At 42.8% G+C, this 144179-nt stretch overlaps 1 protein-coding gene across 1 annotated transcript; it reads right to left on the bottom strand.

The window, feature by feature from the left end:
• Nucleotides 1-52600: 52600 nt before the first annotated feature.
• cdh8 (cadherin 8) lies at nucleotides 52601-139699 on the bottom strand. Its single transcript, XM_041943274.1, has 11 exons — nucleotides 139442-139699; nucleotides 107243-107537; nucleotides 84463-84582; nucleotides 78139-78306; nucleotides 77685-77872; nucleotides 69864-70111; nucleotides 61660-61796; nucleotides 59197-59318; nucleotides 58348-58465; nucleotides 53866-54117; nucleotides 52601-53094 (listed from the first exon to the last, which is right to left on the bottom strand). Exons 1-11 carry the CDS (start codon nucleotides 139697-139699, stop codon nucleotides 52601-52603), a joined length of 2400 nt encoding a protein of 799 aa, XP_041799208.1.
• Nucleotides 139700-144179: the final 4480 nt, after the last annotated feature.

Genomic DNA, 144179 nt, shown 5'->3' with positions numbered 1-144179 from the left:
TTGTATATTACAAAGTCACGGACGATTGACCGAGTGGCAGCCAGACACCGAGGCTAGAGAAAAGAGGATCGCTTCTCTTAGTGGCTTCCATCATTCTGTCCACACTGGCCATTGGAGTGGAAGATGTCCCCTCGCGCAGCCCCGTGTCAATGGCGTTCTGCTTAAAGCAGGTGGGAGATATTCATGGCCTCCCCTCTGACAAACACAGAGATTGCTTTGCAGGGCGGAAGAGGTCAGCTGGTGAGAGGCATTAAACCAGTGGAGCAAAGTCAACTATCAATAGTTTACTCTCAGAAATGGGAAACTCTGGCTGGGGATCGCTGCTGTATCAACACGAGACAGGCGAGGAGAGACAGACAGATGAGACAGGTGGACGGAACATGGATGTATACAATCTTAGCACGTGTCTCCTTTGCAACGCTGGAACTGTCATATTCTGTTGTTCTAGTTACAAATAATTTAGTGACTCTTACTTTCATATGTAAGTGATATTAAAACAAGTCCCCATTGGTGTAAAAGATCACCTTAATATGTCAGTTGGCAGTGCCCTCCAAAGCAAACTGTGTTCAAAAAAACAACACGTTACTTGGCATCATAGCTTAGCTGAGTGGCTACTTGATAAAGTTTAGAAAAAGTTTAGCTTCAAGGTAACAAGAGACCAATTTTTACTATTGGCAGGATGCAAATCGTGGCCCACTTTGTATGCCAAAGCATCCACCCCGGCCTCATCTCTGCGGAAACTTTTGGTACCACTAACTAATAAGGAACCTTTTATAGCCAGCGGGTTTCCTTCTTTTGTGTAAGCCATTTAAATCAATGCACTGTCGACGTGCACCCCTCGTCACAGGTAGCATAAGTGAGCTGAGCTGCGAGCAGTTCAACAAAAGAGTGATGTTCCTTTCTCTGATTGTTTGATTTAAATAGTTTTAGCCTGAAGAACTATAGTTATCCGGTATTTCACAACAGAAAAGTGTCCTCTCCACCTCATGTGACAGGAGCGCTGGAGGAAGCACCACTTGAATCAAAATGTGTGAGTGAAAGTATAGAAAATAACACTTTTTTTTTCCTTTTGGGAACCATTTTATTAAGCCGTTAGCCAAAGTTAATAAGTCAGCTACTATTAAAAATGATAATAGAGTCATTACACATGTACACATAAAGGCAAAGGCTTCTAACTTTCTTTTAAGCCAGAGGTTTTTACCATTTCCCCATCTTGTGCCATCATCTCACTCCCTTTTAGATTTATCTTGTGACCCTTTTGGAGGTCTCAACCCCCAGGCTGGGAATCATTAAGCCAAAAGTTAGAAAGTCACTTGCTATTAAAAATGATAATAATATTATTAATAAAGGGTAAATAATAAAAGGTAGATAAAGTTACTATATTAAGCCAGAGATTCCCACTGGTGTTGGTCCTGCAGAGGGAAAACTCAGCAAAGGGAAGTAAGTCATCTGCAATTAGAAATGTTAATAAAGCCATTACTGAAGAATCATAGTTCTCTTACATACTGTATGTCTGCAGCTTTTTTCTCACCTCTGGTTGTTTTATTTGAATAGTTTTTGGAGGCCTCAAGAGGTCAAACTCTCTATTAATAGAAAAGCAACAATTAGAGAATAGTCAGGAAAACCTGGTCCCAACCCCCGGGTCAGAAACCATTGTATTAAAACATCAGCAAAAATTAACAAGTCATCTGCAATTTAAAATGTTCACAGAGTCATTAAAAACGGGTCACAGGTTTCTCGCTTTCTATTAAGGCAGAATTTCCACCGCTTTTGGCTTGTGACCCTGTAAAGCAAAGCATTGTCTACTCACAACCGCTTGTCACGAGTTGCACAATGTCTACGATGGAAGCGGAGTGATGTTCCCTTCCCTGCTCTCTTTATCGTAATAGTTCTTAAAAGCCTTGAGACGTCAACCCCTTTATTTCTTCTTTTTAACCATCTTACAACCTCTTAGATTTAAGTTGTGACTGCTTGGGAGGTCCCCTCCCCCCAGGGTTGGTAATCATCATGTTAAACCAGAAGTAAATGTTAGTAAATCATCTTCAATCTTTATATGCTTTTAAGTCATATAAGAGTCTGACGCCAATCCATTATGCAGTTGCTAATGTTCAGTTGCTAAGAAACGTCTTTGGTCCAGACGAGGGGTCCAAAAGCTGGTTAAAAAGACAAAGTGAGTGTCACGCTGGAGGAGAATACACACCAGCAGAGGGGATGTGTTTTTAACTACATGGAAATACAAAAAATATTCTTATTAATGGTTTATTACTGAGCAATATAGCATTTATACATTTAGACTCATTGATAGATATTGACATCTCCTTTCAGCCACTGCTCATACTAGCTGCTAACTGCTGTTGTTCTGCTTGTCTAATCTGAAGCGTAGCACATTTGCCTCATGATATAATTCATGGCGTGGGAACATCTTTAATTCTTGTCCAAAGCATGGCATTTTACAGTTTAACAACTACAAAGCAGCCCTCCCTCATGAAGCTCTGTTTCACAAAATTGCGTGAGCCTGAGCTGTAAGAAGACCCATTGCAAGCTGCTCTGAATGAGCAATTGGTTTTGGCCAAGGTCTTCTCACCCCTTTAGCTCGTTCACAATAACTTCATCCCACGTTTTCTTCAGCCTCAAAAAAAATCTCTTGTATCAGCCCCCTTCTGCACCCCCTCTGCTCGCTTCCTCTGGCTGCTTATGTTGAATGTGAAGCCGTGCTGCTGGTGCACAAGGCCGCTGAAGGAACCACTCCCCCATATGGTACCTCCAGGCCAAGGTCCTCCACAGCAGCTCTGCGCTCTGCTACGGCCGCCCGCTTAGCTCCCCCTTCCCTGCGGCTACCTGGTCATTGCTCCACTTTCAGCTCCTCTCCCTCCTGGCTCTTCAGCACTGGAGTGACCTTCCCACTCCAGTCAGGACAGCAGAGGTACCTCTCGCTCTTCTGGAAAAGGGCTGAAAATTCATCTCTTTGAAAAATACTTCATGCTCTCCACAACCCCCCACGTGAATTATATCTCCCTCTCCTTGTCTTTCTCCCCTTCTTCCCCTTTAAAATTACATTACATCAAGGTCAGTTTACTCGTGATGGTTAGTCAGCCTCTATCTTTTGGGGAGCTTTTCCAAAGTCTGAAAAAAACCCCAACTGGTCCTGTCATCAGGGTTATTTATTCAGGTCTAATGAAAGATGCTTTAATTCTGAAAGTTGCTGAAGTGTAGGATCCTGTGTTTTTCCTCCTTCACCCATAATATGGACTAAAAGTCTCTATTAGGGACTCAAAGTTTGCCTTGTGCATCTTGCCCAGTTTCATGGAAGCACAAGTGTAAATGGCTGGAGTGCCTCTTTAAGTTTTTTCAGCAGGTAAATATTTGTTTGACTGGAGGCTCATGCACCTCAGTGGCGAACTGAAATTCCACAGGTGTCATATTAAAGTCATATTTAACTGTTATTATATCAGTAGCTGATTTAGCTGCTGGAGGGGGATTCTACACAGCTCATTGTTTTTGATTTAATAACCTCTTCAGGCTTTCAACAAACTGTTGCTGGTCTATCTGCCAACACTGCCCTGTACCACACCACTATAAAAAACACGAGGCCTCAGTGTTGATGTGGAAGCCGGTTGCGTGCATAAATCCTCCTTCCAAAACTCTTTTATAATGCTTCACATTAGTATTTTATTACTGTTGTTATTATTCCTGAGCAGGGGGCCAGGAGTCAGCACTATGTTATTAGACCCTCCTGCACAGCCAGGCTGCAGATCAAAAGGGTTTCTTGGGAGTATATCCTCAGGAATTTATAAGGATTAATCCCGATGTATTTGGTGTGATTTAATGATATTTTCTGAAAGGCAGGTTTGCAATTTTGAGTAGAATCTGTTGTGCCTCCTATGTTCAATAACTTCATATAATTTCATATTTGCAGACTTGACAATAATGCATCTGGAGCTTTTGACAAATTATTGATTCTCGACTCAGTATGCATTAAATTCACAGTAACTGTGTGACAGAAGGCATAATTCAATTCTCCTTGTGCAGAGAGCTCTTTAGTCATGACTATACAGCCTTGGAATGGCAATGCACTGGGCTATGTTATTATACCTATCAAGCACACTAATGATCTACCTCAGGGGCACAGGTACAGCGAGGTAATTTATGGGAGCTGGCAGAAATCTACAGGTTAATGCCTTCCATCAAATGTCCACAGAGAAACACACAACACACTGTGTGCACATGTCACTTCGCACGCCTCTCGAAACAAAACGGCTTCTTGGCATTTTGTCTGATCGCCACTTCTGTTATCTTTTTTCTTGAAACACCACATGCCACTTGACAGCAGAGCAAACGACATGTTGACGGGGGCTGAGTGTTTCTGCCCGTTGTTGGTTTCTTCATGTGAAATGAAAGATCCGTTCTGGGAGACAGTTTAGGTGTTGTAGCTATCACAATAACCTTGCCCAGCCGCACCCCCCCGCTCCCCGCTCTCGTTAATTCTTCCCGTCGCGGTACGGTTGAATGGACAAAATCCCTGGACAGATTGATACATCGTGCTCGCCGGAGTGACGTGAAGAGACCCCCTCCCGTGTGTTGTTGCCACCATTACCTTAGCCTCCTTCCTCCACTCCACCCTCCCATCCTCACGAGCTGCCGAGGTGACAGGTCATAAATCCCTACAGACATGGGTGTGGGGGTTTCTAAGGGTGAGCGTGGGGGGGCCGGTAGCTGCAACACAAACCTGAAGGAGATTTCTCCTCGTGCATAGAAAGCTGTTTCCTCCTCACCGACAATGTCTCCCTCGGGGATGCTCTACTGCCAACTCACTGCATGCAAAGTAGCCTCTCTCTCTCTCTCTCTCTCTCTGTCTCTCTCTCTGTCTCTCTCTCTGTCTGCCTCTCTCTGTCTCTCTCTCAATCTCTCCCCCTCTCTGTGCAAATGTTGGGGAACTTTGTGGCGCGGGATAAAAGGCGGGGAGCGGCGTCTCACAGAATTCGCCACCCTCCCTATCATCTAGATGATCCTGAATGCCAATTACCCTCCCCAGCTCTGCAGGGAGCGGCCTGTCACTCAGGATGCGGCTCGTGTGTGTCGGGCATTGAGGAGCCGAGCACTCACAGTTTGCCACTGGAGGAGTCAAAAGCCACAATATAGTACTGCTAGGTGCCGGACAGCTGCGGGATAACACGCTACCAGCGCACTCAAAGGCATGCAGGTGCACATAAGCCGCCTCGCAAAGAAATGCATGCGCACACACACATCTGCGAAGCTTAACATAGGCAGGCTGCATCAGCAGGGCGAGGTGGAATCTGTGCTCTCAGTCTGGCTCCGGTGGTAAGAGCTAAAACTGATCAACACATTAAAATCAATATAACATCAGGTCAGCAGTTAGTAAACTAGTTTATCTTGAGCGGTAAAGGCCAGAGCTTGGAATGTCAACCTTAGGCTAATAGCTGTTTATAACGTACATTTCCTAATGCATTACATCTACATTTATCATTTTTAGCACGTGGCTAAAATGTGGATTCATTATATGACCCTTTCTCCTGCTTTGACTTCTTCACTGGGCTTCAGCCTGGTATTAAATAACCATTAAAACTGTTATATTTTGGCTGCTGCTGCTGCTGAAATCTCAAAAAGTTTGTGTTTGTATCTTCAGCAGGTCTGCCTCACAGGAATGAGTGCGGTGCCCAGATCTGCTTTTAGGTTGAAAATGGCTTGGACATGAAAGAAAAAAAGGACCTACATGTACAGTACATATACAATAATCTTAAGGTGCTTTGATCTCCAAGTTATACAACATCATGGTAACCTATCTATAATATCAAAGAATAGAATCATAAGGAATTGACATCAAAAAACAATTCATGCTTTTTGATCTGACAGAGCCATTGCATTGACATTTCCTTACCTAAGCCCATGTTAGGATGGCCTGTATTATCTCTCCCACATCAGCTTTTCGGCCGTTTTTTGATGATTCAAACAGCACTGCGCTATCGGTCAGTCTTGTGAGCAGATGCCACCCAGATCCCTCTATGTATTGCCATTTCGTCTTTATTGCCGGCCGGCTTATCCGCCACTGATGGAATTGTTAAAAAGCAGATATGAGCAGAATCTAGGAGGACCAGCCTTTGTCAGAGCATGCGTTCCCATCAGATGAGAGCATGACGATAAGAATCTGAGCAACGCCTGCAGGTCGTGTCACTCTATGCATAACAATCTACGGCTGTGGAGCTGAAAGAAAAACAGCCTGAGACAGGAGAGAAAGGGGTGTTTTTCCCATGAATATGTATCAGGTGTCTTAACTCTTCTTTTTGGCAAACCCGACTGATCAATATTGCACAGCACTGTGTTTCAAGCAAAGAGGCAAATCAAGGTCTTGTTTGTACTGTCTGGAGCTATTTACAGGTTGATACAGTATTTGTGTGTGCGTGTATGTATGTGTGCAATATTGATATTTAATTTCCTGTGATGACCAAGTACAGTGCAATTAAAATGCAATTAGATGTTCTTTAATTTCTTTATCAATTTCAATCTCTTTTTAAAAAAAAACATTGAAAAACCCATCTGTCTTGTCCAAAGCATATCACTGTCGGTTAAAATCATGTGTAAGCAGGTCCTGGGTCAGTCTGCATGGGTCAGTCTGTAGCTTCAGGAGGAACTACTGAGTATAGTAACCATGAACGGAAAAGAAACACATAAACGCAGATCACTTAGCAATTACTCGCGAGTATCCACTCCTTAATTATAAGGATTTCAATACCAGCACAAATTATAGCTTGAGCTAATCTTGTTCTAGTAAATAGTAAAATACTGAGAAAGTCAGACATGAAAATAACTGTTTCTAAAGACGCAGTAAAAAGTGATCAAAGATGGAGGCTTACCAAGACGAATAACGAAGAACTGCACAGCTAGTGTTTCTGGTAGCATCTGTAATAAGTGAATTTTTGGCCAGTGGAAACAAGCCGGAACCACAACATTAAAATATTGTTGCCTTTTAAGCTGATAATAGCGAAGTTGTTCGCAAACAGTTGCTCATTTACACATTCATCAGATAGACAATTGGCGAATGCAGGTCCAACATTCACTCTCCTCCGAGCTCTGCTGTGCTCTCTGCCAGCTCCTGGAGGAAATATCTGACTCCTCAGCTGCCAAATGTTCCTCAATGTTCAGCAGTCGCTAACTACGTCTGTTCTCTGTTGGATGCTGAGAGGTAGCGTACAGTGGGTACTTAGTACAGCTGCCTGTGGTGGCCAAGAACAGCGCAGATGAAAGCAATGAGAGTGAACCAGAATAGTACAGCTTGAGGCTGTAAAACCAAAACAATGAGCTGAAAGATGCTATAAAGCTCCACAGGGAGTAACTGCAGAGCTGGGTGATAACTGTGGATTCATCGCTACGAGTGACCCCTTTTCACATGAAAACAGAAACGTGGTCCAGTGTTGGTAAGATATTTATTATATCTGATTTAACTTGCTGACTTCAGCAACTGTTTCACGGTAACTGTTTTGCAACCTTGTTCTTAATATTTCTGAAGCTTAATGTCACAAGAATCACTAATTTATTTATTTATTTACTGTATATCTGGCTTCTCCTTATGATTATCTAGATTAATTAGGTTTTACTGTCAGCAATAGTTATTTTCTGCCACTGATGTGGTGGCTTTAATGTATTTGCATAGGAAGAAAACAATGTAATTTCTGGTATTTGACATACATTTAAAGACACCTCGTAATCAACTTTTAAAAGAAAGTACAGAACAAAGTGTCCACACAGGTCTTCTATGGTGATAAATAAATAGAACAGCAGGACTCTCATCTGAAGCACTGTGGGAGAATATGAAGCTTCTACAGTTTGGGATTCTGGTCAACATACCTTTGCTGTTGAACATTTTGAAACAGCAGAAATGTCATTCTGACCTTTGGCGTCACCATCACCTCACCATCCTCCTGCACACGCAGGTAGAGCTCCATCTGGGAGCAGAATTGGAGGTGACGCGCCAAACAACCCCCCACAAAGCCGGGTTTTTAGCGCTGCGACAGGGCGTACGCACGTGATCAATAAAGACAGTCGGCTGTAAAGGTCAGGCGGGGCTGTTGAAACACTGAAGTGAAACTTGCGATGAGCCTTGACTTTGCCTCTCGATCAGCACCCAACACTCGCCCGCCGTGTTGTGCCTGGGGAGCAGTTTGGAGCATCGCTGGATAGTTGTTGGCTCTTCTGTGCCGCTTGATTGGAGCATGACTGCGGGGCAGACAGAGACAATGCCAGGAAATAAAGACAAGATTGATTAGTTTTACTTTGACACACCTCCAACACCCCCACCCCTCCCACACACACACACCACCCATGCCTCGACTGCCAGAAAGGCAGCCAGCTTGAGTGGACACAGAACAAATCTTCTGTCTGCTGAACTGGACAGTGGGGCGGTTTCTGGCAGACAGAGGTGTGTGAACTGATCTGTAATCCATGTTATTCTAATGTCTTTAATTGTACTCTGAGAAATAGTAGTGCTTGTGTGTAGAAAAGAGAGAAAGAGAGAGGCCCTTTAAGAGTTTTATAGTTTTGCACTTTTTGCACCTTGTCAGGGGGTTTCCCATCATGGGATCAGGACGCCCAAATGGGTCCCCCCAAAATGCCTAATGCTCATTAAAAAGATTAACAAGATAAGAAATACATGAAAAAATAATAATTGTACTGTTTTCAAGGGTCTTCACATCACAGCTTACCAGTTTGTTGTTAGTAAGTGGTAATTAATCCCATTTACCTTAACTGTTTCACAAAGTTACAATATCTAATGCAGAGCTGTCATTTCAAATCAATCTGCAATTTACCTGTTTGCCGAGTACATAATGTCTCTAACAAACAAATAAAAAAGTTCAAAGATAAAATAAGATATTGTAAGTGTTCCAATGATGTCTTATGATTATGGCTCTTTCAATGTAAATATGGGCATTGTCCGAAAAAAGTACAGTAAATTCTGGAACGTAATTTTTCTTTTAACTTTAAGTTAAGTTGTTCTTTAATATCAAGCACTCAAATGTGAGTCTGTTAGTTTTCATACAGTCTGAAAATGAATGAAAATCAGTAGTTAAACTAACATTCATTTATAGTTCATTTTCCCTGCCCAGTTAAAATTTCACGTAAATCATATAAACGTAAAAAATGTTTTGTCCGTATGAGTGTGAAAAAGGAGAAATGTTTTTGAACTCGACAAATGAGGGGTGGTGGGCTGGGTGGGATAGCTACAGAGCACACTGCAAGGAGAACATGCATCATCAAGCTCAAACCCTTCATCCACACCTCGGAGACTGCGGCCTGACAGCCTGCAACACGCACACTAGTTGGACAGCGGCGACCAACCTGGTCACGTAAACACATGGATGCACGTGGCAGCGAGCATTTTGTCAAGCTGATTATTCTTTTCCTTCCTCGTTAAGGTGCCGTGCGCCGTGAGGCGGCTCGCTGCGGGCAAGGCAGGCATGCACTGGCTGGTGCTATGTGCTTTTCAACATGGCAGCGCTGCACGCAGGTTAATATGATAGTCCCCCGCCTTATCTAATGTGACGAGGGGCCTTTCTTGGCCGTGCCACAAAGCTGCTTTGAAGCATCTGTCAATGCCCTCCCCTGGATAAATGTCATGTGTGGAATATCTCAGGTGGCAGCTGCACCATTGCAAAGGCAACGGCAGGAAGCCAGAAAACAGCCCAAAGCCTTACACTCCTACACTTAGGACAGGGAGGAGGTTTCTTTATTTCTCTCTCTCTCTCTCTTTAGAACAATCTGCAAGGTCACACATCAGCAAAGTGACAAAAAATAAAAGGTTTATTTGAACTCTGTTTCTCTCAGAAACAAAAACATACACTGGATCCTCTCCTACTTTGCTGCTTTTCATTTTTTTTCCCGGAGCCATTTATTACTTTTTATTTTCATCTGAAAAAAGGATGTTTGTGCCTGCAAAACAAGACACTTTGCCATTTACAGATAATCTTTAAAAATCACAGCAAACCAAGCATCTGTCTCTCAGAAATTTCTCAGAGGTAATTTTATTCATAGGGCTTTTTGCATAATGTCCTTTTAAATGGACAAAACCCTTTGATACCAATGGCTGGAAAGCCTCTATGCACTGAAGCTCACTGAGCCTTGCATGCTCATTGTAATCTTTGTTACCTACCATTAGACTGAGGTGGCAAAATGGAAGAAGCCTTGAAATTCTCATCTGATTGTCTTGCTGTTGCATTCAAGGTGCAGCTTGGCAGCATTCACATCGTGAACGTTCAATTCAAATGCTTAAATGAGAGTACATCTTTCATATCCCGAACACTGAATGATACTCTTTTCCTCCAAAAATGAAAGCAGCATCCCCCGTATTAAGGTCATTAATGAAGTTTTTGCAACCCAGATTGTGGTCATTGCTCAGATGAAATCATCATGTAGGTAGCATGCAGGCTACTTTCTGGTAATAGCGACCTCCTTTTAAAAGAGGGAGGTGGTTATACACCATATAGTCGCTTTAACATGTCCCCATGAAGGGGCTGAGATCCATCACTACAAGAGCTAATAACTGACTGTAATCTCTGGCATCATGCAGAATTTTCTGAAGTGGTTCAGGTTATTTCAGGCTGACTGAACAGCTCACTGACTAATTTTCCAGAACCCTCAAACTCAAAAGATGATCACTTTCATTTACACAGAAAAGGAGATATACGGTTGTGATCATACTGAGCATTACCATTGGAACAGGTTTTCACATGTATGCGGATGATTTGGTTATATTCGGCTCTGCTGTGGCCACTTGGGTGCAAGTTGTGAACACAGCATTGATGCGTCATCAACTTTGCGGCCAACTTGTTAGCAAATGTGCTCATTTACACACGCAACGGTTGAGGAGCAGCACTGTCATTCATTTTGGATCCTACTGTAGTCTGGCTGTGTAAGTCCAATATTCACTCTCTTTTAGCTTTACTTTTGGTCTCTACCAACTCCTGAGGGAAATATCTGTTCAGCTGCCAAATGCTCCACCATGTTCACAAGCTAGTCAGTAGCTGTCTGCTGTTGTGTAGGGTCGGGTTTTAGTGTTTTTGCACCAAAGGCAGCTGCCTGCTCCAGCCAAAACTAATGCTATGAGAGCGGTGTGGGCTGGACAGCGAAACAGAGCTGTTCCTCACTGTAAAGCTCCATAAAGCTGAGGGGAGCTGCAGATTCCTGTGTCATTCAGTTTTAAAGTGATTTTATCGCATCTTGGCTGACGTTTTGTGCTGTTTTGCATGTATTCTTCATAAAGACAGGCATTGCAAGCTAGCTTAGGCTCTAAACGTGGTGGTACAGTATGTGACATTTTTTCCTGCTATATATTCTGTGCAAAAATAAAACTAAATTATCATCATCATGCGATGCAACCAGTGATTTTTGTTGTGATTTCAATAATTATGTTAAGTACACCATCACAGCCATCATAATTCCACTGTCATGTTTTACGCTGCAACTCCGGGTGTGTGTCAGTAAAGAAGAGGAAGAACACACAAATCCTTCCAGAGTCTGACAGTCTCGCTGCCAAAACGAATTTGACGAGCGCCGACCGTTCGTTCCCGAGGCAAGGAGACACCACCTTCTATGGATGAGGGAAGTAGATGGGTTTGGACTTGCGCTGTCCAACAGTATTTTTGCACAGCACTGGATTTGAACTGGAGTCTCCAAAAACAAGCAGCTCGGGAATCAGCATCAAGACGGTCAGATTAGGGCCTTTAACATTTAGAAAATAACACAGCCTTGCATAGGGCTGTAATAGCAGAGAAGTTTCAGTGGAGCGAGTAGGGAGCGGTGAAATGATTTCCACACATTGCTGTTGTTCTACTTATCCAGCGAGGGTGGAGAAGCCTTTCCACTCCAGTAAAGGCTTGGATAATTGGAGTTCTGTATTAAGATTGACACCAGATGAAAGTCGGTTATTAACACGGGGTGAAGCGTGGCAGATTGTTTATTAGAATCCTGTCACTATTTACAACCCAAAACGGCAGGGCCTTGACATTGAGAGTTCAATAGAAAGTGAGGTATCAAATTGATATTCTAGCAAAGGCAAGTTTCAGCTGTGACTTTGAGTTTCAGTCAGTCGACTCAGAAGGAGCAGAGCAGCAAAGTGTACACCACATAATGCCAGATGTCTGTTTTTTAAAAAATCAAATTGCTATTATTTACAACAACAGAAGCGCCCATGTTATACATTTGTGGTGAGCATGTTTTCTGTTGTGGATATTTGCATTTCAGCCTTATTTTAAATTCAGTCAAGGAGATGGAGCAGACATGAATCAGCTACAATCACAAACAAACAGCGCTGACATTTAAAGCAGGATGAGGCCAAAATCTGGATCGAAACTGGGATTTATGTTGTCAAACACATAGAAAAATATACATATATCAACTTATTTTGCACGCAATGTAAAATATAATAAAATATATGTCATCTGTTTGTTTTGAGGCATTTTTTTCAACTTTCATAGACTTGTTGTTGCAACAAAGTCCAGTAGGACAAAAAGGTGACAGCTCTGAGAATATTAACTTTGGTTCAGCAGAACCCTTTCACTCTTCTCAAACCATGACTAAATAAGTTATTGCATTTGTTGACAACCCCCCTTTTGCTCTACATCCCTGATTCACTGAATGGTGGTCAGTCAGTGTCCCCCTTCCACCTGAGTCACAAACAAAGGTCACGTTAAAGCAACCAAAAGCAGTTGTCTCAAACTTTTTATATATAAATATACATACTGTGTATATATGTGTGTGTGTGCATGTGCATGCATAAACATGCATACTGTACCTGTGTGTACCATATGCACCCATACAGTGAATATACTGTATACAATGTGAAAGCACATGCATGTGAGCGGGCCGTTGTCTCAAACTTTTTTCCTTTTACGTCTCAGCGCTGTCTCCCCCAACTCAGGATCCTTGGCAAAGCTCAAAGCTGTCCTTGATGTGAGTGTGTGGGAAAGGAGTCGATGGCGGTGTGTGTGTGTGTGTGGGTGTGTGTGCGGCAGGTGGTGTCTGGCTTAGTGACGGAGTGTTGCTGCTTTACCCTCCCAGTAAGTCAACATGCAGCGATCCACCACAGGTAAGCCAGGTCTGACTCAATCTCTTTCACTTGCACCGGTACTGACTCCTTTTCTCATTCTTAATCTTTCTCTCCCTCACGTGCACACACACACAAAAACACACACACACAAGTTAAAATGTTAAAACAACCTTATCTGAAACACGCCAGCCTCCTAAAAACACCACGACATGCCTAATGAATCTGCATGGATTTTGCCCGGCAAAATCTGCTCTGACAGTATGAAATCACTTAATGTGTTTTGTATTTGCCCTGTTAAATCTTGCAGAATCCTGACTTCAGCCCAGCAGCTTCAGTTTCTAGTAAATGATGATGACATGAAGCTTCCGGCTTTGGCACGCTAGACATACCACCAAAATTGGCTTATCTCTCATGCTATACAATGAAGATATACAAAAAAAAATGCAATGTTCTGCACCCCCTCCACCCTCCAACCCTCTGTCTCTTTTTTTCCCTTCTTCACAATGTACAGCCTGATTCCCTCTGATGACTGGTGAATAGAAATGGGAGCAGTGCTAAATTATGCACAATGGGGATATCTACTTTCCTGTTTTCTCACAAGATAACGGCTTGTTGTTCCATCCTTTGTTATGGACGGTGCGTGCCCATGGGATGATTAGCAGAACAAAGGATGGGAGAAAGCAGACCTGCTTGTAGTTCAAAAACAAGTTCTCCATGCCTTTGAAGATGTGCACTTACTTCAGGCGAAAGTGGGTTTGGTAGAGGAGACGCACGTGCCGTTGGATGTGCACACACACACACACAGGCACGCACACACACTTACATTCCTACACTCACAGCAAAGTGATAGCCAAGACCTTTGACCAGTTTGATACCCAGCCTGCTGCCTGGTGACATGCACACGCAATTAAGGAAGTTCTTGAAAGGGAACAGATAGTGCACACCCTCAAGGTGAAGGTTATGAGAGTGCAGTTTAGCAAAGATATTTGATCCATTATACATTGTTTGTGTCTACAGCTGGTACAACGAGAATAATAAATATTGTATTAGCCGTGGGACCTACATCTCCGTCTCCCAGACAAGTTCATAACATTCTCGGCAGGGAAGGGCGGGACCGCCTGTGGCTTTTTTCCAATCCTCTTCTGTTCTTTTCCCCCCTGCTCACCGGGATCAGCTGCAGAAAAGACTCCTTACAACATGCAACATGTGCACCACAGCGAGGCGATCATTGCATTTTTCATTTGGCCAATGAGCAACCGGAACACCAGCATCAGCAGCTTGTTAAAAATGGTGATCACTTTGTCACGAGTCAGACTGCTGTTGCTTCCGTTGTCTTCCGGTCCCACTGAGGATTTGGCATTTGCCATTCAGACTGCTGGCTGTGCTGCAGTGTGCAGTATGTACTGCATGCTGGCAATAATTTCTAGATTAGTTTTCTTCATATGGAGATTGGGGACTGAAGACAGCTTTTATTATTGGACCATTTAACAAATAAAACATGGATACAGTACTGCAGGTACTAAAATCCCACTTTATTTGTGAAATTGAGTTCACACTCCTCATTACCGGCTGAAATAAATCTGCACGACATAACTCTACAGTACGAATCACACCTCTGTCGTTTCAAACTGACACTAAGTTACATTAAGGAAGAGTTCTTCTAAGCCTCCGTTGGTAGGTTTTATAAGTTGACATTTAGTTTTAATTCAGCTAAAGTAATCCCGACCATGGGTGAACAGACAAATGAGTCAGAACATACTAGAACCTCTGTATTATTGACTGCAATGTCGCTCTGCTCCTTCCTCCCAAGGTAAATTTTCTTGCTCGAGCATCTGAGCAAAGCTCTGGAGAGCGAGGGCTTCATCACGAGCCGTCAGTCAGTCTGCACACTAACTGCTATTGGCTGGAGGGGCAGACAGAAAAAGATGGATTACGCCTCTACTGTCCTTCAAACTTACTCTCCGTGGCTATGAGGGGAAAGCATCGGGTAAAGCTTTTATGCACGTGTAATTGATTTTTATTCATGTTGCTGTGATTCATGGTGATGATGACCGTCATTTTACCGTGCTTACCACAGAAATGATTATTCATCATTAATGCAGTCGTAGCTGTGCATATGTTCTGCTGTCGACCCGCATCTGTTGCTAGAGGCAGTTCCTACATATGGTGGAGGATATTCACCGTGCTTGTCTTGCAGGCTGCCCTGTTTATGGTGGACTGCTATGCCATGACAAAGGTGTTGACGCTGCTCTGCACTGTTTTCTCACCTATAAATGCCTTGTCATCTAGAAGCAATTTCATATCTCAGCCCCCGAATAACTGGTCTGGTGTTATTAGGGTCAGGCCTCACAAAGCTCCCAGTGGACAGCAAGAACAATTCTCCTCCAACCGGTTGCCGTGGTGTTAAGTACAACAGGCTGGACAATCACATCGACAAAGTGTGAAGACTTGTCTTTTCTTGGCTCTTGTTCCCTAACATCAAAGTGTTTTTTTTTGTTTTGGAAAGGTACTACTTTGTGTGATAGACTGAAGAAAACATAATCATGGCAGCGTAACAGCTCTCCCAATAAGTAGTATAATAATAAGTTTCTTTGTGGAAAAAGTTGCATATGAATGTGAAATAGAAGTTTTTTTCTTCTGCTAAAATACAGTTTCTGTCTGTGCGAGCAGTCGACCAGTGAAAAGGATAGGAGGCAGAAAATGTCCTGTGCCATGTTCATGTTTCAATATCCAAGGGAAAATCCAGGAATATGGTATTTACCTGTGGCTCTCGACTATATAAGATAAGTCAAATGTAATTTCCCTGTGCAAATATGTGTGAAATTAAATACACAAAAAAAGGACAGCTTTACAGGCCCTGGATTTATCCTGACCATATTTACTTAGTATTTTATTGCATGTTCAGTTTAAGAGAGAGAAATATCACAAATGAGTTTATGACATTTCATGTCTGGGTGGTTCCGCATTTCTGTGTGGAGGCAGCTCGGAAGGAGATATGCAGTAAGTAGTTCTCTATTGGCAGTGATATACCACTCTATCAACAGGCTGAAGGAGGGTTGTGATTGAAACAAGCCACAAATCCCCTTAAAGTACATTTTTATATCAACGATAAGTTGTAGATGATAAACAGGTTGGGTGCACCATGTTTAAATCTCATCAGAGGTCGGGCGTGGAGTTTTCGGAGGAGCTTGCAGTCCCCTGTATGCATCGCAAGTTGAGCCACTTACATGCCAACTTCTCCTGGTTTCCAATCCATTTTGAGAGCTAGTCCCATTTCCAAGTCTGGATCCTATTTCTCTGCCCTGAGACGTTGCCAGCTACAATCAAACTGCCTTGAACTTTAACCAGTCCAACCATTTCCATAAGCTCCGTTTTCTATTTGAGGTGGCGAGAGCACACTTATCACTTGAACCTTCCAGGGGAGTGTTTTTCGTTTTTTTTTTTTTTCTTAACAATGCCTTTCAGCCTTCATAGCCAATTCAACATCTTGTGTGGAACTGGCACCCGATTTTCAACCCTCATACGCTGAAGTCATCCTGTGGGTGGTTAAACATGAAGAAATGTAAATCACTGGCTCCAATAACTACAAGTAGTTAAATGCTGCATAAATGGCACATGGTGCAAGGCAAGCCTTCACAAGTAAATCAAACAATTGCCTGGAGTGGTGAATAAAATCAATATACTCTGAAGAATCTTCCACATTACAAGTCTCTCACAGTTTTTCTGCCAATAAAATGGTGTCCAAAGTTTGAAAGAGTGCTCTTCAGACATGTCCATTTTCATTTCCTGAAGCCATTCTTGCTAGGACACAACCTTAAAGGACAAATAAGGAATAAATAGCCTCATAGGCCCCAAAACAGAATGACAGTGAAGAAAAGACGGTGTTGTACAGCTACAACACGGCGACAGCTCAATAAGTATTTCATTGGCAGCTATGTATCTCCTCCCAAACTAAACTAAATTTCAAAAATTGGAATCATACATCTACACTTCCTGGAATGATGCAGTGCAATAAATCGTGATTATACGCCCAATATCCTCTGGGAACCCCATGCAGCGCTGTGAATATACAGTTCACTTGATTGATCAGTCTGAATAAAAGGAAAAACTAATCAACTGTGAATAATGTTGAATAAGTCCCTGATGGAGCCATCAATTGAATCATTTTGTGTACTTCCTAACATGCTCGCCTTTACGGCATATACTTCTTCATGTGGGGCGCTGAGAGAAGGATGTGATGCAATAAATACACACAATAGCTGTTTGACTTGGAAAAACAATTTCAATCAACTTAATTATGAAAAGTTGCATCAGAGACGCCACAGATGGTAAAACCTCACCATCTGAAAATAAATAGATGAATGAGACTACTGGGCAGCCAAGAAAAATTAATATTAAATAAATGTGGGATATGTTAACGTAGAGACCTCAGTGGATCAGAACACACAGTGTAGAAACTATTACTACACAGAGAGGGGTAACAGACTGAGGTTAAAGTCTCAGTGGAGGAACAGAGCATGAAAGTTCAATGAATGGTTTAGTATAAAAATTCACTGGAATCATGTAATGTGACCTTCACGGTCAACAGAGACTTACTGAATCCCTGACGACGAGTGCTAAAGATGTTCTGAGGTTTGTTAGAAGTCCAAAAGTCAGCCACATTATAAACAGGCAGGTTTATGCCAGATTATCTATGCCTCGTGGTGGTGAAGCCGAACGCACAGGAACACTGTGAGTGTGCATAACTACTGTGCAGTCAGTGAAACTTGAACTTGAGGTCAGTGTGTGTGAATTGTCATGGGTGTATTCAACAGATACTTGGGTAATTTTACAGTTTCTCTTTTCTCTCTTATTCAGTAACTTCAGGGTTTGCCCTGTTGGACCAATATTTATTGCCACGTTCACAGTAATTGCTATTGAAATTAATAAATTTACTATTAATTGATGAGTAGAATGTCATCATATCTGACTGAACCAATGGCCAGTGCTGTGAAAATAAAACCTGTGTTGCAATAAGCCTCTTTTCAAAGGTACAATATGTAACAATTAGACACTCTCGAAGGTAACTGCAAACAAATAGGGGACAGCACATTACCAGAGTAGCCGCTAACTTGTTTAGCTATCTTTGGCTGTAGCTACTAGCTCCTGTTAGCTAGTTAGCTCTGTTAGCTTTGTAGCTATTAGGCCTATTAGCTGACAGCCCGAGACAGATGGGAAAACGTCGCCGGGGAGATTCACGGTGGCTCCAGCCAGGACTTGACAGAGAGAGAAGGGAGAGTAAGAGCCAGAGTATTTTCACATTTAGCTCAGTGAATGAATGTGTATTTCGACCAAAACAGAGTTGGTGATTGTTGCAACAGCGGAAACACAGACTACAATTCTGGCCATATCTTATAAAGTCAGAGTGAAAGATAGTTTTATTATTATACTTTTTAACCTGCATTTGGCATATAACAAGACAAAACAAAATTGCATCAAAGGTCCCTATTTGGATTCAAACTCAGGATTTTTCTGGTCTCGGCCAGGATTTTGACCCCTTAAAAATGAGGGTGCCCCAAATATCATTCTTTGGACCAAAATTGCAGTCCGCCACCTGGTTAGCATCGCCATACCCGCTACCATGCCTCCATCTGTGGCGTACGGGGAATCACCAAGATACCAAACTAGTTGAGGAAACAAGCTTAGCGCACGCAAGGAAAACATTAGTTCGGCGGTGCAACGCTGTGTTCACCAAAACAGAGCCGGTAATGTCGGTGTCACAGCTGAATTTCCCGTGTTTTCATGGTAATTGTACTGCAGTGTCATGAACAGCAGATGAAATGTACAGGAGACTCAGGGGTGAAGATACGGGGGCCAATCCTTGGGCCACATTCTGGGGTATAAGGTGAGCAATGAGCCAAAATCATGAATTGGAAGTTGCTCTCTGAGGCAGACGTACACTCATAAAGCTGTTAAGTAAAATCCCCCAAATCCTCCCACAACAGTAACAATAAAGACAGACCCACTTGTGATCACAGAGGCTCGACTTTGGTCGACATCAGAATGTCGATAAGAAGGCATCATCAGCAAACTAATGCATCACTGTGAGTGAAAAATGATTCTAGGAGAAGGTGTTAAGCGATGTCTATGTATGTGTGAGTGATAGAGTGAGACCGAGAGACACAGAGTGAGAGAATGGGAGGGGGAAAAATAGAAGGAAAGCAAAGCAATTTGTACATCTCCGCCCACAGCGCTGCCAGCTCTGTGATGTGAGGGTCAGAGTGTGACTAACCTACTAGCTCTGGCTGGGCTGCCCTTTCTGTCTCGCTGCACCTGTTTCACCACATTAAACACTTCACATGTTCCTCGGGGTCCCAGCTCCACACTGTTCTTTACACTCAAACATGGACTCGAAAAGAAATGCTTTGGTAAACACACACGCGCGCACACAAAAGTTGGGCTGCTATAAAATGGAGTGAGAATGAAGGTCGAGAATAATAAAGATGATGTATTGAGTAAAGGTTATCCTGTCTCTAAGATGCTAATTGTTCTGTCAACAGTATTCATTTGCCAGGACTCCCAAAGGGCATGCATCCATTTTGTTTGTTCCAAGCAGATGGGTTCCCTCCGTGTGTGTGTGTGTGTGTGTGTGTAACAATGGTAGCTCCATGTTGATATGTGACTTTATTTATGCATATGTTGTGTGTTTGTGTTTGTGGTGTGCACACATTAGCATGTGTCTCTGTGTACCAAAGAATGCAAGTTTGAATTAACGGCCTCTACATCTGCATATGTTTGCATGCATGGATCCATTTGCACAGTGCGGAAACAGCGAGCCTGAACTCAACTCTGAGGGGAAACTGAATAATATGTCATGATGCTTTCAGCAGTGGCATGGCCAGGATTTGAAGTCGCTGGAAGACCGATCCAGTCTAACAATCCAATACGACTTCAAACACAGTCTCAGCAAAAACGGAACATTGTTAGCTTCAAAAGGAGGAGATCCATCGTAGGATTCCTGCACTGACGTGTAAAGGAGTTCAAATGAGGGCTGCCCAGGGCCACAACATGGGGAGGGCCCTAAAAAACTGCAATTTCGAACGGTTATCAAAGTGAGTGTGTCATTTCAATCTTAATCTTATTAAAATAAAGCAAAAGTAACCAAGACAGAAAAGAAAGGCGTGTGTGTGACAGAAACCAATCAGATTGAAAGCAGCGGTTTTGTGAACACGGACTGCTGGTAATGTTTCAGAATGGTTTGATAGTGGTATGTAGTTTGGTTTGCTCGCTAATATTCTAATAGTTCTCTTGCCGTTAAATAAAGCAGCCCTGTCCTGAAAACGCTTCATGAGGGAATAAATGCCCCTCACGCTTCCTTAAGAACATGTGGTCATGTAGTTTTATAGGGAGCCTAGTGTCATATACTGTAGTGAAGTGGAAATGAATCACTGTGGAACATCATTTCTAAACATTTTAAGACTTAATTTTAGCGAACCACATGATTGGTGCATGGTTTTATTTTCATCTATACCAAATGGATCATTTTATTTTCTTGTTCTTTTCATTATGGTTTGTGCGTTGCTGCATGAACCCTAAACTCACTGACTCCCTGTCTGACATTTGATGATGTTGACATTGCCGCTGATGGTAAGCCACCGTGTGCATGTGATGGATTAAGGACACTACTGGAGCTATAAATATCCACAACCATGTAAAATGCTTGTACATGACGATGGCTGCTCTGGAAGTGTTGGAGAACTTCTCCTTCATCAGCAGGTCTTAAGACCGACGGAGCAGGTGGAAGTATTGATATGCAAACGGATGACTAGGTATCCATTTATGGCTAACAGTGGGAGAGAGAGTCTTAACCCAGTTCATGCTTTCTGATGAAAGCTGTGTTTACAGTATTTCTGTCTGCTTTTATCCAGAGCTGTAGTCAGAGCCTGCATGCATCTGGCCCCTGGAGTTGTTCCATTTGTGTTGACTACGGAGCTATTAACTGAACAGTACTGAATGAACTGAATGGTGTAAAAAATGTCATTTTAAAACCTTATTATTCATACTTGATTTGTGTGTTATTGCTTTGCCTCTGTTACATCCGCTCTCGAGAGGCCTGTGTAACAGAACTTTCTCGGGTGTTTGACTCTGTGGAGATCTGCAGTCTCTCCTCCTTTTTTCCCTTTTGTGCTCCTGTGTTTTCCCTTCCTTTCGTCTCTCGTCTGTCTCTCCCCTGTCTGTCTAGTGGAGTGACATCACTCCAGGGCGTGGCCGACAGGTCGGGCCAGCCTCCTTGCTGATTGAGCGCAGGTGTGCTCAATCATACAATCTAGACCTCATGACTACACATTATATCAAACCCGGAGATCCAACCACTATTTGTTGAATGGTCTGCCTGCCAGTGTGGTGGCAGCTAAAGACCTCTTCATGTGTGTAGTCTCTCAGTTTGTTCTACTTCGCTTTTGTGCTCACCTGTCTCTGTGCTTTGTTCTCAGGTGAACCCAGTCACCTGCTCTCGTCTGTGTCCTGCCTGTCTACGATCCCTGTGAGGCCTCGTGTGGATGTACCACTCACCTCGTCTGGACCTTGTCTGTTAGTGGAAATCTCGGGTCTACCAAACCTCCATCTGTGAACCTTGTGTTGGACCCCGTCTGTCTGCTCCCCTGATTCAGATCTGGAATTTGTTGGACTTTGCACCATTTAACCCTTATAAAATGTGACAGACTCTGATCACCATAAATACAAACTGATTGATTGATTGACTTTATGAGTTTGTATTTATTCATTCATCATTATAGCTTTTGCCTCTGTTTCTCTCTTGCTGATGCTAATCCAGTCATCATGGTGGCTTTCTTGCACTGCGCCTCACAAAGATCACCTGTCAATCAAGTCGAGTGTCACGTCTTAATCCTTAGATTCTCTGAGCTTCTGCATGTTTGTTGCCTATCTATGCTCACGTTCACCAACTGTTGGATGATGTGAGTACCGTACCTCTACAGCCTGTTAATATTTAAAGACATGTTGTAGTTTTAACAGTGTAGATGGAGTTACTCACGCTAATATGTGAGCCTTTTTCCTTTGTTTCACTCGCTTAATTTCAATGACTCCTAATATACTGTAGTACCAGTGTAGTTAATTTCACCGTGTGTCATTTCTGCAGACATGTATACAAGTGTGTATGGAATGTGAATCTCCACTTGCTTGTTTGCAATGTATCACCTTAATTGCTTGTAAATGATTCATGTCGGTTCGAGTAGCAGCTAAGGTTAATATTGTGCACTGATGGATTATGAATACCAGGTTTTTGTGATGTTACTCATTACATTAACCCTCAGTTAAGTAATGCCATGTTTGTGAGATTACTATTATCACGTGTATGTTTGCATTCCATTATACTGTCGTTTATGTTGATATTCCTAATAGTATTCTTTAAAGACCACAAACACAGCTAAAGACCACCTGTGTACACTGAATGTGCTGCAACTCAGCAATAAAGCAGCCGGAAACCAAATATCTCAAGTCGAGTCCACATCTGCGGCCTCAACCAGCCGCGTAGTTGTGGAGGTCCTGAACCTGCATTTTACCAACCATTGCAAAGACATCCAAGTAAATGCTTTTATTGTAATTTCTGAAAGCACTGAGTTTAACTCAATCACTCTCATATCAAATGAGTTCACTCAGGGTTGAGGACAAATATTTCAGGAAAATAACTGCAAATTGAAGGCTTGAAAACACTTAAGTATGAAAAGTTCTATACACGCTGCATGTACTCTACATGTATATAAATCTCATACGTACTTGAAAGAAAAGTGTTCAGATGAATGACAATAAGACACAAGGTAGGGCCTTCAATCTGGTGGTCATATGTTCAGAGGAAGGGATGGAAGGAACAGATCGGGGAACAGTAGGTTAGTCCCTTTGCCACAGGCTTGCTTTCAGTTAAAGAGAGCACTCTGTCAGAGTGTGGCCGATAATGAGGGGCACACAGCGACACAGCTCACACTTACACTGTACAGTCTTAAGGTTAAATGATATGACAGTCTCTAACTAAGTCTTTTTTGCTTTAAAGGTCAGCTGAATATTTTATTGCCAGCCAGGCCTGGCAGTGTATTGAAATGGTAATGTAAATACCACTACAGGACAGCTTCAGTGAGGGAGGTCCCCTGAAAGGTCAGCCAGTCTCCCCACTGCTCCCTTATATTCATACACAGAAAGCAGCACACGCTGGCACAGACACACACTCATTCACGACATGTAGATGCATCACAAAGGAACGGAACTCAGATACGTGCAGTGTCAGGGTACACACACACACACACACACACACACATGAACCCATGCTTTTGTGTCCCTGTATGCTTTTATTAGTTTTCCCTCTTTCATTTCTATTTCAATCAGTGTTAAACTTGTGTGCACTGCTTCATTTTGCTGCATCATAAGAGCACAAGATAATTTCCTGCCCAGAGTCCAGGCACGGACACGAAATGAAAATGACTCTGATTGGCTGCTGTAAAAGATGTAAGCTTCAGGGCGATATCTGAGGTTGTGACTGGTAAGACATCTTTCTACTTTAGCGCAGGAAGTTGGGGTCAGAAAGTAATTTAAACATCCACATTTCATCACAGTGGGAAGGCTTCAGTGGAAGGTTTTAACCAGAGCGAGCAGAAGTTAATGTAAACATACAGTAGACTCAAATGACTTGGTAGTAGGCGTTTCTGTGCCGTTGCATTACCTCTAATTGGTGGAGCTGCTTGATCTTACTGGTACATTTATTCTCACAGGTGGAAATGATGACGGGTTGTTAATGTTGGAACGATAAGCCACAGTAGACTGGTCACCAAAACACTGAAGTTGACATTCATAAAGGCTCAATTCCAATTCTATGATCTGACCACGCTGGCTCACTGTCATACTGGGACACCTAATTGTCATTAGTTACACCTGTGCTTTTCCTGTAATGACAAGTCAGAATGGCTTCTGCTCTAAAGGTCTATTATGCTGCAGGTACTGCCTGTAGTGGACTAGCACCATGGTCATAAATAACAAGAAGTAACACACCACAGTAATGTGTTACTTTTGGAATAATTGAAGTAATACAATGCTTTACTAATTCGATTTTCATAATATGATTCCAATTACTGTTGTTAGATACAGCTGGAGTCAAGAAATGTAACAGCCACCTCGCTAATGGTTAAAACTGTAAGCCAGCATTAAAATGACAGTTACCAACATAAGTAAAGTTAAATGCATCTGCTAAAGCTTGTCACCAAAATTCCTGTTGAAAGCAATCATAAGATGAGCTAATTTTGCCCAAGAGACCAGTTACGCTGAGGCCATAGTAGCAGTAGCACTATTATTACAAACCATAACATAACCGGAATATCGCCAAATATACCACTCTTGGTACTTCTGCTATTTTGGTGAAAGCACCACTAAAGTAGTGTAATCAGTAATGCACGACTACACAGACAGTCTAACTGTATGGTAACTCATTGCTTACCAATGAAATCACTGCTGGTGAGAGTGGCATCGCCTGACATATTTTGGTCAAAAACTAATTGCCAGAGCTCCGCAGCCCTTCCACCGCAGAGCTACACCAACGACTGCTGTGCGGCTCACACGTCACTTCGGCCTGCTTTACTGGTCGACTGTTTGTAGCCTAGCTCCAGCTCAAACACAAGCTGCCCCTGAGGAGCTGATGGTTGCTCTCTGGAAGTCCATCTCTGGAGGTCTTGAGTTATCCAAGCTGCCAGAAAAATGCCAGTGTCGTGTCAGTGAAACAGCTTCAAACTGCTCAGTGATGTTTGCTGCAACAGCTAACCAGTGCTAGCCGATGCCACAGCGGTGACTCCGGTGTGGCGATGGACGACCTTCCTCCTGAGGCCTGCATTAGTTCTGTTTTTCAAATACAGTGTCAGATGGTGCTCACCGGCGTCAGATGGTGACATGGCATTAACTGACACCAAATACCTTATCTGGTATGGGAGTGTCAGAAGCATGTATTATGTTATGTAATACTGCCTACAAACTCAGCAACAAATGACCCTGTAAGAGAGTGAAATGAAGTTAAATAAAGGCCAAATATATGTATTGTCCTCAGAGCTCTCAGTGTTTTGTCTATTATGAAGGCTATGTTTGATATAATATGGCATTACATTCGTCTAATTACAGCCTGTGTCTAATTAATCTATCATAGGCTCATGTTGGTTAAATGTGGTCTCTAATTACAGCACAATTGGAATAGCTAACTGTAGCATATTTTGGATCTGATACGGGATTGTATTTGATTTCAATGTATGTCTTTTCTTGTAAAATGGTGCCTAATAGTGTATTGGGATCCCCTATTTGGTTGCTAAATAAAGCCTAATTTGGTACAATAGTCTCCGAGTATAAAATATGCTGGGTTTAATACAGCCTTATATGTGGTGTCTGATGACAGCGTAATGAAGGTGTATGGTGTCTAATTAGAGTATAACTGTGTTTGTTTGCTGGTTTGGTGTAATGTGATACAAAGTACAGCTCGTTATGTCTCCTTCGTGAGCTGTAACATAAAGTGCAACCAAAAGAGCATATTGTTCTGTAAAAACGTATATCTCCATAAAGTCAACTTTTCATCGGTTAGAAAAAAAGCTGTTTCATGCTTCGTGTCAGTATGTTTGTCAGCTGATCCAATGCATTTCAAGACACCCCAAAATTTGGAGTTGGAGATATGTTTTGACTTGACAGTGATTTGAGTGGTGTGGTGAGGAACTCTTCTGTCCGGGGTACGCTCCTCCCAGCTCATGCAGTCGTTTCAGAGAAAGATTAGGAGACCTGCAGGACCTGGACACAGCTGAGGGCTGAACACTAACCTGCACAATTTTTATAGATATTTTGCAAACTTACTTCACATATACATATGAGTCTGCAGGGGGCTCAGAATAATTACACAAATGGTCTCTCCTGCTCAGTACTTCATTACAGCCAGGCACTTTAGCACTTTAGTCAACTTTACATAAACAGCTGGATTTCTTTTTTTAGATTATTTTAGAAATACCACTGTACTGTCTGACTGTTCATTCGTGATGAGAGGGCCTTGACAGATGCAAAACATCAGTAATGCACTTCCGTTAAGCATTCAGTGCCCACTGTTTATTCCTTCCATACAGATCGTGTTAGATATGCAAACAAAACAGAGAATTTGCCATAAAGCCTTAAAGGTTTACGTAGCTTTCTCTTTAACTGCGTGGAAAGTGGGTAAGTAGTGGAAGGTAACATGGTCATTTTGTCAATAGACAGGGAATCATTAAAGTTTAACAGCCACATTTTAATCCTCTGAAAATGGAAGCCCCCACCAACTCCACTCACACACACACTCACACACACACACACACACAGCATTTCCATTACACTGAGTTCCATAAATTTCCTGGAGAGTTACCCTAACCATTACCATAATAACTACCTAAACCTTTCCCTTACACTAACCTTAACCTAAACTTACCCTAATCTTAATACAACTGAATGATTTACGTTACAGCAGACACAGGCTTTTTGTCCCCACAATGTGACCGTGTAAACACATTTATGTCCCCACAACATGAGTAGTACACGTCCACGCACACACACACACACTACAGTGCTCTCCATTCTCCATCCCTCTCTTCATCCCTCACCTCCCTCCATTTGATTTTGTCTGGGGTCAGCAAAGCTTCCTTTGCTCTCTTCCTCATGGATGCATTCCAGGCTGAGTTTCCACATATGCTAGGTGGTAGGGAAAGTTGCTGACGCTGGTGTAACAATGTGGAGCCCTGTAGAGCACATCTGTGATTTCAGCCCTCACTGAGACCATGCAGCGCAGCAGAAATTAACCGACTCTTGTACATGCTGGTGAAAGGCTAGAATAAGAAGTCCATTTTTCACAAATACCAACTTTTTCTTCCATCTATTATTGATTGTTAAAACTGCACTTATGTAAATCTGCACCCATTTAAACCTGGGAAATTGAAAGACACTCCCACCCTATTAACACTTCATTTGGTTTATTTCTCGCAATGAATCTCTGATGTCATTTATCTCTCACCTTAAAGAACCCATGAATTAAGTATTAGAAGTGAAGAAGACGATAAACCCACAGAGATTTACCGCCTGACTTTTCAATTCCCCTTAGATCTATAGCATGGGTGGCACCAGGGGCCGGCTTACAGGGCTTAAGCTACCAATGTTTTCAACAAAGCCCCACATCTTCGCTGTTCATCACGCTTGGTATATTTGTACTGAATCCAGATCATGGCTGCTTTGGAACCAAGGTGTTTTAAATGGAATAGTCAAAGTGAAGCACTCAATCACAATCACAGCCCCTCCCCTCCCCCCTGGAGTCTTTTTCTTTTTTGCACTGGTGCTGGGAGCAGCAGCCAGCAGCCTTTCTAGTGGACAGCTCTTAAGTTGAACAATGAAACAGACACCACCTTATCCCCTGGTGATGGCGATAATGGTGGTCCTTAAGTGTTAAAGTCACCGCATGCTGCAGTTGTCCTGCCCTGTTCAACCTGCAGACCCCCTGACTCGGCTCCCTGGACCACAAACTGCTGGAAGACGGAGTCCCAGAGTTGTGCCTTGGTACATAATGTCATCTAGTTTTTGCTCATTCAGAGGCATTTCATTAAAAAAATAATAATAATTGGCTTTTCTTTCAGAGCGGCTGCAATATTTGTTCAAAGCTGGATGGAGCATTTAGTTATGTTTGCCATAGAGAGTCAGCAGATGCTAATCTTATTTATTCTAAAATATGTGCCTTTGAGTCTTTTTTAATTTTGTTAATTTCTCTTATTTCAGTTATTGTTCCATAAGGCACGCCAACTGAACTTCACTTAGATAAAATGTTAGTTTAGTCAGGTTACACGCTAAAAGGAGTTTCTCATCCAGTGTTTAAACTACAGCATTGTCTTCGTTAGTTATACAGTCGGGGGGCTCAGGTCAGCCACCAGGTAGAGCGTGCGCTCCATGTACGAGGGCAGCGGCCGGGGTTCGGCTCCGACCTGTGGCCTCGCTGCGTGCTGTCCCCGCCGTCCACTTCATTAGGCTGATCTGTGCAATCCAATGCAGCAGCCCAGTCATGAATTCTGTCTTCACAAAGATAATGATGTTCAGCTTTGACTGAAGCTGACAGAGGTAATATGCTTCATTTTGATGCTGGAGTTTGCAGTAGTGTTGTTGTGTTGGCATTTGTTAATGTCTAATGGCTGACAGTTAACAGTGTGTTTGAAGGAATAATAATAATGATAATGTATACTGCATCTTAATGTCTTTTAGCTCATTGTTTTGGTTTTACGTCCCACAAAAATGTATTTTTTGTGTTTTTCTGGTTCACTTTCACCACTGTGCTTCCAGCTGCAGCCGGCAGTTGTTTTTAGTGAAAGAGCTCTGATAAACATGCCGCCTGTGCAGCAGCAAACAGCAGACAAAGTTAGCGACCAGCTGGCGAACAAAGTGGAGCATTTAGAGCATTTCCCTAATGAGTTGACAATCAGACCAAACAAGAGCTAAAAGGAGGATGAATACTGGACTCCTACAGGCAGACAAGCAACCTGAATTGTTTGGCGTTGAATAGATCATGGGTGTTACCATGTCGATGTTGAGTTTACAGGTTGTTCTGCCTTCCCAGGTGGACAGCAAAATCAATTGATACGTCTTTAAAGCCTGACTAACTGCTGGAAAATTGTCCAGCAGAGTTGCAGCATCCTCAGATTCCAGCGGGGAAAAATCGTATCACAGGTGATGGGAATGACAACTAAAACAAGAAAACATCCAGTCGTGAAAAAATGGTTTCCTTTGAGCCTGAAAGAGCTGATTGTTTGATCCACTGGGGACCAGTGGAAACAAGCTGCAAAGTTGGCTTTTAAATTGATATGCTGGCTTTTAGCAAATAGTTGCTTACTTACACATTCAGCAGTTACGGAGCAACATTATCATTCATTTTGAGTCGCATTTGTGTCCAACTGATGAATAGAAGTCCAATATTCACCCTCTTTTAGCGTTGTTGGTGGTCCCTACCAACTCCTGAGGGAAATCGGCGTCTTCAGCTGCTAAATGCTCCACTATGTTCACCAGCTAATTGCTAACTGTCTGTCCGCTGATTGCTGCTGAGCAGGCAGCATACAGTCGGTTTATCAGAGCTGAAAACAGATGCTAAAGATGACAGTATGAGAATGAAGAGAGTGAAACAAAACATGAAGTCGCTGGCCGGACAGATAAACAATGAGCTGAAGCTCACTATAAAGCTTTGTAAAACCACAGGGAGCTGCACATTTTGGTGGTAATTATCTGTACCATCACCACGACCAACCCATTTCACATTTTCACACTCTTTTCACATTTTCATTTGATACATTGTCATAAAAATAGCGATTATAGCAGCTTTATAGCAAGAATGAAAGAAGTAACCCAGTCAGACACTGGGGGACCAACGTCTACATTAAAGACAGTGCAGCCTAGGCTATCCACAATTATTTTCTAATGCTTCTAATTATGTTCTAGTTATATAGTTGTTTACATTTCACTTTGATGTATAATTGTTACTGTAACCATTTTTTTCCCATGCTCTCATCAGAACATTATCTCAATACTCCATTCAGGGTTGTGATTATGTGGCTTGTGTCTCGTCCACTCATAACCGTGAGACCCCAGTGTTAACAGAGATCGGTGATAACCAGGATGACCAGTGTTAGTTTGAGTGGAGGAAGTAACCCAGAGAGAGAGAGAGAGACCCCAGGACAAGAGCGAGAGGTCAGGATGTTGACTGCTGGCCAAGTTCCACAAACTTTTTTTCTCATGTTTTTCTTAAAAAAACAGACATTAATTGAAAATAAATAGGAAATATAAAGAGACACATGCGCTGAAAGGGTCCATAAAAGGAGGATTCAATATATCTCCTTCTGTATTTTGGAGGGGACATATTTTTTTCTTGGTATCTCGGCAGAGAACGTGCAATTGCTTTAAATTCCACACTTTAACTCTCATTGTCATTTTGAAGTCGTCACTAGCTGCTCAGTCTGTCTGCCGTTTGGTGCTGGGCAGGGAGTGCACACTGACTTGTCAATGCTTTTTTGCAAAAAAATAAAATCAGGTCAATGAGAAAAAAATAAATAAAATTGAAAGTGGCTACAACACTTAATAGACTTATGTAGAGCACCAAAAGCACCAATTTTTCATGATGAACATCTTTCACATTACACATACTCAACACTGATGATACAACATATTGATTGGTGCAACTTTAATAATAAACAAAGAGCAATCTCTATTAGTAAAATAACAGAGAAAATGAATTTGACATGGAGGCGTTTTCAAATCAGACTGGAAACAAAACAGCACCGAGCCATCTTTTCAGCCGTTCCTCCTAACAGCAGCTCTGCGGCCACACATATTTAGATCAATAAGACAAATAGGGACGGTCTGAAAACAAAGAGTGTGCCGCCCAAGAACTCCATGAACCTATTTATAACTGAGGCTTTGTCCATCGGAATAATGATCCCACAGCAAGGCTGAGACATCTCCCCAGGCCGGGATCCATATCCCTGTTAAGGCTGCCACCGCTGCAGCCAAACACATGCCAGGAGCAGGAAAATAACCCCTGGCAGTGGCCTCTGTCATGTCTTACGCATTATTCAAACATGCACCGTGGGCTTCATCAATCTTCTGAGCGGCGGAAAGGTTGTTTGCTAGTTTGAAACGCCCAAAACTTGACTTCATCAAACCCGACAGAAAGAACATGGTCGAGCAGAAGCAGCGATTTGGTTATTGTGGAAATAAATTCCAAATATTTAATTCATGCAGGCTAAGTAAAGTAAAAAGGGAGTACAGAGGAACGGCTCAATGCAAATGTTTCATTTAGGCACAGAGTAATGTGGTTTTCAGGGAAGACGAGGCACTTAAATATTAGTAAATTCGATAGATGGTCTCATCCAGTGTGGTCCCTATGAGAAAGCAAATGCAGAAAATTAAATTACATACTGTGGGTTTTTGTCTTTATTTCCTTAATGTGGACCTATAATGGAATTACTTCACTAAGAGCAGGATTTTCATTTATCATTTGAAATTCAGATGGGTGCATTGTGGGGAAACTTGCTGACAAAATTGAAACACATAAAAGTGAAACACAAGGCTGTTCCCCCCCACTTAATTAGAGAGAGCAGAGGAGGACAGACTGAGAGAGAGAGAGCATAAAGACGTTCAGAGTGCGCTCACAGAGGAATATTATTAACTGCTGTTTTTTAACAATGCTGCGGAAAATTAAGACTAAATGCTTTGCTTGATCTCTATTATGTCACTATCATTTATGTTGGGGCGCACACACACACACACACACACACACACTGGTGGACAAAGCTATTGGATTTATAATGCATCAAGCTAATATACTTGCACAGTCTAATCATTAAAGCCAAGGCCAAAGCTTTGACATATTGATCATGCAAGGATTATTCAGGGTTAATGTGTCTGTTTTTTCCTCCAGCATTATCTATGTATACATTTTATCACATGTCAGTTGCTGTAAATGAGTTTTTCCTGTTAACTGTTAATGGGGAGTTGAGGTTAGAAAAAAGAGAACATTATGTTATTCAGATTTATTTATTTATGTATTTGCTGAAGAAAGTGTTTGGGGAGTATTTTTATATTTTGCCTGCTCTAGATTTTATTTAATTTCTTGGAAAAATTACTGAAAAAAAAAGAATTTAATATGTACATATAACAATAATACAGTCCAAAAATGTCCTTTGTGTGTGCCATGGACTATAAAGGGCATTCTGACATATGCAGAACAATCTTGTTTCTGTTTAAAAGCCTTATTTTCCATTTCAGAATATAGCCAGTCGAGCAATAAACAGTAGACATGGATATTTATGTTAGTAAGGACTGATACTGAAATCTCTAGAGAGGGTGCCATTTAAGCTAGCCAACAGTTGCCCTCACTTTTTTTCTGCATCTGAACAGAACTACGGCAAAGTTAAATGCATCATATAGAGCTAGCCTAAAATGCATGTGTGTTACAAACCTACCTGTTCTGCTAATGGGTAAAGTGAACATATCACGGTGCTGAAGCCCCTCAGTAATGACAGCGACGCCGCCTGTGCCCCATTTGCTTATTCAGTGACAGTGCTAATGACTATCATTTAGTAGCATTTGATACAAAAACCAGAGAGTGGCTGGAACGCTTGGTGAACAGCACGCGCCATTTGTTATGTTTACCATAATTTTGCACTTTCTTATTGCATTCCTAATGTGTGATTGTCGCTATGTAAACACGATTGTTCCATTAACATGGTACGCTTGCAGTCAGAGTTGAGATAAAAGGGTAGCATTGGAGTTTTTAAAAAGTCAAGCATAATGTTCAGCCCCGCTTCTTACTCCAATTCTTACAGTCCCTAAGTCAAAATAACACCCTGGAAAGCGAGGGAATTGAGAATGCTGCATTTTTCTCTGGTCACCAGTGGTAACGGCCACTGCAGATGCAAGCTCATCAGAAACGCTGCTCCAAATGATCACTCGTGGGCAATTCTAATGGTACTCAATATAAAATCATACTAGAACTCTAAAATACAGACACGGACACAGATCCATTCTACACGACGTGAAAAGTGATTCTGTTCTGAAAAGTGGCGCGTATGGAGAGCAGCACACGGTACAGACTGAAGCACTTTGCACACTTAGCCAATCAGTGGACGCTCACTTCAGTTCTGCTCCGCCGCCTGGCGCACCAATTCATGGCACATTCTGCAGTCATCTAAGTAATCAGTTCGTACTTCCACCCTCCACACACTCCCAGAGCTGCATTTAGAGAGTGTGCCATTTAGACCTAGAACACAATTAAGATTTAAATGTGAAGCTAAACTCGTTGTGCTTTTTTATATGTCGCTTACCCTTGTGCAGTGATCACAGTGATGAATGTTGAAATTCATTCAATTTTTCTTTTTTTGGCCCAGCTTTGGACAAATCATGGGATTCATCAGATTTCCTCTGAAAAGCAATCAAACGGCAATTATCACAGCTTCATATCATGTTATTGGTGTCAAGGGAGTGTCACACATTTCCCATTCAATTTCCATTCAGCCCATTAGAGTTGAGAATTTCTTTCAAAATGTACAAACCGAGATGTTTTGCCGACCCAGGCACAGATTGACTTCATTTTGAATGGAATAAGCGTAATGTCAAGGGAAGTCGGTGCGGGCTTCTGCAGAAACAGGAAATCCACATAGATACAAACGTGTCTATGTTCACCTTCTAAGTGTTGAAGCATATCCAAAAAGCCGAGTGAACACTTCCATCAGCTAGTTTTGAGTAAATGTTCTTTATATGATATCATGAGACGATTTCAAAAACACACTAGGAAACTTAGTACCTTGGTTTCATTGGTACATTGTATTTACTGTAATTTTTCCTTCTATTTAAGGTGCCATTTATTTATTTCCTCTATCCACACACACCACGTGGTGTTTCTTATTCTTTATGTTTCATACTGCATGAAGGAATGTGACTGAGGCGTTCAACAAGAAACCGTTGTTGTTTTCTATCAGTGTCCACATCTACTGGGTTGCATATTGGTCATTTGAATATTTCTGCAATAGCCCTCTAAAGTAATGGCTGAAATTCATTTCAATCACAGATTCACTTCATTTTGAACTGATTGAATGTAAAGTCATGAAAGGGAGTTTTTTTGAGCCTCTGATGAAACCAGAAATCCACATAGATGCTTCTGTCCCAACTTGTTTGAAGCATGTTGCTGCATCAAGTTCTGAATAAGCAGATATTTACAAAAATCAATAACGTTGATGTGGTAGTACATTGAATACTTAGTCTTTTTACTGTTTGTCAAACAAGATTAGCAAATTATAACATCTGTTTTATTTATGTTTGACACAGTCTCCCAACTTTTTCTGAGTGGTTGAAGAATGAAGTTTAAGCATACCGTGTATGAAATGGTCATGTCAAGAACAATAGTATATGAAATACTAATACACCAATGGTAAAACAAAGGATGCTGCGGCTGAATGGTTAGATCCTACAGAAAACACGTCTACCTGCTGTATTCACCTACGATGGTCACACTAATTTCTGCACTGGCACTGAATGTTCTGGCTGGCTGTTTGCCCAAAACACAATCGCTGATGCAGTAGAGATGTGAATGTGACTTTTAGAAGATGAAGGGTTTTCTGGCCAAGGCTACAGAAGCAGCCATCAATGAGCCGAATGTTACTGTAGCAGCATGTTAACTGTTCCATTCAATTTTCAATTTGTTTCCACATTATTTCCACGGCGACCCTTTATTCCCCCTCGTATTTAGTGTGTAAAGAACTAATATCCACAATAAATAATGAAAGTGGCACCAACATCAATCCAATATTTTCTTTATGGTGTATATAGGGTGAGCTCAATTACTTTTCCAAATAAATAAGCTGCTTCTATTAAACTCCTTCAACCTGACTTCAACTTTCAGAAACCAAGAACAAAGTAGGGAACGTGTTAGAGAAGTACACAGTTTATCACCCAAAACGTGTCATGTTTATACTCGATGATCATCACGCTCCTTTTAGTCTTAACAGCTTGCCAAATTGGCACCTGTTGAGTGGCAGCCCCACCTCTAGAAGTTAAGAGGGGCCTGTATGCCTTTGTGACAGCCTTGAACTGTAAAGCAGAGAGCGTGTTTTATTCAGATTTCAAACTGAGGTGGAATCGGGTTGCCTTCACTTCCATCTGCAGCTGAGAGATAGCCAGGGATTGATGCACAATCAAGGGAGGAGGGTTTCAATGTAGTGGAAATCATTTCTCTCTTCCTTTTTCTTTTCGTCATCTCTGTTGCCCCCAAAAATCAGCAAGGTCCATGCAGTTTTCTGCCGCTCGTCGGCCTATCCCTGCCTCTCTTTTCACTCTCACACACACACGAATACAGGCACACACACACACACACACACCGCTGTAGACGATTCAGGCTGACTTGGGTTACTTGGGGAAAACGGTCTGTGAATGGATGCTGCTCATGTTGAAAGAAAAGAGAATCTGGAGTGTCTATTACCTGAGAGAGTGAAGGAAAGGGCCTGGGGGTGGGGGGGGTGGGGGTAGCGGGGGAGAGAAGGAAAGGAGCAAGAATGGAACATGAGAAAAATGAGAGGAAAGAGGAGAAAAGGGGAAAAAGGTTTTGAGCCAGGAGAGGAGAGGAGTGCTGTTGTCCCCAGGGACATAATTAGGTCTAAGAAGGCTAATCATTGGACATAAAATACAACCTCTCCTCCTATATTAACACATAACCTCTTCTCCTCACTGCCGGGGGGAAGGGGGTGAAAGGGGGATTATGGAAGCCCCTATAATCATTTATCTGGTGTCACATCACTTCCAAAGAGCCTGAGCGGAGGGCTGGGACAAGGCGCTTTGAGGCAAAAATCATCCGCATCAAAAGCTTCCAAGAATCAAACGCATTTCCATGGGAATGCGTGACTGAAGTGCTCTTTCTTTCTCTCCGAGCTCCAGCTATTAGAGGGAGGGCGACGAGAGGGGTGGAGGCAAAGACGGAGAAAGTGTGGGAAAGAAAGGACAGAAAAAATAGGAAACCTATACGTCGGGCAAATTAGTAAGCCTCATATGTTCTGCCTTCCTGCGAATGAGTTTTCTATCTGGCTGCTGTTTGGTTCCTGCGCTCCCCTGCTGTTCGGTAGCGTGGCAGGTATCAGCCATTTGCCAGCTCACTGGGGTGTCTTTAGATCTGTCTCCCAATGCCCATATTGAAAATAAATGATCTCGGGGCGAGAACATATTTGTAATGATTAAAACATGCAGCAGTTATAAAAGATTCAAATCAACATTTTTGAACTTTCAATCTGTTTCATCAATTCAGGGTTGTTTGAGGAAATGAATTGATTTTAATGATGCATGGGTCTGAGATGAGTCAATGATGAAACAAGCAGCTGTTAACCTGGATACTGTGCTCACAGGGTCAATATAACAAGGAACGTGTAAACTCGGCTCAACCAGCATGCAGTGTCTCTGGACAACCTTAGCCCTGTTCCCTCTTTCCCTCGCTATCTCTCAGTATCTACCTAATTCTCTCCTCCTTCAAATCCTTCTCCAGGCATCCTCTTTGGGCATCTCCCCAAATCGGCTACTTATTCTAGTATCTTTGTGGCCCTCCTAACATGAAGGCCCTGGTTACTCAGGTTACCCCCCCCCCTCCCCAGTCCGATGCCCCTGCAGTCACTCCATGTCCCTCGGCCCTGTCGCACATTTCTCTCTCCTTCTTGGAAAATACAATATTTATCTCAGTCTGTTTGAGTTCACTCACCCCTATCATTGGGTGAGCTCCCCCTGGCTCCAAGGTGGATTAGTCTAGGACTCATTGACATTACATTGGTCATGAAATATGCATATCACGATCAAAGGTGATGGCAGGAGAGACGGCATCGCTACAAGAGCTCACAACCTGCAGTTGCTGTGCTCCTTGAAACCATAAGCGGCAGTGGATCACACTGTGCAAAGCAGCAATGTTGCAAATAAATTACCTAAATAAAACATAATTTGAGTGGATTGATGTGTGAGGGCTTGTGTGTGCGAAGGACAACGACGGAGAGACAATGAATTTATCTATTTCTCATACACATAGCACTTTGATTTGGATACTTTGATTTTGATTTGAATTTAATGGTATTGATCGTTCATAACGGAGCCCAGCTGGAGATTAGTTCTAGTCATCTTTTTTACCTGAGGCTTTGGGCAGAGAAGTCTGCCAACTCTTTCATTTCCCACATCAAAACATCTCATAGAATGAATAATACATTTGGGTGGAAAGAATATTAGGTTTAAACCAACAGGATTACACGCCAGGGAACATCAGTAAATGCATAAAGCCTGTGAAAATAGTCTCTTCAGTTTGTTATATGTTAGACCTGAAATGTAAAGAAAGCTTTACCTTGATTCATGGTTTGTAGTCCTTTCTTCAAAATGTACGTGCATATATATAGTTATAGGCAGGAGTTAAGATACTAAAGAACAGTGTTGCTATAGTGTCATTTACAGTGATGCTTTGACGTTAATGCTAATTTCAGCATGGTCATGTATACAGTGACAATGATAACATGCTGATGTTTGGCAAACAAATAAAAAATTGACAGCGGTTCTAGATGAAAAGTAAGAGTATCCCCAAAGTTATTAGGACTCATCATCTGGGCACCATAGGTATCTACTAAATGTAATAACAATCCATCCAACAACAATACATATTGGGGCATTTAAATCAAAAGAAAAAAAAAAAAACCTGATGGTGGTGCTGGAGGAAAAGGCAAAGGATCACTAAACTCAGTAGAATCCATCCTTCTTTGACCATGAATGTCTGTACGAAATTACGCAATAATGCCTTTTATTGTCATGGTTTTGGGTTTTAGTTACTCTGCTGTTCCTAGACCTTGACTGTTTTTGGACTTTTGGATTCTTGCCTGCTTGTTGTTGGATTTGCTTGCTTGTTTGAACTGATTTCTTTGAATTCAACCTTCCCATAAACATTTTGTTTATTGTCATTTTTAAATAATAAATCATTTGAACTGTACCAGCTCAGACATCATAGTCTGCATTTGGGTCTTTGCCCTTGCATTCCACGTTTCCCTGTATGCACAAGTGTGACAGTATGAACTGGCCAGAAAAGGACCCAGCAGACATATCTTGCACTGTGGAGGAGATGAGATCTGTTATGGATTATGTTTCCTTTTGTATGAGTTTGCTATGGACTTCAAGGATAAGCTGAGGGCCATAACCTTGAACAAGCTATATACTCAAAGCGCTGGTTTTTAGAACCTCTTGGCATGGCTGAATTGTTAACTGAGATTGATAATCTTTAAAAAAAAGACTATGACGGGTAATCTGGATTCCTTCAAGGGTTACCATGCTGGGCTTAGCATGGAGCCTATTAGCCCCCTGTAAGGCCCATGTTCCCAGCGATCATCTTAAGCCCCAGCTCCAGGTTCCCAGCCATCTAACCTGCAGCCATCCGCACCTCAGACAGCTAGTCACCAGCTCAGTTAGATTCCTGCCAGCCCCAAGTCCTGACTCGGCAAGCCACCGGCCTGCTATCCTCCTGCCAACTCCTGTTCCCGAGTCAGCTAGCCACCAGCCTCCTAGCCTCCAGCCATGTCTCATTCAGGATCAGGATCAGGATCAGGAATCATTTATTGTCATCACACAAGTTTCCAAGTGCAACGAAATTCTGTTCAGTTACACCGTCCCAGAGGACACAATGGCACAAAAGACAGTACAAATAATTGACATGGGAAGACAGGGACAGGAGAACCACGATGCAACCAGCAGGGCGGCGCCTCGCTTACTAGATGAAAACAAATGAAAACAGGAGGGGAGGGAGAGGAGAGAGAAAAAAAAAAAGACTAATCTCAGACTGCGCCCATTGGGGGGGGCACAGTGTGGGCTTGGTAAAAAAAAAAAAAACACCTCAGCACAAGCAACATTTAAGACATCATAACAAGACTGTAACACCTGCACATGTGGGTGGGGGAAGGAAGTTCGGGGGGGGGGGGAGTCACAGCACAGTCGCCCGGGGGAGGGCTGCAGCTCCTACAGGGCGCCGTCCTCAACCCTTGGCCTACTATGCCGCACGGGGGAAGGAGGGGGGTGAGGAGCCAAAGAAGGCGTTGAATTGAGGGTAAGGGTGAATGTCCCAGAACGAGGTGGGGTCGGAGCATCTTGTCTGCAGAAACATCCAGGAGAGTGGAGAGATAAGCGTCCTTGAGAAGGCCGCTTATGTCTGGGAGCCAATGGAGATAACAATTGTTTTGGGACGGGCCGACCTGGAATTTTTCTGTCTGCCCTTGAGTCTCTCTGGTCTCACGGTGGCTTGCTCCAAAATGTCCGAATTAGTGACCAATTCAGCCGAGCCGAGCCGACAGCTTCTCCAAGTTGTTATCCGACCGGCGAAGGAGCTCAGGAATTGCATCCAGTTTGCGATTGAGCTCACAAATCGCTTGAGTCTGAGTGCTGGCAGCCCTGCACATTCCCTCGATCAAGGCAAGCAGCTTGCCAATTTCCGCCAGCATCTTCCTTATTATGCAGTAGATCAGGTATCCGCCAAAGCCAAACAGCAGAAAGCCTAAGATCATAAATCCAATTGTGTATGCATCTTCAACATCCTCAACGGAAAGAACCGACAGACACACGATCCTCCACTTCTCCCAGGAGTCCAACGTGTAGCCGGCTGCGAACGTTCCGTCAGGGCAGGCGGGTTCTCCTTTACCCAACTTCATTGTGGAGAAAATATGGTCAATTGCATTGAGAGACCAGCTGACCAGATCCATCATTTTTGGATTTGGAGGAGAATGCAGAGAGAGGCTCCGAGATAGTTAGACAGAGACAGCACAGGACAAAGAGCAGTAGCAGGGTAGATAAGGGCAGGGAGGGAGCGAAAGAAAAAGCGTCCGCCTTCTTTGAGAGCCAGGATATATTCCTGAGTTGGTTAGGTTCCTGGCTCTGATGATTTCCCGAAGGCTTCTTCTTCTTCTTCCTGAGGGCTTGATTTCAAGAAGGCCCGACAAGAAAGCAAGATGAAGCTCACTGTCATCCACCTCCCTGGTCTTTTTTCTGCTGGATCTTGCTCTAGAGCCAGATGGCCTCCAGGCTGCTAGCCTCGAGCCTAATGACCAATCATCTAGCATGAACCCAGCCAGCTACCTGGTTGATCCCACTCTGGGGCCACCAACTGGGAAGCCCTCCAGAAAGAAGCCTGGCTCCCACAGCCTCCTGTTCCCTGGCTCCACCAACTCCCCTAACAGTCTCTCTGTCCCTAGCCTCCAGCCCTGCTAACCTGCCGCCAGTCTTCAGACCTGTTGTCCTCTTGCCGATCTCCAGTTTTGCTGCCCTCTTATCAGCCTATAGCTCAGATCTCCTACCACTGGTCTTTGGGCCTGATCTCTAGCCACTCTGCCAGCCTCCAGTTTGACCCCCAGAGTGTTCTGCCTTTGTTGCTGATCTTCGGAACTGCCCTCAGACCAGTCCGACCTTCACTGCCAGCCTTATCCATCTGTTCAGTTTCCAGGCTGTTCACCAGGGCGACCCAGCTATATGGTTTTCCTCCTGCCAGGCCTCTCAAGCAGGTCCGTCAATGTGCCATGGCATCTGGTCAATCTCTTTAGTGGCTCCTCCCATCTGCCCAGCCCACAGGCCACCTGCCAGAGGTTTCCAGTTCCACCCCTGTCCAGCCCTCCTTTCCTTAGCTCCAGGCCACTTGTCCCTTGCCCCTACTTGTTTCCCTGTTCACACAAGCGTGACACTGATGCTCTCAAGATATACCAGTCTTTACCAAGGTGGTGGGCCAACCAACTGACAGACCAGGATTTTCTAACCCTACAAATGGATTAAAAAATGTTAGTCTTCAACAAGAGAACCATTATGATTCTGTGTGCTGATACTTTGCTGAATGTACACATCCCTCTTGACCGTTTTTTTTACTCTTGTTTAAATGCAGATAGTGTCACATAGGTTGCCATGCAGAATGAGCCTTTTTGGCATACTTTGCTATGACTTGTGTAAGCTTTCTAGCTGTGCAACTGTTTCCTGGCATAGACAAACTTCACCCATCTGTCACATAAGCAAGTTAAACAAAAAGCAAAAGGCACATCTGAATAGTTCAGAGGCAAAGATCTTTACACAAACAGACACTCCAAACACCATAGTTTGAAGTGACACTGTGGGTCGAAGTCATTTTGGCCTGAGTGAAGTGGCCTCAAGAATATATATATATATATATATTCTACAAACTTCAGATGCTGATATAACAAAATCATAGTGCTTAAACAGGCTTTCAGGGGGTATTTAATACATTAGATCCTGAATAACTCTTAAGACTAAAATGATAAGTTACTTGAGAACAGACTACATCATAATAATGAACCAGTTTCTAATAATTAGTTCCTACATATCTGTATCTAGATGCAAACAACTACCTTAATGAACTTTCCTGATGACCTCTGAATCAGTTGGTAACCCTAATCGTTACTTCATTGTCATATACACATCAGTTACTTTTTATGCGTTTCCCTCCAATAAAGTGCATCATACTAAGCTGTACTGGGAAACCATTGATATGCAAGTCAGTGCCCCACCCCAGTCAAAAAAGTCAGGACACGCCACTGAATGAGAGCAATCAGCTATCAAGCATCTCTTCTGTGGAACCATCTTCCTCAGTCAGCAGACACCCTCTCTATGTTTAACAATAGGCTTAAAACTGTCTTTTTTGTTCAAGCTTATGGTTAGGCCTGGCTCAGGCTTGCTTTGGACCAGTTCCTAGTCGCAATAAGCGTAGCTTGTTAATTTAAACACAAGATACTTGTGCTCAAAAAGAGGATTCATTCTCAGTGAAGAACCTTGGAGCTCTAATCTGCCTCTATACCTGCCAAAGAGCAGTGATTCCTAACACGTCTCTGGGGGTCATCAGGTGGAAACCTCCCTTCAACAGTGTTTCGCCTACTTAGTCCCACTACACCTCCAGGAGGTTAGGCAGTGAACTCCGGCGTCCCAGAGTCACCCCCCCTAGTGCCAGTTCACACTGCTCCTACACAATCCAAACAGCACCGCCACGTTCAACTGACCCAGAGATGCTCCAGGTAGTGGCCAGTACCGATGCTAGCATTTAACTATTGCTAATGCTAATGCTAACCGCTAGGAAGAACAGAAGAAGACAATGCAGTTCCGATGCTACCATTTAGCTAATGTTACGTGCTAACCGCTACCTGCTAAGAGGAACAGAAGAAGACAATAAAGCTAGATTCACCTATACTGTTAATGTTAATTGCTAGCTACCAATACTAACTGCTAAGATACTATCGTACTCTCACCGCTTTAGCTATTGTTAGCTGCTACAATGCTACCACAGGCCTAGATGCCACATGTAACTGCCGATTGCCACACTACCATCATCTACCCCTGCCTCTCACCAACTGCACCAAGAAAAAGCGGGGTGGGAATACAAACCCTGGTTCGGGTAGGGGATGGAAAATAAAGAGGTAGAGTCAAAAGATGAAAGTAGGGATTGGATACAGACCCTTGTTCGGGTAGGGGGTGGAAAATTTAGAGGGTGCTGAAGGTGGAGGCCTAAACCACAGACTAGATTTAACAGCCTCTTCTAACATTTCCTTCAAGAAGCAGCAAACCCTACCATTTCCTTCAAAAAGCAAACAGAGCAGGAAAACAAACCCTAACATTTCCTTCAAGAAGCAAACAAAACAGGAAAACAACCAAAAAGATCAAAAAACACTCTGTATCTTACCACGCACACTCACCTGAACAGGCCGCATGGTCCCAAAGAGAGACTCTAGCTGGCCACACCCCCACCTTATCTAAACTTCCTGGTTCTCTTCCTATTGGCAGAGCGAGAAGATGGGGCGGGGAAAGCAGAGCAGAGGAGAGGTGTCTTGTTCAGACTTTAACCTCTTCTCTTGCCGGGTTAGGCATGCATGTCCTCTGCCCCCCCCCCCTCCCTCACTGTCCCTATTTCACCCCCCAACTACTATTATTTCTCCTGATCCATATCCACTGACTAGACCTAGCAGCCTCATCTGACATCTCCCTCACTGTCTTTCTTAAATTTTGCCCATGCACTCGCAGCTCCCTCAACAGTGAAACAGCTGACCCTGCAACAAAACCTCTACACCCCACTTCAACCGGACAGACCCTGGTCTTCCATCCCCTCTGCTCAGATTCTGTCTTTAAATCTGCATACTTAGTCTTCTTCCTTTCATAAGCTGCCTCCACTGAATTTTCCCAAGGGACTGTTAACTCAATAAAATACACAGTCTTTTTACTCATGGACCATAAGACAATGTCTGGCCTCAGATTACTATAAACTATTTCCTGGGGCACAACTAGCTTTCCTCCCAAGTCGACCTGCATTTGCCAATCATCAGCCCCTACCAGGCAGCCACCTACCTGCTTTCTCCCTGACTTAGCAGCTTTATTTTTCTCCCCCTCTCGAACAAACTGCACATCTAACCTCTCCTTTCTAGAACTTCCAGAATTCACCTGCTTCCTTCTCTCCTCAATGCCTGCGGCTAAGCTTCTCAGCACCTGATTATGCCGCCATGTATACCGGCCTTGTGATAAGCTAATTCTACAACCTGACAAAATGTGCTTTAAACTTGCTGTACCTGAGCAGAGTGGGCACGATTGATCGCCCTGTACCCAGAGACTTAGGTTCTGCGGGGTTGGCAACACATCGTATGTCGCCCCTATCAGAAATTTAATACGGCCTTCCTCCATATTCCACAGGTCCCTCCAACTAAGTTTCCTCTTCTCAACACCTTCCCAATTCAACCATTGTCCCTGTTTGGCTTGACCAACTGCTTTTGCCCCTCTTAACAACTCCTCCTGTCTACGCACCTGTTCCACTACAAGCTTTCTTTTCTCCTTTAGACCGGCTTTATTCCACACTGGTTTGCCTGGGCCAAGCCCCAAGCCTCCCCGGCCAAATTGAACATTTCCTACTATTTCTGCATGCCTAAGAGCTGCCTCTGCCTCCTGCACTGCTGCCCTTGGGTTCCATTTCCTCCCCCCAGAAGGGTTCGGAACCACATTGCTAACTAACATGTCCTTACTCCCAGATAATAAAAGTTCTGTCCTAACCTTAGTGCATTTAAACTCCTCTGTTAGACTGGATACTGGCAGCTGAAGCATTCCTTTCCCATACAAAGCTACATTGCTTAAGCACCTGGGAGCACCCAACCATTTTCTAATATAAGAGCTAACTAGCCTTTCCATTCTCTCTGCTACAGATAATGGGACTTCATATACTGACATTGGCCACATTAACCTAGGATACAAGCCAAACTGCAAGCACCACAACCTCAGTTTTCCTGGGAGCCCTGATTTATCTATTCTCTCCAGCCCTTCTGCAACATCCTTTCTAAATTGCACAACCTGTTCAACATCATTCAGGTCCACATTGTACCACCGTCCTAGACTCTTAACTGATTTCTCCCTAATTGTTGGGATTTCCTCACCATCTATAGCAAACTTTCTATCACTTACTTTCCCTCTGTATATTGAAATACTCCTTGACTTACTAGGCTTAATCTTCATACTAGCCCACTTGAGATTCTGATTGACTTTATCTAACAACCTCCTTGTACATGGCACTGCTAGCTAAGCTAGCTAAGCATGTTGCTGTGCCTAAATTGTGATCATGGTTGCACCTACTGCTGTGTTCCTGCTTGACGCCCACAGCTCATATTATTATTATTTATCATATTTCTAGAATTATTATGTACATATACTATCATTATGATATACCAAGTGGTCTTTGTCTCAAATTTGTTTGATGAATGGTGGAAATAAAACAGTCTCAAACACAAAATATTGATTGAGGTTTATAAAGGCACTCAGAAAAATAAGAGTAAGTGTATGGAAGTGTGTGGTAATTTCCACAAATTTCCACAGTTTGCTACGTCTGCTAATTTACTACAATTTGAAGTCAAAACTAGGATTTTCTTTTTTGGGGGGGAACCCATAGGTTCAACTGCCTCCAGAGGTTTGAACTGGCCGTTCGCATGCATTGACATTATTCCTCTTCAGACTTGTGATCTAGTTAATTTGTTAATTAATTCACTTGAATAACACAATTCCACATATGACATAATTCTGAAAACATTTTAAAGAATTTCTGAACATTCCAATCATGTTCAATCAATTTAAAGGTCATCTTCATCACTTAAGACATGGTTCATGTTCAGGACATGAAACCCACAGGGGGTGGAGCTCCTTAGACCAAGCAAAACTTTCAGTCATGTTCTATAGAGCACCTCAAACGCTTTTTGAGACAACCCAAGCTAAACCCAACATTCATACAGAACTGCAGATGGAAGGGCAGATTCAAACACTTGCAGCTAAAACAATTATTAATCTGTTTAAGAGTATTCAAGTTGTCGCACGGGACAAGTGGAGGAGACAGGGATTGAACAACCAACCCTACTCTACTACCTAAAATATAGCAACCTAGGTTAAAGGAAGGTGAGACCATAAAACAAGTTTTTTTAGCTACTTTTATGAATAATATAATGTTTATGGATTTAATTATTTGGACACTTGGGGACAGTGGAAAGATCTTTGAACATTGCAATGAGACAAGCTTTAATGTTGAAATGATTGTTAGCTTACAGTTGCAGATAAAGACCAACATTAGCATTCATTTGGAATCATGCATATGGCATCTGATAATTGTAAGTCTAATATCCGTTCTGTTTTTAGCTCTGTCTTGGTCTCTACCAACAAGGTAAGAAGGAGCTGAGGGGGAGGTGCAGTATTGGGTTCATTACTATGAATGACCCTTTCATAATATACATAGTCACTTGATCCATCAGTCATGTGTGTATTAGACTGCAGTGTCTAGTCACACACTTTTTAACATACAGAGCAATTTGATTCAAATGGAAAGGACAATATGTAATTACAATACTGCACAAATCCTCTCTTTTCAGGGTGTTATCTCAAAAAAGAATTGATCAAAAGAAACTTATCACGTTAAACAACCAGCTATAATAACTTCCAGCAGAGTAGTGTCAAACAAAGATAATCCAAACCCAGCCCCATGCATCTGCTCATGAGACTCGCTCTGTAGTCCAGCAGGGCCAAGCTTCCTTCATGCCACGAGCAGCTGTGAGGGGACCCGCTGGCTCAGGAACTGATTTAGGTCCCAGCAGTTATTTGGCTGAAGCCGAGACAGCGGTGCACCATAGAAACGGCAGGACAGTTATGGCGTAATTCTGCTGGCTGTGCTATCCACCAACAGAGGTGCTAATTAATGCTAATTGCAAGAGGGGGGTCAATTATACACTCCATGGTGCATGATTAGGACCACCGTGTTAGCGACCAATGAATCAAAACAAGAGCCATCCTCTCCTCTGCTGAAACCAGAACACAAAAACATACTGGTGTTGAATTAAAGGTGCAGGAAGAGGGATTTTCTCTTCCGCTCTGCACAAAATAACCTGAATATTTTTCCAAGGGAAGGATATAGTTGTAATTCAAAACCAATGATTTAACAATTACCTGGATTTGTGCACAGATTTCTGGCTTTCAAAGCTTACTACTACTGTGTTTTGGCACAATAATTTGAAACCCATGATAATGCAAGACAGTGCAGTTCCTACAGGCCTTGCCCAATAGTAAAAAGCTGCATTCCACCTGTTCAGCAGCTGAGGATGTTGGGACAGACTTTCAGCGGGCAGATACATTGTCTTTTTACCAGACATTTCCTTTGGGCTCAAGTCATGTTTTAGTGATGCTGTGCACAGCATCACAAAAACATGACTTTATGTTGTTTTATTTCAATGTTGCCATTGGTAAAGCAAGGGATATGACATACAGAAAATTCTAACTTCTGCTTAACTGCATGTCAAAGTTTGCTGAATTAGCTTCGGCCACATAGTCCTTCATGTCAACAAAACTTTGAGAACTGCGAGCAGAATGAATTAGACCAGCAGCTGCGACCATATGGTGTTTACGTGGTTTGGCGGTTCAGTGACCAATGGTGAAAACACAAGATTGTTTAGACCATTAGTGTGATTCTTTTCCAGTGCAGGACACTTAATGGGCCCCAAAATTCTTTGTCCACTTCGGAAAGAAAGTTTGAAGCAGCCCGCCTTTAATCTTTGCTGATTTTCATTATCCTTTGTTTAGACAAGTCCACTTACTCCACTACATATAGCTGCACCTGATTGCACTGTTTACTTTGATTTTCTTTTGTAGTGATGTTGTGGAACATTTCACGCAGCAACCTCAGAAGATGAAAGTAGACTAAATTAGACATGTAAACACTGTTTGATGGAACTTAATTAAAAAGTTACAGTTAAGGTTATTCTGCCTGAATAAGTTCAATCATAATGAGGGAATAAATTCATACAATAAAGAAACGGGTTTATTTGTGAATTCTGTTGGGACTTTGTAATTGAGAGGAAAGGTAAGAAAACTATTTGTTGAAGAGAGATTGCACAGGGCTTCTTTTTATTGCAGTTGTATGTATGTGTTTGTAGAGGCTAATGAACTAGTTCTAGCAAATACAAAGCCTTTTTGAAAAGTGCTGTAAATTAGATTCGCGATATATAATTAATTATAGTCATTTCTGAATTCTAAAACATGTTGTAATACATTTTCCTATCGGCAAAATAAGCACCCAGATAGTGCTTCACTTGGTCAGTGTTCATTTAATTAGAGCAAATTTGTTTGGGAATGTGCATCATGTATTCCTAATTGCAACTAAAATGAGACCTTAAAGGGACAGAAAATCACAAAAATGTATTTCTTCTTACTCACTTCCAGTGGTACAATTGTGGTTATTTTGAATTTAATTTGCTTAGGGTTTGAGATTTTCACCATAGAGAAACTGAAATATTACACTGAAACAGAACTATTGGGGGTACCATCTGAATTTCTAATATTTGCACGACACCACCAGATCAGTCTCCCGACCACAAACACAGCAGCACCATTATCATAATCAAGCCAAATCAAAACCCACAGATATCATACACACGTTGTTACAATTAATGAAATGAATCTTTTTTTTTCCAAAGGATAGAGGTTATGAAATCATATAAAAAAAGATGCACCTTATACAGTGAAAATGTTGCAGATGTGCCAAGAATGTAATCAAATAGGCTTTGGTTAAAAAAAAAAAAAGTTTAAACTCAAAAAATTGCATGCTAATGATACAGTCAGACTTTTGTTCATAGTGTTTGCTTCTAGAGAGGTTGGTGAATTATCCTGAATAACTACCACATTGTTTCTGGATCGGATTGATTAATTTTGCTAGGGTCATTTTTTTTGTGGTTTGAGTATAAATAAAATTCATTTTGGCCAAAAAATAAATGTAAAAGCTGGAACTGCTGGATACCACTGGATGGAAGTGGAAAAATATACAAATACTGCATTATTAACGAAACATGGGGCTTGTATTCATAGAGGGCCCATCTAGTTTTGTAGCCTTACTGCTTTGTTGATATTGTGCTTACATGGTGCGTATTGCCAAATTAATTTGTATTTAATCAAATTCCTTCAAACCAAGTGGCAAACTTTGAGCCAGGTACATTTCCAACACAAGAATGCTGGTTGGTTTCTGGAGTTTTAGGCAAAATATTGTTGTATTTAATTGCTCATGTGTCGTCTGTGCTGTGCTTGATGGGCACATGAAGGTCTCAGGCTACGTATTCAATGCACAGACCAGTAGAGGCAGGAGGTCAGTAGGGGTCCACTGCTCATTTGTGGCCTAGAGCCCCCTAAAATGGTTAATCCAGCCATGAAAACAGTACAAAAAAAGAAGAAGTAGAAGAAAACACGATACCCATATCTCAAAATCCAGAACAGAAAGAGGCTTTCTTAATTTGTATGCACCAAAGTTCGTTTGTAATTGAGGGCATCTCTGCCAGGCAACAGTAATTACAGTTTCTACACCACGCGAGCCGGAGCCACAGGCCTGTCTTATAGAATCTGGCACATATCAGCAGGGAACAACAAGTGCAAGGTTGTCACCCGAGGGACACTTCCATTACGTGACAAAAGTGAGAAGATAATTTGATTTACTGTTTAGTTAGGCAACCTCTGTCAGACCTGCAGCCATACACAGCAGCGGGGGCGCATGGAGATTGACTACAAATGAGTCTGCTGACCTGCCGCAGTTGCACATTCCGGAAAACAATTTGTGCTATCATTAAGCGGGAGATATCAGTTGGGAAAATGTGTTCCGTGGCTGATTTTTGACTAATGGATCAGGTGCATAAAGATAGCAGCCTCCAGGTTTAACATCACTTCCAGTTCCAGAGGGCAAAGGCATCTGGAGCACCAGCACCACTTTGGAAAGTTTTGAAAAGACATTGCAATGTGGAATCAGATGATAACACGTCTGATATTTCTGATTTCTGACACCGTCTCTTCTTTGTGTCTAGTCTCAATATTGTTTTACAAAAACATTGTCACGTGCAGTAGTTTCCTGTCTTCATTGAGTGTGTGTGTGTGTGTGTGTGTGTGTGTGCGAGTGAGTGTGTACACTCCACACTCCATACATAGGCATATGTGCCAGTCGATTTGTGTGATTTTGAGCGTTTGAGTTCAGCGAGGCACAGCCTTTAATTGATACGATCAAGAGCTTTTGTTATTTAGGAGAAACCTCAATATCAGATAAAGCTGAACAAAAGTCTAATCTTTCAACAAGATTAACAAAGAGGAGACAAAAAGCAATAAAAATAGAAAAGGCAAGAAAACTAGAAATTGCATTATATCTAATCTCCTCTGCGCTTAAAAAAATAAAAAAATAAATAACGGGTAGATGAGTGTTACTGTAACACAACACCACAATTTACATCCCAGACTAATTAATATAATGAAGGTCTTTCTCGTGCAAAGCTTTTATCTCCCTGGGCACATACTCTCTGAGATGGGGATAGCAAATCAGGATTAATACACAATGGTCTCCAAGCCTTATTTCTTCCCTTTGATAAGACAAAGATAATGACGTTTTATTAATGTAATTATACAGTGTGGAAAAGAGCGTTAAGAATAATACACTGTCTTGGATGGATAAACTAAGTGACAAGAGTACGCGCCACATTTTCAGCACTTGCTGATTATATCCTTGATTCCTTCATTGTGGCCGTATTTGAAAGGACCGTTATGTCACAATCAGTGCGACAGAGCCACGCAGCATTCAATCCTACAAGTTATTTGAACAGCACCGTCGGCTATATCCTTCTAAACGTTGAATTGTCCCAACTTCATAATGTCAAACTGATAAAGCACATCTTTAAGACAGTATATTTTCTGGACAAGTAAAACCACACGTTTTATTGATGAAAGGTTGCCTTCAACATCAGAGACATTTTCAAGCCACGGAAAAGCTGCTGGAAGGGGAAAATGATAAGCATTTGACATTTTTTTCTCCTGTTGATGTGCCTTCCTATCTTGTTGCTGTTTTTGGGGTGCAGGTTCAGTCTAAAGCTGTAATAATGGAATGTTGAGTCAAGTGGCTTTGAAGTCCATTTCTTTTTTGCTTCCCACAGCATCAGGAAAGACGGGGGAACGTGCTTTTATAACGTTCAAGGAGTGCAGGGACAGAATATGCGAGGTGACTAAGTGAGGAACAATCAGGAAAATGTAATGGTGCAGGGCTGCTTTTGTCTTTTTCACACTGTTTGATGACACATAAGCCTGCCAAAAGCATTTTTAGAGACTCAGCACAGCCCCCCTATTGTTTTGAGGACGGGTTCAGTTACGCTTCCTGCTCTTAGATTCTGTTGTTGAATCTTATTTTGTGATGTTCAAGCTTTTCAAGGAGATATTTTGTGGTGAAATGTTGCAATATGCTCATTTGGTTTGTCCACTTTCAGTCAACCTGCTTTCCCTTTTCACACCACCAGACACCAAAATATACCATGGAATTCATTGCAGGTCTCACTGCTAACAACTTTTGCAAAGGGGTGTTCCGGCAAGTCACTGTGGTATTGCCCGTCCATAAAGGTTAGGTTAATAAAAGGATGGTCAGAATTAAAGTTTGAACACTTTGTGCTTAGTATGAGTCAACTCCAAAGATACTGGTTCCTTCCTCTCCTGTAGTGCAACCATTACCATCTTTTGTTTGTCGCTCCATGCCTGCTCCTGTGTCTTTCAAACTCCACCGCTGTCTGTTTTCTCCAAAGCCAAGCCCAGATAATCCCGATGTGACGTTATTGGGGTTATTTCCTCAATTCTTAGAGAGCTCCCTCCAGAGCCACAGAAGACATCACACAACGATTTTCACATGACAGGTAATCTGACTCGTGTGCAAAATTTAGTCGAATACCTCTTTAACTGATGTACCATCTATGACTTTTGACTGTCTAAGCCCACTCATCTGCATAAGAAAACCACAACCATTCAGTAATATTTATAAAAATATATTTCACAAAGTAGGAAACAATACAGGGTATCTTAGATTACAGTACAGGGAGTAAATAATTGAACATACACATTTATAAGCATTAAAGCACAGTAGAAAATATGATCTGCATGTAGGACTATTCCATATATATTGTTTAGTCTACTGACTGCCATAATACTGTATCAGTACAAACTGAGTATGCACGCAGCTGTAGTGCCATTGAAATTCTCATTATGTGCAAGAGCTAACGTGCAGAGACAAAACCTACCACCTCATTGAAAGCTAATGACGTTAGCAGTAACTCTATGTACAGTACAAGTCTTTTTTATTGATATCATACAGTGGTAAGCAGAATATGCACATGATTTGTGTCATCATTTTTCTTGGGCTAATGCAATCTGTGTTTCCTAAATGAGATTTGATGTTTGGAGGGAGTCACGTACTCAGGTATCAATTGGACTATTGTGCTCAGACACTCGCTGGCTGTGCCTCAGAATATATTATGAGATATTTTACACAGAATTAGCAGGTGTCAGAAAGGTCCCATTCCTGCAGTCCCAATTAATCAGATCATCTGTAATGTTAGACTAACTTAGAGCTCCTGTTTGCCTGCTTACATCTAGTCTATATTATCAGCTGCAATAAATTCATGATATGGTTTGGCTGTTATGACATAGTGTTCAAGTGGTTGAAAAACAGCTGAATGTGAAATAATCTAAACACACTCACTTCAAATTGTCAGCACAGAAAAAATGATTTAAGAACAGAAATACAAAAACTCAGAGAACAATAATGAAGAATCAACACGTCTCTTGTCAAAAAACAGTAGATTACAATTGTATTTAATGTTGCTTCTGTAAAAAGAAGGCCTCAGAGTTTCTACATTTCTCTTTTTTGTCTTCACTTCAGTCTTTTATAGGCTAGTAACACTTGCGATCCACACCTGTAGCGTGTAAATACAAAGAGTTGTATAAAGCAAGCCTCTCTCGGCTTTAGATAGTTTATAAATGTGGCCACCAGAGAAGATATCAAATGATAACAAATTCACTTTAAAGCCAATACTGGTTTGTCTTTTTGCTTTTTTCAAATCATACATACATTCATCATTGTAATGTAGACCATATATTGCTTTTTCATTGTCATTTTGTTTCAGATCGCTGATCAGCTGGGTGGCTCCGAGAGACATGAAACAAGAGTCCCTCTGCAGCCTCTGAGGTCCAGCTTGCTGTCCATGGAGCATGGAGTATGGTGTCCACTCAAGCTTCAGAGAACCCAACGATATTCATTGTGTCCTTTCATTGAGCAACTACCAGCAATCCCAGGGTTTTTCTGCTACTGGCAGTCACAGCAAATGACTAACACCCAAAATACTGCTAGACACTCCACAACGGAATCTAAGTTACACTCCACAAGAATCATAGATCTCCTAATAAAGACATTGTTTGGCTCAACAATTACAATGCGCTTGACGTAGTGGATGACGACTGCTATACCTCACTCTAAGAAGAATACAAAAAGGTGGCCTCCCTCGTTATTAACTGTTTTTTTTCTTTTAAACACCTCTTTCTAAAAGCCAGCAAACCCCCTAGCGTTTAATACACAAGTATGTGGACAGAAAAAAAATCAGAAAGGTCTTTTTTCTAGCAAACTAAAGGTCAGGTCTCGCGGTCGCTCTCGCCCACAGAGTAGAGCTCCCCAAGTCTTCTGAAGCGTGGGCCCCACTCTCTGAGATAGTCATAGTTCTGGTCCGAGTCCGACGCCGCCGTCTCCAGTGAGCTGAGGGAGCCGGCGATGGATCCCCGGCCCTCGTATCCATAGATCTGGATGGAGTCGTATGGCGGCGCTGTGGGATCATTGTCTGCCTCATGCAGCCGTACGTTGATGAATTCGTCCACGTCCACGCCGTTCGGGCCCGAGTGCTGGCCAGCCCGGGGCATAAACTGCAGGTCAGGCTTGATGTCCTTGCGTGGCAGGTAGCCATTGATACCATCCGGGTTCTGCAGCGTTGCGATGTCAAAAGCCTCCGTGTCCTCCTCGCCGCCTCCTTCGTCATCGTAACGAATAATATTCTCCCTCACATCTTCATCATCCTTTATAATTAGGGGCTCATTCTTGTGTCTCCTCAGGGTCACAAATAGTACTACTATTACTGTCAGAAAGAGAGACGGAAAGAAAGGAAGGAAAAAAAGAAGAAGTCTAGGTCAAGCTTTGACAAGTGGATTTTCGGTTGGTACAAGCAGATCATGATCAGATCCGAGGTCAGCTTATGAATGCCGAGCCTGGTCTCATTCCCAGAGCATTGAGTACCGAAGCTTTGTCACACCCCTCAGTGTCTCATACAGACGTACAAGGTACCCTTTATCATCTGTATGAGACACACCGGGCTTTCAACTAACTCCGGTGTAAATCCATCCAAGGCAATATTAGATGCTCAGATCAAGGTGACATGGTATAAAGAGCAAGACAGTCTGCAAATGGAGGAAGGTGGGGTGGATGGTTGGGTCAAACAAACACAGGACTTTTACCCAGGAGACCGGGGTTTGTATCCTGTGATAAAGCACAAGTAAAGGATCTTCTCCTTTTCCCATAGTTTTTGTACATAAACCTAACCAAACTCTGACTGTTTCACAACAATAACCAAATGTTAGAAAGGCTTTCGAGCAGATAAGGTTTGTGTGTCACTAGGATGAGAATGTGTCGGACATCCGGAGCAGTTGCTCTGGTTGGAGTTTGTTGAAAGTCCGGTGCTTCTAATACAGATACTAAAGTGTACCTTGTGCACCTTAATCAGATGCCGAGGGGTGTGACAAAGCTTCTGCATTCACCGCTTGCACCCGAATGAGAACGAGTTGTTTTCATCTACATCTGTTGGACCACCTCATGGTAAGGATGTTACAATGCAAATAAAGAAATACCTCACCTAACAGCAGTATAATGCAGGCCAGGATGGCAATGAGAGCTCCCATGCTGAGGCCGATAGGTAAGACGTAGGCCTCCACATTGCAGGACTGGACAATGCCATCCTTACTGCACCCACAGACTCGGATGGTCAAGGTGTTGGTGCTGCTCATCGGTGGATTCCCATTGTCCGTCACAATGATTGGCAGAAAGTACATCTCCTGTTTCTGTCGTCGGAAGGTATCATGCTTGGCTAGAACGCTGATTGAATTGTCTGTCAGAGAGAGGTAAAGCCAAAGATGAATTTTTGTGAGGATGTGTGAGAAACTCATTATTATTCATAGTCGCAACAGACTGAAATTCTATTATTAAATTGTGTGAAGATCAGTGCAGCATGAGGGTAAACTAATTTCACATCAATCGTCGCTCGGTTTTCTAGCGCTCTCACATTCCAATGCTGCAGATGGATTTCAGCCATTTTCCCTTTTCTCAACAGTCCAATTTTGGGAATTCTGAAGGTAGGCGAGCCCGGGTTTGCTGTCCCCCTTTGAAAGTTGAAGAAATGAAGGGACCACGGCAGGCTACGCCGACTTAGAAGATGGCACATGTCGACCCAGAAAGGTGCCAGCTGCTCTTTGATGACACTTCTGTGAAGCTGTCTGCTCATTAGCTGGCTCTCCTTACCCTGCTCACATTATCAAACACTCACATTCCCATAAGAATCTACTCCTGCTGATCTTATGGAAAACGTAGAAGGTTTCTGATAGTCTAACCTTTGCCTCCCTGCATGATGGTGCGTTGAGGAGAGATGGAAAATAGAACTGGTGATATACACTATAAAGAGACAGGCCATGCTGAAGCATTTGCGTTGACAGAGCAAACTTAATCAAAAGATGGAATGCTTCATGATAGAATTATTTGCTTTGCACGATCTGTAATTGATGTGAACATATGCTCAGATTTATTTTCTCACGAGTGATGCCACAAAGTGATACGCTGTGCTTTGTGAGCACCGACATGTCCTGTTTCATTTGGATCATTCAGCAGTGACTAGTACGTATGCAAGTATCCACTATGCAGTAGTAAACCACTGGGGCTTGTCCTTGTGTACAGGTCATTTTCTAGGCAACTATTGATGGTAAAAATAGAATAAAACACTTCTTATGCGTCGGCCCATCCACAGAAACAAAGTCTCTAAGAAAAAGACAGCTGTGCAGACAACCTTCAAAAAGATTGAACTCGCTGGAGTTCGAAGAATGCTCTTTTATTATATTTTATATAAAAGGGCATAAGGAAAGTGTTTCATCCAGCTACCGATAGACTCAGATGAAAAAATGTATACATTGAAATATTAATCATCACCATAACAAAAGCAATCACCCGTTTGAATAAACTGTTCACTATAAATAACTTAACATGTGGGTGGTTCCAAATGACAGCAGTGACAGCAGAAGTGACACTGACAGTCTGAAAACTTTCTGAAGTTCTGAAGTCTCTTAAGATTATGTGAGCTACTACACACAGCACATTTGTGAATGCCACATCAGCAGGACTTAAATTCCTTATAGGAGCATAATACCAAAGGATTAGAAAAAAAGAGGTAATGCTGGTTGGTCCAATTGAGTTCAGACATAAATATTCACTATTGGTGACTGCAGGAACTTTCCCACCACTTACCACATTAAGTGTGTCTGATTTCTTCACGCCGCATACTGATTGCATGAATTGTTTGTTAGTATGGGCAGTGTTATTATGCAAATGAAATATGTAAATGGTGCCATATTGCCTGTGCATGCAACACAGACATGAAATAATTGGTCCCTACTTACTTATTTATAATACATTCAACCTGCTGTAAAGTACACAGTAATAATAACTTATTTAAAATGTGGCCTAAAGTCAGATTGAAATTATGAAAGTCAAAATTATTGTCAAAATTATTTTTTGATTGTAAATATTTTTTTCCTCTATTGCTCAAAGGAAAAAAAAAAAGGTTTTTTATCTACATCAAAATGCCCCTTTAGCCTCCAAGCCTTTGAGGGCATGGGCCAGGTGATTGACAGCTGATGCAGCAGGGGCACCGACACAATAAAAGCAAACCTCCTCTAGAAAGTCTAGCTTTCAAACTATGAACATCGTTGAGTTGTCAGCGTTTTTTTTTAAAGAAGAACACTACAATAATTAACACCTAAACTGACAGACGCTGACATTCTGCAGGTAGGTTTTAAGACTGTTCAGTGTGTACTAGTTACTTCTCTAAAAAGTTATTAAATTACTCTCCCAATCACTAATTGTAATTATGCTTTTTTAATTTGAAAAAAGTATGTAACTTGTAGCTACCATTGAAAGTAGTGAAATTACAGCAACACTGTAGTTTTTGTCGCTGTCAACCAATAACTGAACAATCACAAATTGTGCCTCATCCCAGTGTAACAAGTTAAAGACGTAGTTTTTGTGCCAAAGCCTAACCAAGTAGTTTTGGTGCCAAACTGCGACCGTTTCTCAAAGTTAATGATGTGAGGATGATATGCTGCTGGTCCTCTCCAAGGGTCATATATGTCGCTCAGGGAGTCACTGGCAATTCAGTCATTTAGGTATGAGGACAAGACTATGATAAGTATAATAAATAAAATAGCATAGCACGGTGGCATCGTAATGAAACAAAGAAATGTAAAATATTGATTTCTCCCTTTTGGGTACAAATCACAGACCCACATTCCCAAACTCACACCCTCATTATAAAACAAGTCTATGTAACTTTTGCTAAACAGCACCCTTTGTGGCCACAGGTGACAATATGGGATGATGCTAAAGGCTAAAACATGGTGTAGCTAACATTAGCATCAGTTGAGTGGAGTCATACAGTCACTGAGCTGACTCAGTAATGTCACTTAGTACAACTGGGCTAACGTTAGCCACCACAAGGTACTGGTCACACCAGACCAAGTTAGGCTGTAGCTGTGTTGAATTTAGCAGAGGTTTTACTTTTCTTTTGTAAGAGGGAGTAATGGAGTAAATAGTAAATTAAAACATTATGCATGGAGCATGACACGAGTTTCTGCCAGCAGAATTTCATGTCTGGCACTGTGGTGAATGCATGTTGTCTCACTTGGTGAGAATGGGATGCTCCGCTCTGATGCAACCGCACCTCCTGAACAAAGAGTCGTCAGAGTGCTTGACGTCTTGCATGCAGCCGGTCAGAGCCTTAGCCATTTTCCACAGTGTGGACAACCCCTAACCTCTTCACTGTTCAATCCCTACAATTAGACTCATCATCACAAACAAAAGCAGCACACAGAAGTGCACAGGAGCCCGACGCTCTTCACTCAAGTGTCTCCCACAGCTGACGACTCAGATAGAAATAGTCGCTGAAGTGCTGGGGGATATGGTGCGATGGGCTTCTTTCGCTGTTTGGAATTAGCAATACCATAGACAAGTGGTTGGTGGGGTATGTAATGTATGGAGCTGAACCACAACACATATTTACTTTGGTTTCAGGCAAGCAGGGAAAAATACAGGCTTTTTGTTGTTTGAACTATCCAGAGCTGTGCTTATAGCTGTGAAATATTCCTAGTGGCACTTTATCTGTTATATCATCTAAAGGAACAATTAATTCTCCTCCTAACAAAAGGGCAGGGTTCAGGAACCTGAATGTTTTATATTGATCTGCAATTACGACCATTAAGTGTATTTTGCTGTGTCTGTTTAGCAGCCCTTCACTTTTGGCTTTTAATTTCATGACAGGATTTCTGCACATACGTGATAGGAAGAATAGGATGTTTCCTTCTTTCGTTATTCGCAAAAAAAAAAAAAAAACTTACTCAGCCAAGCCTGTGTTTGCATTGCATGTGATTATTGCTCTGGCATCTCATATTCCTGCCTGCTAATGAACCTGTTTCAATGGTTTTTTATTTTTGTAAGAGGATGGCTCGTACGTTTGATGACCTGATTTTTATGGACTCTTTCCTCTGTTAGAGTGAGGTTGCAGTAAGTTAGCCTGCAGCCTCTGCGTTGCAACAGAAGGCAAGGACCATATGAAGATTTTTTTTTGCCCCAAGCTGATAACATTACACAATGTCATCATGAACACAGCCTGTTCGGAGCCTCTTATGGAGGGGAGGCAAGAGGAATGGAGTAAAGACAGAGAAAAGCGGCAAATAAACCAATCGCAGTATTTAGCAAATAAATTTAGCACCATCTGCCACGTGGTAACAGCTCCTAAGAAGTCACCCTACATTGAGCTGCAAGACTACCAAGAAAAGCCATTTGGATCCCATTCATTTAGTTTCCCTCAAAACGCACTGGGGAGTAAAAAGAAGCTGGTGTCCAGACAATTTCACATCTGCTAATTGTGAGCTACACTGATCCACCACATTTCATCTCGAGTGTGGCTAACTTGCCGCAGGTTAGGGATTAGACTGGAAAGCCATTGGAGAAATTTACAGAAACTTCAGTCATTCTGTCACAAAAAAGTTGCTTCTCCGTGATTTCTTTCGTTTCTCACCTTGGTTGTTCTTGATGGTAAAATTGGGGTTGTTGAGCATCTCCGGGACCAGGCGATAGTCAAAGTAGTGGCCCTGGATCGGGTCGTCTTTGTCCACAGCGCTGACAGTCTGGATCACCTGTGTCGTAAACAGAGAGACAAGAAGATACAGAGGAGGGCTCAAAGCCGTTAGAGGAGGCAGCCTATTTATTACTCTTCTTTTTCCACTGCAGATTGCCTCAGTCTAATACTGGCTGGATCACACCTGATGAAATATATGCCCTATTCATTCCTGGATTTTGAGATTATTATCAATGGGGGCCTGTCTAGTCTGGCACACTTTCAGGCTCCTGGCTCTATCTGTTAATCTGTCATCATAGGTCTTATCGTGCTGTATGTCTTTATGATTGATTGGAAATTAGAATTCGAGCCCTGCAGGACAGCTCCCCTTTTTTTAGTTCCCCCCGTGTTTTCCCCTCCTTTCAATAAAGCTCTCTATTGTATGTACGCAGGTCCCTGAATGGGGTCGATTGATGAGAAGGAGAATGCTAAGTACTTGTCCAGAATTTTTGGCTGGGGGAAGCGTTATGCCATCTGGAGGAAGACATGAAAGACAGTCTTGAATTATGAGCCACTCTGATCAATCCTGACTGCTCTCATTTCCCCTTTGCTCCGCTCTCACTGTGTCAAGGGAGGACTGTTGCGGGGAAAAAAGGACCGTACTCCCACCTCTGTAGTTTCCCAGTGAAATAAATAGGCTATAATTCACTGTGGCCAATCATTACAGGGGAGGAGAGCGAAAGAGAAAGGGAGGGAGGGAGAGAGAAAGATAGATCACAGGTTTGATGAATGAGCCACTTCTTTCCTTACCTGTCCAGTTTTTCCATTTTCACACAGAAAGGCCTCGTATTCGGTGGCAAACTCAGGGGCATTGTCATTAATGTCCATTACTCTGATGGCCACAATCGCCCTCGATATCTGACTGTGGTTTCCTAATATACAGTGTGAAATAAGGATAGATAGATAGATAGATAGATAGATAGATAGATAGATAGATAGATGAAATCCAAATGGGGAGAGACAAAAGGAAATAAATAAGAAAAGACAACAGGCAAAACTGTGGAAAAAAAACAAGGTTACACATGAAATCCCAGGTAAATTCTGTGACCTATTTTTAATTTCCTTTATTTTCCATCTTTATTTCTCCCTTCATTTCCTGAGCTGATGGGAGGACAGATGATAAGCCACATCAATCTACATTTCAGCTGGTATCAGCGATGCAAAACAGGATTCTAGGCAACAGAAAATGAAAAAAAAAAAAAACACTCAAAGTGCTTTTGAAAATCCCCTGTACACTGTAATGTTTAAAACATGAGGGTTAAAACATGCATATTAATGAGTCATTGGTAACTGAAGTCTAAAAAGACAATAAAAGGCAGTTTAATTAGATTAGATTTTGATTGGAATTATTCATCACTGGTAATTGACAGTCCCTTTCGAGAGTCCCCGTAAACGGTTGTGTTTATTAATCAGCTATGCAATGGCAACTTTTAAAACAATTATCCATTAACGTGGGTGCAAGGTGGCTGTGTCACTGTGGCCAATGATACTGGTGAGGTTTTATTTTATTCTTTTTTTATGTCTTATTGGTTCATTTGTTTATTTGAGGCCGTGCATCTTACCCCTGCAGTCACTTTATAAGAAGGATGATGGCATGTGAAGAACAGAAAGTGCACTCTTTTGATGTTTTTAGTCATAAACATAAAAAATTGCTGTGCAGAGAAGTTGCCTCTTATGTTAGCAGTTAGTGAAGATTCTTCAGGATTTTTTTCCCTTTTATCAAGACATTTTTAAATCATTTAAATGTTGACAATGTTGACTTTTTGTTTGGTTTAAAACTGGGTTTTTAAGCAAGTCTGTGTCGCTTTTGCTGAACAGTGGCCAGTGTAATGATATAATAATGGAGGAATGAGAGAGCAACAAAATAAAAATGTGCTTGAATGAAAATGTCATTGGATTACTTTTACTGACAAACAAACATGGAGCGGTGGACGGGCCAGCAGACAGGCCAGGAGATGAGTTGAAAAAGAGGTAAGCAGTGAGGAGTGTGGAAATTGACAGTCTGATAGACAGTGATAGATGGATTAGGGTGGAAGGAGACACCCCCCACCACCACCACCACCACCTACAAAAGTGACTTTCCCCCAGCAGCAGACAGGGAATAGAATCTGATTAGTCAGATGTCAACTGGTGCGAGGCGGCAGAACGCGCCTCCGTTTGGGTGGCAAATGGCATCAGGATAGAACTGGGAACACATCTATTCCTCTTCACGCCAGAGAAGACACCAGCCCCCCCCTTGCATCCGTGAAGAATAGCAAAACTGCCATATTTATTTTGGCAAATTCCTATTAGGTGTTCTCAGAGATGCCACTATCTCGAGCCACAGTTACTTTGCCAAGAGGCATGAAAACACGCTTTAAATGTATGGGTGCAAGAAATGACAAGGCAACCGGCTTATCAAACGAGACACGTTCAATTACTCCAACGGGCTGCTACGATGGTGGGATTTGTCTGTGCTGCACGGCCAAAACATTATGACAGCGCTTGGGCTTTCATTTATTGTGACAATTAATGTGTGTTTCCTTTGATTAAGGAAAGAAAGGGACAGATAGGGGATGAGACAGGGGGAGAAGGAGAGGGAGACAGAGCAGAAGAGGACAGGAAAAGAAGTTACAAGCTGTGTCAATTTCTATTCCAATAGCTTTAAGGGGTACATTAAGCTTTATCACAACATACAGCCCCCCTGAAACAATCTGTATGCAAATAAAGCCTTACATATGGTTTGAGCTGTTTGTAGCTCTGCCGGCAAGATTTTCTACGTAGTCAGTGAGTTTTGCGGTTCGCAGATGTTCTTTAATCTGTAATGGATGCTGGCGTTGGAGCAATCCACTCTGGAGCATGTCTTTAAAACTGTTTATTTGATACGTCTTAATGTTCTTGCACTTGCACAAATTGACTACTGAGCTGTTTAATTCAATCAAAACTCAGCAAATCAACGTATTTAATGCCTCTGTGGATTCAAACGCTAATTGTTTGTGCCACATTCACGGGGCGATTAAAAGCGCTGCTTTACAAACCGCTGCACTGTTGAGCGGAGGATCGTGTGTAGCAGGTCAGTGGTTCCTTTGACTGAGGAGACCCATGAAGTCACTCAGAAGACGAAGACATCGTACGTGTCCTCCCGCTGTTCTCGGTGTCCGTGCCGATGAATGTCTGATCGTACGCTGATTTGAAAAGGGGACATGAAAACTGATGAGGGGCGACGTTACTTACTGACTTCTGTGGCGGTTACTGTGATGTTGTGCCACATGTCCGTCTCGCGGTCCAGCGGCTTGGCCAGCGTGATCTTCCCATCGTCCACGTTGATGTTGAACTGCCTCTCCATGTCTGTGTGCCGATCGATGAAATACCTGCAAAGACAATCAATCATCAGAAATTCGAGCCAAAACTCTCTGCAGTCCTTTGGGTGTTGTGGCCAACAGGGCCGTATCCATCAAGAGAAACCTGTAGATTAATGCACATTAAAAACGGTAGGAAATCAATAATTATCTGAGGAATAATTACTGCCTTCCAATGAACAGCAGGGGGCATTAAAGCCTAATAAGGTCTGAGAACAACCCCCCCCCCCTTCCGAATCACAGCAAAAACGACCATTAGCACATGTTATGTCAGCGTAAGAGATGGGGTGTTGTTAACCCTGTTTGGTATCTGTCAACACTCAATGGCTCCCAAAGGCTTTGCATTAATGAGTCAGGACAGCAGTGTGTCAAACATGAGCTCTAACAACACGGGGTGGGGTGGTGGTTGGGGCTGAGGGTGGGGGGGTTTGGTGTGAAGGGATAATGGATGTAATGAAGACGAACCAGCCATGAGCCGGTTATGTGTGACCTTGTCTGATCTTATGCAAAATGATTTTGGTTTCTTTTAAAACAACTTTTGGGTCCTCGTCAATAAAGCGGCACATTTTTTAAATGACTCAAACGCCGTTTCAAAGGGCACCTTTGTAAAACTTTCCTTCCCCTAATTCTTCTTCTCTGTGACCCTGCCTGTGACACACTGACTTTTTGAGACTTGTACAGTTTTAAAAATACAGAGGCAAGACATAAAACTCCCCAGAAAAAAAAAAAAAAACTCCAGCGGCGGGTATGAAATTGGAATGCACATAAAAGAGAATTTTCCGATGCCACTTGAAGCTGTGAAATTGCTCTTTCATGTTGCAACGCGCTGAGCGCCAATTCTCGGGACAAGCCCACACAAAACGGACTAAAAAAGGATCTGTCATTATGGGTCATCTTTGGTTTCACACGTTTCATTTGCCATTATGTGTGACTGTCATAAACATCCTACTCACCCAAAACACAAGGCCGCAGTGATTCACGTGAGCCTATTACACCGTGTACCGCACAAGTGTTTCAGGACAAACTGTCCCTGTTCCTTTCCCTCTCTGTCTCACTCTCACATCTTCCCTCGCGATCTCTCCCCCCTCTTACTGACTAACAGCCACAACGTATTTTTTTTTTCCTTTTCCTTCCATCCAGCTGGGTCTCAAGCTTTTCCTAATCCAATCCCCCTATCCAATCCCTCGCAGACCCCTTCCCCACACAGGCAAGCCTCGACCACCAGATGCCCTGCTCACCCTGTCTCCCTTCCTTCCTAACCCTGGCTCTTGTACCATCTCGCAGTGGAACCGCTCATCCCTATCAGTCCAGACCTGTTGGCAGGAACCCTACAGTGTTTATATGAGAGAGAGAGAGAGATGAGGGAGGGAGGAAAGAAGGGATGGAAAAGAAACAGAGAAAGAGCACCAGGAGAAGCCAAAGACAAAGTCACAACAACAACAATTCATATGAAGGAGTACGCTGCTTATACAAGGATGGTAGGAAATGAAATAAATAAACCACTGGCCCAGATTCCAATTGTTGGGGAGATGTACCGAGCCGTGACATTTCCATTTTTGAGATGAAATGGTGTAAAATCCTCTAGACGCCGAGCTGGGAGAGGTCCATGAGGACCCCCAACCCCCCGCCACCCCCCTCTCTTTTTCTCTCTTGCCCTGCAGACGCAGAGCACTTTCAAGACAGGCAGACAGCAGCGAGCCACCTGGGAGCAGCCTCTCTCCTGCAGACTGAGTGGATCCCAGTCAAACTCTGACAGCCTCACGTGGAAGCGAGGAGACAGACCCTGAAATGTTCTGCCACCTGTCACTCAAACTGACAACGTGATGTGAAAAGAATTAAAAGCAAATAAAAAATGATATCCAGCATTATACGTGCGCTGTTTTCCTGAGTGTGATGTGTGCAAATGCGTGCACGTTTCAGCTTCGCTTTTGCTCTTCACGGGCCTTAAAAGGCATCTGGCTGACCTCAGTCGAACAATGAAGCGTCACGTAGAGGTTGCTTGTGTCAAATATTTCAAAGCAGCGAAGCATTTTTACAACTGATGCAACAGACATCCAGATATAGTCAACTCAATATCAAAAAATCTAGCGCTTTAATCAGAATGGCAGGAGATGATCTCTGTACGATCACTGTTCTCTTTTCTCCACTCATTCGTCCTTCGATGCATTGATGTGGCACCTCTGCACTGCGTTTCTCACAGATCACCTGTCAATCAAACAGTATGGCCAGGACATCTTCTCTGTTAGACTTTCCGTGGGTGGCAATCTTTTGTCTCCGTTGCCAGGCTGGCGATCATTGCTCATGCTAACCACCCTGTGATCTTTCTTTTCCATCCCATAACAATTGTCTCCAGGAAAAGCACGTCAGACACTGTGCAGCAGGTGTAAAATCTTTCATCAATCAAATGGATGCATACTAGCTTGCTATTGTAACTGCTATCAGTCAGTAACATGCACCAGCAACATATTATTATGATGAAATAGCATTTAATTGGAAATTCAATGTTAAAATTAAGAGCAAAAATGTGAAATACCGTGTTGAAACCTCAGTGGGGGCACGCGATGAACCAAGCTGGGAACACAACAATAAATTTGACTTAACAGTCCACAACATCTGCTACCATCCAACCATAAGCATTGATCGTGCTGCTGTAGTGTGACTTGTATCAGAATGACACAGTGCAAACTGACAACTATTAAATCTCCCAGGAAAACACCAAATTAACCAGGAAATCGTCTATGTCATCTTGTTACATGGCTTGACGTCTTAAGAGTGTGCACTTACAATCATCTTCAGCATCGAACTGTATCTATATAAGTGCGACACTCAATCGCAGCTGTGCACACGTCGTGCACAAAATCTAGTCGTGCCTGAAAAAAAAAATGGATTGTATATTAATAAATGCTTCACATTGTGTTAGAGTGGAGGAGAGGTGGAAAACTAGAGAGAACATGAGCAACTATCAGCTACTGGTCATACCAGAGCAGCTGTGTTTTTTTGTTTGTGAATTTTATTTGTAAAGAAATAATGTCTTTCCTCCCCTTAGAATGCACTTCCACTTTAAATCTGATGATTAAAGAATTGTGACCGTAGCATATTACAGATGAAAAATAAACTATGCAATGACGACACTGCGTCTGAATGAGTTCAAAAGTATTTCTGTACTTGGGTCTCTTAATTTAATTATCAGCCAACCTGCCAGTCTGATACTATTGAGGATATGCCATCAGAAGCAGAATCAGACAGAAGCCTACACGTTAAGCAGCAAAAGAAAGCATCCTGCGTATGTGCTTGTGTGAGCAGTAGGTGCTGGCTGTGAGTGTGTGCCTGCGAGTGCCGGTACGAGTTGGAGAGAAGAGGTGAAAAGATCAAGAACAAATGCCTTTTTTTCTTTTTTTCCCCACAGAGAACAAAATACCTGTGTGACATTCCTGTTTGTTATTGGGTCAGCGCTGTAATTCCACTGGGAGGATAACAGATGTAGAACTAATTTTTGCCATCCCCTGACTGCTGACCAGTTATAATTTAACAATACATTTTATTCAGGTTGGATCCCAGGCCCCTGTACCCGCAAGGTGATTTTCCTGGAGAGTCCAAAGTAAAGCACAAATGACTTTTAATATATGTTGAGGACTGAAACCCAGCAGGCTCTTTAATATGCTATAGTACTATGTTAAATTATATTTAAAAGAGTCAGTCCTGCCGAACAAAACCTTCTGACCTAAAACCTCCATTCGTTTCAATACCTTTCCTTTCCATGACTGCTTGTATTACCATATGCAGCATGTCAGCTGTCAGGTGTGCTAAATACAGCATATGGAAGCCTGCAGAAAGAAACAAGCTTTACAGATTTCCATTATGTTCCTACAATTTCCCTCAACAATAAAAGAAAAAAAAAAGAACAGGAGAATGAAGACGTTAACCAAAAATGTTTTAGATTTTAGCTATGTCACAGCATCAATATTTTGGACCAAAATGCAGCCATAGCTATTCTATGAAATCAAGCATTTTGCGTCATACAGCCGTAGTGACTGCCAGATGTCACATTGCTTTGTATTTGTGATCAGTCAGGTAGAAAACGACAGAGCACAGGCTCCAGAGAGAAGCAATACTCAGGGAGTATTTCATGGAGTGCACCTGAAATGTTGTTGGTTGGATGCATTAAGTACAGCTAAGGGGTTGTTTGTCTCCTGAGTGCAGAGGACATGGCAGCCCACCAGAGCACTCGCCCCGAGTGGTTTAGACTCAGACTGGTTTATTCTGGTCTGGCTGGAGGGGGGATTGAGACGGAGGGCGATTCTAATCAAAGGGGTCGACTCGAGAGCTCGTTCTGATGGCGGCCAGGAGAAAGTCCACACTAATGCTGCTATTACTGCCGCCACTCCTCCAATATAGATCCACTTTCACTAACTGCAGCTTTCTTTCAGGGGGCTCCGTGTCTGACCATGTTTTGAAACGGAAAGTTAAAGAACAAGAGACTACGAGGGAGAAAAGAGGAGAACTGTGGTCTGATCATTTACAAGTAATTCAGGAGTAAAGCTGGACAAGCTGCATATGTTACACCTGACACATTCATTATTGTTTTCACAAGAATACTTTGTTTTTCACCTGGTTTATACACCTGAAATATTGTTTCTCACCTGACATATGTGCAACCGTTCAAAAGTTTGGTTATATTAATATTTTCCTTCAATAATAATAATAATTATTATTATTTCCTTCATTAATGGCTATTTCAACATGGATATCATCTTTATAATTCATACACCAAATGTATTGTGTATATTTGAAATAGTTTTGGCCCCAGAATAAGAATAATTGAATGAATGATTGTGTTGCATGACACGACAGTATACTGGTGTAACCCTTCGATTGTGACCCAACATCATTATTGAAGTATGAACCTCTAAATATTTTGGGAAGCCATTTTTCTTTGGGGCCTCTGCAGATTACTCAGTGGTGAGACTGAACAGGTTAAAACTGGGATATGTTCAGCTGATATTCAGTGATCCATATTCAGTGATGATTGAATATGGATTCTATTTCTAGCTTGAAGAACACGTCTGTTCATTCCAGCTTGTTATAGCCATTAATGCGCTCTTGACAGTGAAACAGGAACCTGCTGCTCTTTAAATCTCCACAGATTTTCATGCTAAGCTTCCAGTTTCTTTTATTTCTCTTATCTAACTGTTGCTCAGAGGTGTCTTTGTTGCTTTCTGTCCTTTCACTCGCCAGTCTGGTTGAGCCATTTCACAGTGTTTTGCTTCCCATGTGCACAACACTACATTTTGCAAACCCTTCCTACAAAGCATGTGTTTGTAAAGGGGACTTTCGACAAAGTAAAATCATAAAAGACCGTTCAAAAATATAGACTAGTCCTCTCTGCCATCTGACTGGACCGAGCCAGAATTTGTGGCAGGCAGTTTCAAACGTTTCAACGGTAATTTATACAAAAAGATTATGGTTAATGCAGCAGCTGCCTTTACACCACAGCAGAAAAATAATGTTTTTCTGCAATAATAGCCCAAAGCATGTCTGTTTCCTTCATTTGTTGTTCATGAAGACCAAAATATATTTCATTACACTGCACATTTAGAGCTGCAATGATTAGCTGGTTAATGGATAGGTCGATAAGCAGAAAAATAAGCAGCAATTATTTTGATAATTGATTAATCATTTAGGTTATTTTTCAATAAAAAAAAAAAATGAGTGAGGAATTTCTGGTTCCAATTTCTCAAGTGTGAGGATTTACTGCATATACGGGCTGGACACCATGTGATGCAGGAGACTGAGAGAAACCAACCGATCAATGAAAACATTCATCCTAAACTCAATATCTTATGACTTTGGACAAAACAAGACATCTGAAGATGCCACCTTGGACAGCACAGTTTTCTGTTGTTTTATAGACAACATGATCAATCAGACGCTCGCACTAGAATTGATGGTCAGATTAATCAATAATGAAAACAATTGTTAACTGCAGCCCTGAATGCGAACAAACAAACTTTCAAAGTCAAATTTCTTGGCTTATTGTCTTGTGAGGCTTTAGTCCAGATTTTCTATTATTTAGAACATACTTCTGATCTTGTAAGAGGCATTATTGAGTCTACAGCCTTCTGTCAGGCAGCGTATCTGGACGGATTAAGATCTTGCACACTGTAATCATTTTTTTCAGCCCAAAGCTCAGAGTCACAGGCTCATACAAACCCTGGCTGGAAGTACAAATCAAATGGTCTTTGGTGATGGTAATGCATCATATTAAGCCCTCCACCAACAATAGCTTGTTTCATCTCATCCCCCACAAAGAAAAGACTTGACATTTGTGGTAGATAACACTCATCTTGAAAATTTGCAGGGGGGATAATAATGTACGTTTGGACTTCAAAGAAAATCTCATGTTGAGGTTCAGCAATTGGTTGTGACACAATGCAAACGGCAAGAACATGTCTGGCTGTGTGTGTGTGCGTGTGTGTGTGTGTGTGATATTTGAGCACTTACTTCTGATCCTGATGATCAGTGGCTTTTCAGGAGCTGGCAGATGATTAATGCAACATTCTATTAGCCACTTACTACTTCTCTCTCGCCGAGAATAAAATTGAAAGTTTGAGAATGAGCCGTATTAAAAAATCTAACAGCACTGGAGAACATTTTCAAAAGACTCTATTCTGCTGCAGTGGAATTTTTTTTTTCTTTGGCCTGACAGTCACACAAAGCCCTTGAGCAACAACCCATTCTGAAAATAACAACTTAACAAAATTGTAAAATTGGTGATTAAAAGCATAATGAACACTGTGAGTGTAAGTGAATGACCTCAGGACAAATTTAAAAAAAAAGAAAGAAAGAGAGAGAGAAACAGACAGCAAAAAGACAAATGACCCGGTGCATAAAAATGGCCGCATGCGATCAGTGCGCACTGCATCGTGCTCTCAAAACATTTAACAAGTGCCAAGACAGGATGTTGATATCTGGACAGTTTCATAGCATCAAATAAGAGACGTCATGTCAGCAGGGTTCTTCCATTTGCATGCACACTCATTCAATATTTATTCCCTCTTTCTTTCAATAATGATTCACTGAAGGGAGCAAATGACAAGGAAGTGGACAAGCATAACTAGCTATTAACACTCCACATAATTCTGAAGAAAGCACTTAATTTAGCAGTGCACTGAACAATTAGAAACTTAGGATGCAAAAAAGCCACTAAATTACTAAACCGATCTCTCTTACTTTGTCTCTCTTTCTCTGTCTTACTGCACATATAAAACACAGACTGGACAAACAGAGCAGCACCATGACACAAAATAAGGACAGAGAGAGGCACGCGATGCCATTATTCATGAAATGAACATCTCTTTTTACCAGGGGAGGGACATCATGCAACCTCCGGGCTCAATTCCTCCTGGCAATCTCATCACTAAACATGAAGATGCCACTAAAAAAAAAAAAAAGGCGGATAGGAGCAAAAGTAAAATGAACTGGCCCTGCTCTACAGCCTCAGCCAATCTATGAGACCCAGCCTGCTCTCTCCTCGCCATGCAATTACACACAACCTGTTGAGTGTTGTCCCGGGAACGCGGTCAGCAAGTCACCGGAGAATTAATGAAATGCCAAGATGGAGGGAGAGAAATTGCCTGTATAACCTATCCTCAAGGTGCCCTTGTGGTATTTCCAAGAATAAGTCACACAAGAGGAGAATATAGCAGGGCTGGTCACACACTAAAAGAGAAAGTTGTGCTGCCTTCAACTCATAATCTACTTTTTTTTTTTTTTTTTTTGTACATCTGTGGAAATGAGAACAATCACTGAATTGCTTCCTCTCTGCCAACAACACTACCAGAGCCTCCAAAGGTCACAGGCATGAAGAGATTTAATTGCATGCCTCAGTGTCAACCTTTTTATTAAAACAAGTCATTATGGCCTGAAAAGGCTCATTTGTTAGATTATTCTCTCCATCACTTCTTGAAATAACACTAAAGAGCCCTTTTCTTTTTCAAGTTTTGTTATTGTGTAACTCTGGACAGTCAATGACAAATCAGTTTCTTTTTTGTGTCACCGTAACTGCATCCGCTCTCTTACCTGACGAGGCTCCCAGTGGAGTCAGGATCCCTGGCGGTCACTGTCCCTATGACCGTGTTGATAGGAGCGTTCTCCTTCACTTCCAGTAAGTACATCGGTTTGGAGAACACAGGAGGTTCATCGGAGTCTTCGACCACGATCTTCACTGTAGCTGTGTCTTTGAAGGGCCCACCGCCGCTGGGCTCAGAGCGGATGTTGGTGGCTTCAACCTTCAGGGTGTAGGCTCTCTTGCTCTCAAAGTCTAAAGTCTGTATGGGGGACAAAGGCAGAAGAGGTCAAGGACTGTGTCATTGTCCAACAGAGGAGTTATCCTGATTCTTTACCTGTCCAAATTATAATCAAATGGTTGAAAGTACATTTACTCAAGAACTGAAGCACACAGACGCACACACACTCCAGCATCCGAGTGCAGTTTTGAGGCTCTTTCTGGAGTATTTTGGTTAGTTGCTACTTCATACTCTTTGTACTCTATAACGCTGCATTTCAGAGAGAAATAGTGTACTTATGCTCAACAACATTTATGTGAAGACTATAGGATCACCTTTCAGAATACAATTTTACATACGAAACATAGGATCAGCTAATAATACTGTGATGTACTGTTGTACATAAAAGAGGCGCTCACATCACATCCACTTTACCTGTAACAAGAAGAACTACTCAGCCTGTGATACAGTAGTATAATGTATTCTTGAGCCTTGGATGGAGTCTGAAAAGAACCCTGATCGTGTCACAGGGGTTACCTTGACTTGGCTTTGAGAGTACAAAGTCGGAGAGTTGAAAGACTGGGTTACAAACAATGTGGCTGTTCATAAAGCAGGGAGGGCGGAATGAAAGACAAGCGTCATTATAGGAATGTACAATCCAGAGGATTTGGAGCTTGACCCATATATGGACTACAAGTGGCAATCTTTACTTTGCGCTGCCTTTTGATCCATTTTTTTTTAATCATCTATGTCTTTCAAGTCTTCCCACCTTGTGAAAATCCAATACTTAGCTGAAGTACCACTTCAAACTCCCCAACAATACATAGCAATTAAAGTTACCTGCAACCAGCTCCAAATTCAATCAACACATCAGTCTAAATATGAGTACATTTTACTTTTGATACTGCAGGTATTTGCTGCTGAAAATGTTTCTGTACTATTATTTGGAACGTTTTGGTAGACTTTTATATGCAAATCAATATTTTTGTGGTATTGCTAATTGCTTTTCCAGTTATGTGCATATCTGAGTATTTCTTTCACACTGAGAAATTAGCCTTTACAGTAATATGTATCGATTGCGAGATACAACTGCAATTTAAAGAACCTATGTGTAAGATTTGAGAATGTCAAACTTTGGCGCCCCCAGTGGTGGTATCAAAAAAGACACTGTGGCAGACAGCAATGTCTGCTGCTGCGCCATCCCCACGCCATTTTTTCTACTTGATATAATCATGGCATCATAATTGTGTTATAAAAGATGGAATCACAAAAATACACACACAATAATCTGAAGAGATAGAGTTTGTGAGCAACTGTGATAATGTGTGCAGCATCCACGTATAACAGCAAACAGAATTTATTTGATCATCATTTTGATTTAAATCAATGAAATTGTCATTTCCAGTGTTGTCCAACATGGAAATATTTTCCAACCTTTATAGGCATGAAATAACACAAATCTCCCTGCTAATGCTCTCATTGACAGCACATTATTAGAGCTTTCACACTGCTTTCATAACCAGATCACATACAATACATGAGAACAGGTGCTTATTCAATGCTATCAACAAAAGCTGTAATTTTCTAAAGAGAAATAAAAACACGTTGTAGAGGACATGTCACTGTGTGACTCACATATCAGTTTCATCACTATTTTCAATTGCTATACAGTATTTCCTTTAAAGATGGCTCGTCATTAATATTTAAAAGACAGGAGAGTCGCAATTTTACTCTCTTGGCATCTCCGAGGACATCCCAGACTGTCACAATTTCATTCTGAATCACCTCTGGTCGCTCTCATACTACTAGAATAATGGGATCAAGTCACTTGCACGCTCCATAACCAGGATTTATAGGGAAATCAAAACTGGGCCTCGCTGCTTGAGGGGATAGGAGCTGGCTCGGGGAGAGAGCAGGACTAAGAAGAGGGATATGAACGGAACGAGAAATGTATTCAGTTCGAGAAGGAGGGAGAGAGAGAGAGAGGAATTCTCCCTGAGTTCAGACGGGGCCAGCGCTGAGAGCTTTCGAGGCAGAGGGGGCAGGTGGGTGGAGGGGTGTCTGGGGGTCCAGCAGTGAGCCGGCAGCACAGCAGGGGGGACGTGGGAGGCGACCCAGGGCTTTGACTTCCACGCTCGCACGTTCCTGGCATCGAGGCACTAGCAGACAGGCCGAAGCCCCTGAAGCCTCTCCAAGCCCCACTCCTCCATGGAGAAGCTATTTGGAACACTTTCATTATTAACCTCCCCATCTTCACCCCCCTCCTCCTCACTCCTGACACCCAACCCCTGCCCCCATTCCTTCCTTCTCTCTCTCTCTCTCTCTCTGTCTCTGGTCCTGCCGTCTGTGCTGACAAAAGCACGAGTTTGGCTGGACCTCAAGCCAACGGATTACACTTGAATTCAGATGGCACAGGAGAGAAAGAGCACGAGCTTGTGGCTGGATAGTCAAAATGATCACATGGAATAGTGTTAATTTTGTTTTTGTTAATTATTTATTTTCAATTAGTTTTAGTCTCAGTCGTGTGCGAAAAACCCTTGTTAGCTTTTATTATATTCATTCAACCTCATGCTGCGTTTTAATCGAGTTTTAGGTGGCGTTTAGATCAGATTATTTTGAACATTACAGTCAATCTTGTCTTTGCAAAACCTTTATCTTTTTTGTCTTTTTATTCAAAATTCTTTCACATCAGATTCGATCTCCTCATTATCTGATGAAAAGCAGAGGCTGAATGATTCACAATGCAGCTTTGCAGAAAGTGTCTGGTCTACTGGTCTGATGATATCAATTTAAGGAATACATCCAAATCTATTTTGATGCCGAATCAAATCAAATCCATTTTGATTGTAATGTGAAGGACAAATAAACACAGCATTTGTATGTCATTGAATGCATCAGTTTGTAATTTAGCTGCTGTGGTGTTTGTTGCATGCTAGGCTGCAGTGCACGATTGCACGCCGTATGGCTTTTAGCCAGTCAGCTCGCTAGTTTTAGCCTGAAGCTCCAACTGCTGCTTTAAATAAACTTGCAATCTAGGTGAAACACCAGTGTTACCCATACAGTTTCCCCCACTACTACATGACGTTAATCCCCCACCATCGACACACGGACATACACTCCAGTTTATAACCAACACCTGGGTTAACCGACACACACGCTCTCTCTCTGTCAAACACACGCACACACTCACCGAGGCTTGACAGTGCTCATTGTATGCTGGCGGTGTGGCCCTAATATGGCACGAGCAGCACAGGAAACAGAACTGCTGCACTGCAAATTAAATTGGATATAACTTGTATAATATTGTCTCTCTTCTTTTTGCCAAGTAAGTAAAGAGATTTTGGTTATGTTTTTATTCTTTAAACCACAGTTTAGCTTCATCTGTTTTCCTCAACAATATTGCATGTTGACATAGTCACAGTTAGTGGGTAATGATGATGTCGGCATCATCTTGTCTTAGTCATCTGAAAAAAGGTCATGACAAACATATTTAGTCATAGTTTTTGTAGACAAAATTAACACTAATATGGAAATGCTGGGAGGAGAAAGGCAAAGTTTTTATATAAATGATAATTTAACAGTCATTTATCAGCACAAACACTGGTTTAACTGTTTGGTGTTCAGCATGGCTGAAGCTACCTGGCCCTTTACCGCAATGTAAAGACGTTTTTAAGCATAGTTTAAAAAATAGTTCTCACACAACTGTATTTTTACACTGGTGACTACAGTTACAGCTGAATATTGTAATTCAATTAATTCCATTGGCAGATGATATGAACCAACACATGACAAACTGGAAGTTGTTTGAAATTCCAGTCTGATCAGTTTTCAAAATTAAAGCTGCATCATCTCAGGAAACTTGTGGCGAGCTAAACTTTTTGGTCATTTAGGGGCAGCTGGATAAACTGTAAACACAACACAAAAATACTGTCATTAGGTTGTTATGATGAATGTGTTGGCACAGAGCATCATTAGCATCCATTCAGAGTCTGAGGATGAATTTAAGTCCAGTTCATTCCTTTTAGCTCTGTTTTGTTCTCCACCAACTCTTGAGAAAAGAATATCTGTCTCTTTAACGGCTAAATAAAAGGTTGTGGGCTGTAAAATGATTATCTTAAAGATGCTAAAATGTTCAATCACTGAGAGGAAATTCAGAAAAAGAGCTTCATCTGTGTGGGGTTGGTGAGCAACACGTATTGATTTTATAATTGTTAATCCAACCCAAATTCCAACAAAGTTGGGACGCTGTGTAAACTCAATGAAGTGAGGTAAAACATTAGATATACTGGCTTTGTAGTGCTTTTTAGCAAATGATCACATTCTGTTTTATTTATGTTCTACAAAGAGTCCCAACTGATGATTTTTTGTAAGATGCATTTCATCTTTACGTAATATAGCACATAATGCTCAATATTAATTTTATGAAGGAAAATGGGCTCACATGCTTCGCTTGTTGCCTCATAAAATGTTTCAGTATTATCCCAGCATGCAGAAAACAACTCATTATATTTGTTTCCAGTGTCCTACCATAGGGGGAAAGGGGAGAGGGGGAGTCTCACTGTTGCTTGGATGTTTAATTACACCAAATCCACTTATATGGTTGAAGTAAAACATAGTGGTAAACAGCTTCTCTGATTAGCCTACTTAAGTTTGATTAATTATTCTATCAATTGTCAAGTGTTGATATCAATTAAAAAAATCAAAAAAGCATCTATGCAAGCTACTTACTGTATAATACCCATGGAATCAGAAAACAAGCCATACTTTAATCTGTTAAAATTATTAATTCAATAAACGCACGCAGAGTAATCCAGGGAGAGCCACTTTTTACTTTCCAGTTTTTATTAGTATGCATGGTGGCACTGTTGTACGGCTACAGTTGATTATTAAGAGATTCGTGAGTGCAAAAGGAAAATAGCAGAGCTATTTGCCAGACATTCTGGAGCAGAGGTTGCATGGCCGGTTTGCAGTCTTACATGTTACCGCTAAACAAGATGGCTTAACTGAATGAGGCTAAATTTCTAAATGGGGGGGGGGGGACAGCAGACTTACACTCAGCAACAAAGAGGCATTCCCGTTTCTCTCGTGTTAACACCCCCTCACCCTTCCACAGCCCTGCTGTGTCATTTTTCGGTCTCTCAAGCGCTAGCATCAAATCAGTATGTACACACAGGCCATTTAGAGACTTAAAAGTTCAGCGTTGGCTTCAGGGGTGAAAGCTCAGCATCCCACTAACATCCCTCGACAGGCCTGGGGGCTGGCAGATAAAAAGCTTAAAACCCAAACAGCAAAGAATCTCTCCCCTGGTCTGTGCCTCTCCAGCCTCAGTTAGATCAATGTGTTTTAACCTTGCCGCAAAGGATCTGTAATAGTTTGAATTCCACGTTAGATGGCTGTTAATAAACCTGTACAGCTGTTGACTGGGAGAGGGTGTGTTAGGGAAAGAGCTACGCCGATTCTTTTCTCTCCTGTCACGCTGGTTGCAGGATAACACCGGTGATACGGAACAAAAGAGCTAAAGCATAACAACAAGCAGAACTTTTAACTCGTCTCGACTTGAGACGACGTCGTCTGGGGGGGGGGGGGGGGGGGGGGGGGGTGCAGAAACAGTAAGTGTGCAAATGCCTTGCAACTTTCCCAAAACATTAGCATCTATCTTGCTTTAGTGGTGCAGGCAACCAAACACAGGGCCACAGAGAGAGAGCTGAGCAGACGGGGGGAAGAGCGGGGCTCTCCGCGGGACACGGAAGTGGAGGGTGCCTAAAAGACTAACACATTTGACATTTGCTTTGTCAACAGTTAGAGATTTTTTGACTTTGTGTCGAGTTTGTTCTCCAGCACTGATGTTTTCTTTAGCGGCAGTGAATTGTAGTCCCGGCAGATTGCCTTAGCTCTTATACATTCCACCTCCCACGCAGTTCATTGTTCACACTTTGACAAAGTCACACCACACGTCCTTGGGGTAATGTCATTTTACTCACAACACAATGGCACTCCACATTTGAGTGATGTATAGCCTTTTTCAACAGACACTGAACCAACCATGACTCAAGACTTAAGAGCGCCCATCCATCAGTCATGTGTGTGATTCAATATATGCAAACCTTCCCTACCAAGCAGAAGATTTACAGACTTAGAATATAGAATACATACATATATAAATAGCATGTGCTTTGGTATCTTTGACACCATGTGTTCTGATCTCAGTTTCATTTTCCACAGATGTCCTTGAGATATGGCTGCAGCTAAACTTCCTTGCAGGTCATGGTGTTATGAAAATGCACTGCGGTTTTGAAGTGGAAATTTCACACACTTTCATACTGAGCAAAACATGGGATCGGGTGCTTTAAACATCTACAGGCAAGCAGTGATATCCAGGCTCAAACCTCTCCAGCCTTTATGCTGCAGGAAGTATTCGTACTGCAGTTATTCTGCATATCTGTGCACTTAACACATTGTGTGAAAATCATGGCGATCCTGGGATGCTATCAGCAGCAAAGCACATGTCTTAGCCTCTGCTATACTTCCAGATCAGTCGATGAACACAATGGCATTGACGCGACGCTTGCTTCACCAACACCACATTGTGCAGGTACGAACTAATGTGTTTGCCTCAAGGTTAGAGATTCAGGTTTTGTGACGGATTTGCTGCTAGCTGGCTTGCCTCAGGACCATGCACCTGGGAATATCTTGATGAACAAGTTTAATGAGCACTGTCTTTTCCTCTCTGAATCACTACTGCTAATGTTCCCTTGAGCAAGGCAATTAACCAGCAACTGCTTCACTGAAGTTGCTTTGGGCCCAACGGGAGAAGGCTGCCGCTCTCATATATGGAAGAGTTGCCATTGCAAAGAACGACAGGCGACTTTAGGTTCAGTCCATCAGCTCTTATGGTGACGGTAATGTGGGTATCAGCAACACTGGATTTAGCCACAGTAAGAATGAGGGCTGGACAAGTTCACAATATGTAACAATTTGCCTTGAGCTAAGACAGCTACAGCTAAATGGGCAAGACTGTAATGTGGAAATAAGATTATGTTGTCCTCTTAGTTTCCACAGATTTTTTCTATTTGCTTCGACGTCCACACACACACAGAGTCCGGCTAGAAAACTCAGACTTTACCTCAAGCAAACAAACATGTCAAAGTGAAATTTGAATTCATTGTTACTTTTTATACAGATTTTTTTGAATGGAAGAAGAATAGGCTCATGCAGTATATGAAACATCGCTGCTGGGAGGGTCATACAGACGCACAAGGAACCCTTTAGTGTCTTCCTCCTAGGAAGCCTTTCCAACATGTGGTGAACACTGTGACGCAGTCGCAGTTGTGAAACGTTTGCAGTTTGTTAAGGTTCATTTGGTTTGGTTTAAGACAAGGTGTTTAATGCAAGACATCCTCATACCTAAGGGACTGAATAGGTGGCAGACAAGGCAGCGTCTGTTGCTTTATTCGCCTTTCTGGACTTTCTGCTTGGTCATTACAATCAGTCTGCATGTCCATGCAGACACACTAAGCGCACGTGAATAAATTGCACTGTGGTATTTTGTCGGTCGGTGACTTCCAGACACAGACAGAGCATGACGAGTCACTTCCAGCGAGTTTCCAGGGCTCACCTTTTTCAGTCGGAGAATCCCTTCTTGTGTCTGCGCGTCGGTGATAACCTCGAACATGCCTTGCTCATCTCCCTCCACGATGCTGTACGTTGACTTGGAATTCTCACCGATGTCTCTGTCGTTTGCTTTCACCTTGCCGCCCATTTTTCCTGTTGGTAGGTCTTCGGCGATCACAAACTCGTACAAGCCTGGGGAGGAACAGACATAGCCCTTTGGTTTCTCGTGTTGATCAAATGGAACAAAATTATGGAAGTTTATTACAGCCTTGCATCATCATTAGACATTGCAGCAGTTAGCAGAAGTAGCTTCTGAAGAGCCTGTTTGATTAAATCTACAAACTAACATTTGTTTTTCCCAATTGTGACCAATCAGAGGAATAATCGTTTAGAGCGGCGGTAATTTGTTTCGTCTCCCAATTCGATTTTGGATATTGAAGATTAGTGAAGCTACTCACTTTTAGAGAACTTCGGGGGATTGTCGTTGATGTCCGTTAGCGTGACGGTGACAGTCGTGGTTCCAGACAAGCCCCCCATGTGACCTCCCATGTCCTTGGCTTGAATGACCACCAGGTACTCCTCTCTCATCTCCCGATCCATCCCATGGAGAGCGACTTTTATGGTCGCTGGAGGTGGAAACAGGTCATAACACATTAATGCAATTATAAACATGACTGATACTCTGCGCATCATTTTAATGATCCTCATGCGAGTATGCACAGGCAGGCACGAGTGAGGCATGCTGCAACCTTCACGCCCTGCTTACTCCTATTATCTTAGACCACGAGTTTAGAAAACAAGGTCGCCATACCAAGCACAGGTAAAGAATTCTATGCAGGTTCATCCTCTGAAACAGCACGTGTGTGTGTGAGCATGGCAAGGTGGTCATGACTGAGCCAGCCCCAGCACTGCAGATCAGCTGTGTTTGTTTTCCAATGTGTTGTTCCGCCGTCTGCAGTCATTTGTATTCTGATTGAGTGTGAATTATGCTGTCTGTCTTGTATAATCTTGAATATTGTATGCAGAATGGACCTTATTGACTCTGCCACGGCGCTGAATATAAAAAGGGCTCAGCACAGGCATATACGGATAATCCACTCAGGAAACAGAGGCCCGCAGGATCATCAAATGAATATAAAACCCCTCATAAAAGCCAGGCTTTGGCATGACACCCTGCCTTGGTCCTGAGCTGCCTCAGACAACGAGAATATGCTTGGCTATGATGAAAAATGTGGGAGGGGTTGTTGTCTGTGCCTGCATTTCCTATTCTTGAGACAGATTTTCCTCAGAGATGCAGCACAATTTCAGGGTCAGTTTTGCTCATGGAGGTCACGCACAGCACTGATGATCTAAACAACTCGAGGATGTGAAGAAGAGTTGCATGTTTTAAAAAAAAATAATAATAGCAACCTCACCTCATCAGCAAGCCTGCACTGGAGGAAGGAGCAGCAGCCTTGTTCAGATCATTTATTAAATGGGTATCTTATCAAATACAACAAGCCTTTTTTTTAATATTTTGTCAGTGGGGTTGGGGTTTTCCCTCAACCTCAAGCATTACATGTTGCTATTACCACCATTCCCTGAGCTCTATCAATTAACTTCTTCACAGTAATGACAGAACAAGCAACTATCTTGACTAAAAAAAATCGATTGGACACATTAGTGCCATAGACCACCACTCCCAGCTTATTTTCTAAGTGTGATGTCTGTGTTTGACCTTGTTTTTAGTTGACACTGGCTTCACTTCCTTATTGTTTGGGGTCACTGCTATGCTGTGTGTCTAAAAATAACAACAATAATCACAAACTTCTTTGTCCTAATTTGGGATTTGGGAGGGTTAGCGCTGTGTAAAAAGTACTATCAACACCAACACGACACAGCATAAGAACATCCACCACTGACGCCTCATTTTCTACAGTGGACTTCTGAAACATTACATCAGCTCAAAATCAGGTGTTTCAAGTGACAAGTCAAATATTTGGCAAAATATCAACATCATAAAACACTCTTGAGTAAGTTTTGGTTGTTTACAAATAAATATTCTTATTATTATTTTATATATTTTATTTACTTTATTGATCCCAAAGTGGGAAATGAGTTCTCTGCACTTCACCCATCACTGTTTTGAAACACACACATGCAACATGCAGTGAAACACACAGGAGCAGTGGGCTGCCGCATCAGGTGCCCGGGGAGCAAGTGCCTTGCTCAAGGGCACATCAGCCGGCTAATGGGCACATCAGCCACACCCAAATTTTTCTGCCAGTCCGGTGGGGGAATCGAACCAGCGACCTTCCGGTCACAAGCTGCTTCTCCAACCTCTAGACCACGGCTGAGTAATAGATATCCATTATATTCCAAAAAAATGAATGTCCTCATTTGAAAAGTAGTTTCAAAAGGCTGTGGAGTATTAACAGGATAGTTCAGTATATTTTATCTACTTTACTACTTTTATTGGTGATAGTAGTAGACTGTAATAACAACAACAACAGTGATAATAATAATAATAGTAATAACAACAATAGTAATTATAATAATGATATTTAATAGAGCACTGTAATAGCCATTTTCACTATCCAAATCATCAACAAGACAAGACGTAGACATTGCAAAGTGCTCATGCAGTAAATCCAGAGAACCTTGAGGTGCTCTTAAAGACAAAAGTGAAACTGGTCGGACGAGATGATGTGTGTTTTAAGCACTCTCATTCGAGGAGAGGCAGAAACAGTAAAAGCCTTTATTTAGTCAGACATATTTGAAGTTGTTCTCAGGTTTAAGGAATAATTAACTGAAACATCACGTACACAGCGTGTAGTTTATCGTTTGACTTGTTCTTAGGACATGTGACCCGCAAAAAAAATGTTTGAAGGACAGAGTGAGTGGAAATAAATCATCAGGCAACATCAGCTTGCCCAGTTAAATAAGTTGGATTGTAAATTAACGTTTCACCTTATTCTAACGTGTGCTCTGCACTGAGAAATAATCCAGTTTATACGGGTGAGTGCTTAAGCAACCTTGATACCCGGCCTATGTTATGTCACTGGTCCAAGCAGTAAAAATGCATAAGAAATGTGATTTTAGTGCAAGCTCTGACTGGCATCAACAAGGTAGGCCTACCTCTCCCTCCGTTACGCAAACAGACGAATCCAAAAGAGCGACACAAACAAGTCACTCGCACTGCCTCTTCCACTCACAAACAGACTTCAGTCATCCTGCTAGAAGCAACACTCTCATCTCTGTTGATCATCGTTAATTATTCAAATTAATTCCTAATCACTGAAAAGGGAGGATAGACAAACACTCATTTCCATAGATATTTGCTTCAACTTTTTTTTTTTCTTTTTTCACCGACCATTAACCAAGTGATGAATTGGGGCATGATGTTTATTTATTTATTGAACGCTTTTCATTTCCAATGTGGTGTTGCAAGTGTCAAACACATTCTAATGGTTGTTTTCCCCTTACCTTTTATTTTTCATTAACATTCATTAAAACATCTGGCTCACTTGAATGAGCCATCTGCATGTGCTCGGCAATCACACAAAGCATGAATGCTAATCCTTAAATTGTCCGTTCAGTGCGTTTTCTATAGCCACGCTCCGGCTGCAGATGCTTCCAGATTGTGACGCCTATAGCGGTGAGGACGAGCCCAATTTCTATGTGTTGAACCGAGTGTTCCTCCTAATTATGTACATAAATTTTGAGACTCCCTTTCTTGAAGCTTGTTTATTGTGTGCTGTTTTCCAAATTGTGAGCAGTCGATTTCCATCTCATTTCTTATTAATGTAATTTCACCATTATTTAATCATATTGCTTACAGACACATGTTAAAAAGTCAGCTGAAAAAGCAATTAAAGATCCAATCTGGAATCTGTTTTCAGATAACTTTATGCATGATGACGCTGCTGAAGAGTTTGCCTTGTGAAAGGAAGAAGTAATTATTATTCTTTTTTTTTTTTAAATTCATAACGCAATGATGTTAGACAGCTGCGTGCGACTACTGGCCCATTTAGCATTTAGGACGACCAGTCAGCGAATGGAAACACACAACTCGGCGATGGCCAGCTCTGCTCATATGAATTTTATAATTTTGCAGATTTAATAATGAATTTCATGCAGCCCATTGTTGAACCGTAACGTATATCACTGGCGATCAGTTGACCCAGCTAAACCAGGACAAGCACAGTAGAGAAGGCATTGCCTTTGTCTTGATGCTTCCTGCTGATAGAGGCACACTTTTGTCCTCACCCGCCCACATGCTCCACGTGTATCAGGCTTATGAAGCACTAAGCCACGGTGATTTCATCGTGCAGATTGCAATCACCTGTGAGTAATATTGCGTGTATATAATACTGTCCATTTGTGATGTAACCGTTGTCTGACGGAGATCAAAATGTTACCTTATTACATTTATTGGGAGTCACTGACACAGTGTGCAGATCTTATTTCTGTGTCACTCTGCATATCAGCTGTGTTGGTGCTTTTTGCTTATTCAAACCAATTTTTTTCTTACCGTGCGGCTGCATTATTTCATGTTTAAATTAAAGCTACTGTATGCGCTCCTCATTTTTGTTGTAATGCCCCCATCAATACACATTTCTGCCCCGGCGTGCTGTTCGAGGTTTCGGACATTAGTGTGCAGCTGTAGAGAGAAGGGGTAGAGCGAGCCCGGGAGTTAACAGCAGCCCCATGCAGCTATAATCTACAAGCATTGCAGAAAACAGACGGGCTGAGTTACCTGCAGTCCTGTTGTTGTAACACAACTTTAGCAATAGCCAACACCGTCAGCTTGCTTTCAGCATGCATTTGTTACATGTTTGCTCAAAAGAGGTAGTTACATAATAATATCAACATTTCCACAGTGGTGCACAGCACGCCCGTTAACACACTAGCCATGTGGTCTTCTGATAAGTGCTTTTTATTTTTTACTATGAGTCCCTTTTTTGTCCTTTCAGAAAATGCATGAATTTTTAGCTTAATGCATAACAGCGGAGTGAAATTATTTCAAGGGGTGCCAGTAGGTGGGGAAGCTGTTGCACCTCCAACCGGTAACACTTGTCGGCAGTGCGCATGAACGTTCAAAGCCACCTCCTCACTTACCTCTGTCTCTCTTTTTCATTTAGAGCTCTGCTGCCAAAACTACATAGAATATGTAGAATTATTTTAAACTAATTTCAAGCTATAAATATTAATGGAACATTAATGAATTACAGTGAATTTGTTGGTCAAGACACTTCAAGACGGATGACCCTCCAGCCTGAATGGCAGCTTAGAGGAGCCTCTGCTGATGTGCAGCATTATGTGTGTGTATATTCATAAAACCAGGATCAGCTCGACCAAAACTGATTTCAATATTCAAATGTTTCTGTTCTGTTATCCTGTGGTCTCCTCTGAATGTATTCATTTGAATTCATAGCTCTAACTGTCATCGTTTTTCATGCAGTTGCCTTCTTATTTATCTCCTTTTTTTCAGAACGACAAGAACAATGCCTGATACGTCCGCTGAAAACCACGCATCTCCGAAATGTCAACTGCACTAGGTTCTTAAGTGGTGTATTCTGTTAAAGAAGTAACACACATTTCTAAGCCAATACAGGAAAACCTAATCCATGGCATAGGCCATGGTTTTACCAGGAAGACCAGGTAAGCACAGAGAGAAGCGTGTTGCCCCCGGTGACTGTGACTAGCACGACAGAACAGTCAGAACCATAATAACCACTATAATAACTATAATAACTAGTGTGATACGGTCGTACTATGTAGCATTGGATCCTGTTAGCTATTATTGGGGTGACTGTGAAAATGCTTCATTTGAGCAATGCAAAACTTCTAATTGTTAATTATAACATTATATAATTAGATAATAATAATTATTAAAATATAACATTATCATTTTCCACTGCATACTGTTGCCTAAAAGTGGCTACAGTCCAAACATTTAGTTTGCGGGGGTCTGATGCACATTTGGGTCGTTAAATCAGTGTGTGCACCATCACTGTCCATTAAATTAGATCCTCCAAAGGCAAAGTTATTCCTAAATGTCATGGACATACTTATTTAGAGATAACCCACAATTTGACCTGGGCTGACTTTGTAAGCTCATTTATCTAAGTTGGAGCAGGTAATAAAACAGGCCCGATGTTTGAATACTAAAAGGGTCTGACCTGATGTACCTGGCCCTGTCTACGAAAAGAGGCCCTTTGAAATAATCCCAAGATGTAATCACTGTCTCACTGTAAAGCCTATTCCTTTCCTTTTTGTCCCATTCTGGGCGTGGCGTTCATTCATTTCATTTTGTAATGCATTATGCTCTCCATTGGTTAGAAACAGACAAAGGATTTGCACACTGTATTAATAGCTCCCATTAAATTTAATGAAGCAGTGTTCGATCTCACAGAGATCTTCGTCAGGCTTTGTCAGGCAAACAATGAATAACAGCACAAAGAGCTTTTCCTGCACCACAGAGGTGTCCTCCTTCTGCGTCTCCTTTTGTTAAAGTCATCGTGCTCACACTGGACCTCAGTGCTACTGTGTGTATAGTATTAGCACGCTGTTTATAGTGTAATACTTCAGCTGGTTGCAGTAAACAACTTGGCAGGACCATCCTGCACAGGTGACTCTTGAATCCATCATGTCAAACATGGTCCATAGTGGCCTCCAGTATATGCTGCTTTGTCTTTTAATCAAATTTCGGGTGGAGGAACACACCTCGCGCAATGTTTGTGCCCACCGAACAGAGATTTATCTTAAAATTCTAAAACACAGCACAGAACGGCACTTACCTGAGTTGGGGTCTATGGAGAAATATGGTTGTCCCTCCAGTATGCTGTAGACTAGTTTAGCGCTGTTCCCGTACACTGGATCATCAGCATCTGTAGCTGTTACCCGGGTAACTGGGGTACCTGTGGGGCAGAAAGATAGAGTTATGAACTATAACTCTACAGGCAACCATCGCTGCATAGCTGTGAACTGAAATTTAGAAGCCAATCAGGATGAGGCTGTTCAACCCTCTGTGGGGTTGATTTGTTCAGAGATCCAGTCCCATCTGTATCAGACATGCTTGATATTTGCAACATATTGCCAATTGTGTTGCTCTGAAATATCAGCAGTCTACATGAGATCTGACCATTTTTTCTCCATATATCTTTAATTTAGTCAGGAAGGAACAGTTTGAAATATATCCGGTATGGAGAGGGCTAGCAGCTGAACCATGTGGTTCACTTTTTAAAAAAATCTCTCTCCCTAGCTGTATCACAATTTATGATGGATATTGGAAAAAAATCTGTACCATCTGAAAACACTATACCATGTTGGATTTGTACAAGCCATTAAATAATAACAACTCAAGATGCATTTAAAATGGCATGCTTTTTCAAAGTTACTGTGTAAAAATTGAACAATAACTTTCACAGTTTCCAAAAAAATTTCATATTAGAATTAGGGGCAAACATAGAATAGTAGCCCCAAACACTGCAGCCACTATTTTTAAATGGAGATCTCTCAACTGAATAGTCATAACCACTGTCAGCCAGCAAATAAGCTGGCCACAGGCAGCAGCTCTATGAAATACAAAAGGATAAAACTGGTGTGAAACAAATTTAAAAGATCCTTCCCCGCTCAACTGTCACACTACCCTTCCTTCAGCAAAAAAAAAACACACACAACCCTCCCCCCTTGTTAATGCCCTGTCCTCCCTAACAATTTTTGTACAGTCCCTTACTGCAATGAAATAATACACAAATTCAGTGTTTGAGCCTTTTTTAGTCTGAATTAAAAACAGTGTGGTACTGAACAAGCATGTGTACTCACGAGCAAAGTGTATCTTGAACTGTGCCGCCCCATGCCCTTAATTCATCTTCCAATCATGTGTGTACAGTTCTGGCGTCAAAGTGTCAATTACTGGAGGCAAATGTGACATGACTTCAGATGAAATATGGTATAATGGCTGTTTGGCCTGACTGAGCAAACCAGTCATGTCAGTGTTGATTAGTCATTTAGCCTCTTGTAATGCTAGCTTCTGCTGGACATGTTAGCTAGTGTGCAAATCAACTTGACAGTGATGGATGTGTCACACACTTATTGTAACACAGCAGGGAAAGTAACCATATTGCCTTTCTGACGGGCAGACCTCTAACATACACACCAAAACTTGTCCTGCATCACTTGGAAATACAGTTGAAGACGACACGTTCTCGCTCCCATTTAACCCGTTTAGCACATTTTTTTTTAATGTGCAGGGTTCCGCAGCCATTAGCAATAATAGATATGCAACTATGGTTAGCGATGTTCGGTTAGACTTTCAAAATAGAGCTTGCTGAGAAGAGAGCTTTCTGAAACTGTTGCATTTTTGGTTGAGTTTAGGCACCAAAACTTTTGGTAGGTTTAGGAAAAAGGTCACGGTTTGGCCTCAAAGAAGCATTTAGAAGAGAAATCAATGTTCAAATCAATGTTTGGTTTCATACGGGACATGAACCACAGTCTCCTCGATGGTCCCGCGCTTGATCCACCCACACTGGCCTCCTCTGCGTGTGGACTTTTCTCGCTTTTGACACTATTATACATTATTTGACACGTTGGGAGTGCGAACAGGATGTTGCACATTATGATATAATTAAATGTGCTGTCTTTGACCATTTTCACTTTAAGCAAACTTCAAACCTAACATAGAGAGAACACTTTACCTTCTGAGAAGAGTTGGCCCCATTAAACATTTGGCTATGTTAATGTAACTGTTGGCACATGTATTCTAAATGCTAATCGGATAGTGTTCCTTTAAAACTAGAGCAATTAGCCATTACCTTCACACCAACAATACACTATTTAGCAGAAATTAGGTTCTTTATTAAACCAGCTCTATGAGGTTTGCAGGAAATGTATGCAAAGACCTTCATCAATATATCAACTCTGCCAAACTTTCAGTGCAAATCAGAAAATAGATTAGTGACAATTCAATCCAGCATTCAGGGCTCTATTATACAGTGTCAGGAAAAAGTGCACTGAAAAACTGAATATAAAGAGACTATTAACGCAATTAAACTCATCCATTTTAATTCACAGTGACCTAGCTCCTCATCCGTCTCAGTGTGAGGGAGTGTGTGTGAGTCGGAGGGAGAAAGAAGGAGAGAAAAGAAGCTGACATGCTGACAGTGAGCAACACGCTGGCAGGAATCTACAGATGGTATGGTAATTGTTTCTGTGAAAGATGTTTAGAGGTGTTCTGACAACAAAGAGAGGCGTCCCCCGCCGCAGACGGCACAGGTCCCGCCACAGGCACCTCAGTCTGTCCACTGCAGACGGAAAGGCTTGTAGTAAAGACCCGCGCCAGGTACGAGTTTTGGCTCCGACATTGTGATTCAGCGGTTTCGGTCCTGAATTTAAACACGAAAAGAAAAAATGCCAGATGTGTTCAAAACACGAAGCCTGCAACGTCTACAGCGTGAAACCCACAAATCAGACTTTTGCATTCTGTTGGCACATTGTCTTTTTCCTGCCTCTACAAGCAACCTCCAACTGATCCCCTGACCAATACACTGGACCAATGCAGCTGTCTCATGTTCAGAAAAAACAGCATACCTTCTTGCATATCCTCTGAGGCAGATAAACCGTGATGTGCCCTCCATAATGGCCCACTGTACAAAAAAAAATGTGCTGATGTGCCTCATCGGTGACCTTCCAGTGGAGAAAACGTGAGGTACCATAGAGACTGGCGTACATGCTAGGTCTCTACGTGCCTCGAAATGTTGGAACAGTTATTGTACCGATGGGTTTGTATGACAGATGTGTAGTTGTTGTACTTTAAATCCGAGTCACATAATGAAATGATTTTAATCTTTAACAGGGTTCGGAAATGTTTCCCTATAAATGCATCCCAACCTTCTGCATGCTGGTGACCTGCCACATACTTACATTACATACACATTTTATCTTCAAACCAAACCATTCCAGCATAGCCACTGTAACACAGAGGGCCTTTCCCACATGCCACTATATAAGATTCTTTCCGCTCCATGTGGTCCGGTTTTCCAACTCATCTCCGTCCGTATGACGTCAGCTACACGTACGTCAAAGCATTGATTAATAGTCACCGCCGTGGCCGTGGTCTTGTGACAGCAAAACAAAGCAAAAGCCACCTTTGCACTCTAACTGGAGTAGCGGTTTCACTGTTGCAGTCCAATTATTTTGCACTGAGAGAGCCTCAAGTGGTCCTCTGAGACAGAGGTGTTCTAGTAATTCATAGTCTTATGATGACCCAGGCTGTTGTGTTGCCAAAGCTTACCTTGTGAATTTCGTATTGCTTGTTAGACCCCATGCCTTTTGCAGTGTTCAGATCACAGCAGATCAATGAGCATGACTCTCGTTCTGTGTTTCTGCTTGCTGTGATAGCACTAGCAAAAAAAACATCGTGTTATAAGTTGATGTCAGCTGCTGATATGTGGGAATTTTCTCTACTTGAACTGCCACTCAGATCACTTACTCTCAATTTACATGGAAAAAAATAGTGAGCATGATATTCCAGTTATCACATTTCAATCGCTATTAATAGTAGCTGTCTATAGTGTTGCAGTGACAGTACTCACCATAAGATGCATGTGTGTTGCTGAAAATATCACTTTACTTAAATCCACTTATCGTATAGGATGACACCTTGGCGCGAGGTTATGCATGTGTGCTATTCACAGTTCTGCCTTAAAACCTGGCATTATGAGTAAATTTCCCACATACGTGTGAGATAAGTAAATAATATATCAAATCCATTGGTTGACAAAATGAAGGGAAACATAATTATATCAACAATTTCCCATTGATGTGTGCAATAATCCAAATTGGTGTGCTCATGCAGTAATGCTGGGAAGCACGTTATATCCTGTATGCCATAGGTGTTTGCCAATTGTCAAATGAATAAAATGAGAGACAGCCAAGGAAATTGCACCGCCTTTTTTCAGCGATACAGAGCCTTATCTGCCTTAAAGTTAAATTACTACTACAGAGGGAGAAGGCAGCCATCTACACATCCCTAATTATGAAAAGTACCTTCTTACTTCTAAAAGGTGTCTGACTATTGCAAACAGGCTTTATAAATTCAGTTACACTATGGATTGAAGTGGGGGAAGTAGAGGGTAGGAAAATCTTCATAAAAACAGTGGAACCGGTGAAGCATGAAATAGCTCCCTCTTTCTTTCCCTCCCACAGGGGTAAAATGCTCCTCACCACCCCTGATAAAAAAATGAGGGATTAGGAAAGCCAGTGTTTTGGTCCTGTTTCAAATCAGCGCAGATTAGCTTGTCCTTCCCCTTGATAATGCACAGAAATTTCAGGGACACTGCAGAAATGGATGCAGCTGTAGGGCCAGGCAATGGGCACAGAAACTCAATTGTAGGAGGAATATTGTCTCTGGCTTTTATTTGAAGCCTGTAGCATTGTGGCGATTACAGCAGCACAACACCTATAAACTTCCAGGGATGAGAAAGATGAATGGTTGCTAAAAACAAAAACCGTGCAGGGAGGAATTAGGCATGTAAGAAGCCTACAATGGAAAATGAAAACTGTTCACCCACAATGCAGCTAATGTTCTGTGCAATCCACTGCTTTGGCATCCCTCTCTCTAAAAAGTGTTACTTGCGCACCATTCTTGGTCAGACCTGTTAGAGATGTGCAAGTAGGTGCAGTCATGCTGTTTCCTGTCTAAATGGATTAGTCTCACTTTCTCCTGCTGTCTACCAGATGCCCAGACACTGAAAGATTGCATATAACCTTGTCCTGGGGAAGCAAATCTCCCTCTGTTGGTTTGGGCAGCGGTCCACAGAGTGACACGCACTAAACATGTATGAAAACACAGCCTGCATTTACGGCTTGTTTCCCAAGCCAAGTGTAATCTCATTAATCACGTCCTGAAGTTCACAGGATTTAATACCACACCAGTAATTTAAACAAATCATTTTCAAAGGAGGCCTCACTGTATGCGAGGCATTTACATGAAATTTACAGCCGTTGCTTTGTTGGTTAAAGGCCCGTGGTTTCTAGAACAAAGACACGGGGGTCTAGCCTCCTATTTCATCAACCGACAGAAATAATAGGGCACACACTTCCTATTTACTCCGTAAACTGGCCCAGTGATAGGAAATCAATAGGAATCTTCCTTGAACAGCAGAGGGGATAAATTGGGGGATGCAGCCCGGTGTGACACACAATGGCTGCAGAAGGACATTGCAGCTTATTTCTGTGCAGCATTATGTCACAACACAGCCTCATCTGTATAGCCTGCTTATTTCCTTAGAAGTATTGTAACAGCAGAGGGTCATAAAGATGTAGCTTTGAGCCATCACAAGATGCTCATTTGCAGACGTTTACTGTACCCAGCAGGGTCGCAGGAAAGGAAAGAAAACTAAATAAACACTACAGTTGTGTGCTACACCTTTTTCACAGGTATGTTTTGGACTTTTCAGGATCAGTATCTCCACCAATAAAATGCTGAAATTTCAGGAAAATGTTACAAAATGTAAGATATTCTCCTGTTCTTTATTCTTTCTCATTAGTGGCAGCAAAAAATGCTGCTTGACGGTGAAATGAAAATGAGAAATAGTGTATTTTCTTGTCAAAGTATCACCATTCTTTAAAACCATGTGTCACGGACTCCTCCACAATTAAGTGTCTTAATAAAAAAAGTAATTATAAAAACATCAAACTCCTGTACAAAAACCATTATGCAGATAATAAGTTACAGCTCACTTTATGATATTCATGACACACTGTATTGAACAAAACTGCTAGAAAGTTTTTCGTGCAATGTTCGAATGCATAAAGGTTCATTTTTCCAGTTGATCTAGCAAGAACATGTGCTGCTTTTTTTCCCCTATTTCCCAGAATTCACCCTCAGCATGCTTAGTGCAACTCAGCAAAGCGCACCACAGGGAAGCACTCTCAGCTCAAGTGCCATCATACCTATAATCACTCAAAAAAATGTGTCATTACAGTTCATTTACTATTGCTGGGATGCTAGACTTTGCCTCCGTGTCCCTCCATCCAACAGGCATGGCAGCTGTGTAACATCTCAGCTCTGCTCAGCTTGGACCAGCTCAGAGGCGTGAAGGGTAGAAGACAGGGGGCATTCATATGTATGCAGGCACTGAGCCATAGAGAAGGGATATCACTGAGGCATGGGGAGAGCTGTGGGCTGCATGAGGCGTGGGGCTAACAGTGCCCTGCTGTGAGCCCTACCAGGGTAAAACAATACTGTTTATGTCTGACTGGCTTTACGCTGCAGGGGTCAAAAAAAGAGAGGGAGAAACACAGGGATAAATAGAGAGAGGGGCATAGGGGCAGTAGTGTGCATGACAACACTGAATTCTTGGTGCTTTATTGCAACATTAAGGTATGCACAAAGCAAATGTTGGATATTAGAAACTTTTCTTTTCTCAGGCAGCCATGTTGGAGGTCTAGAGCTCTTAGGAAACACCAACTCTGGGCCCTTGTTTTCAAACTTTTTTTACCATTTGCTCCTTAAAGGTCATGTCATAGTCCAGGTGTTGCCGTGACATTAGACAAGCTGCAATAGCCTGATACCAAACAAGCACGAGGTCTCTGTGAACCTGTTCGGCATGAAAGCCATAACAAACCATGCAGTTATGATGCACACGTGTGTCAAATGTCATGTCAATGCTGTTTCTCCACATATCTGTTTTGCTCGCGGACTCTAACGCGGTTTTCTTCATGTCTGCTTATTCTACAACATTCTGTGGGGCTTTTGTTGGCCCCATACGCAACATTTCAAAATCCGTTTAAAGTAAGCTGTCTGGAACGCAGACAGACTGCTGAGCCTCTAACTGGCATCATGATGTTTCAGGTAAATTTGACGTTGTGTTGGATTTTTTTTTTTTCCACTAGCTGTCAGTGATTATTTGATTACCATGAATAAAAACAGATTTATTGACTTTGATAAAACAAACATGGAATGTGAAAAAGCTGCGTATTATTCAGAAATTGCAAACCTCAGAATGCACTAATTGGCCAATTAGACAACTGTTCAACAAAGCCATGCATAGAGTGATGTAAACTGTAAGCTTCCTGTAGACAGTGATCAGTCTGTCAGTCACTAAATGTTTTTCTGGTCTCTTTTCTTGCAAACTGGTGTAATGAACCCAAGCATAGTGGAAATGTAATAACGCTTCCCATGGCAATGAGTGTTTGGCTGAAAATGAGTCCAGCCTTCACTTAGCCACTGCCCCCCCTTCCCCCCTCCCGCTTTTCTAGGTCAGAAAGATGGCGTGCCAAACCCTTTTTCTAAAATGGCTGGTCTGTGGGGCTGGACGGTCCCCTGATAGCGCCATTGTGGTGACAGGAAAGTGATTATGTATTGATCATGATCACATAGACACTGGTGTAGCTCTCTCTCTTGTCTGTGGGCAGAGAGGATAATAGCTCATGATCAGACAGGGAGACTGACAGCACATCTCTCCAGGCAGTGCCACCAGCACTATTTTTGGACAGTACCACCTATTTGATTGAAATGCGTGTGCACGGATGGGGAATAACGCAAGAATTAAGAGGCGATTAGCGCTGTGAGGCAGAGTATTGTCAAATACAAAGTGTAGCGCTGTGCTGTAGTGTGGCAGGCCAAAGCTCTTGATAACACAGAAACGGTTGTAACGAGGTGGAGAAAACAAGCGTGTCGAGGCATCCTTTCATCCATCCATCCATCCCCGTCCGTCTATTCTCTCAGAGGAGAAGATGACATACTTGGAGCACCGCCAGTTGATTTTCCTACAGTAGTCAAAGCCAGTTTTAGATTCCTGGGCTGCAGATGGGCATTTATGGCAACACTACAGATGGGCATTAAGGGAAACCCTTAAACAAATAAGCATGCTCATAAACAACTGGCATGTGTGAACTTTTTTGTCATTTGCCAGTGCAGCCTCAATCCTCCCATCCCTTCATTTGTCACCATTTCCACCGACACTCTACAGCCCGGGCTGTGACTAAAAGTGGTGGCTCTCCTCTGCCATGATGTTTGATATTTATATCAGGAAGATTGGAGTATTTCAGATTTCAGGAAGGCACAGTAAATAATTGCAAGGCAGGAAAAAAACATGCCCCCCTCCCCCAGCCCATCAGTCTTCATAAGAGGACTAATGCATACTCATGCTAAACTGCATGTTTCAGCAGCTGAGGAACAGGGCAAACGAATGAGGAACACCCTGCTCAGGCTGAAAAGATCAGGATATATGTGTTTATTTCAGACGCTAACACACTTTTCAAAATTAGCCTTGGCCGAATAGAACATGGGCCGGAGGAGGGCTTACAACAGGAAAAAATATCTTGAAGATAAGATATGGTTGTCAGCATCCAAGAAATTGTTCCCCAGAGCCAATGATGGATAAGGGATGCTGCACTTTTGAAGAGTAAGGGGACCGTCACACTTAAGCACTTGCATTGTCATTGTTGTATTACAATTACTAGTCGTCTATGAGACAGAGAGGGAGCTGTCACAGAGAAACCGGGGACGGTGTTTGTGTGCGCTTCCGTGCGCTCGTCCACGTGTGTTTGTGTGTGCACAATGCGTGTCTGTGCGTGTAGATGACATCCCTATTTCAAGGAGTTGGCTACTGAGTCTGCCGCCTTGACAAGCCCTTTTACAGGAACGGCAGGAACAAAATAATTAAGAGGGTCCTTTGTTCCCTACTGATGGCTGTGACATATGCCGCCATTTTAAAGGGTTGTGTCATTGATTCACTTTAATTAGTTCATAGGAAATGTGTGCAACACGCAGATAGAGTTCAGGACTGGAAGTCGAGGACGGAAAATTGGGCACTTCACATGTTTAATTGCTCCCAAGGCATTTACAATGGCAAGGTAATAACAAAGAATAAGGCAAAGTATATTGTCTAATGAACAACTTTATCATGGATAAATGAACCAAATGTTGCCACAGGGGCAAGGGTGTTTAATGTGAATTATGTCTCCTCAATTAAAAAAAAAAGGGAAAAAGACGACGAGAAAAAAAAAAAAAAACAAGTTTCAGCGTAATGCAAAACTGTGGTGGGAAATGAACTTGCGGTTAATATTTTTGCCACACTACATCAGCACTAGCTCCTGAGAGTGCTAAACCAGAGATCAAAGTTATTACTTAATACCAGAAATGAATTACTTATGTATACACTGTTGCCAAAATGCCCTTAACGAGGCGTGTAGCCCAATCCTGTTCCAGCTGAGCTGCTCAGTGGCCGGCGGTAGACAACTCCCAGTGTGTGTGTGTGTGTGTGTTTTCTGTGTGAACTTTCTGAGCCACAGGACACCATGGAATAACACAGCTGGACTAAAATAACAAAATCCCCCATATAGACAGAAATATATGACAAGAAGGGAATTAGGATGAATGGACTTATATCTAATAAAAATCACCATGTCCTGCCCTCCTTCAATTTCAGTATTCTTGTTGAACTGGAAACAAAGCGCAGTCTGCCTGCTGGTCACTCAACTTCAAGCCCCTCACAGCAAGTTACCAGCAAATGTCCTCCTGCAAACCATTTGGCCACGTCAGTGTGGAGGAAAATAAAACAAAAAAAACAAAAGATATGTCAGCAAACAAACCCAGACAAGAAAAAAAAAACAAAACAGAAAGGCGCTGTGCAGACAGGGAAGAAGCCTTGCCAATTCAAGACAGGGGAGCAACACTACCAAATTGTCGGAAATCAACAAAGAGATATTTTTACCACAGTGACTGAGGCGCTCAGCAGTGCTGATGTTGGATTGTGATTATTTTCAGGCTTCTCAGTGACAGTTTTGGGGTCCTAGATGAACATAAATTTGGAAATGACTGCATCGGAGTGTTTGTCTGTCCTCCTGTCACTGGTTTGAAATGGCCAGGGCTCAGTTAGAAAAAGGTGGTCATCGAAATGTTGAAATATTGGAATCTAAACCTGATGACTGCTGGTGGGTGAGGTTTTGCTCATGTTGCCGGGTCACTGTCAATCAAGTCCAGTCAAACCAATCCTACACAGTCCTGATGAAACAGATCAGCTGAGTTTCTTTTTTAGTGTCTCTTCATAAAGTCTTCATAAAAAATAACTGTGGAGGTTTAATTCCCAGAAACTCATTTAGACCTGAATATCATTGTGAAAACTTTAATAGTAGAATAATGACTAAAGTTAAAGTAAGTCTGAGTAACACGACATGAAGTATATTCATGAAAAAATGTGACTCAAATTAAAAGTGAGCTCTAAGAATATAATTATTTTTAAGTGAAAATTTAAAAAAGCTTTGAACATGCTACATTACAACTTGCCACAAATGAAAATCCTCATTATGTCGACCACAGTCTCTTGCAAATGTATCAACTGAGTATACGGGTAATACTCAGGGGTGTTTTTTTAGCTATCTGTAACAGAAAAGGTAAATTTTCTGTAGCATTCACATTCTTTCAGCGTGTGCTATTTTCATATTCTGGGGGCAGCGGCAGCACTGAAGATGACGTTGCATTCAAAACAAAAGACAGAGTTGGGGAGAAGCGTTGCCATCCCTCCCTCAGCAGTGACTCTCTCAGGCTGCTGCAGTGCAAGATGTTCTCAGTCAATTACATATTTTCTATTCTTACAGCCTGCAGAGGTAACATTAAAAAAAAAAAAATCCTCTCAATGACAGTGGTAGCACACAGTCTGTCGCCCATAACCCCAGCAGCTGGCCTCTCTAAAGGTAAGGTGTGACAGAGGCCCTCCGCCTCCCACACAACTGCATTAAGACCCTGAGCTCCACCGAATCCCGCCATGTCGTTTGTTTTAGCGCCGAGCGCCTTCTAAGTAATGCACTCTGTCATCTGGCAGCAGTCCTGGAGTGAGAAGGGTTAAAGTGTTTTCCCGGAGGAATGTCGGAACGCACTACGTGACTGGCGACTTAATGTCTTCGTCAGCCGGTGAGAGCGCTGCTATGCTGCCGCCTGACAAGCAATCCATCACAGAGAACACACAGACAGAAGGCCGCATGCCGCCGCGGAAAGTGTCCTCACGCCAGACATGCTAAAACGCGTGCCTACGGTGCGCCCCAGCCGACGAATCCTTGACGGAGGTAGACACACATCCATGCTCTTGCTAACATGCTGACAGTTATACCGCGCAGGAAGACAGACGGATGCGCAAACACACTCCAAACACTGAACAAACAACTAACCAACCCATAAACTCTCAAAGTAGGTGGCCAATAGGAAAAAAGGGAAAAAAATGACAGGGGGGGGCAGAAATGGTGGAATGTGGATTTACACCCCTAGTAATCCCAAGGTTTGTTTACACTCCCAGAAGTGAAGTGAAATTTTAAAGGGCTATCTCTGTAGCGTGCTGGAGAGCAGATTCACCCAATTACACAGCAGCCCCCAGTGTGACATAGTAAACCTGCTGTAGGATTGACTGCGCGTGTGTTTGCGCGTGTGGTTTTATGTGCGTGTGTCTTTGTGTGAGTGTGTGTGTGTGTGTGTGTGCGGACACCAGACTGTGACTGTGGTAAAACCACAAACTGACTAAATCCATACTGCAGTGTTGAGAGCAGTACAGCTGCCGACGCTCCAATACACAAACAGCCAGAGCAAAAGAAGGCTGTGTGATGCCACAAATCAGTCGCCTGCATGACAGCAAGACAGACACACACGCACACGCACGCATGCACGCACGCACACACACACACACACACACAAACACACACAGTAACCAGACCTGGGTTTGGTATCAGTCTACGGTGAAATACAATAAAAACAGAACATTTAAAGTAATACCTGAAGAAGAAATGAGAAAAAAAGAACAAGAACAAACTAAATTACAAGCTGGGCCATAAATTTTGATGACAAAATAAAAGCAGTAAGAGCATGGCAGACAAGTCTTCTTCTTTTTTCTTCTTTTTTTTTTTTTGATTTTCCCTTTATTGTGTCAGACAGCTGAGGCGTGGCAGTGACTGTACAACCAGGCGAGGGCTTTAGTTAATGGGGACAGACATCAAGAGGAGGGCCTTGCCTGTACTGGAGATTTGATCCTTCGTCTTATCAGCTTCTTTTTCAAATGACCTTGCTGTACGGACTTTTATGCCTCTCTCCTTTATTCTCCGCCGGTGATTGGATGGGCCTCTCTAGTCTCAAATCTCTGCCACCTTGATGAATGTGTTCCACCCCCATTTATGTTGCATTGAACAATCCCCGTCCACGACCGGCTACAGCATGGCACATGAATCTTGGCTGGAGCCACTCGAATATGTGCTCTCACACACATAATCGCATAGAAAAAAAAAAACAAAACAGCTAATAAAGACGTTTGCTAAGCCCATTTTTGTTTCACTGTCATTTTTGCTTTATTTCCCTTGCAGTTAAATTAAGTCTACACAGTCTTTTGAGGGGGCAAAATGTAACTTTAAAGAGTGTTATTATGTCTTTCAATGGGATGCAATCGCTGCTTTTAATTTTAGTTACTAAGAGCTGGGTGCCTGCGGGGTCCAAATAGCTTTGCTTGGTACCTCAGACAATTAATAATGCAGACATGGAGGGATGAGAGTACAGGGGATCCTGTTCGTGCTGCTCAACACTGTAAAATCACCTGAAGCATGAAAAGGGAGCACAGCCCTCAACACACACACACACTCACACACACACACACATTCATAACTTTAGTCCACAGAGCCAAAAGTTCTTGCTTTTTTAGAAAAAAGCAACGTGTTAAGTGGGAACGACATGCTGCACAATACAAGATACAGCAGGAAGGAGATGCAAAGGAGCAAAGAGGGATGAATGCAGAGCAGGAGATGTGCACAGAAAGGCCCTACAACACAACATTAAATATCCACAACTCTCTTCTTGAATAATTAATAGGTGAGTCACGGCTGTGTACTGAAGAACGTGTATGAGAAAGCATCCTGGCATCTTAGCAAATATGAGTAAGCATTTGCCAAGTCAGAGGTGCGAACTCAAGCCCTCCTCATTTTGCCAGTTATATCGGATGCAGAGAGGACCTCCCACTCACCAGCATGACTTCAAACAGTCCCTTGTCACTTCTGGCTGATATATAACACAGCTGATAAGGACACACACACACACACACACACACAGGAAAGTTTAATTAGATTACTTCCACAAATCTTTGAAATGGAACTTTTTATGAGTCAAATTGAAGGATTCACGAGCAAAGTTGCACAAAGTCCATAAAATGTGCCCTGCCTTAATAATTGAAGATCTGCTATTACAGAGCCGCGTCGTGCATGTGTAAACAAATGAGGAACCAACAACAAAATGCTTCTTTAAAAGTCCTCTGTCTAACAGTGTAAACATGGACTCTCTGTACAGTTCAGCAGCACAGCAGAGAGAAAGTGCAGCGAATGATCCCAGCTCAGTGTGTCATCTGTAGAATAGGGGGCCAATAGGCAATTAGTGAGTAAGTGTATGACTGAGTGAGTGGGAAAATGACTGTTTCTGCCGGGCTACAGCAGATCTATCTCCAGCAAGATGTGATATGTACCCGGCCTAATGAATGCAGCTGGCGGCGTTCGCAGCGAACTTAACAGATCTCACAGGCAGGTGAGGTTGCAGCGGAGCGCTCTGATGACACGTGGCTTTTATTAGTGTCAACTGCACAGCAGTTAAGCAAACTCATGTTGAGGCTACTCTGTTACATAAATATTTTGTCCTTTTTTGTCATCTACATGTCAAAAAATGTAATCGTCATCCCAGGCATAACAATTTTTTTGTTTGCACAACATGTCCAACTTCTATTACGCTGCACATTGTTATAGAGCAAATAATTCCATGTGAATAATCTGTGTCTCGCTCTGCAGTGAGATACAAAAAGCATAGGAACACATCTGCAGCTGGGAATTGTTGTATATTGGATGAAGCAATAACACACTCAAGGCCGGGCTATACTGTGCGGTGCTGGTGTGCTTTTGGTCATGCTGTAGGGTCGCGGCTGAAGGCCAGCTCCTGTAGAGCAGTGCCAGTATACCACATCTCTGTTACTGAGATTTTATGCTTTTGAGAGGCTTTGAAGAAAGAAAAAAACACCACATCAACAAAAAGAAGTCTCATAAAGGAGGTAAAATCCCTTTCAGACGGATAAAAAAATGTTCCATCATCAACAACTGCTCTGTGGCTACTTACATGTGCAGTCACTCCCTCTCCTGCAGCATCAGAAGGGCTCGGAGCAGAGGCTGTAAGCTGTGGGTAGCGCTCACACAGGGTGTGCTTTTTGACAGCTGGCTCTCTTTAGGGGAGAAAAATGAAGGCTACTCAAATCATTAACTAAAATATCAAAAGCTCAATTGAATAGCACTCCATTAACAGTAGGGCTGCACTAAAATTTTACTGAAAGGGAGACTCCACCACTGTTGCACGGTGAGAACTACGCTCCCCGTGTCTTCTGTGGAGTTTGGTAGGCCTGAGAAAATCCTGTGCCTACAGGCTTGGAGACTTACCAATTTTTTAACACAAAGCCTGCATTACGGGGAGCGAAGTTCAAAAGACGTCCCATTTACCAGGCACGTGGGTGTAACAAAAGACTCTATTGAGGTGCACTGTGGGAACTGTAGGAGCGTTTATTGGTGCTAGAACTACATGAGGGACTAAAAATTGGGATGTTTTGGTCTCCCCTTCAATGATTTACGTCATTCTTTGCTTTTTTAAAAAAATCTGTCTCCTGCATAGCCCCAACTTTATGGAACACAATGCTACATTGATGCAGAGGCCTTTCAGAATGAAGAGTAGTGTAATAAGAGTTCCCTTCACAGTGTGAAATTATTCTTTCATTGTGCACAATCTGTCTCTGGTACTGCCTGAAGATGGCAGATCAGAAGCACACGGATTCAAATCAAAGCCAATAGATGACAAAGGCTTTACCGCCCATTTTGGACCAGTAAAAAGCCAATGACAGTGACAATTAGCAACTTATGATTATTTCAATTATCGGATGTTTATTTTTCTCAAATAATGAATTAATTAATTGATTATTTGTCTGCTAAAAGGTCAGAAAACAGTGAAAAATGACCATTATAATTTCATTCAACTCAAATCCTGAAACTGTGTTTTGGACTGCTGGTTGAACAAAAGAAGCAAAGAAAAGCAGCACATCCTGACCACAGAGAAGATGGAAATGGGGAACGTTTGGCAGTGCTGCTTGAAAAACTACTAAAATAATTCATCAGCGTGATATAATTTGCTGATTCATTTTCTCTCAAGAGTTCACAAAGTAATTCCCTCAAGGTGCGGTTCATTCATTCACTCACCCATCCACAGTAAGCCTATCTGCCCACCAAAGGCCATTAGAAGGAATTACAATGCCTTCAGCTGACACACTGAACCAGGATCAGTCCCTCTTCTCCCCCGCAGTACTGCTGATGGGAGGATGCTGTGTCCTTGTTTTCACTCTCAGATTGATTAACTGACCTTGATGCAATGATCAGCAGTGTGTGACAGTATGACAGCGAAAGATGAGTCTTACATGCATTTCAGGGCTGCAAAACCTTTCATTACAAACACTTAATTAAACAGAACGGTAACCTGGGACATGGCAGGTTATGCTTTTTTGACAAAAGGTCTTTTCATGTATTAATTCTAATGCTGCAGCCTCCCAAATATTTCCCCCCAAAAAAATGCATTCAGCCAAATAGATTTCATTTTTAAGCTTTGCCTCCCTCATGTCCCATTGTACCACTGTTGACCCTGTTGCATGAAATCCATTTAATCACATCCACTCAGCGCGACAACACATACGGTGGCATTTGCGACAGCCTTGGCTATTCGCATCCTTCTCCTCATCATTACGAGCACAGGCGCACAGCAGCTTACACACATGCTGCGACAAACAAATCCGCACACATTTACCGTCTCTTTCATGAACTTTGTTTGTTATTTAGCTCCTTCCTTTTCATTTTTCTTCGCTTGTTACTTCATGGGCACAGGGAGAAAAAAAAAAGAGCCAACTTTGTTTGAGAAACGACGCTGTGGCTAAGGAGAAGTCTGCTTTTTGTCCTCAGTCTCATTGAGAGTCTTTTGCTATTCATCGGGGCAAGGCAGCCAGGCCAGCAAGGGAGGCAATCTTATGCAGATCACATTGAAGGGCTTCATTACCTAGAAGCCGGCTACTTTTTGTTCTCCCTCAAGGGAAGAGTGAGAGAGAGCATTAGCTTAGCAAAAGAGAGCGATGGCGAGCAAAAGGCAGGGAGAGCGTGGGGAGGAGGGGGAGTACAGGGAGGAGAAAAAAGTGTGTGCATGAGAGAAAGAGGGAATGAGTTACAAAGAGAATGCGTCTCTGCGGGCTACACAGGGGAGCAGGGACAAATTACACCTGAACAGCATCTTTGCGACTGCACGGTGGCTTTATGCTAACACGGAGGAGGTATGTGTTTTAGTGTACATGTGCACTTATGTGCACTTGTGTGTGATCTGCGTGTGTGCATTAGATACACAGTTATGTGTACAGCGTGTGCATGTATGCCCGTCTCCGTGCTCCAGAAAAAAATAACGCCCCAGGAGGCTCTAAAGGGTTTATATTACTGTATCTGGACCAATGACTGATGATGTTACATACATAATTCAGAGGTACATTGGATAATAAATAACATTTGATGAATTAGTAATACACATTCGTGTGTGATATTGAGCAGCTGTGACTGTGCGTGTGTGTATGTTTTGATGTGTTGGTGTGTTTTTTTACTCCCGAACAACATATGTGTTAGCTAGGGAATATCTGACAGGCTCTTTTTCTTATTTAGGCTATGTAATGGCTAAGTGTGAAACAAAGAGATGCTGAATTAGCAATGACTCTCTATAAGGTGCTGTGTAGTGAAAGGCAGCAGTTAAGAAGAATGGGTATGTGCAAAGAAAAGGGAGTTACTGGGTTATTGACAGGTGACAATTATGAGGCGTGAATAGAAACCAGCCTACAAATAAACCCTCACACACACACACACACACTGGAAAATGCACACACACGCAGATGCACAAGTGCAGATGCCGTTGCCAAATGAGGTGAGATAGATAGGAGTAGCAGGTTATTTACAGAGAAACTCCAGCATGTCAGTTAAATCCTTTCTGCCTCGGAGGCTGTCCTATCCCCATTTAGCACGGCCACAGAAAAGGGCAGGCTGGCATGCACGGCGCCTGGCAGTTAGACAGGCCTGAGAGAGTCAGAGCCTTGGCCAGGTTCACTGATCTGACCCCCTCTCACCCCAGCTCAGCCTGTGAGCCGCCCACCACCACCACTACAGCCACTGCCACGTCCCTGCCCAGCCCAGGAGCGTGCTCGTCAGATGTGCCCCGGCCCAGCACTGGCCCAGCTCTGGCCCAGCTGCCCACTATGTTAAAGGGCCAGGGGCCCCCTGCCACTCGGTCCATCTGCCAAGCTGCAGACCAGAGTCTAGGATCAGAGAAGAGAGAGACACAAACACCAGACACCCTCGCTTTTAGCTCTCTGCTCAAAGCTCAGCAGAGAAATGCCAGATAAAAGATGCACTATAAATGTGCTTCTTTTCCTTATGTGGGTTGCTGTGACCCTGAAATACTGCTAGGGTTTATTCAAGTTAAACTGCATTTAATGCATTCAGACTCAGACTTTCCAAGACCAAGATGTGTTCAAGATTTACTGTAGGATCAGCATAGTACAACAATATTTTTAGGTATATCAAGGAAGGGGATTTTTATAGAACATCTGGCCCAAGTGGAGCATGAAATGCTCTCAAAATAGCTCAGCTTTCAGTGTATTGATCTGAACGATGCCAATGTGTAGAGCACAAGTGAAGGATGTGAAATCAGGAATACATAGATAGATAGATAGATAGATAGATAGATAGGTTAGATTTAAGACACACACACACACACACACACACACACACACACACACACACGCTTAGATTAAACATGCGGCACTATTCAACAATGTGACCCTTCCTGCCGGATTATGTAGCATTGCATCACGTATAAAACTGTGTGTGTATGAAATCATCTGTGATCGCAGTGAGCTTTCTGCTGTATGTTGGAAGCGTGAGTGCTCTGATAAAGGTCTGCATCTTGCTCATTTCCATACGTCTCCCCTTGATCAAGTCTGCTCATTTATCGTCCAAATCTGTGATGACAAGCCTTTACTTATTTTCCCAGCTGCCGGTGGTGATGAGAGCGTAATCAGAAACATCATTAAGGCCCCACATAGACGGCTTTGCCCGTTAGTCCTGTTATCCACACCCATAATAACTCCGAAAATGCAAATCAACTCCAGGTAATCTATTAATGTCACTTCAATTTTATGTCTGCGCTCCAATTTAGCAAATCTTGACACATTTGGCAGGGCTCTGTGCCTCCATACAGGTACTCATTTTGCCGGGGTTTCAGAGAGCGCGGCCGTGCGAGGAGGAGAGGGGCCATCTGTCTACGCGCCTGTTTATTAATCGCCCTGATAATGAAGCACACTCACAGTCTAACACTCCTGGGGCATCTCTCACATGAGTTCCATCCGGAAAAACAACTTTCAGCAAGTTTGTTTCGCAGTGTAGCAATTATTGTCATTCGCACCCCCCTTAGCGCAGGGAGGATGGTCTAGCGACCTCCTTCTAATTACCTGAAGCGTTGCTTCAAGCAGACTTTGTAATTTCCATCTACATCACAACCCCCTTGTTAGCTGCAGAAGGGTAGCAGAGCCTCATAATTCCAGCATATGGTAGACAAACATATGGGGGAATTTGTCAGCTTGTACTGGCCTTAAAGTCGAAGACCCCATTAACAGGAAAACAGGATCTACTAATCCTCTGAGATCTGTGCAATCCATGCAAATGAACTGTCATCATGGCCAGGCTTCCACAAATAAGCAACAAACTCACTTTTAATTGAAGTGTCAGCGAAGCATAATTATCCAATGAATACACAGCACGTGCAGTATGCAACTAAGGACAGGTAGAGTATATCAAATATTCATTTGATTTAATGAATTGATAATGATTATCATTTTTATCCTTCAATTTAAAGGAAGGTCACAGAATTTTTTACTTGCCTGAAGATTAGAAGCAGAGGAAAGTACACAAGCCCTGAATTTGTAAAACACATTTAAAAAAAGATAATAATTAAAATATCATATGTGCTTAAAGCTGCACTAATAATATTTTGTATTAACAATGGATCAAATGAGTGTGTGTGTAATGTGGAAGCAGATCTAACGCTGCAGCTCCTCACAGTACTACACAGCCCTGCCTGGTACATGCAACAGCAGCTTCTGGAAAGGCTGACGCTAAAGTTAAAATGTCACAATCAGACAAGCACAATGTTAGAACTAAAAATAAGATAGTTTTCACTTTCCAGTGTTCAGTGTCCCCTCAGTGTTGACTCGAAGCATTTCTTCATTTATACCATGTTGGTGTTTTTCTTAGCTACGATGTTAGCTACCAAACATAGTGGAGTATTTTGCAGCAGGAGAGCCTTTTTCAGTAAACTGTGTGTGGACACAGAGGTAAAAGAAGAGTTCACCATAATAACTTCATAAGGTGCTGTGTTAGTTTTGCATTGGATTGTTCCACCGTCGCAGTGAAAATGGCCAAAAATGGATTAATGTGGCTTTAAAAACACTTTTTTTTTCAGCTGTTTTGTCAAGTTGCGTTTACATTTACGTCGTGGAGATGCTACCCCCCACCCCCCCGCCTCTTGACAGCAGCACCATGTAGTCATTCAAGCACAGCGGTCACATAATCTCTGCAGACCACAGACTTATCCCGGTTCCTTACACTAATGAGATCAAACTCTCCTCCGACTGGAAGTCTCTCCTGCAGCACGGCCGCCACCTCTGCTCCCCGTGTCCTCTCATTGTTGCACTGTACTTTGAGAGACGATCCGCTAAACAATTAAAATGGTTGTCGCCTCCGTTCTCAGCCATTCAGGAAAATGAAAGTCAGAGAAAAGTCACAGAAAGCCACACGTCTTATCCGACTGGCCCTTTTAAAGGGAGAACAAAAGGTCTTCCTCCTTCATTTCCCATTAACCTCTATGCTCCTCCGCACACAGGAAACATGGCGACCTCAGTGGCCTATGTCACATATCTCATCCGGCTGTGGGGAACGCTTCCTATGGGGGATGGCGACATTCAATGAGGGGGTTTTCTAGTAGTCCTTGACAGATAAAAGGTGGGTGTTGATATTTGTCCCTGGTCTCACTGATTCAGCGTGGATACGCTCTTGATAAGCGAGGAGCCGGCAAGACATTGATGAAGTCTGGAGTGGAACTGACAACCTCTGTAAGTGGATAACATCGTCAGGAGAACCAGCCTGGTGTGGTCTGGATTAGATTTTTGATTATTCGACGCAGGTGGCTTCGCGCTAAGCAGAAACACATCAGCACACTCGGCGCTCTCGGAACGCCATTGTCTGAAATACCAGATAATGCGGCATGCCTTAGCATGTGCCATAATTACATTTAAAGGCTTCCCAGTTTCATGTGGTGGTGGAGATTCGCTCATATCCAGCAGACTTCACCAACATCCGTTTATTTACTGCTCCCATTCCTGTGGACTTTATTAGTTATCCACTGCTCAGCACACTTTCAGTAATCCACCGAGTCCTGCACAAATTCGCATTTCAGCGACGCCACTGTAAAGAAACCGGTGATTTATGAAGATGAGGAGAGAGAGAGATGAATGACTTATTGTTTGTTTGTCCGGAGCATCTGATTCTTCCCACAAGCCCATGAAAACTTAACAAGAGGAAAACTCGTCGCTGAAGGAAAAGCCTTTCAAGCAAACAACTGAGCATTCGTGAATGTTTAATTAATCAGTAGTGACAAAAGGGAACAACAATCAACAAAGAGATGCCGATTTCCATTCCTTATGCATTATTCCCACCGGCAAATCACAGAATGCTGTCAACTACCACTTTGCTCTCTACCCCATCACTATGGGCTGTCCCTGCACTGCACTGCGAAAACCCTCAGAGAGATACAGTACATTTCAACTGAGATCCAAAACAATGAGCAGCAGGGATCAAGTAACAGAGTTCAGACAACAAGGGTTCACTGTTATTCTGTGTTTACATGGATTTTTTTTTTCTTGCATTGTGTTTTGTTCCTTTTTGCTTCCGCCGCAGCCGCAGCAAATAAGGCTCAGCTGCAACGATCACGAGAAGCCGCGGCTAAATCAACATTAACTCAAAGAAGCGATGCAAAGGCTGAACCCTACAGATGGGATTTAAGACCATTACATACCTAACGCCATCTGCCCTAGCGTGTTATGTCAGCTGCGTGACAGGTAACAAGAGAAAGCTTGATGAGGAAACACAATAACAAGCGCGCACCACCCAACAACAGACCCCGGCACCCTCGCTGAACTCCTCCAATGTCAAAGCGGCGTGAAGACACACTATGATCTACTTCCTGCTACCGATGGAAACTGTTTCTACAAGACTCCTACAGCTCTGGGGTCAGCGGCGAGGCTCCCCTGAAGAAGAAAACTCACTGTCTGGATCCACGCATGGGCTCCTGCCAACCCTACATGAGCAATACATAGCAATTATGTGATCATCACGCACTGGTCATTTAAATGCATGGATGGAATAAGAAAGCGAATATATGAATGCATTAGCTTGGAATGGAAAGTGTTTGCAGCGGTTTGTGCAGCAGTTTGTGGGGGATTGAACAATGGTAGCCTGTGGCAGTTAACATCAGTCAGTGTTATCATGTCAAGTTTTATGTCTATTTTTCTCTATGGTTGTACTAAAACGCTTGAGTCTTTGCGAGGTGAGCTTTATTACCCCTCACTGCTGTTCTAAGAATTAAAGAAAGGTCAAATGACCTATTCTTGATGCATCTGGCACAAGATAAGTTAGCACACAGTGGTTTCTGTTTCTAGTCCCCTTCCCACAGTTTTTGTTCGCCCTTGAAATATTGCATTGCGAGCTTTCTGATGTTAAATTTTTTGATTGTAGTGATCACCAGATTATCACACATGACATCACATCACATAACTGACTGCACGCATGAAAGTGTGCAACAGAAATTCCACCTATTCCTAAACGCTGTACATCAAAAAATAGCGTGGCTCTTGACCTATGCAAAGTGGAGAGTAGCATTTTCTTTATGCTCGCCAGAGGGGCGAGCGCTATATCTACATATGCTGATGTTGCCGTAGCACGCCTGAAATGTGCAAATGCTGCTTTCTCAGCATCGAGCTGCTGTGCGAAGGAGCTTCAGCACGGCTTTCCTGGTGTGGCGAGTGTCATTTTAAAATACAAGCTCTCGTTTTGCGTTTGGTTTGGTGGGTGTCTTTGTGAGTGGACTGTCTTGTAGATGGTGTAGCATCGCCTTCTTAAGAGCGTGCTGACACTGGCGCCAGTTGTTCAGTCGCAGCGCTGAGCTATGGGTGAAGTTCCAGTGATTTGATTTGATTTATCATTCTTGTATTTTCATTTGCCAAGATACTCATAGCAAGCAAGCATGTAAATAGGCATACTCATTTCCTCTTGTTCTTATTCGCTCATTATTTTTATGCAATAGCCCATTAGAGATCAGCCGCCTCTGAAATCTCACACACTGATTAGGCTGCAGTGTACGGCAGAGAGCAGAGAGGAAGTCTGTCTATTGTGACTCACCGACAGCAGACATTTCTGGAACAGAGGCTCGGTACGGGCCTTCCACAAACTGCGGCGGATTGTCGTTAATGTCCTGGACTTTGATGATGAACTCGGACGGCGGCTCCAAGGGCTCGTCCGTGTCGGCATTAATGACCTGGGCTGTTAGCGTGTACTCGGCCTTCTCCTCGCGGTCCAGCCTCTTCATAGCGTGAATGTCGCCTGTTAACTCGTTGATGGCGAAGATGGTGCCTGCCCCCTCACCTGCTAGGACGTACTTGATGTTCTTGCCACCCACATCCAAGTCTGTGTGTAGCTGCAAATAAAAGAAAAATAACAGATGAAGTTAAAAGGTGCAGTGGAGTTCTCAGTTTGGTCCCACTGTGTAAACAGACACGAGGGGCTTTAATGAATGCAAGTTGATATGCTCAGCAGATTCTAGAGGTTATCGCTATGTAAATGCAGAGAAGTGTGCAGTATGACTGCAATATGGTCTTTTTGTTGCTGTGCTTTGCGGCAACTAGTGTAACAGGGATAGCGAACGTGGCTCAACATAGCCTACACTTTGCTAAATGAGGCCCACTGGGGACAATAACGTTACAAGTAGCACAGGAAATGGACCTTAGCCTACATTGCTCCTCGTTATACATCACAAATACATCACACAAACACACGTTGTGGGGGGATATTGCTCCCTACAGTCTGAAATTCACAGAACAAAGAGGTGCTTTGAATGCGCATTTCATAACACGGCAAGAAGAGAAAAGTATCAGAATCCATAAAAAATTAAAGAGGCAACTCTGCACACGATGATTCATGCTCACAAATAACTAGCCCCAAAGTTGCTGGACGATACTGCATGTTCCTCATTATTTTTGTAATTACAGTTTCATTAGTTCACTAAAGCCGCATTATGTGCTAGGCTGAGTGGTTGGCTCCCGCTCGCTGCACGGGCTGAGTATAACTAATGAGTCTGACAATGCTACATAAGGCTGCTGAAACATCTGCGGACAAAAGAACGGGCGAAACCTTCTGCCGTTTCAAGTTAAAAAGGTAAATTGGAAGGGAGGGCGATACAGCGGAGCGGAAAGAAGGAGGTCAGAGAAAAAGAGGAACACCAGAGCTTTGACACGAGGGAAGCAAAGAACTTTGCTTCCATTCACCTACACAGAAAGAGCACTTCTCCTACTGTACGGCACCTTTCATATAAGCCTCTTGATCCCCAAGGTGAGTGACTTTCAGAGGGGAGGAGAGAGGCGCCGAGTAGAACATTTACAAATCCAACGATGTTCAGTGTTACTGTGACATGGCTGGCAGCCCTCTTCTTTTCACTTCCTATTTTTGTTAGTATACATGCCTCTGAAAAACACACAGCCGCACTCACACGCACGCACACACGCGCACGCAACCAAGCATGCTTCAAAACATTTGCATTCAGCAGCTTTAATTTCATTTCCTGCCACAGTGTTTCAACAGGGATTCCTGTGGGAGCGTGGCTGGGGTGCAGAATCGCGAGGTAAAAATCTGTCGGTGAAAATCCCGACCTCCAAACCCCCCGCAATGTTTTTATAAGCCGGCTTTTATGCATATACTGTCTCGGAGGTGTTGTTTGCAGACACTGACAAAGCACATTCACTTAAATTGTCACACCTTGCACTTTTGTTTTCCTAATTGTGCCATCATTTCACATGAATGATGTAGCTCATTAACACAAATGCCTCGCAACATCCTGCACACTGAGAAACTCTTTAAATGAGCGAAAATTAATGATGGTCTGTCATTGTTTCTTTTTTTTATCCCGTGTGTGATTTCTTGTGCAAAGTGGTATGCCTGCAGCTCGGCATATATGACTACACGTGTCTGTGTTTCGCTCACGGGGGTGCAAATTGATTATTTGAGCTTGCGTGTTGGTTTTGGCTGTGTCATATATCATAAAGATTTTTTTGCAGCACATCAACGATTTCATCCTGGTGTGCTTGGCACTGACACACTCAGGTGAGGTCGACCATGTACAAATGTATGCGCGGATAAAGCAGAATAAATCTTTTCATTCCAGGCCTGCTTTCAAGGTCAAAATGATCTGTCAAACTCAACCCTTAAGTCAATCTGGGCAAGTTTGAACAACTATAGTTCCATGACAACTGTGCAAAACGTGGACCACGTGACATGGTCAAAAGCTCCAGAGCAAGCGAGTAAGAGGGCCGTAACATTGAAACTGCTGTTTCCACGGTCAGGAATAAAATGTCAAGCACAATAACACTGATCAAGTTGCAAAAATATAAAAACGCATGTAACTGAATGAGTGCAATCCTTGATATGAAATGGAATTTAGTTTTGAGTTTGATGCTTTTGCTGATGATTTGACTCTGTTCATCATGCCATACTGATATTTGTTGAGTGTGAAGTGAAATAATGAAAACAATTAAATAGACAACAAACAGTAAGAAGTAACAGCGAACATTCCAAAATCAGGTTACAGAAGTGAGTTATTTTGTTAGATACCTACACTCAGCTGCTCTCTGATCCTCAGGCAAGGGTTCTTACCTGTCCATACTTTAGAAGTGTCAGACAGATAGAAGACCACATAGTGCTTCGGAAACCAGCAATGTCGAGACTGTGCTTTTTACGGCTATGAAACCAAGGACGAGTCAAGCACAGTTCACAGAAACAAATAAATAAAAAACATCACGGCAACATGAAAACAATGCCAATGCTTATCTACCACACAAAAAGCCCTCTTTTTGTGGACAGTTGCAACTTGTGACATTTTAATTACGTCATCACTTCATATAGCTGTGCTGTCTGAGTAGCACAGGCCATGATGCATTTTGGCTGAGACATTAACAAAATTACAGGTGGATGAACAAATCCTCTACTTCACATAAATGGCACAGGGTGAGCTTTCTTTTGAAATAGACGCAGAAAGCAAGCAATCATCACTGGGCTAGAAACCGCCACTTTACACTTTGCATTCGCTGAAAGTTGAGCCGTGGTGGCTGCAGCCAGCTGCGGTTCTCAGCAGTGATGTCTCCTCTGTGCCTCTGTCGCCCACTTCTTAGACAGCCTTCGCACTGGAGTGCACAAATGGTCATCAGAGAGGACAATTACTTAAAGGGGAGGGGAGAAAGTCTGTCACAGGTCCCCGTCATTAACCGAGTTGCCTGGGCAACTGAAGGAGCACCAACAATCAGTGACATGGACAGTGGCATTCAGGAAACAAGCAGATAATGGGTAAAAGCATACCGTAGTCATGATGATTATGTGTTACCTCACAAAGTAGAGTCACAAAATACCAATACAGTCAGCACAGAGCACAGAGGGAAGGTTGTTTAGATACACAGATCATTGCCTTGCCTATATTTATTTAGTATTTGACTTGTAACAGTGATAATGGAGTTGCTAGTAGTCTGCCCTCCCTGGCTGAAAAGTCTAAGAAAACCTTTAGATTCACTGAATAATACTGAAATACACCACCGCCATCATCTTATATTTTCACCCTTGTAGCCAAAGTAAGCAGTGCCATTGTATTAATGGAAAGAGAATCTATCATAAAGAGGAAATAATGCAGAGAGTGTACACAGACTGGGGAAGTTAATGTGACTCCTGCCTTAGCTGCTGCACTCTGGCTGTTGAAAAGACAGACATCCATATATTTTGAAGCTGCAGTTCAGGATGATAAGGAAAGCCGCGGCAGACTGGAGAAAAACTCTCGTGCACGCCCATGCGCACGCACGTGCACACCTCCATTTGCCAGCCACAACTCCCAATCAGGGGCTGCATAGCACAGCTTATTCTGCCAGCGGAGGAGGAAATATGTCAGTCCCTGCCTTTACAGCAATCACTTGAACAATCACTGTGTCCTAATGAGGAAGATTCTACAGATTCGACTTCAACCCCCAAACCGTAGCCCCCGCCTCGGGCCTGGGTTCCACATGCTTAAGTGCAGCCCTACAGAGGGAACTAATGATTTTGCTCCTTGTCAGGGCAAATGGTAGATAGGACATGTCCTCCTCCTCTTTATGTAACCAGTAGGGCTGGAGAAGAAGAGGAAGACTGAAGCGAGGAGCAGGAGGGAGGAGATGCTGTCACTGTGATGCAGCTTGTCAGCTACTGTCTGCTGGAACAGACTGCACACAGTACGTCGGACTACCTTTTCCACACTCTTCCTCAGCTAGTCCTCAGTAAAGGTCAGGGATTACTTGTTTCGCTGAATTTACAGTTACACACACACACAGGACACAGGATGTATGTTATTTAGCAGTGGAGGAAGAAGAAGCCAGGTGAGTAAAGTTACCTCTGTACTCCTTCCTTCCTGAAGTTCTACTTCTGTAAAAGTAAATAAACAGGTATCGGAAGCATCAAAAGTACTGGAAACAAACAGTGAGAAACAGCCCCTATGACTGATATATTATTGTACAGTATATGACTTTATTAGACCGTCGGTACTGACGCAACAATGTGTGAGTAGCACTGTACTATTTCAGCTTGTTGATTTGTGTGTATTGTATGTATTTGTGTATTGTTTTCATTTGTTTTGCTATTTTATATACTCAGTTAGGCAGTTCAGGCCAGTGATTCCAAAACTACGGGTCCAGGCCCTCCAAAGGGTCACAAGATAAATCTAAGGGGTCATGAGATCAATTATGGGGTTGGAAAGAATATTTTGGACTTTTGTTTCATCTTTAATTATTTTGAGAAATGTTTGATAAGTTGACCTCTTTGAGCCTCTATTCAGAGTTTACTCTGAATAGATGTGCATCTGCAAAATTTGCAGTGGAAATATGGGATAAAAATATGTAACACGACTACTAATACACATCTGAAACATATGACAAGAGGCGCCAACAATACATTGCTTCTATTTTTGTCTTTACATTTTTAATGAACTGTAATGCAGCAGGTATGAAACAACACAAAATAGAAATACTCAGGTAAAGTACTGGATCAGCCTCCCAACCCAGCTGAGGGCTATTCAGAGCCTCGACTCTTTTAAATCAGGCCTGAGAACTTTTTTATTCAGAAAGGCCTATGAATGTTGATTATGAACTGATTTTTAACCTGTTTATTGTTTTCATTGAGCATTGCTTTAACTTTTCTTCTTTTTCTTTTTTTTTCTCTAACTTTTAAACTTTGTAGCACTTTGAGATCCTGCCGATGAAAAGTGAACTAGAAATTCAATTTATTATTATTATTTATTATTATTGAAAATTGTAATGAAGTACAGCACTTAATTTCTTTCCACTGCAGTTGTTTGTAACACTACGCAGTGTTGGATGTATCTTAATGTAGCTAATGATGCAAACTGGCAAAGATGTAGAGCTGCATGAAAACGTGCTGTACACTGCACCTTCATGTGGTGACGATAACGAGCTTGTTCAAGCAGAGCTGCATGACCAGACCATGTAACGTACTGTAGTAGATATACACAATCTACCACATTAAATATGTAGAAGTTGCATGTTGTTATGTAAAATGAATGGAAACCCTGAGGCCATGTGGACTAGTTTACACAGCACCTTTTGTAACAGCCAGATGTTAACCTTTTTCGATTCAGTTCAGTCAGTTATTATTGCCCAGTTCTCCTGATATGGTCAATGCGACCCAGTCTCACAGAACGAATCCAAAGAATTCATTCAAGAGGGCTTCACACTGCAATGAGGGATCAACATGGGGTAATTCATTGCCAAAACTGGTAAAATTAGAGCTACCATTTTTTTCCCCCATCTGTACAGCCTTAGGCAAGTGTAGCCTAAATAGTTACTCCAGATAGACTCTGCTCAAACATGTCTGGAAATTAATTGTAGCTTCCTCCCATTTGTTGGATTTCGACTCTGTTAATTACACCTACATGAATAATCTGTAATTCTAAATATTGCAATAACATTTTGAATGTACGGAACAGATGGCGCAATGCATGATATATGATACACTTAGCTATTCTTGGGAACATTTTCCCCCCAGTCTGTCTCATGGCACGTAGCGTTTTATCACATTAGACAGAAAAGTTCCCTTCTGGTGTGAACCACAACAGACTTAATTGGAGGAAACCATATAGCGAACATCTAGTGTGTTCAGCTACTGGAAAAGAAAAGTCTCATTCAGAAATATTGTCGTCTGAAATTTTGTAGGGTCCACAATTTTTCCTAACACATGCCAGAAGCCAGATTTGAAGGTGTTAAGAAAATTTCGAGCTGTAAGATTAATTATTCTTTACATTTGTCGGAAACAGATTTTTTGCTCATAACTTCAAAATGCTCTATCATCTATTATTGCTCTCTTGTACTGACAACAAAAGAATTAAATCCATGGGGATTTGTGGGCATCTGTTGGAATAGAACAATAATCAATATTGCTCTTCAGAGGGGTCAAATCCAGCATTCACAGAGACCAGAAAGGGGAAAGAGTACCTTGCATGTTTTCCTGTTCATTTCTTATCGCTGCAGACACTCTACCTTTATTGAGACAATGGGACAGAGATGGTGTCATGACCCACATACAAGCAAAGGTGACAGTTCGTAATTGAAGGCAACTCCACTCAGAAAAGGCACTGTGATTACAATCAGTACAGATGCTCCGTATTACACCTTCTCCACCCACTCTTTTTTTTAATTGGACAAAGAACTGAAGCATGGAAACGCTTTCACCTTGCACTTTTATTCTGTTTTACTTTCCTCTTGGACAATCGTGAATTAACGACACAAACAAAAAAACGAGACAATTTGTACTGGATTTGTGTGCGATCTGCACCAAGGTCAATCAGGGCTAATGTGTTCCATGTCCATCCCTGCACTGTGAGCAACGGCACATGTGTTGCTTTCACCGCCGCCGGCGCATTATTGCTTCCGAGGAATAAGTCAAAGTCAAAGCAGCTACCTTCAGTACAAGGGGGCAACACAATTAGATTTAGCCACCCATGAAAAGCCTTTTGTTTGTGAGTGTGGATGCATGGGAGGATGCATTTTAATCATAGCAGGGTACAGTGTCACCACTGAGACAGAATTGGAAATGGGAAAATAAAAACAATTCTGCATAATACATCCAGGCTCGCGGCTACATCAGCTCTTACTTCAAGAATGACCTATTGTATGCATGCAATCTTCAGTATAGATTTTTACCGCCTGCTCATTACATCCTGTTGTTACAACAAGGGAGCATTACACAATCGGCCTGTTCATTGGTGTGTGCCCGATGCAACCCTCAATGCCGGAAAAACAAAGGTAAATAAAAAACACGACTTCTGGTATGAAGCGTTTGTCCCATTCACAGCGGCTCTACATGTGTCCTCTGAACAGCTCTGCAGACAGAGTTAGGCCTGCAAGAAAAACCTGTGATTTGGACAAAGCAAATAAATAAACAAAAGAAAGAAATGCTCTAAAATATAAAGAGACAGAGCCGTGAAAAAAGTGTAAATGAGCTCAGCCACGGGGGCTGGGGTGCACATGCTGAGTGTTAAATAGAGGGAGATTTTTTAGCATTAACTTCGACTACTGTCATTACCCTACCTGTGGGCCCAAAACTCATCGGTATACACAGCATGACGAAGGTGGGTGGGTGTGGAGGAGTGCGAAACAAAACAAGCTTAATCAAGGAGCACAACAGTTTTCTCTTTCTTCTGTGCGGCTGACCTAATCAAATCAAGGAATGAGATTGATTTCACGAGGTGCAGATGGATCCCGTAGCAAGTCTAATTCAATGTGCCGGCTCTCCACCATGATGTGTGTTTTCTCGGTCCAGATGGTGCAGCTCGGGTTTGTAATTCATATTTCAACATTCCACTCCCCCCCCCCCCACTTCCTCCCGACCTCCTTCTTTCACTCTCTCACAGGCTCTTTTTTTTTTTTCTTTCGCTCACGGTTTAACTACTGAGTAAATGAGTGTTGATGTGGATAAGTATCACAAACTCATCTGTCAAACATGTGATCCTGTGATCTTGTTAAATGTCGCAAACAGCAAATGCCGACTGGTGAGTTTCATGGTGGAGATGTTATAGCTCGTGTTTAGGAAAGTAAAGCAGGAAAAGCGAGTCTCGCCTGTATTGACTGAAAATATACAATAAAACGTGAGCAGCTGTATGAAAATGGCTTTGACTGGAGGTAAAGTAGTCTGGCTCTTTTGGGAGGTAGGGGAGGGTCTATTTTTTCTGGTCCTAGATTCATATTTTATTGCAGCTTTCCTTTGCAATATCATTAATAGTAAGATAAATAGCTACATCAAAAGGGCAACTTTCACCTGTGCAATGGCTGTTACAGTGAACTTTGCTGTTTGCAAAGATCAACGGTTCAGTCTCTGCATGAGGGTTTTATTAGTTAGTCCAATGGTGGTGCATATTAAAGGCCCTATTAAGATATCAAGCTTTAAATTGCCGTACAAACACGTCCAACAATATAACACTTTTATATTACTTTGACATGTTGTGGGGAGGGTGTCAGGAAGAGGGTTCAAAGAAAACATTAGCAACCCTGCAGAGTGACATAGAGTTTTGGTTTTGGTTTATTTATTTATTCATTTATTTATTTTCTTTACAGCCCTGAAAAGCAGCAACACCACGCTATAAAAAATGTTCAAATACAAGTAAAAATCCTGCATTTCAAATTTTTTAGATTAAGTACAGATGTGTAATTAAACACTCGTCACACAGGATGATCCAAACATTAAAATAAATGTTAACTTTTTTCTATGCTGTTAAGGTGGTTTATATTTTAGGTATTATGTTTTATGGACTGACTGCTGACTACTGGCTTGTAGTATCTGCCACTTTACTCTAAATACAGTGAAGTAAAAGATACAATATTTCCTCGCAATTATAGTAGAATGTGTCAAGTACCACAAAACCGTTATTATTATTGTAATATTCGAATAAATGCACTGATAATTTGTCCTTGGAAAACCAACCAGACTGTGAGAACACATTTCATGTTGTATCATACACATACTGTACAATATGTGAGACGATGGATTGCGTAATCCACTCTGAATCTGGGATGAATTTATCTTTAAATAATAAAAACTATTTATTTGAATAAAAAAAAAATGGTGAACAAACCTGCAGGGAACAATAGCCATAATTTTGACCTTATATGCATTTCAATCTGCATGTTTCAAGAGGAGTTTCATATATAGTATATATATATAGACGTGCACAAATTTCCATAATTGGAAGACATGCAGTGCCATAGCCGTTCTTTGGGGCTTATTCCTGTGGAAAAATGCAGATGCACTCCACAGTGCCTGTTTGAGCTGTCAAAGTCATTGTTCTGAACCTGAGAAGCCTTGCAAATTAGCCAGTTTCAATGCCAACTGCCACTGCTGGAAAGGCATGCACTGCTGTTGTTGAAAATTCGTGCAGGTATACAGTAAGTTTTCTGCATGGGGACTTGAATAATGGGCTTTGACAGCTTTTGCTTTGCACTTTTGTTTGTCTTATAGCAAGTCTCTCGAACAGCACCGCAGGCTCTGGGGTTATTACATCAATTGTTAATGCGCAAGAAATGCAGGTGGTCAGTCAAATGTTCCTAACTTTGAAAGTCAAAACCTGCTCCATCACATAAGGAAAGCTGTCAGATTTATGAGCAAGCTATGGATCAAGCTCGGTTCCTGCCAAAAAGGAGCATGACCTGTATGTGTCAAACACCTAACAATATGAGCACTGATCTCATCTCCAGCTGGATCAATATCCCAGCTACATTATTTCGACTGAGTATCTTTTATGTACGTTAGTATTTATAGATTGCATTCAATCTCACAAAGAGAGACACATGTCTGCTGTTTTTCTACATTCAAAGCCGCCGTATCTCTCTGTGGGATACAGCTTTTAATAGGCAGGTATTGGAAAGCAGTATTTGCTCAGGCCTAAGAACAAAAGGCAGTATAAATGAGGGCTTCATTGGCTATATTAATAATCATCTGTGCCTTCTCCTTTGAGAGGCCTGTGATATCGAGTATCATTAGACATGCAAATAACAGCTCCATTTTCCCGTCCCTGGGATTAGGAAGGAAAGAGAGAAAAATGAAGAAGAGGCATGGCTGTGGCAGAAACAATTAAGCCATCCTCTTCGCGGAAGCACTTGGCAGCCGGCTTCAGACTGGTGAGGGGGGACAGGAGGGGTCCTTTGGCTAGGCAGCAACGTCAACACGCTTGTCTGACTGAATGTGCAATTGCGCAGAGCATCGCTTTAAGATGTCAGATCACCTTGGAGTGGACGGCAGCTACAAGCACAAGCGCTCGTTCTGTGTGTCATGATGCCACTATACGTGTTTCACACTCTGTCTGGAGCACAGACCCGGAGAGGGTGGGGAGGGAAGGAGAGAGAGGGAGAACAAAGGAGCAAGGAGCAGAGGAAAAGGAGACAGGAGAGCGGAGGCAGTCATCTCTGTTGTCTTATGCGGCGGACAGTGATGACATGTCCCTTTTATCCCTTCCCTCACCCCACACAGGCGAGTATCGAGTGCATTACCACGTCGCTCAGAGACAAAATCCCCCAGCCTTCCTCCGCCACAGTAGACAAATATCCAAGGCCTCTCTCGCTTACATAATCATATCCTGTGGCTAAACAGGGCAAACTTTTACATCCCGGTGCACCACTCCAATAGCACAAAACCAAAACTCAGCAAGAGGAATGATACCAGAGCCCGTCTGGAATGCTGCACTTGAGATGAAGTACAACTAAATATTTTCATACAGGGAAGTAAAAGTCATTTACTCTTCCCTTCAGCGGAAAGGGGGAGTGGGCATGAAAATTGCCTCTCATAACCCATTTCCCTGATTCCCGTGTTACCTTCACTTCATTTCCAAGTGATCTTCATCTTCTCGCACTTCTTGCTATCCCATAACAAAGCCACCAGAGCTGAAAAAAAAATCAATCCTTGTCTGTTAAAAGGTTACCTAAAGAAAAGTAAGAAAACAGGTTAGGCCTAGAGGGTATTATAGCTGCAAGATCCAGCGGTTGAATTAAAAGGTGCTTTTTTAAGACCAGTAAAAACAGGTAGTTTCTCTGTGTCAGCCTATAAAAGAGAGGAGAAAAAAATCATTAAACATGCCAAATCTCAATGAGAGACTGGGGATGAAAGCGGGCAGCCCACTGAGCTCACTCCATCATCCTGGAGACGAAGACGGTGAGTCAAAAAGTAAGAAAGTCAAAAGTGACTCCCTGAAATGCTCACGTCTCCTCAAATCTCTCTCTCTTTCGCTCCCTTTCCCTCTTTATCACTCTCTTCCTCCTCTCCCGCTCTCACTCCGTGTCTTTTTCTGGAATCGCCCGTCGGTAATGTCAACAGAGATTTCACGGCACAGTGCCGGTGCATCAGCCGGGCTCACATTTCCCCTACCTGTGATTTACATCAGAGAAGAGGCTCATGGGGGATTTTCCATGCCAGCGAGGGGAGGGGAGCGTTGACGGCGGTGGTGGAGGTGGTGGTGGGTGAAGGCAGGCTAGCGCCCTGGGGCTCGACGCAGTAAGGGACTCTAACAATGGTGGCATAGACCACCCAGCTGAGAGATGCTTTTACTGCAAAGAGAACCTGCATGACTGCATTCAGGCCCTGCTCCCTAAATGTCACGTCCTCCACACACAGCACACAGGTCTGACCGAGTTATTTCCAGCATATTTTACATAGGAGCGTGCATGTTTGCATGAATATGACATGTATTGAAGCGGTAGTGTGTGGCGTTGTTGCAGGCTTAAACTGCTGCCGTTGAAACAGGGATTTTTATTCATATTTTATATGATGCAAACTTTTTGAAACACCATCCAGACGGCTCCAATCAATAATCACCCTGTTGCAGTGTAACTGCTTTATGCAGACCTCGACTGTGTGTTCTGTTCTTCAGAATGACGTGTGCATGATGTATTTTTTCAGTGTTGAAAAAAAACCTAATTAACTAATTAAATTACATTTATCTTCATTGTATTGAAACACAAAAACACATAAATCCAAATCAGCATGTTTGTTTGTGTTTATTTTGTAATTTGGATCAACCTACCCTTTAAGACAGGGTGACCGACTTTAAGAAGCCCTGTGACACCACCAGGCTTTGTATCATCCTGTTTGTTGATATGTGCCGTGATTACATTTGAAATCCCGACATGTGCGCTGTCTGTTTCACGTGTTCAGTGGACGGGACAGGTGGACACAGTTAAGTGAAATGTGTTGCAGTGGTTGTCATGTCCGGAGGTAATGAGTCGGGACATGCCATTTGTCTCCCATAATAAGACATGAGAGCTTGCAGACATTTGAAGGAAGTCAGCATCACAGAACGACTCCTTCCTGGAAAGACACACAGTGAAGCTTGCCAGGAAGGCTTTTTTTTTTTTTTTCCTTCGTCAGTGTGTGCCTGAATAGTGGTGTGTGGCTTGTGTGTGTGTGTGTGCGACAGATACGGGTGTGCATCCTTGCTAGCTAAAATGTGTGGAAAACACAGGCTGCAGCGTGCGTATGTGTTTGTGTTTGTGCGCGAGAGTGTTAGTGCGCGTTTGTGCATGTGTGTCCCTGTACAAATGCCCCCTCCCTATTACAGCTGACTAGTAGATGGATGCTGGCTGTCACACCTGCCTGACTTTGTTCCTGCCAGATGCGGTGGGGTCACAGGGAAAGCGCCCAAACACTCATCAATCTCAACCATTGTCCAACATTCTTTCGGCTCCGGCAACAGCTTCCAATATCCATTTAGTCGCTCCAGATGCTGGCAAAAATGCTTACATACACAGAAACGGGTGGCCAAACCTATTGACCTGCACTGTCGGCACGGGTGGATGAAAAGACAAAGGACGCCACAGGATCAGGAATAATGTCTAAGAGCTTGTGACTACAAATAAAAGTTTCACTCTGCATTTACTCTGCGAGGTCGTCATCGTCATTAGGCTGGCAGTAGCAGAAATTGAATTTGGTGTGTTCCCAAATTCTGCTGTCGAGTGCGATGCTGTGAGCAAGTGCCAGCGTACTCCATGCAACCCGAGGTCTTTTCATTTAAAAACATCAAAGCCAAATGGAAGAGCTTGGAAGTGACTTTGGGAGGAGCGTAGCGAAACTGGAAGGTCTGAGGGACGCAGGTATAAAACAAAGCCAATCATACGACGCTGTCAACCTGTTCCAGGTCAATGTGGGAAGGAGGGGGCTGTAGCTGTGCTAAAAGTTTGGCAGCGCATCCAGAGGCAAAATAATGTGCATCATTTTGGTCACAAACACAGCATTTTGCCTTTGTGAATGCACCAAACTCAATTACATTTGAAATACACTCCTGGCCTTATAGTAGCACCACACAAAGAAGCCAGAAAAGTAATTTCCATCATTCTGGCTCGTGCAGAGTTTTGCAGTTCCCTTGGTAGGAAGCCGCACTTGAGTAGCCAATCCGCTAATGTGAGGGAGGGAGATGGAGATGGAAAGTATAAACCTGACAAATTTTTATCCGGCTGGAGTTTTTGCTTGCTTCCCCTCCAAAAAAAAAAAAATGTTTTTGATGAGTTTGAGTGTGAAATATTTATTGAAAAACATGTAACAGCAGACAGAAACAGAGGAAAACTTGTTTCTGTCTGCGACTGAGCAAACACCAGCGACTGTCTTGTCTTTACACGTGGAAAATCATTCAAGTGGTGTTTCTCGTTTGTTGGTCAACCGCTGTTGCTGCGGGTCACGCTGTCATTTTCCAAAAAGATGTTTTCGTGCAGCGGCACATCACTTTTTTTTTTTGACATAGCGTAGTTACTCGGGGTGCTAAAACAGTCTACAAGCAGCAACGGTGTGAAAATCCAGCTTTCGCACACTCTCCCCGCTCTGCTCTGTCTGCGGCTCGCTTCTTCCTCAGCAGTGTTCCTCTCAGCCTCTTTTCTACATTTTCACTCCTCAGCTCTTTCTCTCCCTTTTTAATTCTCCCTCTCCTCCTCTGGGCCTCTTGAGAGTTGTGAAATAATGTACACAAACATAACAGGCGAACGGGATAGGCACTCATGCTGTTTATGGGTGGAAAGAGGAAAAGGAGAGAGAGGAAAAAAAAGGGGGGGGTGGGGGTGGAGAAGTCATGCGTTTCCATTCCCGCACCCACTTTAATTGTGTAGAAATCAGAAAGTTGGGAGAATTCCCTGCAGTATGCAGATGCGCTTTGATGCTGTCACTCACATGGTGTGGGGCTTTTGATTAGGCCTTGTCTGTGCACTGGAGGCTTATGACCACAGTTGGCAAGCAGGAGCCATTAAAATCCCAGCAACTCTGGCTCCCCCCTCAGTCCCTCCGTCTCTCTTTGTCTCCCTCTCCCAACTGGGTCACCCGCTGCGAGACACTTGATACTCAAGGTAACACATTAATAACTAGTACTTACTCGAGTATTTCCAATTCATGCCGTTTTTCCCTTCTGCTTCACCACATTGCACATGGAAACATCTTCCCCTCCACTACATTTTTTCTGACAGCTACCTACTTTCTAAATTAAAAAAAACTAAAACACATTCTTGGTATAAAATATGATGCACTGCCACATATCAAACCAACTGGCAGTGTGTGCATCAGTTAGAAAGCTGTAAGCGCACCCACTGCAACATTAAAATACTGACACATTAATGCATTGATAATAATATTCCAACAACGTATAATACAACACTATAGAGAGCACTCTGACTTTTGATGCTTTAAGTACATTTTTCTGCCAGTACGTCTGTTCAAAAGTGTATGTACTTTTGAATAAATATTTTGACAGCGTAGCAGTATGGCTGTTACTAAGCTAAGGGGTGTGAGAACTCCAGTTCTGGCCTCATGACATCACATTTCTTCAGTATGAAAAGAAACGCAGGCGGCATGGTTCATCCCTGGTTACTCTGCAAGCCAGAAATTCTCCTGTCTAGAACGCAGCATTAGCTACATGCTGGTTGCTCAGGTGAAGAATGCAGCCGACTTCATGTGGGCACTGTTTACATCACTGAAAGCATTATGGGAACGCTGGTTGTGAAAAAAATAATGTTCATCTCAAATGGAAATAAGAAAAGATAAAAGAATAGGTGTGATTTTTAGGTTTGTGTTGTTTTACGAATATATTATATTAATTTACACATATATTCAGCTTTTCTCTGCGTTGTCCTTTTCTTTATGTATGTAACATAATGTCTACAGACTTGTGAGTCCTTTGAAGGGACAAATCAGAATTAGACTTTTGAACTCTTTGGAAAAAAAAAGAAGAGAGAGAGAGGACTTGGCTCATGGTTAGAGTACGGGTTAGGCAGGTGGTGGTTAAGTGTGTGTGTGTGTGTGTATGTGTGTTTTGCACACTGAAACTGTTTTCACTGCAGAGTAAACACAGTGGATGTGGAGTATCTGTACCTGGACCATACCTATCAACATTTAATAAATAAAAAAAATGAGGTACATATTCTGGCACTTCACCCTCGGCCGCCCCACCACCCTCACCACTGTCCACATAGCCCTTACATTCAGTCAAAGATCCACACGGTGAATCCTAAAATCACCACCAGGCAACCACTTGCTTTAAAACATCAGAGCAACAAGGATTGAGTTAACTAGTTCCTACATAAAGTACACCTTACTTTAGAATCAAGTAGCTGGTTGAAAGGGAAACGCTTTCAGGATACGTACACACCACTTGCACATCATGCTTCAACTGTGATTTTGAAAGAGACTACTGGAGAGGATTATGAAAATAGATGGGAGAGACAGAATAAATGCAGTCACTGATGGAGCACGTTTCTGCACCTCTCGGGCATGCTTATGCTTGGCAGACTGGACACGATGTTTCACGTTGCTTTCCTACAGTGGTAGGTGGTACAGTAAGGGCAAAAGCTGCAAAAGACCAAAACATTTCCATTCCAGGAGAAATGTACTGCAAACATGGAAACGATGCGAAGTCAAAAACACTCAGTCTCAAACTCTAAATTTCCAGACAACAAAGCGATGTACCCCAGGTCTCTAGGGATTTTTTTTGTGATGCCATGTTCATTAAGTACTAAAATGGAAAACCTCACACCATTTTACATTCACAAAATTGTAATTCATAAAGATGACCACACAAAAGTGATGAATGATAAGTGGTATATTCTGTTCTAAAAAAAGTTTAAAAAAAAAAAAGGGAAGAATAGTGGAGTAAAGAGGTGGCAAGACATAAGAAGGTACGTATTCTACTTTTTATATTTGGCCTTTTACCATTTGAAATGGTCAATAATCAAGCTGTTCCACTCAGCGCTCCCCCTACAGGCCTGGAGCACTTCTGTTGGAAACGCAGTGTTGTTCTCTCGCATTTGTTTTCAGAGTTTGTGTGTTTTTGACTTGCCATATTTTCTGTATTTGCAGCAATGTTGCTTTTAATGTGTTTGTTTAGGCTTTCTGCAGCACATTTACTACTTTGTAGCATGTGTCCGTCGTTGTATTTGTTGTGGAATTTTGTACGTGTTTGAAATTGCCATAATTTCTCAAGCTGCAGCACATTTCTCCCAGTGTAAAAAGTTTGGGCTTTGCAACCCGTTTGCCCTTATTGCCCACTGTACTTTCCCTTTGTGTGATACATTAAAAGTTGTGTTTCATATTTTACTACAATGTTCCATTAACGTCCGTATGGGTAAGCCTTTTGCCAAACTTTTAACCTTTTCATGTTCATTCTTCTTCCTCTTATTGTCCTTGTTTTATTAGCAAGTGCCATTTGATTGAATGACTTCTTGTCAACAGATGTTACAGCTAAGATTCTACATACTGATACTGATGCAGTACCGGAGGGGAATGTGGCAAAAGCAGGTGGTTATGCCTCCCATCAGCGTTACAGCAAGTATTTTGATTTTTCTTAGAAAGGTTAAAAACCTGGGAAAATGTTTAAACAGGAGGACATCCGGAGAGAGGGGTAAAATACTGGAAAGAACAGGAGGGTTGACAGGTCTGACCTGGACATAGTGACTGTATGTTTGGGCTTGGTCTTTTTTATAGTGGGTTTTGTCAAGCTTCATTTGTAAAACCACCACATTCTCAACAATTGGTGTTGAGATGTTACAAGTGACAATATATCGCATAGCTAGCAAAGACATGCCATGACCATGACACAGGCCTGTGGAGAAGGAGTGTAAAGGCAGCCGGTTCAGCAGGTTAAAAAAATGTTTGTGCATTTGTGTGGTCGAACATTTGGAATGCGACAGCAAGTGTGAAGCGAAGATACGGCGTCCATGTGCGACAGACAGACAGTGAACCAGCGACAGAGTGACACTTACAGAGAGGATGACACTTCCACTCTGCCACCCACTCCTCTGCAAGACCACACTTCCTCTCAGCCTTGCCGAGTCCCGAGGACATCTTCCATGCACGCTGGGTGTCACAGCAGACGGATGACTAGCTTCAGCAGCACCATGCCATTTCCCCTTCTCACACTAAACTGCAGCCCCCCCCTCCTCCTCTTCCTCCACGCCTTCCCGGCCTGCCAGGCCGCACTGTTTCTTGGCCCGGGCTGAGATTCACACAGCCACTTAAACACACACAGACACACACAAGGAGGGCAAACACATATTCATACACGCACACCCACACTAGTACAAACGTCCATGCCTCTCTCTCTCTCTCTCTTTCTGTGATTTCTACTCAGTAGGAAACCAGTCACCATCATCCCACTAACCGGCTCCGGGAGCCTCTTCACCAAGGCTAAGTGAGTAAGTCTGCAAGATTCACATGCTGAAGGTCATGACACTACCACGCAGCCCTTATGGCACAGAAAAGACTTTGGACATCACTGCGGGATTGTAAAATGCTTTGCTCAATAATAACCAAATGCTTTTCAGAAAAAAACCCCAATGCTTCTTTAAAGTCCGGCTTGTTTTACAAACAGCGCTCTCGACCTCACATGACTGTTGCAGCAGTTTGTGAAGTATAAATGATAGATGATTTGAAGAGCGATGGCTGCTACAAAAAGACATTCTGCCCTGCATGCACACACGCCCTCAAGCTGTGTGCCCAAGCAGCACCCACTACCAGCAATTATTGTTAGGACAGTTGCAACCGCTGCCAGGAAATTATCATAAGCAGCCTTTTTGCTCTTTCCTCTGCCTTCCAATGATTGGAGAATAAACTCGAGAAAAAACAAAATCGAGCATAAAACAAATGCTACCCCCGAGACAGCAGACAACAAAAAAAATGTTCAAGAGGGGAGAAAACTATGGAAAGGGATAAAAATGTCTCACTCGTAGAATTCAAGATTTACCCATATAATAGCAGCATGCTCTGGCAAATCAAAATTTGCCACCAATTTGCTCTTGTTCAGACCTCTGGAGGGGTCAGTGGCCTGTTTGTGTCCCCTGTCAGAGTCTGGAGGGTTCTGAAATTAAGCCTGTGACAAAACATGCACAGTTACTGTACTGGAAAGAGGTCGCCTACCAGCACTGCAGAGCACCATTTATTCTTATCAATACTCGCGCATTAGAGTTCATTTGCACAACCGCATTAACGCCTCTGGTAAAATCCACCCCTCCTCTGTCTCTACTTTAAATCTCTCATGAATCTCAGAGCATCTCTTCTTCCACCAGCATCATCTCAGAGAGCCACACTTTTACATTTGTGGAGAGAGAAAAGGACAGGGGGGTAAAAAGCCTCTTCCAGTATTACATCTTTTCTACTTTATTACCAGTCTTCTGGGAAAATGGGGGCAGCTTTGCAGCCTGGCTATCTGTTTACATTTTCTTTACAAGACTATATTGGAATTATAATTGTGTTCTATGGCACCTTCTTTTGGTGCCTTGCTCTGTTTAAAGGTCCTGTGGACCTGGGGAGATGAAGAAAAATGGACCTCTTTTGAGGGATTCGATTACTGAGGAAGAAAATGCAGCTGCACACTGGCCCTTTTTTCTTTTCCCCTTTCTGTTTTCCTCCAGGTGCCAATCTCTCGGGACGCTCGATATTAGAGCTGGAGTGGCGCTGAAGCAAACACAACAGTATCAACGCAACGGGAAATAATTTCTTTTTGCAATTAAGGTGGGAACAGACAATAGGAAATACAACTGTGAGACAGGTCATTAAGAATTACATAAAGAAATTCATGTAATTGACCAGCTAGAGTGACGTTAATAGCTTTACTAACTTAGGCGTCTTTTTTTTTCTCAAGGTTACCAGAGGTCAGATGTGCTGCATCTTTTTGTCTGCTTTGATTTTGCCTTATTTTTGAGAAATCACTGTGCTGAAAACAAGACTTAACATTTTTTTTTTAATGAAATGTATTTACAGAGAATCCAGCCTTTGATTTATAATCCATCAGACAGATCCTTGTATTGAAACAAACTGAGCATGTGGATATCTTAGTGATGATGATGTCCTTCTACATTAACTAATGCTGATGAGCCACCTTTCCATTTTGCAATGTATAACTGTAAGTGCAGTCAGTGCTGTTGTTCTTATACCATTTATCATCAGCTGCAAAAAACAACAACAAAAAAACACTAAAAAATAGACTGTTTGAGAAATTAATTTGCTTTGAAGATATTTTCCAACTCCTCAGTTTCAGCATGTTAAGAGCGGAAACAAAAGCTTTATCACCAGTCACGGCGCAGTGTGACATGCTGGTGACACAAACACAGCATAAATATTCCATCGCAATTGCTGATATTCCTGCAGCTCAACTACATTGCGTAGTGCAGCAGAGTGAGACAGTGAATTTGTATCCTTAATAATGTTTGGAATTGATTAAAATGCAAAGCCACGAGCCCAGAGTGCAACCACAGGTGGCGGTGAAGAGAGCGCAGTGAGAGCAGCCATGATGAGTGCAAGCCTCTGTAACTCATGTCCATTTAACTGATGATTTCTAATTTTATCATTGTTATTCTTATTATTTTTTGCCACAGTTTCAATGAGATGAGTTTGCCATTTTATACACCAATTTCCTGTGTAATATCATTCTATCAATAAGTAATTACTTGCTTGGCAAATTGCTGTGCAAAATGTTCATCGGAGGGGAGAAGATCCATATCAATTGTTCATTTGCATAATGCAAATGAATCCACGGAGAGGAAAAAACAACTTTGCTGCCATCACTGACAGTTGGATACCAGCACTGCTGCTGGAAAAGCATAAGTGCCTCTACAACAGAGCAGCACAAAGGTCTACAGCATTCCGCTGTTAGAGCAGGAAAGTAAACTAGTCTAAGCCCCAAGCTAATGGGATGACTTTTTTTTTTTTTTTTTTTTTTTGGTTACTTTTGTTTTTTGTTTTTTTTTTGTTTTTTTTTTACAGTTACAGTTTCAACTGGCAGGAGAAAAAACTGCTCCCAACATTTGACAAGTGGAGTGGGGGTTTGTGAGCAGTTGTCCATTTGTTGGAGCTCAGGCATTAACAGAGGATGAGCTCCCCGCCACTCCATTAGGCTTTCCCCTGATAGAGTAACACCATTTTAGCCCGCTGTTTACTTAATATGCAGGATCCGGCCCCGTCTATTTGCTTCTAATCAACTGATAAGACGAAAGGCCTTTTCTAAGGCCCCTAGAGGATGAAAACCAAACTCCTAATGGTCATTAGTAGCAATTATGTTCTGTAACTGGCACACCCCTCTATGCTTTTGCTGCGTTGGCTGCTTAGGCGCATGTGGATCCGATGTGGACGCAGGGGACCCTGAACGCAGCTCCGGAGCATTTCACGATACACTTTCAGCGGCTGAGGCTGACCACGGCTCATATTTGATGATGGATAAGCTTTGTTTCCTGTCTGATTGCTTGCTGCAATTGGGAGAAGTTGCACTTTGTGCGTCTGCTGTGTGTGAAAGTAGTTGCGGTGTGTCAGTTGCCGTATGACTCAAAACACCGTTCTATTCTCCTCCGCTCTGAAAGCATCATTAACACAGCAGTCTGACTTTATTGTAATTGTGGCGTTGTCAAAGGCATCTTGAGGACACCACATGAAGCCTACAGTGTGTCCATCCCAGCATGCAGCAGCACCGCCCAATTAGCTAACTCAGCTCCTTTGCTAAAGGATTCAGGAGACTTGCGATTTTTATGCAAAACCACCAAGATCAAACGGCCTCTGCCCTAATCCCCCGAGTCGAACCTGGGGAGTGTGATCCTTATCGACAAACGCTGAGCCGCTGCGAAGTAGGATCCCATTACATATGCACAGAGACCTTTTTGACGTGCATTTTCCCTCCGCCCCGGTGATGCAACAAAGGCAGGAATCCCGCTCCCATTCTTGCATTGTAAATGTTAGCTCACATATTGTGTGCAAAGATCCTGCTCGAGGCACCTGATCCGAATTCTAGCTTGATCTAATGTGGTATTTGTTGAAGTAATACAGCGCACTCAGGTATCTGCTCAGTTAAATCCCTCCGTCCTGTTTTCATCTACATGTTGGACTGGATATGATCCATTTATGAGTCCCCTGAGATCATTCCTAAGAAGATGTCAAAGTAAATGGGATGTTATGACTACTGTTGAGCTAAAGTGACATGTAAGTAAAAGCAACATCACGCATTTGATCCATTGTTTTCATCATATGTGTGTTTGAGCAGCAGCATGTAGTATGAGGGCTGCAAGTGTACTGTCGGATTCAGCTGTGTAAACAGGTCAACAGAAGAGGCACACACACATCAAGACACACACGCATGTGCACACACAGGGCACTCAGCGGTGACGAGGAAGGCCATTGTCAGAAAACTAATAAAGAGGCAGTGTGTTGCTGCGGTGTGGTAATTACACATCCCGGGATATCAGCTGAGTATTTATAAAACCATCAGGCATCAACAAAGAAGAAAAGGTCATCAAGACAGATAGGACATTAGCATTTTGAGTGCACACACAATGTGCGGACACATGGGTGTGCACAAACACTGGCACTGGTGTGTGTGTGTGCGTGCACAGGTACACAGACGAACCCGAAAAGATAATGTCATGTTTTCTTATCTGGCTACTCAATGAGACACATAGACAATGTGTGTTTGTGTTTGCATGTGCATCTGTGTTTATGCGCCTGCAGGTTGCTGTGTGCAGAGAGAGACGCTGATAAACATGCCACATCTTGGCAAGTGGTGATTCAAGCAGGCGCCGGCTTCTGTAAACACTGGGAGCGCCGCACAGATTGAGATGGAGGGAAATGTGGACCTGTGTGACTGTTTCCATCCAGATGGAGGCTACAATGGTTTTGGGGTTGGCCCAGGTCGTTTCCCCCCGATGACAAACCATTCAAAGATCTGTGGAGCCATTAAAATATCGCTGCCTCACCACAGCTGCTCCCCGTCTTCATCAGCTAACAGCAGCAACGCGGCTTCATGACGCAGATAAAGCACAGAAAGTAACATAAAAGGGCACTGTGCCATTTGGCAGTGTTCCTCTTCTTAGAGGCGAGGAGAGTCATCTCGTGAGACTCAGAGGGGCTTTCCCTCCAAGACAGCTCCTCGTTTTTGTGAAATTTAAAGTATCTTTACACTTCTTGTTTTTGCTGCTCAGTCTGTACCCAAAGAGAATTCCCTCAAAGCACAATATTGTTGACAGTGTTGTATTTTTGGTTTTTCAGTTCAGTGCATTACTCAAATGGCATTCATTAATCACACAAGTGAGCAACAAATCAGCTCTTTGTTTTTAAAAGTGTGCTGCCAAAAACATACCCCCCCAAAAAAAAAACACCATTAATTTCTGAAGGCGGCACAGTGATGCTATGTGGACCTTGCATGCTCTTCCTGCGACGGCTTCGGCGTCCGCCCACAGACATGGAGGTTAACTGGTGAACTGGAAATTCTAAATTGCCTGTAGGTGTGAATGTGAGTGTGAAAATGTGTTAGCCCTGTGATAGCATGGCAGGCTGTGAGGGTGGACCCCGCCTCCTGCCCAGTGCATGCTGGGATAAGTGCCAGCCCCCTGTGACCCTGCAGGAGCAGTAGCATAAGCTTAGAAAATGAATAGCTGTTTTTAAAACGAAGTAATTTATGTGCTTACCTATCATTACTGAAATACTGCAGAATATTCCCTAAGTTGATTTCAGGTATTACATGCTGTACAGTGTCTGCTTGTTTTGATTGTCCACTTCAAAAAGAGTAAATTGAAGTTTTATTTCTTCTTCTGGAGCAACAGTGGCCGTTACGGTGGAGTTCTCCATCTTTGATGTTGGTGCTATAATTTGATGTTGTTGGTGCTATAATTTGTTTCATCACTTCACGTCTAATGGTCTGACAGACAGTTAACCACCTAGAGGGCTAAAAGCTAATGCTAGCAAGCTAGGCTTCCACATTCTGAATGCAAGCTAGTTAGCCTAGCTTGCTAGCTTCTTCTTCTCTGAGTGGAATACAAACCGAACCGTACACTTCGTCCTCCAAAAGGTTAAGTTGTAAAGGGAGAGCCGAGTTAAATTGCGACCGGTACACAACCAAAGCTATAAAGTTAAAGAGGAAAAGAGAGCGTGACAGTCTCCATTAAGTTAACAGCTTATCTCTCGCTGGCTCTCAAATATCAGTCAACTGCTGCCGTGGGAGTTTGGAGCTTAGCCGGGATTTCCATCTGCAAAAGCGATTTTATCCCATTTTTAAAAAATACAGCATGTAAAATAGCTGTAGTATCATCTCAGTTTATATTTCCTCACACAAAAAGTGACAATAATATTAACTTTAGTTCAACTTTAAGTTCTGTTAAAAGCTCTCCGCATGGTTTCATCTCGCCTGACGTCATCATCGAATCACTCAGCGATCAACCTTCATCATCCTCCTACAATCAAACACTTTGATAACTTAACTAAATGTTCTCACTTGTCCAGCATTACACCAGTGCAGTCTTTCATCAAACTCATCTGCGATGATGTTACACTAATTGGATGTTCTATTATTCATAATAGCAGAAGTTTTTCTTGGAACTCTGCCTTTCATTAAAACACAATAGAGAAGACTGGGCGTGAGCAAAGATTTGTTCATATTTCATCAGATAGACCATCGGTGCATGTCCAATCCACAAGCACAACAGGCAGTTGTGGCTGGGATAAAGGCAATTAGCCAGACTTCGATAACAGACGGCCTCTACCCCCTAAAAGCTTTTCACATGTTTCTGGCATCCTCTATTCAGTCCCTCAACACCTCATTTCGTTGCCATCAAGAGAGGAGAGAGCAGCCGAGAGAGGCGACGTAACATGCCGTGTCCCTTGTTGTGCACGTGGGGCTGGCAGACAACGCACGTACAGCAGGATTTTTTGAGAACAATTTCAACATCCTGCACACTCGGCCCTGATTCCCATTAAGCATTCATGATTCATCTGGATTTTATATTATAACGTTTTGAATTTTTCATGCATGCGCACCCCCCCCGCCCCTCCACTCCACTTCCCACCCCCTTTTTTCTGATCCGACTGGGAAAAAAAAAAAAGAGAAGAAGAATTAATCAAACATCGGAGGAGGAAAGAAAAAAAATCCAGGAAAAGTGTCACTTTCACACGCACAAAGAAGCGCGCGTATGCATCATCGCCACCTGCTTGTGATATCCAGGGTATATTTTCTTGAAGTCGGTTCATTTATAAGGTTCAGGATGGATGTATCACATGCACCTTGGAGACACAAACACAAGGCAGAGGCATTATTAGAGGGATACAGGTGTCTTCACAGGTAGAGTGTGAGCAAGGCTGGAGAATAAAGTATGGGGTGTGTGTGGGTGCTGCCCTTTTACGTTCCCGCCTCTCCTCCCTTGGCTATTATTTCAGCTATCTTTTTGTTCTTTCTGCAGAAGGGATCATTAAACAGAAATAATTCATTTGCGAGAAAGGTCAAAGCCACAGTCTGTTGGCACCCAGATACCCGAGTTAGGAGTGGTTGCATTGAGAGAGAGAAGGGAGCAAAGGACGCAGCCATTGATTCTTCTCGTGTGGTTTTTTATTGTCAACTCAGTGATTGAGGTGAGCAACCCTCTGCCTTCTGCTCAGCAGTGATGATAATCATCATCTTTAATACCTGTTATAGGTGGGGACACCGATCTTCAAGTAAATGTCACATCCACTGTTTACTGAGGCCTCTTTGTTATTATTACACTATGTTGTATAAAGGCGGTAGAGGAGCCAGAGAAGGGCTGAGGAGGGGAAGTAAGGGGGCGGAGGAAGAGGGTTGAGGACTGTCATCTTTTAAGTGCCAGAAATAGGCACTCACTCCCGCCCCCCCCGATCCAAAAACTCCCTCCCCATTGTCTCTCCTGCTCCAGCCCACGTGTGCTCCCAGCTAACCGTGAAGCCAAATGCACATCCAGTCGCACAATAACAACATCCATTCTTAACAAGATTACTCCGGCAGTCCCAGTTTGGCTGATGGGACGTGTATGGGAGCAGAGGCGCGGGGATAAGCCGCCTGCAGCCGCCTGCAGCATTTCACATACGCTGGGCTCTATCCATAGGAGAGGAGCTGCCTGGGGAGTTGAGCCAAACATCGAGCCCACAAGAGCACACTGGCAGACAGAGCAGGAATCTTTAGCTGCTGCTGCTGCTGCTGCTGCTGTGGCTTATGCTCACAACTACAGAGGCAAGGGCCAATTAGCAGGTTTCAGATAATCATAATCTTTTGATTTGAATAATCAGATTTGAATAATTGTAACCTAATTTACTGCCGATGATGCTTGGCCAGTGTTTTGAATGGGAGGCACAGTTCGGATTCACAAGTAAGCAGAGTGTCCGACATCAGGCTCTTTAATGTTGCCTTAATTCAGTTGTCTGTCGCTGCCTTTTTAAAATATCATTATACACGGGCCTGTGTTTTGTCTGGGGAATCAACAATCCTTTAAATGTCAGCACGAGACAAAAGCCAAGAGGCTTAAGCCATGTTTCGTTGCAAATGTATCTTCTGATGCTTTGAGAGAGATATAATCCAAACGCAACAAAATCCCTTATTTTCAAAAGAAACTAGACTAATTTAGCCAAAGTAGCGCGCGAGCCAAGCATTCGAGGTGAACCGCTTTAATTCCTATAAATTAGTTAGAGCAAAGTTCGAGGCAGAGTGCCAGACGATTTAGCCTGCTAAGCGCTCCACCTCCGCACAGCCAGCCCAGGCCAAGCCCAGTGAGCCAGGGAGTGTGAGCGAGGAGGGAGGAGATGAGAGAAGGGGGGAAGGAAAGCAGCTGAGGGGGCCGGGGTGGGGGAGAGTTGGACTTAATGAGACAAGAGGGTTTTTTCGGGATTTCCACCGGAAGAGTTTGACACACTGACTGACAAACACTGACATGGGAGAGGGCTAATCGCGGCAAAGCAGTCCAAGGTGAGGCCATGAAGGGGCTATTTGCCATGAATTAGCACCGATGTTGAAGCTCGGGAAAGTGGCCCCCACGTGAGCCGCTCACTGTACAACATGGATTTAATCACGCCGAGGCACAGATGTGAGCGATAGCGGCAAGCTTGTTATTTTGCTCAGGGACTCTGAAGCCGTGTGAATGGATGTGCTTTCCTGTTAAATTATAATTGCAGCTGATGCATGTACACAAGAGAGCTTCCCGGGATCGCGGACAGGACGCGTCATGTGCCTCCTTATGATACACTGAGCTGAAACATGATTTCAGCTCCCTCATGAAAACACAACGGGAGAGAACGCGGGACGTGATTTAATGCATAGCGGCCGCCACGTACACGTGAGAGGAGAGCCGGGGCATGTGTGGGTGTGTTTAGAAAGACTTACAGAGGGAAACAGAGTGAGTGACATTTCAAAAATGACACATCCGCCAGTGGTGAAATTTGAATATTCTCTGCAGTGCCTCTATTAAATGATCACTGGCAGGCAAATTTACTTGGCAATAACGTTTAAGATACAAGCTATGACAATATGTTTCCTGGGAAAGTAATAATGCCAGCGAGGACGAGGTCACCTGTAAAATTTGAAATACCACCGATTTCTGTCTGCAATTTCTGTTCAAACACATATGGAGCAGTTTAGAGAGAAATCTTTCATAAATATGACCGCGCTGACAGCCTGGCAAATGTTTGCAAAGATACACCAGCTATAAAGCTTCATGGACACACTGTATTTACTGTTGCACACATAACCCTCATGTCTAAATATACTCCATCCGAGCCTGTGGCCGCTCATCTCGTTTTAGTCTATAACGCTCCCGAATGGACGACTGTCCCGCACACACACACGCACGCACGTACACGAACACACACACAGCTTGTTAATGGGAACCAGGACGACAACACAAAGCCATAGACAACCTGTCAAGCTCTTCGAGGGCAGCAATAATGTGATCCCACAGCTCTATCAGAGCCACTGCTGGGCCCAGTGTTTTATTACAGACCGGGAGGGACAGACAGTGGGAGAGATTGGAAAGGAAGAGGGAGACTGTGACCATGGCCCATTGATATAATGGCCCTGCCGGCATTAGTGATATACTGTACAGGTGAGCCTCTGGGAAAGAGAGGAGTGTGGTAACAGAGCAGGGAAAAAGAGGTAGAAGCAGAGGACAGAGGGTTGTTAGCATGTTTTTTTTTTTTTTTTTTCTAAATTACACAGGAGGAGGGAATGGAGATCTAAGGGCTGAGAGACAGAGGAGCCGCTGCTACACTGCAGCTCAATACGGATCTTTGTGGCGCTGCCTAAAGAGAGATTACAGAGCAGAGTATTCCAGGCGCTGTTGTGGGTGTGAGAAACCAAATGGAATGAAATGAAGTCCAACAAGCATTGATGGGCTTTCCTCTCCTGGATTGAATGACAGCTTTTTGATTCAACCCTCTCACTGTGGCACTGGAACCTGTGTCTAATTTGGGCTATATTTCAGAATTTATTATATCCGAGCCAATGCTTATAATTTATGTGTCAAATTGGCCATCAATCACTGGCAATAATTCGGCTAATATTCTCGTTAACTCCCACTCCTCATCCATCACTCAAAGGCGGTGCCAGATATCCGCTCAATTGCTGGAGCCACAGTAAATGCAGATTAAGGTGGTGGATCTCCGCTAATCAGAGGCCACATCGGCACGGCTCAGTCAAAGAGGGGGATCAACCTTTGATCTGCCGTAAACCAGCAACAGCGGGGGCAGTGGCAGGACTGGGGAGTCTCAGGGAGCTCCGGCAGCTACATTCAGGACTCAATCTCGCCTTAGCTTTGCCTCGCTGCCTCGCATCACCAAAGCCAAACACTTGGTGAAATTTTAACAATGTCGTTGTACCCCACCCCATCGGCCCTGGAGGCAAGCTTACTCTGGCTCAAGAGTCGCTTTCTCCATAATCACACTGTGAGAGAGAGAGAGAGCGAGAGAGAGAGAGGGGGGCGGAGGTGGAGGTGGGGGACAGACAAGAGGCAATCCAGCTGAGCAGAAGTAGCTCGCATCAGTATTTATAGACTGATGTCCCACATCTTGTACGGGCTATCCAAAGTGCAGAAAGCAACAAAAGCAACAAAAAGGCCTGAACTGAATTTGGAAAGCCATCCCAGATAGAGAGGGTACACTCAGGTCCAGGTCAAGGTAGTAAATGGACCAAAAAAAAAGCAATTCCAATCCTAAATTATACCGCAAATTTCACTTGATCACACGCACCAGTCAGTAAATAAATCATCACGTACCGGGGGCGCCTGCTTTTTCCAAGGAACACCCTGAAAAAATGAATCCAAGATGTGATCTTTCACCAGTTTCACCTGAATGTGCTTCTGACGGGGGAAAACAAGAAAGAAGGATCGAACTATTTCAGGCAAGTCAGTACAAGCAAAGGTTCTTCAATTTTGGGGGGGAACACAACAAACATCACTTATATTACAGAATATCACCTCTGCTTCTAGCAAAACACCCTGCGGATTACACCACCAATCTGATACTACTGGGGCCCTTCTTGTTGGGAATCCTGTCAAATAGCTTGTTTGGAAGAATGAAGCCTGTGTTTCTTTTTTCCCCCAGCACACACACACACACACACACACACACAAAGAGAAAGCTTTTTTCTTCTTCTTCTTCTGGACATATCAGTTTTCTTTGGTGAATCAATAATCAAAGACGTTTTCCTTTTTTCTCTCTGGCTGTCTGTATTGCTGTCAGTCGTTGCAATCTTGCAGTTCAGCCTGAATTGATGAATATTAATGGTCGATTATCAATTCTCTTTGTGCAACAACACATACAATGCTGTGGCGGATTAAAGTGTTGGACAATGGGATGAGGGATCAGTCAATTTACTACATCTGCAATACAATTCAGCAGACTGGAACCCATCATTATCAATCCCCACACAGCATACGCTAAATGATGGCTGGGAAGTAAAGTAGAAAAGTTGCTTCTGAGGCTGTGAGATATTCCAGCTAACTGCCATCAATCTGCCCCGCACTACAAAGGAAATACATTCTGATTTCTCTTTGGTGCAAACACAGCAATTTGTTCGCTGTTTGTATTTGCTTCTAAGGCAATATTGTGCCTTTAATGGCCTGATGTAAATGGGTTCCTTCTTTGTAAGCTTGAATAATTGAAATAGCTTTGATTGAAGAGGCGAAACAACTGAAAAACTTGACAGACATCGCAGAAGGTTCGGCCTCATGCTCAAACTGAAGGTCTTCAAAAAGATTGCAACAACCTTGTGTGCTGCAGGACTAAAACCAGGGTTCCGCTCTTCCATTATGGTTGTGCAATGATAAATCAAGAGCTGCTTTGCCTAAAATTACCCTGTGCTTGCCTTCCAATGGTCTACATGAGAGTCTTTGTTCGTTGAAGTGGCATCTCCCACTCGTCGTCAACAATGAGCAAACGTCCCCCGAGCTCAGCCCGTTGCGAGCGATGTGTTCGAGCCTATCTACCTTCACACTCCATTTGCCTATTTCTATTCTTAATGATGGGTTATTTCTGAACGGTCCCTGGCTCATGATGAGTAATCCTAAAATCCCTTCCAACACCGTGTTCCTTTTAAACTACAGCCGAGCAACAAGCTTTCACAGCTGTCTCCCCTGCTTCACTTTAACAGGTACTGCGTGTCTGCCTCCCCGGCGCCGACGGGACAGACGGGGGCTGACGAGCGTGCCGCTCAGTGAATCACAATGTCAAGAAACGACGCGCTGAAGAAGAACAGCGAAAGGGAAGGGTGCTGTCACAGCTCGTGGCCGTCCTTCTCGCTCTCCCACACCTCCGCCTCCCCTCGCCCTCCTCCCCCTGCCGTCCCGCGTTTATGCTAATAGCCTCTGCCGAGAGAGAACACCAAGAATGACACCGCGTTAAAAATCGATGGCACAATCTCTCTTCGTCCCTCTCACAAACACTATCTCTCACTCTCGTCGTGAGTGTGGTTGAGGGGAGCCCGGCCGCAGACAAAGATTGGGGACGCACGTATAATTAAACCTCAGAGCCCACCAGCACTGCGAAGCTACGGGATGGAAGGAGTCCAGTCTTGGCTTGGACTTCCTTAATGATAGGCCCACAACCACAGACACAGCAACCTCACACACAGAAGAGGAAACTGTGCAAAATACACAGAGAGCTGTACGACCCGTTTGAATCACACCTCCCACCCATTTGATTCATTTTTTAATTAAGTGTGAGAAACACAGAGAAAGGGGATGAAAAGGAGACACGGGGACTGAGGGGGGAAAGATTTATAGTCTTAAACTAATACAGTGCCATCTTGGCTTAACATAGGACTTATCTTAGCTCTGCCAGGCATACTCATGAGCACTTAACCTTGCAGCGAACGCAACCCATCATCATCGCCTCGCAAAAGGCAAGGCGAGCTCTTCTTCACCCAGAGCTGCCCCCCCACCCCCCCACCCCGCGCCCAATCCTTGCATGTCCTTCAACAGGAAGATGCCTTTACCTAGGACTAACCCACCCTACAGTCCAATTTGTTGCAAAGCACTGACTGAGGCCTTGAAAGAAAGTGTCCTTCGTGACCTGGAAAACAACTTGATTTTGTGCAACCAATCCGATGTTAAAAAATCTCAAGAACATTTGGCACTGTGGTCAGAGGCACACAGCACAGTATTCCAAGCGAAAGTGTGTGCGAGCTAAGGATTAGGCATGTTAACGCATGCTTGCTTCTTTTTCTTTTCTTTTTCAGGTTAAACATCTATAAATACTACATAGCAATTCACCAGGCGATGTGTCAGATCTTTGATGCTCAGTATCTCACAGCTGAGATCTAACCTTTAAATTCCAGGCTCTCGTATGGCCACCGTGGCCCCGATGAGTGCTTGTTTGTTTCAGCGTTCTGATGAACAGCCATTGTCGAATCCAGCAGAGGCTTCCTAATTGACTCGCTTGAAAAATTAATGCATCACTTAACAGCATTTTTGTGTTCGTATGGTATTTCGCAAACACAGGTGCAAATCCTGCATGGTGGGAAATGTTTAATTGATGCAGCCATATGATAATGCTCGGGAAAGAATGAGGGGAAAACAAGATGAAGGGAAATTCAAAGAACTTCCTTGGGCCAGACGCGCCTTATTTTCTTTGTGCAACAAACATGTAGCCAGTTTTGTTGGCTTTAGTGCTGCCAAGTGTAATGTCTGAAGGGTTGAAAAAATATTTCAATGCACTACAACAATAATGTGTCATAAACAAGAAAGGCATACCCACCAATTATCAAATATTAGGCACGGAATACTGTTTGCAAAAGCTATTACTGAACAAGATCAAATATTATGCTTGATGGCCTGCATTCCTGCCCATGCCAGAGTGGTTGGGTGATATTCTGGGGGAGCGAAGCGAGCGGCTGCCAGCCTGACTCTCCCCAGGTGAGTCCCAGCAATGAGCTGTGAACAAGCTGCTTTGGCCGGGCTGGCCAGCAGCCTTCCCCTCCCTTGAAACCTGCCTGACACAGGCCAGGGAGCAGGTGGCCCTTAGCTGCAGGACTAGCCCGCGGTTCTGTTCGCTACAGAAAAACTAGCCATAACTAAAACAGCTATCTCTTATCCATACTCATAATTCGTGCATGTTCGTTGACAGGGAAAAAAATGGCGAGGGCAAAAATTGAGCATTAAAATGAGATGAAAAAAAGGAAATCTTTTCTCATGCATCCACAATCTTATGAAAGGTAGCAACTGGTAAAGAAAAAAAATAATAACATAACAATCTGTGCGACTGCTTCACAGTATCTCAGATTTCAAGGACATCCAACACTGCAAAAAATGTTGCCACTATTATTTGATGGGAGTTTAATTATTTCCAAAAGCATTTTGCACCCCCCCGCCACCCCCCACCCCCCCACTGCCTCCCTCTCTCTCTTGTCCTCATATCTCTGCTTCCCCCTGACAACCAAAACCCTCCCACTGCCCATGGGAAGAGAAAAAAAATGGAGGGAGCATTCAAATGGCCGAATTAATGTTTCCACACGATAAGCGAGCTTAATATAATGCTGACAATCACAGCACTCACCCTGCCAACTAGAATTGGATCGGGTCCAGAAAATTCCTCCAGCACAAACATTTGATTCCAAACCCATCCTCTCTTGGCGCGGCTCAGTAATCTTTGTCCTTCGCCAAGACCGCTCGCCACCACTGCAGACCCACCAGTTTGTGTACTTTCGGACTGGCCTATGATAGGAGTCATAGACACGCAGGGAACACAAGTAATCCACACCAGCAGCAAGGACATCCACAGATCCATGAGCATCTCCTCGGACCGCTTTGGCATCCTGACGTTGTTTGTTTGTTTGTTTGTTTGTTTGTGTTACGAGACTCTTCTCTCTCGGTCTCTCGTTTACAACTCCTCTATTCAGATCAACAGCTCCTTCTTAGATAACAAGAAAAGGTTACTTGTGTCCTCTTTGAGCGGCAGCGCTTGCATTCATGGTGCGATAAAGGTCACTTGCATGGCTTGGCATGCCTCCATAGCAGTTGGTGAGGGGGTGAGGCGCTCAGCACAGCATCCATTTGGCGTTATTCCGAGGGGGAGACCTATAAGGGAGCGATCACAGTTTGTTAGTTTGCTTTTAGTCTTGTGAGGAGTTGTCAGGAGGTGGGGAAGAAAGAGGAGGGTGGGAATAAGAAAAGCGGGGGCAAATAAGCATTTGAACAAATCAGACGAGACAGCCAGAATGAGATACGAAAAAATATGTTTCTCAAGAAAGCAGGAACGATGATAAAGGATTAAAAAAAAAACAGGAAGGAAATTCCCATTTCAGTCTAAGAAGTCAAGATGTCACTTCATCATTACAAATGATCTATCTGTAGCAGCCATGACCCTTTATCCCAATCTTGTTTTCATATTATCCTGCTGCAATTGAACAACAAATGGGTATGTCTGTACTCTGAGGCTATTCAGCCCACAACATCAGATTGCCTTGCTTTAATCTGTTGTTCTGGGGATTATCCTGGAAAGATTTTGAGCAATTACATGTTCCTCATGATTAATGTTTTGATGATACATTCTGGGTGAAATGTTGCTATATGCTTCAGTCAAACTCCTTAAAAATACGTACGCACGCATGCAATGGTGACAGTTTCAGATAGAGAGGGTGGCTGCAGGTGAGCTCTACAGCATCAACAGCGCTGTAGTTCACTGATATCATAGTAATGCAGATGAGATAATTGTGGAGGTATTTAGAGACACGATTAAATGTTGAATCGAATGTGTGATATTACAACTGCTGTTTTCAGGCATGCATTTTTTTTTAGCACAGGGAAACTGCAATCAAATAAAACTAACACAATTATACACAGCAGAGTGACACACATGTAAAATGAGATTTGGGCAAAAAGGATGTAAGGTAATGTAAATTTTGCCCTTTAATCAAAAACGGTTTGAGCTTTGAAAGCCATTTAACCGGCTCTGTGTTTCAGTGTACAGCACCCTGATGTGCATTATTCACCAGAATGCAACAAAACCAGAGGAGAGAAACGCACAGACACAAAGGCTGGAGCTTTGAGTTGTCCTTGGCTAAAACTGATGCAGGTGGACACGCTATCACGGCAGCGAATGGCTGGCTTTCAGCACGGTGTCAGTGTTAGTTCTGCTAACTTTTACTACGCACAGTATGCCACAGCGGTCATACGCTCCGTTGTTCCAGCAATGCAAATCCAAGGACAATAAGCTGTAACGTATTCCACCTGAAGCCAACTGCAATATCATGAAGTGTGGGGTGATCCGAGTCACTGTGACATTCTCCAACTAACCCGGAGACTAAAAGACGCAGAACCAGGTTAATAAATAAAAAGGGGGAGGAAGGGAAATAAGAAGAAGAAACTGTAAACCTGTTAGAATACAACATTGTAAAGCGCATAAAATTAAACCATCAATAATTGACGTGAAATTGTATTTTTTTTCCTTCTTTTTAACGCATTTGAAGTCACTGTGGTGCGTGACTAAGCAGGCAGATTCAGCACCACGGGGTTAGGACAGCTCCCCGCCAGAGCGCAGCCGGTCCAGACAGCTCAGCCGAAAACCGAGCGCCGGAAGCGGGGGAGCTGTCCGAGGTGGTCGGCGCACGGGAGCAACGCGTTTGGCAATTTCTAGTCACCGGGAGACAGAAAAGAAAGACAGAAAGAAAACCGCGAATTCACCCACAAAGTTTGGAGGTGCTCCTTTTACGCATCTGCAATAGTCTGCAGCGCAAACCCCGATCACCCCGAGTCGCCGTCTCTCTGAAGTTTTACGCTTTGAGGGAGACGTTCTCTCCAATCAGCACTTCTCCATGCGCCGAATGTGGCACCGGAGCGCAAAAGCACTTCAATTTACGGAAAATCAATCGTACACAGGCAGCATATTTGCGCCCTATAGCGCGGCAGATGCAAGTGAAACGTGAATGAAGAAGGTGCCTAAGTTGCAGACCTTTCTGTGGACTTGCTCTGCCGCTCCGTGTCATCTCGCTCCTGTTAATGTACCGTATCCCCGCGATGGAGAAAGGGGCTGTGAGAAGTCCTGTTAAACCCCCCTGCTCAACACTAATGTAAAACAGTCATACCTGTTAGGCTTATATACATGGTGGCGGGCTGTACTTACTAGTGAGACTTGCATCCTTTCCCGCTGCTGCATCATTTCAACGTTTTTTTTCCTCTCTCTCTCTCTCTCTCTCTCTCTCTCCTTCAAAAAACGCAAAAGAAAGTCCAACGCGTTTCATTCGAGGCGGTGGGAAGATGAGCGAAACGCGGAGAGGCGAGAGGCTAGAAATCCTTCCTGCAGCTCGCCGCGGCTGAGTGACAGTGTTGGGGTTGTAGTTAAGAGCTCCGACAGGCTTGCTGGCCGACTAGAAAAGTGAGGAGGAGATGGAGGAGAGATGCACGGTGGCGACGAGAGCCTCCCCTCCGCGGCGCTCATTGGGTTGATGAGGAGCCGGGTCAACAGGCGCACAAATGAACGCATGCCGCTCTCCGCGGGCACGGACGCGCAAAGGTTATCGTCTCCAATCGCCGGCTATAGCTGCAGATATTACCTTGGTGTGTGCTGCTAAAATCCTCTCATTATTCTGTCCTTTTTTTCTACATTTTTCTCTGTATTCTAACTCTTCTCCTTGTTGAGGCGACGGCGCATGAGTTGGCCCTCGCTTCTCGTGGTGATTAGTCAAATGAAATAGGCCATGCGATCAGTGAAACGAAACCGAGGCTGCTCATTTACACTGTCATTTGATAGGCCTAAGCAACGGACAGATGGACACACACACTGTAGCCCTGTCCACACGAGAGAAAGTAAAACTAGTCACGTAGGCTCGCTGCCTTCCCCTCAGCTGACGGTTCTATTTCCTTTATTTGTATTATGACACATGAATGCAGGGGAAGACAATCTGTGCGTGGAAAAACGAAAGACTACTGAGGGACAAGGAGCTGGGAAACAGTTACACAGGTCTTATTAAGACGCTTAGTGAAAAGGTCATGCTCATCATTGCACATCTGAATGTGAGTGTTTGTGTGTGAGCGCAGCGGAGTGTATGAGTGACAGCAGAGGGGGCTCACGCTGCCGTCCACGGAGAGAGCCCTCTAGTGTTTGTCCGGCTGCTCGGCAGCAGCCAGGCAGGCCTGGGGGGAGCAGATTTCATCAGCGCAGGAGGAGAGGATGGCCGGCACACTGTCCACCACATATGGCGTCTCTTTTTAGCAGTGAGAGTCTCTTTATGAAACGCCTAGGTGTGTACTCCATGTTCAGAAGTCTTAGTGGAAGAGTGAAAGAGTTCGTCTGTGAGCATAACATGTTACTGTACTTTAGCAGCTTACCACAACACAACTCTTCCTCTTAGGCTTCTCCTGGTCGAGGCCTTTTTGACCCAAGTGCCAGAGATCCCAATTAGCAAAGACATCAAGTCTACCATTATTTATTTCTGTACCATTTAATTTCCCTCCCACTCATGCTTTGATGTTGCAGCTGCGTCTCAGATGGGAATTCTCCAATCATCTTTTTTAAAAGCTTCTGCTGCATAATACATTAGACTGTAAATGTTGAGGCATGTTTCTCTTGCTCGATATGAATGAAGATTTCATTGACGGACACTCGGAGCGCATTGGATATGTGAGGGTGGAGTGAAATGTGTAAAAAGGACTCCTCTAGGGGGCTGTTCATTTAAAATGACTGGAGCTGTTTCAGTAAATAAACAGCCAAAAGGCGCATGGCAGTAACTGAACCTGTTGTCACGGTGTAATTATTAGATGCTGTCTGTCCCTCACCTGTCAAACACATATGCACCACCTGAACCGGCAAAGTAAACGTGCCAAGCACACTCAAGCTTCATACAATACATACTGTTCCAATACGAAGCATTGTTATTCACGCCATGCCTTGCTTAAAAGGTAGGGTAAAAGCTGCACTGACATCAGGTGAATCTGAAGCTAACTTATCATTCAAAATCACCTTCTGTGAGTGGAGTTTGGTGTGAGTGAAAAGGTTCCAGCTTTAAATTAGTGATTAATTCCACTGACATGGCCCCTGCCAGTGATCAAAATATCAGATGGCTTTGAAAAAGGCAAAGTAAGTGAAGGGGAAATGGTCTTTAGAACCCAAGCATCCTCAATCGATCATTAGTTACTGCTTTGTCAGTGGTATTAATCACAGAGCTGTTGCAGTGTGCGCCACAGACTCCCACATCTGAAACTCTGCACAACAAGTCACCATCACAGGGGGGTTACTATATGGGGATTTTGTGCTTGATTTAGATGTTATTGTATGTTATTGGCGCAACAGCCAATCA

The sequence above is a fragment of the Chelmon rostratus genome, chromosome 1 (genome assembly GCF_017976325.1).
Source record: "Chelmon rostratus isolate fCheRos1 chromosome 1, fCheRos1.pri, whole genome shotgun sequence".
NCBI classification, from domain to species: Eukaryota; Metazoa; Chordata; class Actinopteri; order Chaetodontiformes; family Chaetodontidae; genus Chelmon; species Chelmon rostratus.
This window is presented reverse-complemented; position numbering and strand designations above follow the sequence as displayed.

What these genes read in the sequence shown, in the direction of transcription:
- cdh8 (XM_041943274.1), bottom strand. Translation starts at nt 139,699, where the DNA reads ATGCCAAAGCGGTCCGAGGAGATGCTCATGGATCTGTGGATGTCCTTG. An exon ending in AAAATGGAAAAACTGGACAG is followed by an intron (nt 58,466 to 59,196) that starts GTAAGGAAAGAA and finishes TTTACGACACAG; the next exon opens with GTGATCCAGACTGTCAGCGC. An exon ending in TACCATCAAGAACAACCAAG is followed by an intron (nt 54,118 to 58,347) that starts GTGAGAAACGAA and finishes TCTCTCTGACAG; the next exon opens with ACAATTCAATCAGCGTTCTA.